Source organism: Corapipo altera, unplaced genomic scaffold (genome assembly GCF_003945725.1).
Source record: "Corapipo altera isolate COAL_440 unplaced genomic scaffold, ASM394572v1 1, whole genome shotgun sequence".
NCBI lineage: Eukaryota > Metazoa > Chordata > Aves > Passeriformes > Pipridae > Corapipo > Corapipo altera.
Genome location: NW_020884873.1, coordinates 16,788,965 through 16,933,143, shown reverse-complemented (window position 1 = coordinate 16,933,143; position 144,179 = coordinate 16,788,965). Strand labels below are relative to the sequence as shown.

At 44.1% G+C, this 144,179-nt stretch overlaps 1 protein-coding gene across 5 annotated transcripts; it reads right to left on the bottom strand.

Moving 5' to 3' along the window:
• Positions 1 to 33,410: 33,410 nt before the first annotated feature.
• Positions 33,411 to 125,961, bottom strand: CACNA1I (calcium voltage-gated channel subunit alpha1 I). 5 transcript variants are annotated; one of them, XM_027661602.1, is made up of 35 exons: positions 125,855 to 125,961; positions 124,735 to 124,868; positions 107,513 to 107,610; positions 91,681 to 91,840; positions 89,176 to 89,491; positions 88,394 to 88,486; positions 82,468 to 82,774; positions 80,687 to 81,087; positions 72,989 to 73,140; positions 72,209 to 72,394; positions 71,405 to 71,522; positions 70,781 to 70,936; positions 70,249 to 70,339; positions 68,142 to 68,344; positions 66,484 to 66,900; positions 65,464 to 65,564; positions 64,331 to 64,454; positions 63,418 to 63,486; positions 62,309 to 62,493; positions 61,859 to 61,985; positions 60,621 to 60,746; positions 60,066 to 60,155; positions 59,405 to 59,624; positions 58,168 to 58,319; positions 56,401 to 56,510; positions 55,659 to 55,792; positions 54,846 to 54,916; positions 51,199 to 51,277; positions 50,537 to 50,658; positions 49,448 to 49,786; positions 48,677 to 48,823; positions 44,403 to 44,519; positions 43,866 to 44,034; positions 42,838 to 43,034; positions 33,411 to 41,063 (listed from the first exon to the last, which is right to left on the bottom strand). In XM_027661602.1, exons 1-35 carry the CDS (start codon positions 125,945 to 125,947, stop codon positions 40,362 to 40,364), a joined length of 6,306 nt encoding a protein of 2,101 aa, XP_027517403.1. In that variant the 5' UTR covers positions 125,948 to 125,961; the 3' UTR covers positions 33,411 to 40,361. The 5 variants fall into 5 exon arrangements, with proteins under 5 accessions (XP_027517403.1, XP_027517421.1, XP_027517437.1 ...); XM_027661620.1 differs by having other exon boundaries at positions 59,432 to 59,624; XM_027661611.1 differs by having other exon boundaries at positions 33,412 to 41,063; positions 43,866 to 44,031.
• Positions 125,962 to 144,179: the final 18,218 nt, after the last annotated feature.

Below are 144,179 nucleotides of genomic sequence, written 5' to 3'. Positions count from 1 at the left end.
AGCTTCTTGATTTATATATGGCTCTTTAGTCTTTTTATGTAAGCAACTTCCAATGATTCTAGCTTTGGGAGAGTTTTCTGTGCAGGCTGGAAATCTCTCTCTACCTTTCCTTCTCCACACAGCTTTGAGTTTGGTAATGATCACATTTAAGACCATTTGCTGCCAGCAGCTAACTTTTAGGGCTGCTCAGTGAGTATGCTGTATCAATGTGGGATGAGTGGGTGGAATGTTTTCTACTGTTTTACTTTTTAGGGGAAAATAGAACTAATCTAGTGGTTTTAACAGTTGTGCTGTCACTGGTACGGACACAGTGCTGATGAATAAATTGTTCAGTCTTGACAAGATCTTCATCAGCAAGATTGCTCATTAGATTTCACAGCATACACACTTCAACTACTTCTGTGCATCTGTGGTACTGCCAACTGATTAGGATATTTCTTATATGTATGTATGTATATATACACACACATCTTCTTTGACTTCAAGCTTTGATGTTTGTGGCTTAGTTTATAAACAAGCAGGAACCTGTCTCAACATTTTACTTCATTGCTAAAGCATAATACTCTGTACTCTGACTGGGACTTAATGTGTTGATAAGAGTTGCTCCATTAAGGACCAAAATAGCATCATCAGAATAACTTCTTTGCAAGAGGCTGTATAAAATCAATTTTACTGGTTGATTTTAGTTCATTATTTTCAAACTAAGATGAGTATTTGTTTACATGCCAAATATTTCTGTAAATCACCCATATTATGATGTATTAAAGCATTTAAAATTTGATAGCCAGAATTAAAAGGAGCCAGATAACTAACCAACAGTTCCATGGCGCTCAACAGTGCATTACATTAATTAGTGAGAAAATATATTGTGCCTTTTCAGTAATAACAGGTCTGTTAAGACTATGAGAAACTTTCTGTATTATTTCTAGGTGTTCTCCCTCCAAAATTCTCTTGTCACATAAACAATGACAGCCAGTGTTCAGGGCTTACTGCGGATGGACAAAGAAACATGCCATTTTACAAATGCTTTCAGTGAGGGCCTTTGAAATATCTTCTCAAAGAACAGAACAAACATGTGAGGCATATCATCATCCTCTCATGTAATGAGTCAGAACTTAACATTAAATATTTTCTCAAAAAAAGTTTAGATGCTATTGTCTAGAGGAGTAGTAGAAAATATTTTCCCCAGGAAAAAATATAAAGCATATTCTGCAATCCCATGGGTGCATACAAATACTAGAATGAATGTTTTCAGGAGAAAAAAACCAGCTCTGAATAACTTTCACCTTCTCCTGGGATTCAATTGACCTACTCTCTTTAAGTCAGTTACCAATACATGGCATAAATGCCACTAAACTTTACAAGAGAGTTATTTTTCCCGAAGTTTCTGGACAGGTTCATTGCTCTCTTTCTGATATAAAAAAGAACTGAATCAGCTGTCATCCCTGTTGTCTGACCAAGACTAACACACTTGTTTGTTTCATAAGATCACAGGATGATGAATCATTAAGAGATGAGAGGCCTGTGTTTAGAAGCTGCAGATTAATTTGCAATAATTTGATCATTTCAGCTCACTTCCTAGAGCACTGACCATGAAATCCCAGAGTACTGACATCATGCAAGTACTTATTTTTCTTACACTCAAATACATGAGGAAAACCTTTTTTAGCAATTTGGGCACTATATTTGAACACCATAATGGCAATACTGGTTCAACCACTAATGAAAAATAAGGCAACATGATTCATAAGGGGGTTTTATTATACAGATACTAGGTTGCAGCCCTATGGAAAGTATCTAATCTGTTGCCAAATTGGTTAGGGTTTTACATTTTTTTGCCAGATGCTATTGCAAGAAAATGTTCATAGTTTCAGTGGTCAGGAACTTTAAGCATCAAACCATCCTCCAATCCTATAAAAAAAAGATTGTCTGAGAACATCTTAATCCATTGTGAATGGATAAAGAGTTTTCCTTATCTTGACAGTGGCATACTGATACTGGATAGTAAAAATCAACTTCAACTGTTATAAAGTGTTTTTAAAAAGTGTTCAAATTATAAAACAATGCAGTTTTCAAAAGCATTCTATGACTCTTGTTTTGTAGTTGTGTTTGATTTATTTCCTACCGTTCTCACTGAGCTACTGAGAGTTAAATAAAATTACTAAGAGATTCCTATCTTTTAAACTGTATTTACAATTTTCCCATGACAAAGAGACCTTCACTATCCTCCTGGACATAAACTTTGCACAGTTCTGTCCTAGCTCAAATGTAATGAAGCCATCAGGGTCTTCCTGACTGTAACTAAGTTACAAGAAGAGGAGTCTCCATTCTCTATAAACACAGTCAACTTAGCAGGAGAATATGACATTCTAATCCATGACAATTTAGTTATCTTAAATACAGCTGTTTTATCATATTTTTTAAATTCAGTAATAAAAGAAAATCTCAGAGAGTGCTAAGCTATTCTCGACTTCATCAAAATTCACTAAAAAGAGCCTTTTTTCCTTGTTTCAGAAGGAACCAAGAGTGCTGGCTTGATAAACTGCTCCTATTGCCTTCATGTCACCCTCACTTAATTTTTCCAAATTTATTTGTCTTGAGAAACTGTAACAATTACCTGAACACAATGTTTCCCATATTGTTATGGATTGCCAAGGCAGATTGGAAAGTGATGTGTCCCATTGCTGCACTACTTTAAATTTTTTTTCTTTTACTTACCTCTTCCATCAATATCACTGTTTGTAGCTAACTTTTTGGCAGCAGGGCTCTTTGGACCGTGCAGCAGTCTGAATACATTTCAAGCCTTTCTAACTTTGTTGAACCCTACTATAACTGACAAGACTTACGTAATTTCATTTATTAGGAAAGGCTTCAAGTAATTTATCTAGCCAAGCCAGAAGACTCAGTGTCCTAAATTTCTGAACATGTGGAGGGTTATTGCAATATCCCTTTCTGATGTCAGTCAATAGCACTCATTCACCTCCCTATTTTTAACAAAATTGCACAAAATTCTCTATTGATAGCACTGAAGTTAGAGCAAGTCAATAATATATAAGGAATAATTATTCATTTTAATCTCATTTAATATGTTTTACTTTTCCCCTGTGGGGTCAGTGCCTCTCTGGTTGGCAGTCTGTCTTGCAGTTTTATTCCAGTCACACATTTCACACCACGTAAATATCTAAGTGACCTTAATGTGCATCACTGGAGAAGACCAAGGAGGAGATGTGGGTCATTCACAATGCCACCTGGGTTCACTTAGTATTAAGAAATGAGTCCTTAACAGTCACTGTGTGTGTAGAGGGAAGGGAGTGACATCATTAAAATATAATACAATACCACATGGTTTATCAGCAGATCAAGCTTTATCCTCTTGTACCCCTGTTCATGATTCAACAACACTTTTTTTTGTTTCAGAATGATTGTATCAGCAAGGAAATGAGATTCTTCTGAGTTAAATTTCTTAGAATGCAGAGCCCATTCTGAATGCATAGAATAAGCATAAAATTAAGATTATAGCCATGTAAACTCTATATTCCTGATCAGTTAAGATAGTTCAGCAGTTAATATCTATAGATGAGCCACCTTCAATCCCCATATAAGTACATCAGAAGGACTGTCCTATGAATTGCAATATCAAATCTCATTTTTCTTGGCTAATCCAGCACCAGACTAACAAACTTTATTTTTGATTCTTGATGTTCTATTAATAGCAAATAAGTCCAGATTTAGCAACTTATGTGCAATTTGCTATAGTGATTGCAAATTGCTATTCATCACAGTTTCCCTTAAATTATTCTAAAGTTCTTCCCCAGTTGTGGCATGGCACAGCTGGAGCACTCTCTGTGGGAATCTTGAGTCTTCCTTCTCTATAAATACAAAGGAATTCAACAAGATCTTCAACTAAGATTCTTAAAGAAAGTAACCTGCCATGGCATAACAGTCCTCAAATGATCATGTAACAGGATAAAAGAGAAGAAAAAAAGGAGATTTGTGCTAGAAGGTGGTCACCAAAAATGTCCCTTTGGAATCTGCACTGGGACATGTCCCATTCAACATACACAGAAATGATCTAGAAAAAGAACATATCGTGTAATGACAGACTTCACTGAGAAGCATAAATTAATCAGGTTATCAAAGACTAACTACAAAGAGTTGCCAAAATACTGAACAGAAGTGTTATAAAAAAGCAGAAGGGGTACAGTGTAGGTAAAGAACCACCCATAGGGAAAACCAGCAACTTAACACAGACTGTGAGTAGTTTTGAGATGACAATCAACCCTTTGAAGCAAGGGCTTAGCATCATAATAGAACTATGAAAATGTCAGTTCATTGCTCATCAGTGGCCAGAAAGCAAATTTAATGGGACGATCAATTAGGAAAGGAATAGAGGCCAAAGGGAAGCATAATTATGCAACTGTATACATTTATGGTGTACCTACATTTATAATATTGCATTGTGGTCTGATGTGTCATTCACTCCACCCCAAACTATCCCCAGAATTATGTAACAGGACTGTGAAAGCTAGAGGTAGACATCAGACCCCTAAAAATCACAACTAAAATTATAAGAGAGTGGATAGGGGATGACTTGAATACAAAAGCAAACAAACAAAGTTCACAGATTGAAATAAGCCCAAAATAGTAGTCCTTTCACTAAGGCAAGATGAACTGTGGAACTCCTTGCCAAAGTATGCTATGAACACAAGAAGTTTACCTACATGCAAAAAGTGACTGAACACATTCACGAGAAATAGTCTATTCAGTATCACCGTATCTAAAACCACCACCTCTATATGAGGTCCCTGAGCAGTAATCAGGCTGGCTGGTCTTTGGTTTGTCAGTTCAGATGGTCTTCTGGCACAACCCCATTTGCAGACGACATTGGAATGCATGATCATTTTTATGCTGAGCCGTTTACACTCTGGCCCACATAATTAAAACACCCCCCACCCCCCATCTGTGATACTCCTTTTCTGTTACATTATTTTCATTTGTTGCCTTGCAGGTGTCGCTTCCTGCCTTTCAGAGACAAACCAAACTACTTTTCAAGCAGGGGGCTTAAACAGCAAAGGAGATAATACTGCCTCAAACCCAGCTTCCTATGTCACCCTGAAACCTCCTTCCAAGAAACAGTTAGTTAGCAAGCAAAAGAAAGACACAAAACCCATCTTGCTTGATCCCTGGTTGCCAATGCCAAAAGATGTCACAAATTTCCCTCAAAACCCAAAGTCATATCTTTTTCCACACAGTAGTAAAGCTTCTGTGAAGACCATCTACCTTACTTCATTCAATGCCTCTCAATCTCTGGGAAACACTATAATGTGCAATGCACCTGGGACAGTGTCCAGGCATCTGGCAAGTCTCCCTATCCATCTCCAGGGCAAGGAGAGTTTACACAGTAAACATTATATGGATTTCTTAATTCTCTCCACTCCCAGTCTGCTTCCTAGCGCTTGTGGGATGAGCATGCTCTGAGAGCTCAGCTAAGCACATTAGCCCTTCACAGTTTAGTGTCTGTTATCAGCATCACCTTTTGTACTGCAATTTCTTATTGTCACCCCAAGTGAGCACAATATTGAATATGACACGTTGCTTCAATGGAGTTCAGGCTGTCCAGGGTTCAAGTAATCATTATAATTTAAATCATCATTATTCAACAGTAGGTCTTCTTAGTAAAGGCTAAAATCTAATAATGAAAATGAGTAACAATCTTCTTTAACAGAGCGTTTCAAAATGCATTCACTTAGATGGTTTTAACTCTGGGCAGAGGCTCTGGCTTACCAATTACAAACTCAAACCTCTTCAGTTACTGATACTACATGAGCAGCCTCATCAGGGACACAACAAGTCTTTCCTTGTACCAGTCCCCTCTGTCCTTGAGGGAATTCAAGGACCTTACAGTTATTTCTAGACATCAAACAATTACCAAATTAAGAATTATAATTTAAGACATTTTCATAGTCAGAGAGGTGTCCTTAGATCCACATGAAAACAAAAATGCCTTTGTTAGCTGAGCTAAAGGAGTGACTCTTGCTTTTGCCTTGCCATACCATAACATTATCCACCACTGGAGAATGGCAGCAGCATTCAGAGCGCTTGTGCTGCTGAAGGAGATAGCACTCTGACAGATAAGTTTCTGCATCCTCCAAACAGCTGTTCTGCAGGATGTAAAAAATCATTTCAGAGCATCCTAGGATGAGTGGCCACTCCGAAGATGCTGAAAGATACACTTTATTCCAATAGAGAGATATTACTGTCAACAAGAAAATATTGAACATACCCAGAATAAAAGAGAAGCTACTACCAGAGAAGCAAGGAGCAGAGAAACTTTTCTCTCAAATAGACTGCTGTGAAAAAAAAAAAAAAAATCCTGCATCATTACTGGCACTTAGAAGTACACAGTCAAAAAGCCAATACTGCTTGTTGCAAAAAGCTCATATGCAACTATTTAAATTTCCATATCCCTAAAATATTTTTGAAATTAATAAACTGACTCCTATTTAGTTAAAGTATGGATGCTATTTTCAGAGGCATAGTATAATTTAAAAATACTAAATGTAACCTAAAAAAATTATTTCATCTTATCTGCTTTCTCATGCTAGTTGGACCGGTGCCTAGTTAAGCACTGGTATCTCGCATCAGCATGTTACAGTGTGACAAGTAAAGGGCAGATCATTGCCCACAAGGACTCTTTGTCATATCTCCTGCTGAAAAGGAGTCATAAAACTTTTCTGAAAGAGACATCATTGCATTCCTCCACAGACAGGGAATTATGATGGTTCCAGATGCACTCCTGCATCCCGAAGAAGAAATACACTGAACGGTAATAAATGACTGAAGGGTTATTTCAGAAGAGCATAATTAATTAGCTCAGAGGCTGAACACATCCCCAGCTGGCCCTAGGAAGCAGAGGAAGCATATAAAGGTGGTGTTCCCACTTGCACAGTTAGTCCTCAGTGTAATCCTGCCACTGGATTGCAAGGCAGTGCTCATGGGAATGGTGTAGAAGGTAAAACTCTCAGGTGGAGAGGGAGAGAAAAGCGTATGTGACTCAAAACCTGCAGCTGCTCTGCCTGTAAATCTGCACCTAGATATGCTACTGTTTAGTATGCTGTGGGCTGGGTAAGTGCTTTCTGGTACACTGATGAGGCCAACATGAAGCCTGGGACTGTGCCAAGGACACCATGGCACATTGTGACATGTGACATGTACTTGGACTTTTTGAGGATTTTTTTTCGTTATTGTTTCTGTAGGTGAATGGTTGTTCTGGGAAACAGAAACCAAATCCTCCTTAAATCTGTAGGCAGTTTTACTGAAATCATCTCCCATTTAACTCTCAACCCTCTTTCCCTATTCAGATACCCTCAGGCATCCCTTAAGAGATGGATGTTTCATTGCTCTCCAGTGACAGGCCCTCAATCCCACAGCTGTCACCAGCTGGTGGAGCAGCTCCACCTCTGTCAAATTGCATACTCCACCCTGGAGGTTACAAAAATCCATCTGAAGAAGCCTGTGAGTTGCAGAGCTCCCTCCTTCCACCTAGAGGAACACAGAGAAGGTTTCCGCTGTGGCTGCTGCTAGAGAGTTGTCTAAAATTTTTTGCATTTATAAGATATGACCCCAATGGAAGATTTGTCTGATGAGAATTTGGTCTCAGCCCCTCCCTAACCGCAGAGGTGCCTGAAATAAATCAAAGTAACCCCCATCAAAAGGGCAGGACACGGGGATTGGATGATGCATAAATGATGAAGATGAAGACCAAACACGCACAGAGAAAATTACCCCCATCTTCATTCTCTCTTAAAGTAACAAGCCAGATGCGGTTGTGCAAAAAACCCCCACATCTAGCCTGTTCTTCTGCAGCATATACGGTTTTCCACTTCTCATGTAAAACTACTGGCAAATATTTTTGTTCAACATTAATCTTTCTCCATGACCCAATTTCTACCTCCTCCACAATTTAGGATATTTTGGCAGACGCCTGTAATTTTTATGAATTAAAGTAAATGTCAGAAGGAAAGTTGCTCCTCCCATTCCTCTCAAAGAGCTGGAAATAAAACCCCATGTCTAAGGTTATAAAGCTCAATGTTCCATTTTTGAAAATTGCTAGAACAAGTTCACTTAGCAGCTCCACATTAAAAAATGTTTCCCAAAGAGTTTCTGAATTCCCTCAAACCAAATTAAAGAACAACACAAGTTATATCCCAACATCATTTTTACAAATGCATTTCCCTCAACAGCTTCAGTCTGCACACTCATTTTAACATTGGTGCCTTAATATTTTATACATTTTCAGATAGATTTGTAACTGTAGAAGTCATGAAACAGAATTTTAAAAGTCAAACTGGTTGCAAGCTGAACAAACTGTACTGCATCGATCCCAAACCTTAAGACTGGATAAGGAAAGAAAACTATTTCATGGTCGGAGGTGCAAAGCTATAAAATAGGTGCAATTTCATACCCATCCTTAGGAATCTCATGGGGTAGAGATGGACTCTCTCTCATAAACCCCACTTTTTTTCTGAGTTTCTCTTCCAAGCCAGTTACTACTCCACAAAATGGCTTTCCCCAGCTGGACAAGAACCTCGTACACCTTAACCATTTGCCCCTTAGAGGCAGCAGTTTTCTCACATGTACTTTCTGAGATCCATAGCAGTCCACTTCTGATGTCTGCAAATGGTTCAAATGGCCTGACTTTGGTTCCTTTTTATTATGAGAGATAAAAGACTTAGGAATGGCAAAAAGAGGAAAAAGTTAAAAGACAGAAACGTTTCCCCAGACAATGTGATGGGACGAGAGGGCACATACCCAACCAAGAATTACAGCTCTGCAACTTATCTGGGGGTGTTTCTTCCTTTCTGTCTCTTAACATAGTAAGCCTTATATGCAGCCCTTGATTTGAAGCTCCCAGATGAAATAGCCACTTTGGGATGCCTCAAGACATTATAGTGGGATAAATTATTGGAGCAGTGACATATTACCATTTTTTCTACATAACTGTAGCTTCTAAATGCTTTCAAAGAATATGGATAACATTTTAAAATAAAATGTGTATTTTGAAATTCTCATTTAGTAATCTTGGGCTACAACTTTTGAAAAAACCCATTGAGTTTGCAATACCAGATGAATATTTCTAGTCTCAAGATTAATTATGTTAATGGTCTAAGCAAAACTAATCTCTCCGAACCCAGACAAATTAGTGTTTCCGTGCGGCTCATTAATTCCAGCTTCTTATCTGAAGAGGCCATGTCGCATAGTACCACTCTGTGCAAAAGAATAGCACTCCAGGAAAATCTCAGATTGGAAGTGCTGAAAACAGTAGAAGCATTACCTGATTTGATCTAGACATCTCTAGATGTCCTCTTTCCTCTCTCTGCCTTTCATTTATCTGCCCACCTCTGCTTTAAGGATACCTGGGTATACCACCAAATGCTGTGATCTGCAATCCCATTGAGACTAGAAACAGAAATTTAAGAAACAGCCATGTACTGTACATTTCATCAGACAAAGCTTCTGCCACCATGACAAAGGAGGAAGGAACCAGCATCTGTAAATGTAATGAACTTGCCACCAACATTCATTCATTAATAGTAGTTAAGAATCATCTTGCTGACGGAACTCCACGTATTGTTTCAGTAAAAGGAGACAACTGAAGAAACTTCTTCCCAACCCTTCCCAGTCCTTCTTCATAGGCTAGACTGACCTGTCTCTGTCAGCTCATCCAGGTACCACACTCTGAGTGAGGAGCAGCTCAGCATCGAGCTCAGGTCCTCCAACCAACTGCTGCCTACATTGTGCCTCTGTACACTGAGAATGTGCCCAAGTTATAATCCTCAGCTGCCAGTACCAATGCAAGCAGTAAGCATGGGACCACTCCAGGTGCTGCCTGGGATGGTGCCAAATTTACAGTATAATTAAGTTACACTTGTGATAATTCCTGATTTGAAATGACTTTACTGCTCTCTCAAGGTATTTGATCCCTGAGGCCTGAAATCCTTAGTGTGGGTGCCACTGCTTGCAAAATCAATTATTCCTGTCACATGTGATATTGATTCCTGCGGTGCAGTGCCCACAAGCAGCAGATGCAAAAATGCCAATTTCAATTACTAAACAAACTAGAAGATTTCTGATTAGATGACAAGAGGAAGATTACAACTAGCTACTTTCTGGGGAAAGAAAAAAATCCGACGCCCTTGCTTTGCAAAAGGTGCAGAAATCGACACAGATACTAGATATGTCCAGCTACGTTGTTTCTTTTCCCAAATTGTTGAAGCAATGGATAAATATACGTATAAATATACAAAAATATATATGTAAAAATACATTAAAAATATAATATATATACACACAGAGTTATGCCATAACATAACCCTCTGAATGTAGTTCAGACTAAAGAGAAAAGTGTAACAAGGTAATTTTCCTGTACGTTCCCTGGAACTCTCCTGTGCTACACAAATTATGATGAATTTTAATCATATTCTTTTAATGCCCTTCATAATCTCTGTGCCATCACTGGCATCATTGAATTTAGCCTGACAACACACTTCCATATGGGAAGTGTACCTCATTGTAAACCTGGGGAGTTGAGTGGAGCTGAAAGAATAAGTTCAAGAACAAGAGGGTTGGGTGTCCCTTTGGCAAAGAGAAGAACCATGTCTAAATTGTCAGGCCCCTGATGTCACCCTCTCTCAAAGAGCAACCCACCCTAGAAGAACCACATCATCTCTTGGCAAAGAACTGAAGAATGATTTCTTTTCATGTTTTGGCCACTTCTCCCACTGATATTTTTTCAGCCTTAGCTGTGCCAACAATGATGACCTTCCCTTAGGAGCCCTGTTTCCCAATATCTGGGCTCAAAGGACTGTGTTGCACCATGTGACACTAAGTGCTGCAATGAGAGAGCAGCAATCAGCCAATTCCCTGGTGACAGTGTCATCCCCAGAGAAGAGGACAGCAGCAGCACAGACTGGAATGAAACCTCTCCATCTTCGGCCCAGACGACTCTCTTTTCATGGACATCTGCAGATGTGGCACAGGGTTGTTCTCCTCCCTATTTCTCTGTGTCTGCCTGCAGCCCATGTGGGCTGGTTCCCAGAGGTAACTGTTGTGGGCAGGAAGGCACCCCAGGCACCGTCAAGTGCAGCCAGCTGACGGTAGGACACCTGTGGAGATGGCGGTGCCTCCGTGTTCTCATCGCAGACACTTCCTGTCTGTGGTTTGATCTACCTAGTGCACCTCTGTACAGGGTACAGCTTGGCTTCCTCCCACTGCACAGAGAAATCTCAGTTAAGTTACAGTGAGCAAATTGACATGCTGTGAGGTGAGTCACCAGTGACTTACTGACCACAGCACACCAACCACTTCCACCAGCCCAACATGTTGGGCAAGGAGCATTAAGCACAGGTACTGCCAGTGGGGATGTCCTCTTGGTTCTTGAACTGGTGACATCTGCAGTCCCTGTCTTTGGCTCACATGTCGTACCACAAGCTTTTTCTATCATCCTCTGTTTCCTGGGGGGAGGGGAGACTGTTCCTGCATCTAAACTCTTGTACTGGGATGTGAGTGGGCAAAACAGCAAGATCCAAGAAAGGCTGCAGGGCATTATTCAGGGAAGCAGACCTACTCAATTTCATATTTTCTCTTCTACTGGAAGGGGGGGAGGTAGGGAAAGCAAGAGAAAAGCAGGCTACATTTGCTTCAGGACTTATTAAGAAAAACAGTACTCTAGGCTGCTTTCATACAGCTTCTGATTCAGCTCAGAGCACAGCTGTAGGGGATGCAATGCAGTGCTGTGAAGGGCAACATCTGAGGCATAAGAGATAGAGAATACAATCTGAACACTCTCATACTTTCCCTTCCTCTACACTCCCCTAACCATCTTTCTCCAATTTAGTCAATATATTCCTGGCTAGAAGCTGGTGTATGAGAGGAAAAGGAAATTTTTTTTTCCCCTGCAATATGGTTGTTTTTGAAAATAACATTGCTTTTGGTCTAGCAACATCAACAAGGTACACTGTCAATAACATAGCAAAAGACAATATTTTCATGCCATTGCAGACCCTTGTGCTGGTCCTTGCACTGCAATGTGAGTTGAAGCTATTTCTAAGACTGTTAAAGCACAAGGATTATTTTCCTGAATCCATTTTGCAGAAAAATTATGTACAGGACATTAGTTTAGAGATCTAGAGAGATCAGCATTCAGACATTTAGACATTTTTCCTTTGAAGACATCATTGATATTAATTAAGACAATCTTTTGTGCAGAAGGGATGTCATTTGCAACTACAATGGGCCAGGTGCTGTTCCCAGTGGCACCATCAAAAGCAGTCCAGCTCCAGCTTTGGCACAATGGACAGAGCAAACCTTTGACATGTTTTGTGTCACTCCCACAGGTCCAGCTCTACAAGAGATACCTAATCTTGCTTTTGGAAGGGTAATTCCCACTTTTCCATAGCTTGAAGTGACTTCAGTGGGCAGAAAAAAAAAAAGAAGAGCTAAATTGCATTTGCTTGTTTTGTTTTACTTTATAAGAGTGTCACATTCCCAGATTAGCTGACAACATTGCAAAGATGCACAGAGCAGGTTAAGAAGGGGTGCAATCTCTTCACAGAAGGTCCAGATCCATGGTTCACGGAGTGTGACAGACAAGTCTCCATGGACTTCAAGCAGCTTTTACTCAGGCCCAAGCCCTGGGTCAGATTTCAGCAAAACAACATCCTGGTGGGACCCCATGTCATCATTAATGCTCTTCCTCTGCATCCCTATGAAAACTGAAGCTTGTAACTCATTTTACTCAGAAGAAAGGGCACGTTGAGTTTGCCTTTCTGGAATTACTTGTACCTCAGATCACAAAGAATACTTATTACCATCAGATCAGAATATCAAAGCCAAGCAGTCTGACAGAGAAGAGAGTAGATTCCTTGATTTTGCAGAAATCAGCAAAAGAAGCCCCAGCTGTTGCCTGAGTGAGCAGTTCTAACCTCTGTAAGGCAATAAGTGAGTCCTATGAGGTGCCTAAAATGTGCACCAGAAGTTTAAGAAATTCCATAGCAAAAGCTTCTTAAATAAACACCTCAGTTTGCCAGGACTGCTTTGGCATGTTGTGATCAGCAAGAGCACAGGCTGAGTCTGAAATATAACTGTCATTATATATAGTGAATGTAGAACTTGACTAAGGTTGTTTACAAACTCCACTTGCTTCTTGGGCACAGAGCAACAGTCCCCTGTCAAGGCAGAAGGGCTCAGCCAGAGCTCACCAAAATTACAGGCAGTGCTATGAGAGCATATAACCAATTTGGACATGAGTGGTTCAGCTAGTGGAATTTAACATTAACTGTCTGCAAGAGCGCAGCTCAAACAACTACCAGCTCTGTTAACCGAGAGGCAGGGTTTATGCAGTTTGGGAAACTCAGTCCTTCTTCCACAGCCCAGCACCACCAGCCTAGTGTACACTTTTGGATAGGGTTCAGGGAGGCATTGCTGTTTTCCAGTCTTTGTTCTGTGGAGATCCAAGCAGGTGTGAATCAGAAAAGTTAGATAAGTGCTGGATGTTCTGGAAAATTCTGTCTTTACAGTCTGCAGCCAGTGAGTACTGCATTTCCTAAGTTGATCTGAAGTCATGCTTTATGTCAGTATATTGTCAAGGATTCTTGCAAAACAGAGCTTCTAGGCCAAGTCACTATTGAGATACAGCCTGAGAAAGAAGCATTTGCAAAAAGCAAACAGCACAGTTAATATTAGGATTTCCTTTCATCAAAACAGCTTTTGATTGCCAGAAATATGGTTTATTGGCCACATATCACACAAATAAACAATCAAGAGAATGGACTTTGTTACAGATTTAGAAGGCTTCAAAATTGGATGCAAAGCTAGTTAAAATCATTACCACGTAGGCATTGCCAATTCTCCATGCTGTATGCACATGCATACCAGTTGTGCAGTCATAAGGGCTAACTGGCTGAAAGAAGGTATAAGACAGTATTCCACTTTTGCAGAATTGTTTACTTCAGAGGCACAATATGTTCTCCTGACAAGGAGGGATTATACTACACATGATTAGGAGTCTCTCATTACACTAAAATTTGGATATTGCAGCTCTTATAAAAATTGGTCTCTGACAACATCTGAGTCGTTTAATAGCACTTGGCATATTAGTAGCACACACAGTATTAGCAGGAGTGTAACAGTCGTTGCTAAATAATCTGTGTAGCTTTATCAATGAGCAAACACTGCAGATGCATGGCAGCAAAATCTTTATACAATGTGCTTCACATATGTGAGTCTGAATAATATTTTCAAATCTTCTTTCTCTCAGCTGTGACAATCCTCAGAAGATGGACGTGCCTAATATTGGTGGAAAATGCTTTTGCTAAGGGAAAAGGCTTCTTTTCTAAGTCTGACTTTTAACAGAGTGAGCAGTCCTCATTCAAAGCATAGTCTGCATTTGTCCCCATCTATATGAGTTTAACAATTAGACATTAAACAGTATGTTTTAAGGGGCTCCCACTTTCATATCACTTCAAGTGAAGTCCATTAGGGAGCCGTTTGCAAGACTGAGTCAATCAGAATTCTTGCCTAAAGAACTGCTCAATATCTGTTTGACATACATGCTTTGGTAGGTTCAAGACATACATGATATAAAGGCCAAGTAGTCCACTTTTCACTTTCTGAATATCGCCGGGAAATGCTCCATTTAGCAAGACCAACAATAGGACAAGGGGACATGGGCTCAAGTTCTGCCAGGGGAGGTTTAGGTTAGATGTTAGGAAGAAATTCTTTACAGAGAGGGTTATCAGACATTGGAACAGCCTACCCAGAGAGGTGGTGGATTCACCATCCCTGGAGGTTTTTAAAAAGAGATTGGATGTGGCCCTTAGTGCCATGATATAGTAATTGGAGTTGGATCAGTGGTTGGACTTGGAGGTCTTTTCCAACCCAATCTATTCTATGATTCTATGACTTGAACCTATTTCCTTTATCCTAAAGACAACCTGAAGCCTGGGTCTACCCTAAAAGAGGAGGATTTATTTTGTGGGACCACATAGCAAGTATCTTCAGTTCACAGAGTCTTCCTTGTGATGACCAGACTTGCTGTAGACTGTAACACTTCATATTGATAAAACTGATGTCTGCGTTGGGAGACTTGAAGAAATGCTAACAAGCAAATCTACCCACATGACCTACAGCCAGCCAAAAATTAAAATACACTGAAAGGGTGTGAACACAATACCATTCAGTGAAAGATGCAGCTTTTCAACACAAAGGCTCACTCAGTAATACTACATTTGGGTGAATATCATGGATTGGAATTCAGACTGGATAAAGAAGATAAAATAAATTTAAAAAAATTCAATTGTATCTTTTTAAAACTTAAGACACTACAGAGATGACTCAGAGCATTCTGGAATGGGTTAAGAGGTGCCCTAATCTGAGCTTTGCAACTTTCCAGTTGACTGAACTGCATCAAAATGGAGTCACAGTATTTTCAAATTGAAGTTCTCAGTGACTGTTTCATAGCACCAGCCATGGATCATCACAGGAAATGTATTGGCCCATCATTGGCCTGGACAGTGGTACCTTAAGGTACACCAAAGGTTTATACCTAATCTCCCTGGGCAAGTCAGCCAATGCCCTTACATAGAATATCATTAGCCCTTGGAAATATGACTTCGCACATTGGAAGACACACCGATATTGTTGTGTGCGGTCAGATGAGCTCATTCAGGGCTGGAGTACGAAAGGAAAAACTTTCACCATGACGGTTGGGTGTGTGCCTGAGCCCACTCCTACCAAGCCAAGCTGGGAGCCCCAGCTCTGTGCTCCCTGGTGCTATCAGCGAGGGGAAGCCTTTCTAGTTCAGACCCCCAGATTATAAGGAAAGACATTGTCTGTTTGAGTCCAGACAGTGGAACACTTCTGTACTTGTGGGAATCATTATCCATATGAAGAACAACCTGCCTACCAGGTGACAGAGCACTGCCTGTGCAGTGTCACAGGACGAAGGGCAACAATATGTTCCTCTCCATGTCCACCAGCTGAGCAGCACCATGGCCCTTGCATTCAGCTACTCCAGTCCTAGGGGCATATTGAATGCTATCCTACCAATAAGAGTCCTCTAAGTGAAATGAAAAATCCAGTGTCTCCTTTGCCTTGCCCTGCTGGCCCTCTCTCTCCTTCCCTCAGTAATGTGGCAGGACACTGTTTGAAGGCCAGGTGCTCCTTGACAGCCAGTGACATGATTTACATTTCCATGGCACATTTCACACTAATGGATACCAAAGGACACTTCAAACAGCCTTTCATAGAGCAAGTGTTATACCTGAGTTATGATAAAGCACTGCAGCACATAAGTATCACAAAGTAGCCTTATGACAAGCAGCAGAGATGAGTATTAAAAGGAGCTCCAAAAAGTATCACAAAGTAGCCTTATGACAAGCAGCAGAGATGAGTATTAAAAGTAGCTCCAAAGGGAATTTTGTTAGGTGAATACAGTTTCTTACAATGGTTCTGGCCAGAACATCAGAACCAATATTATCCCCATTCTTACGAATAGTGGCACAGAAGTCTCCATAGCTACAAAATCTTCTGTCTCAGAAGATAAAGTGTCCTGAGACAAAAATCATACAGAGAAACTGGAATTAGTAATAAATCAAAAATAAATGAGTTCCATTTACTGGGTCAGTCTTCAGCACAACCTATCATAACCCTATGTCTTCCCTTCAGCACTGTCTCATCAGGCTCGTAATGACTTGTGATGAGATCCCAGCCCAGCTCAAGGCAACATGTCTGGATGCAGAGGTCTAATCCTTTGCTGATGTACACTGACTAGATGTCACTGAAGTTGATGAAGTGGTAGCAATTTACAGCAGTTGAGAATATATCACATAAGGTAATCAGACTTAAAAGAAATGTGATGGCAAGGGTCCTAAACATTGTCAAAACACTGCTGTCAGAACAAATCTCAGCGTACAAAACCCTTCTTTGAGAAGCTGTTAGAGACCCAGATGAGTTACTAGCTTATTTTATCCTTCCTGGAAGGAAGCCAGTGCCCTGTGCTCCTTTTCAGTCATTATTATTCCTGTACCCTACACCCCAACTCCGAGGAGTCTTTGGTGTCACATCAGCCCCAAAAATGAGCTTAAAATTAGCCAGATATTTTGCTGAGCTTTTTTTCCCTCCTTGCCTTGGTAGCTAAAACTTTATCTTAAAACATTTATTTTTCATTCAGTCTGTGAAACGAGGAGTTTCTAAACAGATCAAAAAGCAACGTGTAAAAGGCAATTAATAAAATATGCCAGTGGTCCCCAAAATATTCAGAACACTTCATTCAACAATGCACTGAGACAGAACAGCAGCAAAGCTACTAAATAGCATATGATAAAGTAAAATCCAGGAAAAAGCAAAATAATAACTTGGATTTCTTACCATCTTTTATCCAAAGTGCTTTGCAGACATATCTGCATATTATATAGAATCATTCATCTAACTGAAATATACCTGGCTTCACATCGGAACTAAGTTGTATAACAGCACATAATAAAACTATATAGCAGAGTCAGAGAGAGGAAAATGAAGAGTAACTGTTCTAGTTGAATTACAGAACAAACACCAAGTCAGCAGAATAGTACTTTCTCTGGGTGAAATTTAGAGGAATGTTGAGGATTGCACTCAAACTTGTGTGGAAGACATTGCAGCATCACTAACAATTAAGGATTTGGGTTTACCTCTAAATGAAAATTGGCAGCAATATGTGTCTACTAGTGTTAGAGAGGGTTCAAGTGATACCCAATGAGTGATCAACATTCATTTCTGAATCACCTGCATTTCCTCAAAGGTCTCCCAACTGAGCATCAGTCACTGAAGCCTGATGAAGACTAATATTTCTCAAGAGCCAGTAGAAGCATAAACCCAGCACAAAACTGTTTCTAACACTTCTGTTAGGCCAGGAGCACTCAGTGGGATTTCTGAGAGACACCAGTCAGGCTACAGGACATGGTTGCTTTTACTCTAAATACTGTAGTTAAGAGTATTTATGAGAATTAAGTCCCTCATATACCGGTGTGATTGCATGGGGAAGGTAGGACTATACTTTGAGCTGTGAACCACATTAGTTAGTTAAGGTGTGTTATCCCCTTTAGCTACTGGAGCTTGGAGATCTGCATAAAGGTTGCTGACAGGCCACTGCACTCATGCAAAATTACAATGCTAATTATTGTTATTCATATAGAAATTTGCTGTTGTATTCTTCATCACAAAATGCACGTTAGAGCCAGGAGCCTTGCTCTTAGGTGGCTCTTCATTTTCCTCATGGACTGCAAATGCCCAGCTCTCACATATCTGCATCATAACAAATTTCACATATTCAAGTGATCAGAATTTTATTCCAAAATCTCTAATGATGGATATCTGGGGGAGTCAGCTCTGCTCAAAAGTCTTAATTCTGGTAATTTGCCATATCAAGCCTCAAAGTGCATTGAGTTGTAATTGGTTCCCACACAGAGGTTTTCCTTTGCAAACAAAGGCAGAACCTAATACTGCAGAACCTAATCTATTTCACAGACTAAGGGTAGTAGCCCTGCATTGGGATTTCGTTTCTTTACTTTACAATACACTGCACTTCCCAGTGGCCTGTCACAGCACTGGAACCAGAACTCCTCCTATAGGTAGACCCATGCCTCTTTACACTTTCAGCAGGCTCAAGAGATTGCAGAAACATAGGACAGTAGAAACAAAGTATAATCCATCCTTCCTCCCAACCAGAGGTTTGCTGGGCAAACTAGTCTGCATGTCTTTTCCCCAGAGAAAGTTGCATATTTGGTGGTGAGAAGTGAATGGGATACCTGGGCTGGTGTTTCATCACCACACTCCTGCCTCTGGAGTGACTTCTGCTGACTCATAGTGAGGTGCATCCCCTCCTCAAGCAATATCACTTTTTGCCACCTTCATCCCTGTCCTTGCCTCCTCCAGCCTCATGGCACAATTACAAGATGGTGGCAGGTATACTTGCCCTCTTTTCTTTACAGTCTATTTATCTTCCTCATTCACAGATATATCAATAAAGTGACTGTTTTCTGTGGTTAAAGTTATATCCCCTGACATTTTAGACCTGTAGTCAAAGTAGATTTGACTAGTCTGAATTCACCTTTGAAGAATAAATAGGAACATGGAAAAGTGCTGGAATCAAAGCTATAGCAATCAAAGATTGGAGATCTCCAGCTATGTCTTGAGAGATTTGCTCTGGATAGAAAATAGCCCTTCCAATTTAAGGAAGAGCAACTACTGTGACTCTTTTACCTCCAAGTCCTCATATAATTTCTCATCTCCATGTAGCTTTTTTTGTTCCTAAAAGCAATCCCTTTCCAAGCTATGGCATACCATCCTGAACACAGAAAATACTTCCCCAAACCAGGGAGCTTACTGGGACAGACAAGTCAGTCAGCATCAACTGATAAGGAATAATTCAATACAGTTTATTCTGCAGCCTCTGGCCCTGGGACACTAATCCAGAGCCTAATAAAGCAGTAATCCCCTGCTGATCCACAGGCTGTGTTTCCCATGCTCAGCCTGACATCATTAGTCCAGGTTATATCTGCTCTCACCACCCGCAATCTCCTTCCCTCCCTTCTCCCCCACCTTGTACCGTCCTCACTGGTGTGAGATCGTTACAGATACCTTTCAGGACCCACCTGATGAGGCATTGATATTTACTTACTTCAGCCTTCCCTCCTGAATTTTTGCTATCCCAAAGCACAGGCTATTTTGTTTACTTTTTGAGCTGACGGGGTCAAGATTGCCTAAGAAATGTCCCTGGTGCCCTAGCATGGAAGGTGTTTTCTGGTTTCCAGGGAGCTGCTGAGAGTCAGTATGGGGCGCACCATCACCTCTGAAAAGGGTTCCCCACTTCCCCAGGCCCTGCGACCTGCCCCTGAGGAGGAGATGTACAAATTGGTCAACAGGAGGTCCCGGATACAACTTTATAATCTCTGTTTACTCTATCAGCTGCTCACTCATCTGTAACAGGAAGCTCTAAGTCATGTAATGAATCAGCCAACCCTCCAGTTCACTTAATCTTCCTGTAAACATCACTAGCAGGCACAAGTAAGGAGGGAGCAAGGGAAAGAGTCGTGCAACTCCCTGGCAAAGTGTGGGGCTACAGTCCCAGGTCAAGTTCTTTATACAGCTTGGTCTCCCTGTGGCCACTTGCAGATGGTACAGAAAAGGTAAGTGATGAAGAAGCATCGATCTTCTGTGTTAGTCTTATCATGCTCCTAATAAATAGAATTTCCCGAGGAACTGAAGCACAGGGTTTAGTATAAGATCAGTAAATATTATTTATTCTGAGACCTCTGGATTTTCTCAGTCAGCTCTCACATGTCCAGCACAAATGGATCTTGCAGAGATCTTGCTTTCAGTGGTGTGTTGGGATGGGGAGTTAGCTTTACAGCATGCTTTTACTTAGCAATGATCTAGAGCTTAGTTCCAAGCTTGCAATCTTTTAATTTAATCAGATGTCCCTTGAATAAGATGCTGTATTTTACACATGCCAAAGAGGCTGATATAGGGAGACCTGAAGTGCTGTTCCTCTCTCACCTTTGGAAAAAGTTCACCACTAGAGTTTATCCTGAGACAAAAGAGTCAAAGATAAAAGAAAAAAGGACCTTTAAAAGGATACAGGAAAACAGATACCAAATGCTCCCAACACCCATTAACGCACAAGCACAAATTATTTGCTTTCAGCAAACAATTTCAGTCTCAGGATGTCAAACGCTTTTACTAGCTGTGAGTATAAGGGTTGGAGGGTACATTACTGGGTAGGCTGTTGTGAGCTCTCTCCCTTGATTTTGGAGATAAGAAAGGCTCCCCATCTTTCATGTGGATTTAACTTTACTCCAATGTTTAAAAACAAAGCAGCATTTAAAGTGATCTGTGTGCTTCAAATCACAAATTCATGAAACACAACAGAGTCACAGCAGTTGCTGGTTGGTAAGGTACTATTTAAAGAGAACTGAAGCTGACTATATTTTCTATCTGTCTCTCCTGCATCCCTTTCTTCTTCTCCACTCTCCAAATGACAAGGAAAATGGATGCACTATAAAAATCAACAAATCGAGGTGTTACAGCTGCTTGTTTCCTGCCAGCTAAGAAGGAATAGAAATTCAAAAGCAAGTACACAAGTCATCAGCAATAGGACTGCCATAAAGATGTGCAAGATGTCTCTTATGCCACATTCACAATAGCTATGTATAAAAATTACCTATGTAACAATAAAATCTCTTGTCTGAAGGGCCTCCCTCCCTTGGTGAAGCTTCTCAGAGCTGCCCATTAGAGGTCACCATCACCCAGTCACAGCAGGAGCCCCTGCAGATGAAATCCCTAGCAGCAGACCTCCAACCAAAAAACTACCCCCAATCAAAAAGGATAACCACACAGAAAACACACACTCTTCTTCAGCCTATTGTATGTGAAAGGAAAACCTTAGTGGGAAAAGCTGAGGTTAGGAAAATAGGTGCATATGACTTTGCCAGAGGTTTGAGGAAGGGTGCCTCTGGAGCCCACCAGCTACAGAGATGAGCAAACTTTCCCTTGCAGTGTTCAGAGCAGCCTCATCCAGCACTCTTGGCAGCAAGTTCAGAGAAGTCATGACTTCTTGGACAAAGCCAAAGATTTAGGCAGGCAAGTTATGCCCTAGGTATTAAAACTACCAGGCCATTCTGGGTTTGATTTCAGCTGCCAAGAGTCAAACTGCAGAAGAGCAGCAGACTGACAGCCAGGACACGGGAACTGCCTGTTTCCTGTGGAGAGCCATGTCCCTGCTGTGTCCCCCTGCCCTCCATCCCTCCCGTGCACAAGGGAGCACAGACTGTTAGGAGAAAATAACCATGCTGTAACAGTGAGATACAATGCAGCAGCATCTGTCTGTCCCGAGAGCTTACTGCATCTCTCAACCAAAACCCATCCCCCACCCTCCCATGGGGATAAGGACACAACACATCCCCAATGGCCCAGAGCTGAGTCCAAGAGAAAGCTTGGTGGCCTGGGACAGTGTGGGAGCACAGGCAAAGGGACATCACAGCATCTCAGGGCTCTTGAGATAAACAGAATAAAAATGTCAAAATATCCCCAGACCTCAAGTTGTCACCTATTTGATAGGCTCTCTGTCTAACAACCTGCCTGTAAACACTGCAATTACAGTGGATCCCAAAGCAGGTGGCAATTCATCAGCCAGCTGCATCCCTTCCACATGCCACTGTTTTCTGTCCTGCAATGAGGAGAACTTTCCACTTCTCTCATTTCTCTGCCAAGCACACAGGACCCTCATGGCTCCATCCACAGAGCTCCTGGCTACCTGTTGGCCTTCAATGTGACACATCTGTGCTTGATGGCACTCATGGGACCGAACACAAGGACTGTGATGCTGCTGCGTCGATGCCTGAAGATGTAAAAGTCAGGCTGAAACCTCTTCTTGACCCCATTACCCACTCCTCCCTCTGACAGGCCAAACCTGTGACGGCAATGCAGTCCCTCCCCACGAACACCTTGCATCAGTCCAACTGCTCCTACCCTGGTAGTAGCTTGTCCTTAAGCACCTTAAGCTCATTTGAGATTACAAGCGTATGTTTGCCACATCCCTGTCTATAAGCCCTTTATGGACTTCCAGCAGCATGGAGGTGGAACAGGGCCTGAGAGAGGGGAAGGATATTTGAGTGCTGACTAGGCTGTCCTCCTGACAAAGGACAATGATAATTCACGATTCATCCTCTGCAGCTGCTCACTTCTAACTGCTTATGATGAATATTTACAGAAGGAAGGTTGGGAAAATATGAAAGATCTGTTGGGATTTCTTTTTTCAGCAGGTTTTCCTTCAGAGGAGAGGTCAGTCTGACAGCATCTAGGCTGCCTCCAGCTAACTGGCAGAGGCACTGCAAGTTTGTGTGCACACACAGATCTAACCCACCTCAGCACTGACCTGCAGAAGGCTAAGGGAGGAGATCAGAAAAGTCAGGGGCTGATGAAGACACTTCTTAATACTGTATTGATCTTTCTGCCCTGACACTGGTAGATATAACCTGAAGCCCAAAGCTGTTAGACCACTCCCAAATCTCAGCCCGGTGTTTGTGATTTGTTGTACTGCTGACCTGGACTGGACCCACAGCATAACCAAGCCTGAGAGTCTTAATGCCTCCCCTCTAAGGATTGCTATCATCTGACACATTGCTACTAGAAGGCAACCTGATTCACTAACCAGAATCCCCAGGGTCATAAAATAAATCTGCCTTTGCTGGGCATTCACCTTCACCTCAGTCATTGGCTGCCAGAGGACCATGGCTTGGCAAGCTTCATCTCGTAGGTGAGATCATAGAATCGATTAGATTGGAAAAGACTTCTAAGATCATCAAGTCCAACCATTAACCCAGCACTGCCAAGTCAATTACTAAGCCATATTCCCAAGTGCCACTACCTCCAGGGATGGTGACTCCATCACTTCTTTGGGCACACCTGTTCCAATGATTGACAACCCTTTTGGTGAAGAAATTTTTCCTAATATCCGATCTACACCTCCTCTGGCACAACTTGAGACCATTTCCTCTTGTCCTGTTGCTTGTTACATGGGAGAAGAGACTGACCCCCACTTCACTACAACCTCCTTTCACGTAGCTGTAGAGAACTATCACTCTTCTCAGGTCTCCTCTGAGCCTCCTTTTCTCCAGTCTGTCCAGATCCCTCTGTAGAGCCCTTCTTCCCTCAAGCAGATCAACAGTCCTGTCCAACTTGGAGTTGTCTGAAAACTTAAAGAGGGAACATTCAGTCTCCTCAACCAGACCATTGAAGAAGATTTTAAACAGGACTGGCCCCTGCTGAATTTAACTCTATTCACCATCACTCTTTGGGATTGGCCATCCAGCAAGTTTTTTACCCAGCGAAGTGTACACTCATCCAAGCCATGAGCAGCCAGCTGCTCGACTCCTAGGCCTTCTACCTGATTCTACCCATAAACACCCAATCCTATTGTTACCATCATTAAGCTAGTTTAAATCTCTTTCAGCGAGTCTAGTTAACTCCTGTGCAAAGATGTTTTTTCCCCCTTTAAGTCAGGTGTACCATGTCTGTCACCAGCAAACCTGATGTCATGTAAACTGATCCATGATCAAAACCCCAAAATTCTGCCAGCAACAGCAGGCTCCGAGACAGATATTAATCTGCTGGCTTTTCTTGTTTCTTCCCTCATCATTCCCTGCAACTGAAAGGATAGACGAGAACACTACTTGTGCTTCTGATCCCTTAACCAGTCATCCCAAGGCCCCAAAGTCTCTCTTGATTGCCCGTGGACTTGTAACTTCATCACTGTCTACCTGAAAAATCAATAATGGATGATCATCTGAGGACCATATGAGGGTAGGAAGCTTTCTCTTCACATCTTTAACCTGGGCCCCACAAAGGCAGCAGATTTCCTTAAGAAGTGGGTCCAATCTTCATATGGGGCCTTCTGTTCCCCCTATAAGATTTTTTTCCTATGGAAACAATTTTGACGCAGGGTATAGGTTGACTAAATCTCACCAACATCTCCTAAGTAGATGAACCATCATTCCTCATCATTGCTTGGTTCCACTAGCAGAGGCTTGTACCTGTTGTGCAAGGGCATCTCGAGATACAGCACAGCTGAAGCAGGACTTAACCAGGAGGGATTCCCAGGAGAAAGAACTGTTTCTTTTCCTACCTTGCTGCTTTCCCCACCTCAGGAAGGGAAATCAAAAATGTGAGAGAGCTTGTTTTGCTCCTTCTTTCTCTGTCTCAGCTGCACATTCCCTTGTAGAGATCTTTTATTCTTTCTTGCTGTTTCAGATTTTGCACACATAAGCATGTTCTTGATCTCCAGACTACATTTAACAACACTTTGAAACAGTCCTCAAGGGGAAAGCTGGGCAGCCTGCTCTACTTAGCCCTGTGGTTTGGAAAAGATGCAAGTTTATTTTGCTGAGCAGTCCCGTGGGAGCAGTGGGAAGCAGCCCACAGGTTTGTTCTGCCCTCAGAACCTGCCATGATATTTGGGGTTTGGAAGGAAGACATTCCTACTGGAGGATCAAATAAACAGCTTCTCTCCAGCTTCTGAGCTACAAAAGTCTTAGCCCCATGAGAGGGTGACAACAATTCTCCAACAGGCTGAAATACAGCTCCTTCAAGCTTCCACTCTTACCTTGAGACTGCCAAGCAACTCCCCCTGCTCTCTAGGCATCACTGAACATTGCCCATCAGGTTTTTCCACCTTCTCTCCCAACTGTGGAGTCCTCTGCGAGCACAGGCATTTTGTGCAGCCACTGATGGATGCTGATGGTTGTGGGCGGGTGACCGAGCACAAAGAGAACCCCTTCTCAAAGGTTCAGTGGCTTGGAAGAGTTCTCCTCAAGGGGAGAGAACACTACAAGCACAGGATTGTCTCTGTCAGACAGCTCATTTTCCTTACCCCTGTCCAAGTGAGCAGGAGAGTGTTGTCTGCTTGCATTATAGCGATTGCACTGTTGATAAGTTGCAAACAGGCAAAGAGTTCACTTGAGGGAAAATGCAAAGCACAGCAGAAGAAGAGAGACTTTTTTTAAACATTTTTGTCTTTTTTTAATCACAGTTATAAGACCTCTGGTGGAAAATCTATACCTAATTAAAAGTTTAGCAAGCCCAAGGAGATATTCAGGGCTACTGAAACCAATTGGTGGGAGCCTGAGACTTACTCACCAGCCCTTAATATGTTAATTCACAATGTACTTGAGAGAAGAACATGACCCAGAGCTTCACAGAGTAGCAAAAGCATTGCTGCTGGGAGGATCAGATGACAAGTTTTCAAGTTGTTGGCGATAGCAACCATTGTTCTTTCAGGAGGAAAGAGAGAAAAAAAGCCATTTTAGAATAGAAAATTACAAAAAAAAGTCTGCCTGAATCAGTCTTACAATCACCAAGGCTGGTCAGTCTGAGTTTCTGTCGTAAGCATTTCCACCATGAGCTTAAAGCAAATGGCGAGGGCAATTTTGATGGAGGGGTGCAGAGAAAGACAAGGCAGCAGGTTGGGAGAGGCAGGTAGGAAGCCACCACACACAGGGTTAGCTAAGGCAAAGCTTTGGCTGCGTAACGCAGGCTAGAAGAGATACTTGGGGTTTTGGGCAGCTGTGTTCATGGGAACATGACTTTGTGTATATTCCTTCTCGATAAAGAAAGCTGTACAAAAGACAGACTATCCACTATCAATTTCTTATTAAAACAACCCTTGCACTCTTGAGCCTGTTGCTCAGGTCTGGAGGTGGTACTGGCTACTGAAAGGGTTTCAAGGGATGCCGCCTCTTCTGCAGCAAGCACCATGAAACTAACCCCAGCAGAAGGGCTGGTAATGCAACTCAGGGTACAGGGGAGACAGAGGTGCCACTCAGAGTCATAGAATCACTTGGGTTGAAAAAGACCTTTAAGATCATTGAGTCCAACTATTAACCCAGCACTGCCAAGTCCACCACAGCTATGCATCTTTTAAATATGCTTAGCATCTCCAGTTCCAAGCCCAGGGCACACAGGATCACAAATGCAGGTCAACAAATACAGAAGAGTAGTCAGAGGATTTAACTCTGGGCCCCACTAGTCCAGACATCCCCACCTCTAAGTCTCTCTGAGGCCATTGCCAGAGGTGCACACAGGTGATTGGCTCCTCCCACCCCCCTAAAAAAACCAGTCCCAGCACAGCAATCCCATGCACATATATTGTTGGGGAAAAAACCCCCAAACTTGGTACCACTTGAGCACCCATCCCTGAGTTACTGAGGAAATACCATAGCCTGAGCAGTAGTGCTTTTCAGTCCTAGCAATAGCAGGAGGTAGACAGAGCATGGGGGAAGGAGACTGCCAACCCCCTCCCCCGCCACCCCCGCAGCACAGGCAGACACACAAACTTACCTTTCACTTCTTCCTTCACTGACTGTCTTATCACCATAGCAACTGTAATCCTAGGTCATACAGCTAGGAAAAAAAAAATAAATATAGCACAAATGAAGATATACACTATCGCCAAACACAGCCTCAGTGGTAGAATCTAATTTTCATTAGAGGCATAACAGTGGTTTTGCATAATTATACATATATTAATGCCAAACATGCCCATCTTCAGTTAAAATTCATTAATTCAGTTCTAAATAAAAAGGATTGCTCATTGCAGGTTAATTTCTTTTTTTAATTATTATTTTAAAGCAGAAAATATTTCTAAAAGCTCAAGTCATACTTCCACAGCTTTTTCTTAATCCTGAGATTAACAGGGAAAGGAAAATACAAAGATTAAGCCAGCTCTCAAGTAGAAACATGGCATAAAACGTAACCGGAAACTTTGCTGCTTTTGCAATGTGAGGAATGAGAACAAGCAATAAAAAATTTGGCCAGATGCTGCACTGTACCTGGAATTGAGTCCCAAAGGAAAAGCATCTCACAGCCTTTGGCGCTTGTGCTGAAAGCAATACAGCAGCATCATACTGAGAAGGAACATACCGCTGCAAGTGACTGAGTGCAGGTTTGGCTGGTACCAGAATTTACTACACAGCTTGAGGTCAGCCTTTACAAGAGGAGGCTTATTTACTCTGACAGCACAGATGCAAGATACCAGCACCAAAGGACAACCCCAGCCAAGAACATCCTGTAGAGTAAAGAAGCCTTTCCTCTGCATCCTTCCTTCTTTAAGTTGCTCCTACTACCCTCAGGTTCCTTCATTACCCACTAAATACAAACACCCTGAGGATGGTACTCTATACCCCTCTTTATTACTGTTTTCAGGTGGGCCTCATCTGACTGATGGGGAGCCCTTGGTGCTGGTCAGACCCCGCCTTCCTCGGTTCAGTATGTGGGTCAGTGCCTGGAGGGTATTGTGGTTATTTGCGTGGCAGGTACCTAACAGTGAGCTCTTGCATTGCAAGCATGCACTTGCTCTAAGGAAGCTTCCAAACCCTGACCTGCTGCATGCTGGACTTGATATAAAAGTAAATGCCTTAGGAGATGTCTCTTCTTTAACTGCATCGGTATCCTAGCCAGGAAATCAAGGGAGAAGCTACTACCTGGGTTTGTCTCCACAGAGGCTTATTTAATTCCTCACTTACTGAAAAGACAAGGAGAATGAGGACAAAAGGGAGAGGAGGACTTGGCTTGAGGGAAAGATTTGCAGGTGGAGGAAGGACAAAGAGAGAGATGGCAAAAAAAAAATGGTAAGACAAAAGAAGAGATGGAGAGAGGTCTGCCCTAAACAGCAACAGGAATCTCCCATGGCTGTCAGTCTCCCGTTCCTCTCCTCCTTGTGTTGTCTTTAGTGCACAGCGGGAGGAATAGAGGCTGAGCTCCAAGCTCAGACAGTGAGAAGGAGAAATCTCCCTTCTCACCCATGCCTCTGAAGGAGGGAGACAGATCTCACTGCTTATCTGTCCAAGCCTCTGTCTGCCCCAGCCAGGGTCTTGCTCCCCCTCTGCAGCAGGGAGCCCTCGCTGACACAGACTTATTGGGATGTGCAGTGGATCCAAATGTGGCCCCTTCACTCTGCAAGCATCTCCTGCCCCTGCCCACGTATCTGAGCCCTGGAAGCTCATCTGTCCATAATAAAAAGAGAAATAACAGCTTGCTTCAGATGCTGCTTGTCACAAACATAACCTCTGGTCCAGTTATGCTTGCTCTATCTGTCCTTCTTTCTTGATTGCTGGCCCAGACAGAAGAGGTGCTTTTTAGGGAAGTGAGATAGGGCCTGACAGAGAGTCCTGCTGGGCACGAGCTGTGAGTTCAATGGAGGGAAGAACCCACCTCCTTTCTAACTATTTTATCCTCCATGTTGTCCTTTAGGCTGGCCCATGTCTGGGAAGCAGAAGGTCATAAAGATGTGTATACGTATCTTGTAGCCCATTGCTGGGCAAAGCCTGCTCTCCTGTAACTGTGATGTACAGCTGTCCTGCACACACAAGGCAACTCTGAGCTGCCCAGCTGCCCAGCAGCTGCCCAGCTGCTCCAGCTTCCACGCTGGAGGTATGTGTGGGCTGTTTGCTCTGGATTGCCCATACTTACCAAGGCTACCCAGCCTCCTGCAAGACCAGAGAGAAGTGGCACTGCTGAAACCTCCAGAAAAAACAGGATGAGTGTTCAAATGCCTGAGACAAAATTCGCTGGTTGGAACAGGACAGGCATTGAGATATGGTGACTAATCTGGCTCCAGGATTCAAAATCTGCTCTGACCTGGTGAAGAGAACCAAACCAGCTGCTCCTCTGATTTTTGTGTTGTCTGTAATTACTACCTCTGACTGCCGCAAAAAGTGGGTGGGCCATGAAACAGGGAAACGAGACAGACAGGGACTTGCCCCATCCCCAGAAGTGTTCAAGGCCATGTTGGATGTAGCTTTCAGCAACCTGATCTAAGTGGAAGATGTCCCTGCCCATGGCAAGGAGGCTGGAACTAGACGATCTTAAAGGTCCCTTCCAACCCAAGCCATTCTATGATTCTATTAAATGATCCGATGGATAAGTGGGGAGTCAAGGAGTAAGACAGATATGAGACATGTCTCTGTGGTCTCCAGCGTAGATCTGCAGCAAGTAAAGTCATCCCAGGCTAGTTTTTTTTCATGCTAGCCTGGGTACACAGAGCAGGGAAACTACACTGGCACAGATCTATGCGGTCTCATGTCCCACATGCAGATGGTGAGCTCATGCTCAAGCCTTCTCCTTCCACCAGACCACCTATGTTAAAGCAAGCTTAGGTTTGTCTTTGCAATTCCCTGTGGCCCACAGCCCTGCAGGCTGAGTGCATCCCTGCCTGACACCTGGCACTGCCTCCTCACCCTCTGTTCCTGACCTTGGACACTGGCGTGTCCTAAGTTTGGTGTGCCCCGAGTCTGGTTCCTGAGTGTGTACCACACACTCAGCATAGGTTAGCTAACTTCTCCTTTTCCCTTCCCAGGTTTCAGAGACAGCATGAACAGGTTTCCTTTTCAGGACAGTTGCAAGAATGCTCAGAACTACTGGGAGTAGCTGTAGAAGGAGTATGTTTTTTCCCACACCCATTCCTGCCTTTTAGCACTTGCAATGTGAGATGGGCTGTGAGGAGACATGGGTTCCTTCCTATGGGTGGGATGGCATTGGGACCCTGAAAGTGACTGGGGCGGATCCTGAAGGGGACCTGCATCAGTCCCTTTGACAGAGGATGTAGCAGAAGTGATGCTGAAAGCTGAGGGTGGGACTGGGGGAATTGGCTCAGCATAGATGTTCATCTCAGGCGTGGAGCATTAACACAGTGGTGACTCCTAAACCTGAAAGGGGCCTAAAAAACATGATTGCCCACATTGAGGAACACAATGGTCTTAAGGTGTGTAAGGAGACTGACCTGCACAAGCAGCCCCCATATCAGATGACTGATCTCCATGGAACCAAATACCTGAACTTAGGAGAGAAAGGGATTAAAAGAGGAGAAGGGAGCTTGGGAAGGAGTTGGGGTACATTCAAGGAGGAGCTGAAATGATGACCTAGGAAGCTTGTCTCTGCTCCAGAAATATTGTTACCCCCTGCTTCCCTCCCACTGGCTCCTGCAGTTTTGACGTGAGTTTGATCTCTCCCTAGATGTAGCTTTCCCGAAGATGCTCCTGCACATAGAAATCACTTGACATAGGCCCCAAAGTGAGGGGAGCCCCAGCCCCCCTCTCTGCTCCACCTATCAGTGGGTTTTGGCCATGTCAGCTGCTGTGACTCCTCCAGTGCTGTGGCAGCAGCAGGGAGAGGTACCACCCTCTGCTGGGGACCCCAACAGGGTGATCCCCTCCCCACAAACACGGTCACTGAGCCACATGGAGGGAAAGCAAAGCAGCAAGGATTCAAGTGTCACAGCCTGTGTTCCCCTTTGGAGGGACATTTAAACCACCTGGAGAGGCAGAGGGGATCTGCGAGCACATCCAGCAGCACAAGTTTTATGATTTAGGCAAACAGTGTAAATGCTTAAGTACTTATATGGTGATATCTTTCCTGACACTTCTACGAATAGACTATTCTGCCCACCTGTGCAGAGCAACCTCAGATGCTGTCTCACAGCAGGGACCTATGTAGTTTCCTCCTTCTGCCTATAGGCACACCTGGGAATCTTACCTGTGCAGTGTGGCCCTCTCCCTCTGCCCTGCCTCCCCATTGGAGGGGACAGGCAAGTGATGTTCAGCCTGTCTCAAAATCGGCTGGGGACCTCAGTGCTGTGCATGGCACCTTTGAGGGTGGTATCATGGGGTATAAACATGAGGCAGGGGAGCAGGTGATTTGTTCCAATGTTTTGCTGAAGTTGTAAGCAATTCCTGACCAGATGGAGATGTGGAAGATGTGGCAAACCTGCACTCTCCAGTCCAGCGCTGGGCTGGAGTTGATGTACTCATGTACCAGGGAAGGGTCTCTCCAGCCCATCATGGGCTCTCACATGTTCCCACAGCAACAGCAAGGCAATCACACTCCTTCTCTCCTGTGCACACCGATTAAAATCATGCTCATTGCAAGTGCATCAGCTCGAGCACCCAGCCCTTTAATTGCTGCAATGAAGGATATGAATGTAGGCGATTCTGAGGCCAGCAAAGCAGAAAATTAGCATTTAGTGTGAAAATGATACCACTGCATCATCACCAGTGCAAAGCAAACAACACAACCAGCCAGGTTACCTCTTTTCCTCCCTACGTACATGCTTGGACTCATCCAGTCTTGCAACAGCCCCATAGCTTCCTGCATATGTGGGGCCTGTCCCTCTGAGGTTGCCACCAAGAGATCCTGGACAGGCAGGGTCTGCAAGGTGGCATCTGCTTTTCAACTCTGGTCCTTTGATGAAGCAGATTTATACACTCACTTCTAAGATAATCCTCCCTCAAATGTCAAAAGTGCCACATTATCTACTGCATTGATTCCTGAGGTATTTACAGAGCAGAAGAATGCATCAGCAAGCAAGGGTGAGGCTGGAGGGAAGAAATCTGCACCCTCAGGGTGTCACTCAAGGTGAATCATCTGTCTCAAGTTTCAAGCCAGCAGTCAGATCTTCTCTTCCAGGTACCCTTAACTATCTTTCTCCATCATAAGGGCAAGTTCCTCTCAGGCCTTCTCACCTCTTTGTTACCTAGGCTGCTTGGATGCAAATAAACATTAAAATGCTGTGTCCACACAAGCCCAAAAGGAAAGGCTGTTGGTTTACCAGTCAGGTTAGGAAGGAGTCAGTGCCCCCAGCCCCAAGGATTAGCCTGCCACTGGTCCCACCAGATTAAGGTGTTGGAGTTAGCTGGGTTGGAGGTGAATGGCTCAGCCTCTGTAGTGGTCACTGAGTAGGAGTATGGATGAGGCCCAGAGGCATCACTCTGGAGCAGGATTCAAAGCCCTGGGCTTGACTCCAGTCACAGAACCAGCAGTTGCACAGTCACCCTTCCTTTGTAATGAGATTTTGCGCTATTCAGACATGCCCACATCAGAGGTGGCCAGAACTGAAAGCAAAATTCCAAGTCAGACTTTAAACAGGCTCCAGGATGTTGGGACTCCTGGTTCCTTCTGGCTGCCAGCACTGTCTCCATCTCATGTGCAAAACCCCATGTATGAGCAATGTTCAGGTAGGTGATAACTAACCTTGCAAAAATGTGATCAGTGCAGAGGTGACTGCCATGCTTGCCCACCCCAGCCAGGGCCCTGCATGCTGGTGGTTTCTACTGCAGAGAGAGCTGCTGTTTCCATGGCATCCCTCATGTAGGTGCCAGAACATCCTTTCCAAAAAGGGGAGAGTATTTCAACATGTTTTGATATGGATCTGTGACCTCTTTGGGTTCCTGAGCAAATCATTGATGCTGAAGTGCCACAGTTCAAATTCTGGATTGCAGATGGAGTAGCAATGCACATGGTGCGAGGAGGGTACTGGTGGTCCCCAGCAATGCAAGTACAAGCACATATGCACACTTGTGGCAGTTCCAACAGCCCCAGGTCCCTGTGTGCCCCACTGTGTGATCTGCTCCAGCTCCCCATCAGTCCCAACACCCCTATTTCCACTGCCCACGGACACTGGCTCCCTGAGCCATGGCTAGCATGGGTTGCAGCTAAGTTGTGCCCCTCAGGCTGCAACACTTTGAGGTTGCTCCTTGCTCCAGGCCCACGGTGCTCAGCTGGAGGGGGCTTACTGCCCTGGAGCAAGCAGAGACCTCTGCAACTTGTTACAGACAGTGTTGCCCAGACATTGACTGCATCAATGCTTGGGGGCTGCTGGTGAGCAGTGTCCCATGTCAGCAGTTTGGGCTGTTTACTGCTTTAATATACTCTTGAAAAAAAAGACCAGTGGGAGGTCTGGTTATAAGCCACAGGCACCCTGAAACAGGTATATGCCTACGCCCACACACACAGAGGAAGCATCAGTGACTATGGGAGCACAAGAATAAATATTGAGCATACACTGAGGGATTTTCAGAATAGTCTCTCTTTTTTTTTAATTTAATGCCATGTTGTTTGTTGTAAGTTTCCTTTTTATTCTCCTTTTTTTTTTTCTTCCTGATTTATTTCCTATGCCTGGGTTTACAATAACAGCAGAAACTAATCAGTGGCCAATGATTAACAGTCTCTCATGTGCTATTAACTCTACATTCAATGGAAGGTAATCTCAAAAATTTGTGCCAAGAAATATAAACATACAGGGGGACGGGTCAGTTATATGTATATAGAGGGACTATACACACAAAAGCAGATATTTTATCCACATCACCCCATTTACATTGCACACAGCTTTTTTCTTAGAAAGATCTATTGTTATCTAGAACGTGTGTAGTATTTCTGTGCGTAGAACAAATCTTGAAACAAACCCTTAATACGGTTCAGATAAGGAGGTGGGAGAAGTGTGTGAGAACATAAATTAACTGTGTTGGTGAAGTTGTAATTGAAAGGAGAAATGGGGTTATCTGCTTTCATTGTTATCAGCCCAACAATTATTAGATGCAGCTAAGGGTGATGGTGGTAGTTTTAGAGGAAAGCTTACCTGATATAGCCTGCCCCATTTGTCCCTTTTTTTTGAGATGAGTAGCATCTGGGGGATTCCTCTGATACTTCATCTCCAAAGCTGTGATAGTTTGATAGCAAGGCTTATGCCAAGAACTTGCAGGGTAATAGAAATACCTGCCTGTGCATGGACCACATAGCTTGGGTTCTTGAATGACACTTCTGCTTGTGTGTGGGTGGCTCTCTCCCTAAGAAGGCACTTTTCAATGTAAGAACAAAAGCTCGGATTAAAAATGTTTCACTGAAAAATATTTTCTCTTCAGATTGTCATCCTCACATCCCATGGTATTGCTGACAATTTGTTTTGAAGCAGCATCTTAGCTCATATGTGTTTCTGATTGAAGGAGGGATGGTTGCCCTGCTTGCTTGTGCTGGGTGGTTGCTAGCCCTCTTTTTGGAGATACTCTGACAGTCTCTGACAGACTCCAGTGAAGGAACATTCAGTGCTATTCCCTTAGCAGCAGTCATAAGAAAGCAAAGAAGAGAAAGAAAGTGGTGGTAGCAGGGCAATGACAAATCCCACTACACTGTGGTCAGCACAAGCAGGTAGCCTGCAGTGCAAAAAAATCATCCAGGATGAGTAAGCTGGAGGAAAGAGAGGGGAAATGCTGCAGAAGGAGCTGAAGGAGCTTCTTTTTTTTTTTACATGGTGCACTGTGTGCACCAACACTGCTGCAGCAACCAGAAGCAAAAAAAAACCCTCAAAAAACCAAAATAAAGCTACAGCACCTTTCAAAGTTTTCCAAACAAATACAGACAATTAAAGCAGCATAAGACAGAGGGTTAAAGTGCTCTGGTCTCCAGAAAAATGTCTTGGAAAAACAGTGCCTCTCTTACTCCTATCATTCTGCTCTGTGGACCATGAGACGAAGGGAGAGCTGTATCTTCTGACTTTGGCGACTACAGACAACGCTGCTAAGGAAAAAGATTTGTATTCCTCTGTGCCCACAGCGCTGCACAGCAAAGAGGGAGTGTGAGCTGGAGCCTGCTGTGCTTTACATGGCAATAGCCCAGCTGCTCACTGGAGCAACTTCATGAGATGCTGAGTCCCCCCTGCTCTTACTAATGTCACGAGCATGAAAGATGCTCAGCAGCTGTGCTGACATGCAAAGTGAGGATGAACTCAGTCACAAGGTTCATCTGTGCAATCCCATCACTGGCATAAGGGGAAGGGCAGAGCCCTTATTGCCACAGCTGATGCTGGAGCAAAAGTAGAGGCATGCTGCAACACAGAGTCTGGTTGGCTGGTTTTGTTGGGGGTGAGTGCTCCTTACTTGCAAACTGAGCACATCTGCTCTAGAAGTGGCTGGGAGGCATAAATATTGAATAGCAGATTGCCAGCTCCTGCTCAAAGCGTGGCAGGATCTTATTGGATGCAAACAGGGCTTGGAAATATGCAGAAGAAGGAAAAATTGCTAGAGAAGAAATATATATGTCTAAATGAGATGAAAAAAAAATGAGTGGTAACTCAAAGATATGGAGGTAGTGAGTTCCTACTGGAAACCAGTCCCTAGCAAGGAACAAAAATAACATGGGGGGAAAAAAAGACAGAAGTAAGGCCGATCTCATAAGATAAAGTATTCATGATGACTAGGGAAGGAGATATTTGGAAAGTCAGGTCAAACTGGGTGGCACACATCCAGATCCCTGACTTTGCGAAGTACCAAGCTCTTCCTACAAGTGTTTTGTATCTTGGCTAGTTAAAAAATCAGTGGGGTTTAGTTTTTTTCTTCTCTGTGAAATTCTTGTGATAAAAACAAGTGAACCAAAGCTGCTTACCTCCTTATCTTCCATAAGAAATGTTAAGTTTTTAATTATATTGGCTAAAATTAGGTCTCTGCTCCTGAGCTGGTGTTACAAAGACTTTTGCCCTCATTGCAAGGGGTGTGTGCAGGGCACATCTCCTGCAAACACCTCACTGCCTGGGGACCAATCTTCAGTGCCCTGTGGGTGGATGACTGGCCTGGTGTCTCGAGGATTCAGTCACCACAGCCCAAACAGAACACAATACCTCTGTGATGCCCTGTGGAAGCATTCTGAACATGAGAACCATTTTGGTGGGAATCCTTTCATTTTCAGCTAAAAGGAAAAATAAAAAATTCCATTCCTTGAACACTTCAAGGATTTCTGCTTTATGTTTCTTCTGTCTGAAAAATTATTTTCCTGGTCAGTAATGTTTTCAACTTCTGCCCTCCCCCTCTGTCAGTCCTGCTCAACTCATTAATTTCACAGAGGATTGGTGGTATTCAGTCCTTTACAGGACCTGGCCTCACAAAAATCCCCAAAATGAAAGAAAAAAACCCAACCCCACAAAAAAACCCCAGAAACCCAAATGCACCACACTGCCAACTTTCCATGAAAGAAAACAGTGGTCACACTGGCAATTGATTCCTATATACCTAATTTCATAAGGAACTTTTGGTAGTAGTAAGGAAGACAGATGAAGATTGAGAAGCCGTGAGAAGCACATCTAGTGGTATACTTCACTCATTTGACTGTGCTGAGTCAGAGTCTCTGGGTGCAGAAGAAATACTGAATGTGTTTTCCATGGGCAGGTTGGAGCAGTTGTGGATTCCATATGCAAGAGAAGGTGGGAAGCACTAGGGATGGGCTCTGCTCTGCAGCTGCAATAAAAACACTAACAGGCCCAGAGGTCATGGTAGAGGACGAAAATTTACAAGGAGGGTTTAGAAAAAAAGACTCAGAAAACCACCTGTTGAGCCAAGATGAAAAGAGCAGCAGCAGCGAGAGCAGGACATGGCAGCAATGTGTGAGCTCAAGGAGGAGCTCAGTATCAAGCAGGGAGACGGACTGCTTTCAGTGGCAGACGTGGGGGAGAGCTGGGCACAAGGGTAATGTGGCACCTGGACAAAACAGAGTGATATCGGGCTGATGACAGCAAAGAACGTCCTGGCAGGAACTGCCTGCGATAGTCCCCAGTAGGAAGTGGGGAGTACAGGAGGCTGAAAAGATGCCTGGGCAAATCCTGGGCTACCCTCAGGTGCTGTCTGGGAGGTGGGTGGGTGATGACAGAGGTTTTTGTGTGCCAAGAGCCAAGCATAGCTGGGAAAGGCAGCTCTTGCCAAGAGAAACTGTACAACCTGCCCCGCCACAGAAATCCCCAGCAAAAAACCAAAGTGTTTGCTGGGGTTCAGTATTCTGCTTCCTTTTCAGAAAGGATAGATGTTTCTTCAAACTGTTAGTAAATAATTAAAAGAGAGAGACAAAATATTCTCTAAAGATAACCTAGTCTTCTGTTTCCATGGCAACCTCCTTCCTAAGCCAGAAGCCTTTTGCTGAAGTTATATGGCAGAGAGTGAATGCCCTTTTGCAGGGAGATGGGAGAGCTGGCATGACCCTGATGGGAGGCAAAGGGGAGACAACTCTCAGAGCAAAATGACTGCCATGAACCCCAAACCACAGGAGAAACAAAGATGATTTTCCTTGCAAGTCACTTCCACGGACAACCAACAATAAGCTGAGAGAGCATCCATCCTAGGGGCTGTAGTCCCCCCGTGAGGTCATCACCACAATCTTTCCCAACATCTTTTGATAGTTCTTCCCTCCCAGCCATCCCAAGTGCAGGCCATGTTTCTCTCATGACCAAATATTGGGGTATTGTCTAGCACCACACTGATCTCTCACCTTTCTCCCATTCCTCCACTGAAACATTTCACGGCCCACACAACTACCAGGACAGCTTGGAGTACCACCTCCATTCTCCTTATGGCCATCTTCCAGGAAACACTCTGCCTTGAATTGTCCTGGGTTTGGATAGGTTTCAACTGTATGGGGTTTTTTTGTAAGCCCTACCTCTGGCTTCAAAGCAGCTCTGGGTTTGGGTCTAAGCCTTGTGCACCCCAAGTTCATCGTCCAGCCATTTGGGGAGCAACTTCCCTCCTTCCCTGAGGATGTGAAACCATGTGTCTCGTCCCTCCTCAGGACAGCAAGCACGGGCAACTCACCCAAAGAACCATCAGTGCAAAAAAAGCATTTAAAGACCCTTATTATTGCTTTAATAAAACTAGATTTGCATCCTTTCTGCAAGGACAAGGATCCAGGCTCTCCTCTCCTTACAGGTCTGACCTCCCTGCAGTCAGCATGCACACTTGCAACACAGCAAACACTCCTTCCAGCAAATAAATTAAGTTCACACAGTAATTATCCTTTTCCTGGCTGTTGGTCCCATTTGTTATGCTCACTGTTTACAGTCCCAGTTTGTAAGATGCAGCAGCTGCTTTAAAGTCAGATGGGTCACAATAATACCAGAACATCTGTTTTGTGCTGCCCACTTCACAATGCTTCGTATGCCAGCTAGGAGACCTCTGTGAGGGCTGCAGGGGCCCTCTTGTTCTGATGGAAAAAATGGGATAGGAAGCCCTGAGGGAGCCCTGCTCCTTCCCAGTGCACCAGCCTCCAAACCTTCACATCTCCATTGGGTGGCTGGCTTCTGCCTGCTGCCCTTCCCACTCCACCTTCTCTGACGCATCTTAGTGGAACTTTGCTGGGGTGGTAGATGATGTCTGAAATTCCTTGTCCCCCTCAAGTGGCTGGTTTTCCTACCCACCTGCAAATCTGGAAAGGGTACAAAACCTTGACGTTGCTGCAGGAGGAGATCCAGGTTGGCTCTGCCAGGAAGGAGATTTGTACAGTTATACCTCTGGAAAAGCAAGGAGGGATGCAGCCTCTAGAGGCCTTGCTCCAACCACATTGGGAGAGGATTGTGTTCACTGGATTGCATCCTGGATCCTGAGGCAGGTCATGGTTAGAGGAGTTGATCTGCCCTCGCCCTCCACAGTGCAGCTCTCTCCACTCACACTGCCATGCAAGGCAGAGACAAGGAGAGATGCAGTTCTCCTTGTCCCTCTCACCTGTCTCTCCAGCTGGTGAGCCAGTCAGCCTGGACAGAACGTACATAAACACCCTTACAATTGTATACACACTCATCCCCACACCCATCAGTATTCCCTGCTCTCCATGTCCACAGTTGGCAGTGAATAGGACTCTGGTCCCAGCTACACTGATGCAAATCAGGAAAACACCAAAGGATGATGCTGGAGAGGAGGCAGAGTCACCACTGAGTTGAGACTGTCCTTGTTGGGTCTTCCCACTAGAACTTGGAACAGGGTTAGCCCTCGGCCAGGGAACTGACTGAGTTTTGTGTTGTTGAAGCCCCCTTTGCTTTTATGTATTTTTTAATATTCTAGTTTTCGTTTGCTTTTAATATATATAGCTATAGATACAAAAATAACAGATAAGTTTTTCTAGGGTTGATTTTTGCACCTTTGGGCTTCTAAAAAAGAAATCACAATTACTGTAAATGAAAGGAGGAAAAGTTCAATTTGCTCTCCCCTTTTTACCTCCCACCTTCCTTCCATCCTGCCTCTCCCGCTTCAAATTTCTCCATGAGTCTTGTAATTTTTTCCCTTAGCAGTTTTCTTTCTTTGGAAAATGAAAAAGACAAACCCAACAAAACAACAACAAAAATATGCCATGTAGCCTCCATCCCCTCCTCCCATGATCATGCCTGCTGTGTTCACACATTCCTTTCAAAGTGAGGCTTTTCACCTCAAAATGTTTCCCGTGCTCCATGGCTGTTTGCTTTTCCCTGCTGCTGGGGCCAGATTTTCACCTGCTGTAAATCAGCGTGAATCCACCTCGAGCCAGAGCTCTGCTGCTTTACACCAATAGCATACAATCATGTTTTGCCAGTTTACACTTGCCATGAAGATCTGGCCCACAATTTTTAACATTTGAAATGGAAGCATGGACAATAAGGAAGTTCCCAGAAAACAGGCAAGGTAAGCTCTTCCCTTGCTGCTCACCCTGCTTCCCTTCCCTTCACCCCCACCCTGCCTGTTTGGTGTAGCAGCTCCTTCAGCCCCTCTTCGCTTGTTCCTCCTTAGTACTTTCTGAAATTCTTAATCTCTTGGTAAAAAAAATAAATAAATCGATCTCTCTATATATGTATATGTATATGTATATAACTAAACAGCTGCCACGTGGCAGTCACCTGGCTGGAGGGGCCTGTCCCTACAAGCCCCATGGCCTTTTCTTGTCACTATAGTCTCTGTGGTGGTGGTCCAGGTCTTGCCCTTAGGCAGGACCATTCCCGTATTGCTTGCACTCTCCCACGCCTCTGAGGTACGGTATCAGAGTATTTATTATATATATATATATATATAAAATATATATATATTTACGTATCTATATATTTATAAATTTTTGTTTGCCTGTTTCTTTTTCTTGCAAATCCTTTGGAATTTCTGCTGGGGAGAAGCTAGTGAAACATGCTCCCCATGCCAGCGGCCGAATGCTCCCTCCCTGCACCTCAGGGACCCTCATCTGTTTCTCTTGCTGACACCATCGCCCAGCTCCAGCTCAGAAGGGAGCGGGGAGCTGCAGTCCCCTGCCCCCAGTCTGCCGGGGCCGCCTGACTCCTCTCCTTCCCTGGGCGAGGGGGTGTCCTTGCAGAAGTCCGTCACCCAGGAGGGCATCGAGAGGAAGCCCCGGGGGTCAACGGTGTAGAAGGGCTTGGCGTGGTGGGTGGCGGGGCGGCGGGGCGAGGGGCTGGCGTGGAGGCTGCTGGTGCTGCTGCACTTCTTCACCACGGTCAACCCTGGTGGTGGGGGCGAGAAGAGGGAGGTCAGCGAGAGGCTGCTGAGGGTCTCCGAGGGCTCGCTGTTGTTGCCACCCCCCCGCAGGCTGCTGCCCGCCCCCTCCTCATCAGAGGGGTCCATGGAGTCATGGTGAGTGCAGCCGGGACTGGTGCTCCCACCGCTGCTGTGGCTGCGCTGATGACGACACATACTTCGCAGGTTGAAGAGCCCCCGGCCCCGCAGGCTCCGGCGGCGGGAGGCAGGGGAGAGGGGAGCTGCCAGGGGTCTTTGGCTGTCCGCAGCTGGCATGGGACACAGAGCCACGGGGAGATCCAGGGTGCACTGAGGAGAGTCGCTGAGGTTGAGGCTGTCCTCCAGCGTGGTCTGCAGGCTGCCTGCTGAGCTGCTGCTCCGGCTGTCCAGCGAGGTATCACTGTCAGGCGGCTGGGGAGCAGGAATATGAAAACACAGTTCTCAGGAAGTAGATGGGCAGTGGGCAAGCGACTTTGCCTTATTTGTTTTAGGAGTACTTTGGGGTGTGAAAATAAACCACAAGAAAGGGGAAAATCTCCGATTCCTCTCTCACTCTCCTCTGCTGGGAGGGGCAGCTATAAGCCACGTAAGCAATGCTACAAAGCACCAGCCATGCAGCTTGCCCAGGGGATTTCCTTCTGGGTAAGGAGAAGGAAAGGTTTCAAGAGTTTGAACTGATTTCATTCTACTCCAGGATGGACCTAGCCCTCCCATGTGAAGTGCTCCACCAAAGGGAAGGGAAGCTGGAGAGTTGTGAGCTCTGCAGCCCCTGCCACTTGGCTCTCCCTGAGCACAGATGGTCCAGAGGGCAGTGGAGCAGAGGTTCCTCGTGGGTCCTCTCTCATGGCTTCCCTATTAACCTGCCATACAGGCTATGAACACATCAAAACTATCAGCCAGACAGGAATTAGGGGACTTCTGTACATTGAGCTCTGCTCATTAAAAAAATCAGTGATATTTGGGGAGAGAAGAGAGTCCTCATGGTTCTTCTGACCAGCACTAATGGCAATGATGGTATTTAGGGTGGAAAGGTGGGCTCCCCTTCCAGCAGGAAGAGGAAACAGCCTTATTTCCTTGTATCAGGTCTCAGCTAGTTAAGCTGCATTTCAGTTGTTTCTAGGAAATTGGTCTGTGCTAAGAGATTATCACTGGGACACTGCACTGGGAATGATACATGTAGGATTGGAAGCAGTTTCCTGGGCCACAGTTATTCAACACAGTCTACATCACATAATCAGAGGTTTACCAATTTCTCCTTTACAACAATTCAGTACTTTTGTCCCAGTGGTATGCCAGCTCCAGAGCTCCTCTTCTTTGTGTCTTAACTTATACCAAAAGTTTCAACACTGCAACAACTCAGTGGTCTCAGTTGAAGGCTTAATTTATCCCTGGTGAATTTATACACATTTGGATTGAACCAACAGTGTCTGTCACATGTAGCTGGATAACAGCTGATTTTATTTTTTAGTTTGTCTGGAATAGTGTCCCTGTCCATGGAGTACCTTCCAAGAGCAGTAACAGGGATTTCTACTGGGCTTTCATCTCTGCCTCCTCTGCTCTTTAGAGACACTTGATCTTCCTCCAATGCTTTTATTTTTCTCTTTCATTAGTGAGAAATGGCTGCTTTTTCAGAAAGAGATAGCACCTTCCTGGGATGTGAGAGCTACGTGGGCAGGGGAAAACAGTGAGCTTAGGGACACAGTGTGCGGATGTGGTGCTAAGGGCTGTGGAGGATGTAGGTGGGGTGAAGCCTGTTCCAACCAAGAAGGTGTGTGATCTGGAGTCATGGTGCTAAGAGGACCCAAGGAGGCTGTGCAGCTGTCATCTCCCTGGCTCACACCGTGGCTGCTGTGCATGCAGGTCTCTGCAGCACACTCAGTGCCAGGGACTCAGGAGTGAGCTATAAAGTGATGTGATTTCATCTTCTTGTGGGGCTTACTACAGCTGTCAAACTATTTGTCTGTCCAAAGAAGCAGAACGTATGACTTGATGGGGTAAGAGCTATACAACACCCCTTTGCTATATGACCCTCTCTTTTCTCCAATCCTCCTGCATTCTGCAGTCCACTGTGCCCCTCCAACAACTGCCTCTGTCTTTCCTTTGCCCTCCTCCTTGTTCAGCCCTTTCTGTTTGGGTGTGATGTGAAAACTGAGTTCTCCTAGCAGAGGGAAGAAGGGTTCCTCACCTGATGAAGAAGCGAACAGTTCACGCTCGGAGATCTCAGTGATGCCCATGAGCCTTGCAGAGAGATCTTAGGAAGGCTGTGTGGACTCGAGACGTTCTCAGGCCCTGTCTGGGTGGCAGACGTGGCTGGGTGGAAAAATTCTGCTGGTACAGGTAACAGAGGGCAAGATGCACCTGGAGGGAAGGGGCTAGGAGAGACTGACAAAGCACCAAAGAAAGGGGAAGAGAACAGAAATAGAAGGAAAAAAAGTGTAAGAGCCCTCTGATTTTATTTGGTGCCTTTACTGCTGTTACACTGAGGGTCCTCAAGTCCAGTGTACAAAGGATATTCAGTGACACACACTACTGGCCAAGAAGTCTTAGTCTGGTGTTCAGACTAGTCTGGTGTAACATGCCTGTGACCATCTGCATGAAAACCTGCACCAGATCCACAAGACCTAACACAGCTCAGAGTCATAAAGTAACAGCCCAGCTTGCCCCTGCTGTTGCTCTCGCAATGTATCACTGCCAGAGGACTTTCATCCCAGGTCCTGCAAGGGTTGAAGGGAGATAAAGTGGTAGTTTGGGAACCTGGGGACCACAGGAGACCAGAGCATGCTCTAGAGTAGAACTGGATCACTTCCGCCAAGGACAGACATGTGTTACATGTTCTCTGAAACTGTGCCTGGTGGCAGGGGGCAGCAGTGTTTTTTTACTGTGCTGAGTAAGCACAATTCATCCAGCTGGCATGTCAAGGGAATCTGTCCCTACTCTGACCGTGCATGGGCACACTACTGTGAATGGGGATCAGCTCTTTTACAATATTTCACACAGTTATGTCTGAGGGAAGATACAAGATCTGGCATCTAAAGAAGGAACTTCTCCTCACACCATTCCTGAAGACCAGCAAACTGAAAGGTAATTCTTGGTTAGTGTAATCCCATGTCACATTAACTCCATTCCTGGTATAGCGGAGGCAGGGGAAAGATAGAAGAGCTGAACCAACCCACACTTTCAGTAGACCTGGAGAATGATGAGAACTGTGCTCACCTTTGGTACTTTCATGCTTTAGCCAAGACTGGACTGAGTTTAAGGGAGTATTCTCCATTTCACACAGGTAACTGTCGGGGTTTGTAGAGCCATCCCCACTGGATATTGGGAGCAGGCATTCCCCAAGATTGTCTGCCCCACTGGAGTCAGGGCTGTCCTGGCCATCCTGCTGGAAAAAATTAGTGAGGGCAAAGCCTTGTGAAATTTAATGGCAGATGGTAGAGCAGACTTGTCAAAACCTCAGAAAGAGCTGATTCAAGCTAGCTAAGAAATGCTCAGTTTTCCCGCCCAAATCCCCTAAATTTAGACTCATTCAGAGGAAGTTATTAACAGTAGTGAAGAGAACTTCCAAAAACATATATCCTTTTGTTCTCCTCAAATCCTTCTCCATGGTATGTCTCTTTGGAGAAGCTCTTGAAAAATGACCAGAATTATATTCCTCAGCAGGGACACCTGGATGAATATAGAGCACTTGAAATGAGCAGGGGCATAAATACAGTGCACGGTGTAACATGCCTATGACCACCTGGGGCTGACCTTGGTCTGCTTAGGACTCAGCTGAGAAGTGTTTCGATTGTCTGACTCATCTCCTAGAAGGATAGAAGAGGACTTGTCTGAGTTGAGGGATAATCCTTCCATTTCAGCCAGCTGGACCTGCAGGAAGGGAAAGGAGCTATCACAGGTCATGCCTGACATTCACATTTCAAGCAGTCACACTGTTTATGGTGGATAAGTGAGAGCCTGTAGACCCGAGATCAATTTTAGGTTATATTCCCTTGGATACATCAGGAACCGCCTAACCCAGACCTGGGCTGGGCAGGAGAATTCACTTCTTAAGGAAGGTCGAAAATATGATGATCTGCAAGCAGCCCACCACCAGTGCATGCTCCTCTAGTGCCAGAATTGGAAGAATGAGTCCTGAATCTGTCACAGCAATACAGTTGGCCCAAGGCCCTGCAAGTAAAGCCAGGCAGGCAGAGGGTTCCCTCAGGCCAATGACAAGGCAGCCTGATCTGCTGAGGGATGAGGAGTGAACCCCTCTCTCTGAAGGCACCACAGACAGCCCTGCTTAAACATGAAGGTGCTTTCATTCCAGGGATAGTCATGCCTCTTGCAGTTCATGCCAGTATCATGCGTTTCATATTCTCTTACCTTCATTACTGAAACCCTGTTTCCCTCCAGCTGTCCTAGGTCTTCCCTATCCCCTCCACTCTAACCTACCCAAGACTTCACCTAACACCATCTCCCATTCTGCTCTTCATCCCTAAACTCACTCCTCCCACCCACTCTTGCTTTCTGAAAGCAAGTCTGACCACTGCATCTTATTGTTGTGCCTCTGCTCCAGACCCACGTCTGACCTTGCTTAATCTTTTGGCCTGCTTCATACCACATATGCCCCCTCCCATCCTCTTTCCTCCAAGCTTTCAAATCCCCTCTGCCTGACAACTGTCTCACAAGGCCTGAAAAACAACTGCAGTTGCTTTGTCCCTCCTGTGCTTGGATTTCTGTCACTGGTCTTTAGAGTCCCACCTGTTCACACCAACAGCAGCTAACTCTTGAAAGCTGTATTCTGGGTTGTCTCAATGAGGACAGCTTGCTTCCTGGCTGTGTATCTTTCTGGCCATGTGTTTGTGTTTGCAAGAGACAGGTACAGCTTTTATGCCATGACAGCAGGTGAAACATTTGGAGAGAAGACTTTTGAGCTGGAAGTTTAGTGGCTTGTGCCAGTGCCAGAGAGTGGAAGAGGTCTCCATCTTAGGGATAATGCACTTTAAATAAACAAGATGGAAAACCAGAGCTGGATTTAGACAAAGGGCACAAATGACACCCTTATTTGAGATATCCTGACACAGGAACATGGTGCTGTTCCACCATGAAGAGAGCGCAAAACCAACAACTGCTGCTCAGAGCACCAACACATAGAGAGCCCACAGTGAACTCACATCAAGCACGCTACACAACCACCAGTCAGCAACTACTTGTGTAGAGAAACAGTCCTCATTCAGTCCCACTTAATGTGTGCACTTATCTATCACTCGCCTAAGAGGTTGTTACACCAGAACAGCCTTACAGCTGTGCTTGTAGAGACATGAGCGTGAAACGTGGTAACATCTGTGACTACCTTCTCCATCCATAAAAAAATGATTTCAACAAAAGCCAGAAGAGTCTGTTTGTCACTGCTTGAAAATTCTGGCCACCTGGGATCTACACAAAAAACATAATCAACAAAGTCTTGAATATATAAACTGCAGGTGTGGAAACACTAGTGCTCACTGACAAACTCCTAAAAGTAGTTAAATGCACTTGAGCCACCAATACATAAATGTCTGTCAACCATCCCAAGAATGGAAGGATAGCAATGACAAGAGAAGAGGTTAGCACCATGAAAAAAGGAGGTTTTGTTCTTATTGATTCCCTTACTGTAGAATATTTTAAAATCTGCTGACTAAAGATGAGGAACAAAAAAGTTTTAAAAATTGCAGTGGGGGGAGAAGGGGCTGTTCACTAGATCACAATCCAAAAAAACTGCCAAGAACACCAACCTGAGACACTGAACCATGCACATATATCCCTCAGAAAATAACTAGTTGCAGATATAACTTTAAAAACAGACCTGTGATTACAAAAATTCTTAATTGTATAAATAATTGGTTTGAAAATAAAATGTCAAGAGCATAACTGGGAAAGGTGGTGAGCTCAATGCCACAAAAAGCTTAGCACATATTAATAAGTCTGAGCATATGTTTAAATGTTGTGTCCATCCACTGTGCTCAGCGTTTTGGTTAATTAAATCACCAATGAAATCAGAGTGAACATTTTTGGCTAATAAGTGATTTTTGTCACAAAGGCAGAGTTAAGGGTGATATGGTGGACAGCAAGCATACTGGTTTTTTTTAATACATATGTATTGAAGAGGACTAGATAAAAACTATTTTTCCTATGTAACTTGCTGTCAATTGCTTTGAGATGGTACAGTTCTGTCTGTGTGTACAATACCCATTTGAATATGTTGATGTAGCAGGGTAGACTCTAATTTAATGACTGTGTGCATTCCTGATGTTAGCTATATATCCATATAGTGATTTCCTGTTCAAATTTCCTCAATGTTTTTTACTATGGAATATGAAGAGAAAGTCACGATCAATTATGATTTAAAATCCTGAGCTGTAGTTTTGATTTCATATCATCAGACATAAAATATCTACATTTTATTACTGAAGTTATTCTTGCATATATAGATAATTTCTCCTTGAATCCATATTTTAGATGTATTTAAATGTCAATTTTGAAAAATAATTTATGGCTCTATAACAACCATTAGAAAATATGATATAAGAATCATTCTTCAGTTGTGATTATTATATCAAACGCTGCTGTGGCTGTGGGTTGCACTTGAAGATTTTGCTATCTGGTTTTCTGGATGGAAAGGTAAGAAAACGTGTGGTTGCCTTCATTCCTAAGTGGGATAGGGAAGACTGGAAGGTTTTAAAATGTAGCAAAGTAGCTGCAAATGACTTAATTTTGGGGTAATCATTCTGGAATGCCTTAGGAGATCTCATTTGCTGAGAAAGCTGAGCACCAATTGCTGAACATAAGGACTTAAGTAAAGCAGTGCAAATTGCAGTTAATTGAAAACTAGTTGTTTGGTTGCACTAATGAACCATCCATTTGTGAAGTGTTGCAATAATAATAAACTACAGCAATGTTTGCATTTTGATGCTTTCAAAGGGAAGCTATGGGGATGAGCAGATAGCTGAAAAACTGAGAAAAAATTAGAACATCAGAACTAGGCATCTGAAGCCAAACAAAATAATGCTTTCTTCAAACATGGACAGAGTAATTTGCCAATAAGAGCTCATTTCCCAAGTTTCATCATTTCTTTATAAGCGATAGCAACATATCAAGTTAGTTATGGAGAAGGAGAAAATGAAGATTGCCACTGATGCACCAATTTACTGTTAGATAAGCCACACTACTGCTACAAGTCTGACCACGCAAAATGGGAGCACTTAAATCCAATAAAATTACTTCAGATATAAAATTAATTCTACTCCTCACCTAACTCCTCCCAGACTACTTTGTTCCTGAAGTTTCACAACATGAAAAGACTAATAGCTTAGGAAGTAGTTTTCCAAAGCATCTGCCAACTTTCGAAGCTCAAGTCTAAGCCATTTGGTGTCCTGCTCTTAACAACAACCCATTTGTCAGCTAACAAACTTTCTCAGTGGGCCCATTTTTATTTAGTTTTTGCTCAAACTAATTAACTGGTTTTCACCACAAACCAATCCTTGCTCACAGAGGGTGACTCTACTCAACAAGGCGTTTAAACATGTGCTTAATTCATTGACCTCAACAGGGAATAAGCAAGCACGTGCTTAAAACAAGGGAAAAACACATGCTTAAATCTCCCACTGAATTGCTTCCGAGTGCTGTCATTGGGGTGAGATCCTTTGAGTCCTCCATACAACATGAGCGTGAACCTAGCCTTTTCTTGCAGAATTGAACACAACAAGAGCTGCCAGGATGCCTTCATAATCATTTCTCCATAGGTCATTCAGTCCCTTCTGACCTGTAGCCGGTCACGTCTCACTTTTCCACCACCTCAAACATCCACCTGTGGCTGAAGAGGGCAGGCCTGTACTAGAGGCAGTATCAGCACTTCATGACAAATAACAAACATAGGTCAACAAGGTCTACTGGCTACACAGTCTACAGTCAGGAGCACACATCAGACGACCTGTGGGCATGTGGGTGTGGGTGTGCAGGCCCTGGGGGGAGGGTCCCCTCACACATCCTCGTACGCAGGTTACCTCTTGCTTGTCATGGTTACACTTCTCGCACATGGCCGGCGAGGAGTAATGGTGGAAGACGGAGCCCGATAGGTTATCGATGATCATTAACTCCCCGTCGAAGGAGTCCTTAATAATTAAAGAGACACTGTCCAGCCATAAGTTCTCCTAGGGGACAAGAAAGGGGGGAGGACGGGAGAGATCATTTTAAGAATGTCGAGTTTTTTGCTTTAAAGTTTCATGTGAATTTGGGGCTGGGTTCTCCAGCCTGACTCATCTGGAGCAGCATCTTGTTCTGCAGGTACTTGCACAGGGTCAGTGGGGGAACACTTGCTCCATAGGTTGTGTAAAGATGCCAGAGTTCAATGCAAAAAAAGAAAATAAAAATGAGGGACAGTCTTCACTCACTTTCAGTGCATCTCAGCACTGCTCACACCTCCCTTTCAGCTTTTCTGGAGTGCCTCAGTCTCGATCTGCCATTTCCCCTGCACTCATCTCCTGAGCTCCCATCTCAAATTTGCTCCTGTCACGCCTTTAGCTAATCTGCTCCATCCCTCCTCTGCTGGCCCTTAGGTTCCTACACCATGATGACAATAAACAGGACACACTGCTGTCACAGCCTTGTCCCTATGTGATGCTACCAACTCAAAAGTCTACTGCTGAAAGCAAGCCTCTCATCCTGAGGTGGAAGACTCTGTCTGCTACTGCTAAGCCCTCAGTCATCTAGGCTGCCCAGCTTCTACCCACAGCTACTTGCTGCAGTTTGGTTAGTAAGCTCAAAGGTGTACTCACCTGGGCTGGAGAGTAACATCTCGTGCACAGATGTCCTTCAGGATCTGTTCTACCACCATCTCCTCCTGTTCCTGCTCCTTTTCCCTGTCCTGAATTTGGAGAGCCTGACTTGCGGGAGCACAGCCCATGAGCAATTTCCAGCTCAAGCTCAGCATCCATCTCTGCATCCTCCTGGGCCTCTTTGTTGCTGTCGTCGAGATGTTTCATGAGCACGGCTACCACCACATTGATGAGGACAAACTGGGCTGTGAGCACAAAGCTGACAAAGTACAGTGGGGAGATGAACTGCAGGTTGCTGAGGCAGCTCCGGTCATCGTGGCTGCAGTCACGCAAAGTATCCTTGAGGGGAAGTTGGGTTTGAGAGGAAACGATGGAAGGAAGGAAAAGCCAAAGTAAGAATAAAGTATTGGTTGCTCTTCCTGCTAAAAATCACTGATGCCAATGGAAGGAACAAGGAAAACACGTCTAGCATGCCATATCCATTGGATAATGAGGTCCCCAAAGAATCTGGGACACTATCTGTGCATATGCTATCTGCTTCAGAGGGAAAACATCCAAAAGCATATGGAGCAAACACTTTCAGACCATCGCATGTTGCTGCCACTGTAGCCCCACACACATGAGCAAGACCAAAAATGAGCAGTCTGGTACTGTCTTCTCCCCTCCAGACTCAAAACCACGAAATGTGATCAAAAAACTTGCCTTTCTCTCTGTCCTCTGAAGGAAGTAAGTATTTATTTTGGATTTTCCTGGTACCTCTGCAAATGGGTGCCATGTCCAACACACATGTCCTGTGCTCAGCTTTGATAACAGACCTTACTACAGTGAATATTTCCTCTTAGCCTGGACAGTCTTCTTGTTCCTCCCAAGGAAAATTGGCACTTTCTCAATCAGATGTCTCTAGGACTAGATGAGCCCAAGGTTTGAGTTACCACACTGCGGAGAGAGACTCTAGACCAAGCAGGGACCTTATCTATCAACCCAGCTTCTGTGTTCCTTCCCTTTGCTAGCCCAAGCAGTGCTGAACAGAGCACACATCAGAACTTCTCCTCCTCATAACTAGGAGATTATTGTCCCAAAGGCAGTTACCTTCATGATCCCATTCCAGTTGTCGCCTGTGGACACCTGGAAAAGTGTGAGGAAGGCCATCCCGAAGTTCTCAAAGGTGGCATGGCGGCTCATGCCCTCACAGGGGTTCTCATCATTGCATACTGAAAAAAAGGTGATTGCAGCACTCAGTGGAGGACAGCCCTGAGATCAACAATACAAACTCATAGCCTGAAGACCTCAGGTAATGGCATCAGCACCTTGCCCAACAGTTGGCTGTTGGCCATCAATACAGAAAAATGCCTGAGGGCCCAGCCCTGGGATATCATGCAGTGTACTCTGTTTCTCAGGAGTATCCTCCGAATATGTCATTGAGCTGCCTTTCTCCTTGATCAACGTTCCATGGCAAGAGATGTAAATAAACTTTCCCTAACTTTTTCTTGTAATCTTATAGGCAACATCAAGGCATACAGTGCAGGAAAAGCAAATGTTTAAGAATATAAGAGAAACTAGAGGCTACTTTTATTTTGTTAGACTGTTAGGACAACAAAAATTTAGAGGAAATTCATCTTATATCAATTATTCATAAGAGAGAATAAAGCCCATCAAATAATCCAGTCTCCTTATTGAAGAGTACTGATTTTGAGAAACCTCAGCCAGCAGGTTTGTAGCTCACACTGGAGCATGGTCTGCTTGAGACTTACCCAGTTTTCCAAAGAGCTCCACTCCTAGAGCAGCGTAGATGAAAAAGAGGAGCATGAAAAGAAGTCCAAGGTTTCCCACCTGAAAGCAAAGGGCATGGTCAGCCTATCCCAAAGCTCATTTCAGCTGTACAGGCAAGTGTTTCTGCCTTTCAGAGCCTGAAGAGAACAGCAGTGAATTCCCAGTGTACAGATGCAACCAAACAATTGTTCAACGCTAGGGAAATCATTGGTCGTGGCTCCAGCTGCAGCTGGACCCTTTATCCAGTTGCCTTTATTCCAGCACAAGTTCTGGCCAGAGCTGACTGAAGTGTGCAGTTTCTGGGACAGGTGGAGACAAGCACATTGGAGCAGGGGCACAGAAGGTGAAGCCAGTTTGGCTGGGTGAAGGACAAGCTGTAAGTCAAAGCGTGGAGACATGTCCTGCAGTGCTACGTGCCCCACCAAACTGCCTAAACCCCTTGAAGTTATGATCATGTGAAGTTATGATCATGATCATGCAAGAACAGTGTTCCAAGGAGACAGGGACACAGGTACACCAGCACCAGCTACAAGTGGAGATTACATCAAGGCTTGTGGGAGGAGTAGGCAGGTGGGAAGGAAGAAGGGTAAAGACGTATTTTTAAGATGTGCGTAGAGAAGGAGGAGAAGAGAGGGGACTATGAAGGAGTCAAGAGAGGAAGCAGAGCTACCTTTGCATCTCATGAATACTAGGTCAAAGCATGACTTCTAGACCTTCAGTGGCTGCTGTTGGGAAACATCCCCATGAGAGGAGTGCTTCCTCATGGTGGAAAAAGGCAGCAGCAATATGGGCACTGCTACCCAGTCCTCACTCTCCCAAATCACAGCTTGCCTCTGAATCTCCTCCCGCCCCTGGCACATGGGGCAGTCAGGACCCGGAGTGGGTTTTGGATGAAGCAGGTTGAACAGTAGCAGAAAATACTAGTAATGGTTAGCATAGTGTTGGTGGAACAAGAGAAGTCATGGAAAAATTAGGTACCTAACTGGCATATGGGTGTTTCTGAAGTACGGAACAGTTTCTGGTCTGATGAATGTGGTCACTGGGCCTTTGTTAGAATCATCCACTTCAAGAGTCTAATTTAGTCATTGCAACTGCTGTGCCATCCAAATTCAGGAGAGAAATAAATGATTCAGCCCACCCACTCCCCCGAGCTGCCAGATTCTGGCTCCCTACATAGTCAGTGAAAGAAATTATTTCTGATTACTAAATTGGACACCATAGTTAATGCTGTGAACACATACCACTGGGTCTGTGTCTACAGGGCATTAAGAAAAAGAAGTTAATAAAACTTAGCTAAGGACTACATTTCCAAAGGGCTCTTTAAAATTAAAGCTCTATTCACTATTAAGAATTGCTGCAGTATAACAAAGACAGGAAGGGAGTTGAAACGGGACAACTGGAGATGCCTTGTATGACGTTAGCAAGCCAAAATCCCTGATATGAGTCTATGCTCTACGAACAAAACCAGAAAGGTCAAGAAGAGGAAAAAGCACAAGGGAAAGGACAGCTCATTTTAAACTGCTTCTTTTGGCAAAACCAATAAATCTTGGAGAATAATATTACAGATAATGCAATTGTCCCCCAAAGACCCAGTGTATAAAATATGGAGACTAAATTTATTCTTTTAACAGTGAAACTGGTGGATTTTAGTGCTTTAAGTGTGGATTTTTACACAACCATGGAGTGATTTTTTATCCCTTTTACACAACTTTATTAAACAAAGCCAAACTGTTACAGGAGGAAGTAAAAGCCAGTCAATAGGAAGTGCATTGATCATAGGCTTTGATGCTGGAGGGATTAAGTACTGCTTGTTATTACCTCTGAGGAAATACCTAGAGGTTAAACCTTCTGACATCTGCTTGTTTTGGGGCAGATATTAATGACCTCCAAAAGACCTGACCTACCAACTTGGTTAGCAAAGGAGATGTATGTAAACTGGAGACAGAAAAGTCAGAATTTACAAAATATGGAAGAATATGTTTGTGGCTAGGACCAGAAGCAGGGACTCATAGGTCCCAGCCGTGCTCTTTACAAAAGACTTTACTCTCTGATGACTCAGTTTCTCCATCTACATGACAGGGATATGAATATTTCCTAGTCTCTTATTTATGCTCTATATTTTGGAGATAGAAGTTGAGTCTCATCATTTAGGTGCAAATGTATTGCAGAGTCCTCTTACCAAGGGTTTACGGATACTATTTCATCCAGGTCTGTGTGCATTTATCTGGGTTGCAGAATAAACATGCCACAGACATGCAGATGCTGGATCTGAAGACCTGCTCCATTCCAGACCCTCGCCTGAGAAAAATCATCTCTTGTGGCTCCTGGAATGGAAAAGAGCAAGGTGCAAAGAAGCTTCACTGAGTCAGCCTGGGGCAGCAGAGCCAGAACTAACAAATGTTGCTGGTCCGAATCTGCCTGCTATAAGAACACCCTTACTCTCCTGTTCCTTCCATTGTCCAGTGTATCTCAGCCCACAACTATCCTGAATTATGATATTATATATCCTACATATGAATTATTATTGTTATTATTACTATTATTATTACCAAAAAATAATTATTGTTTAATAAAAAGCATGAGAGATCAGACAGAGCTCAAGATCCACAAAAGATCACAGAGTTGCCCTCTCACTTTTGTGCGATCAGATTCCTCTTTTTCAGATTGACGTTTGTTGTCACCAACATCAGAAGTAAATTCCTTGGGTAACTACTCATGCTGTTTTCAGACTGAATCTCAGCTCATCATCACTCACCAGCACTGGCACATTAGCTGATAAATCAACTGACAAATGCCTGTGCATTTTGATATCATGCAATATAGTTGCCTTCTCAGGGCCTGCCAGGGGAATGGCCTGATGTATGATCAGTAGAGCCACTTGGTGCCACTACTTCTTGCATAACAATTCTCTCTCAACAATCCAAAGGGAAGGGGACCAGACTCCCTGGCTGCTCATCCATCATGGAGGATACTCACAGTGGGTTTGAAGCCTGTGTAAAGCACTGTGTCAGCATCTCATTCGGGAACAGCTGCCGCTCACAGCTCATGAAATCCTTCTGTCTAGCTGTCTTACAGTAGACACTTAACTGCCGGCTGCGTGAGCCACAACAGAGCATGTCACTGCTTCTCATATATGAGAGGCTCAGAAACACAAAGGGATCCAGGAGGAGAAAAGAAGAAAAAGAAGGAAGGGGGAGGCACTTGCTAAGAAAAGAAGTGATGAGAGTGCAAATGAAAGAGAAGGGGGGAAAAAGGGGGCATATGCAGGGAAGGGTGAGAGGGCCAGTGATACAAAGACTTCCTTTCCTCCTGAAATGGCTGCCAGTCACTCTTCCCTGCTTGTGGAGAGGAGAGAAAGGAGCCGAGGACTAACTGCAGTTAGACACTAGCTAGACACGATGCGAAGAAATCTGCCCTTATCCAGGAGTCGAACCTTATTTCATTCACCCACTGGAGAAGAGAGATGTGAGGTGAGCTGTACCCCCCTGAATGACATGAAAACTTGGACATAACCTTCAGGCAGTTGCCTGTGCAACACAGTAGGCACTATCTTTGAGACTACACAAGAATCAGCCCTTCAGAAGAAAGGGACAGCAGAGGAGTCTTTTGGGAAGCTGGTCTGTTTTACCTGTGGCAGGGCTTGAACAACGGTATCCAGCAGCGCTCGCATTCCTGTGGCCATCTTCAGTAGCTTCAGGACTGCCACAACAAGCACAAGAGAAGTGTGGTTCAGACTGAGCTCAGAAAGTCTGTCCTTTGTGTGACTTACTAATGACAATAGCACAAGATAGATGTCCTGTCTCCCCTTGCCCTAGAAAAACTGGATTTTCCCCCTCATCCCCCTTTTCCCTTTTGACTGTACAACCCTAGTTGTTCCTTCTACTCCAGTCCATATCCTTTTTACTAAATACTCTGCTTCTACCACCCATGCCTATTGGACTTCTGGTTCACCCAGGCACTATAACCAAGTGCTCCTTTTCTCAGCAATGTGTACCCCAATTGTCCCTCTGCTTGGATTTCTCCTTCCATCAGTTTCTCTTCCTCCAGATACCACTGTTAATCCAGCTTAGCACACTTTGGCCACCACCAGGAAAATTCAGGCCCCTGCCTGTGCAAACTTCAACCTGCTTTGTGGCCTCTTCTTCACATACCATTGCCATGCTTGCCCCATAAATAAGAAACAGAGAAAGTTCAGTTCTCACATGATCTGCCCACCCTCTTAGTCCTTCACCTCCAAGGGAGCCAGAAAGTCTTATCCTCTAGGCCGTCCTTCATCACGTCCCAGAAGAATCCCTGCTGGATTGTGACAAAGGACACCCTAGAGGCTCCTCCAGGGCTGGGGGCAGGGTGAGCCCATGACTCTACAGCCACTGCTCAATGAGTCATGGCACCAAGTCCCACTCCATGGCCACATGTACCCTGTCTTCGGCCAGTGTCTCACCCCGGGCGATACGCAGCACCCTCATGATCCGGATGATAGTGGGGTTAATTGGGAGAGCAGCATTGATTTCAATCTCTTCCAGTGTGATGCCCATGACAGACAGCAGCACAATGGCCAGATCCAGCTGGTTCCACCTTAAGAAGAAAAATTGAAGACAATAAAGGAAGATAAGAGTTTTTCCATTTCCCTGAAAAACAAAGTGAATTGTTTCCACTTCAACCTAAACATTTCTTTATGTATGAGTTCAAGACCTCACTCGGAGTCGGCCTATATGGGTTTTTGCAGACAAACAGAGATTCACTTTGCACACAGCCTGAGCAGCCAGAGGCAAGCCAGCCTGATTTGGAAGCATGAAGCTGTGTTACTGTGGCGCTATGCATTGACTAATGGGCTCAGCTTTTTACAGCCTTACTACCTCAAATCGACTTTGTTATGTATGTTCTGCTTCAGAATGCTCTCAGTTTGCCTCAAGGGCAGGAAAAAAAATGTCTCTCTCTAACCTCATCTCCTTTGCTTTCTAGCCTAACCAGCAGATGCCAACCAAGAGGCAATTTTTGGACAACTCTCACTATTGCCTAGGCATTGTAGCTCAGGCAGACTGAGGTGAGGTCCATGCTGTGCAGAACTGGGAGGCAGTCAGGGCACTCTGCCACCACCTCACACTCTAGATAGGGAATCGTCCTCAAAACCTCTACCCCAAACCCAGCTGTTCTACAGCCATGGTTGACAACCCCCTGCTCACCTGTCTTTGAAGAATCGTCGCAGACCAAATGCCACCAGCTTGAGGACTGCCTCAAACACAAAGACGGTGGTGAACAGGTAGTTGCAGTACTTGAGGGCGGTCTCCAGGGACTTCCAGCAGAAAAAGAGGGCAAAGAATTTAGGTAAAAGCAACATCAAGCACAAATCTCCTCTGCACGGGGACTCTCCTAAGTGCTGGGTATTCATTGTGAGGTAGGGAAGCTACCCCATGCTTCCTACCTACTTGAATGTGGAGGCTGCCTACTAAGGGCAAGCACCAGCTGGCCTCTCTGCCCCATGTTCTTATCAGGATCCTTTCTCCTGTACTGTTCAGCATAATGGGGAGGAGGAGGCTGTTGCAAGAACAATCCACAAAATACCATCAGCCTTCTCTTCTGCCAGTAGCCTGTGCCACCTGGATGACACCCTGTTAGTGGTACTGACATAGCTATTAACCAGGAGTGAAGAATAAAGGTTATTCTAGTTGTGGATACAGGTCATCTCTGATGGGAAGAGATCCTGCTATGCCTTGGTCTGGGGCCAGCATATGTCACACCTCTGAGTTGACTGGCTTTTGGTTCTTTTACATGCTGCCCCTTCTCCACCACCAAGGACTAGTGTGAGCAGTGGGCGTTTTGTACTGGAAGGGTTTGAAAAGCTTTGAGAACATTGTTTAACAGAGCCTGCCAACAGGCTGCCATGGCTGGATCTGTGTTCCAGGGAAAGGAGCTGAGGAGTAAGGAAGAGGAGTGACTTGTTCAGGAACAAAGGCCTGATGTGAGGATGCCAACAGATAAAAGTTGAGAGTTCCTGCAGAGTAAAACTGGGCACTATCAAGGGCAAGATAAAAGCTGGGCAGTTGGGCAAGACAGGCAAGCAACAGAGGAGCCTGGTGGTAGATTTGAATGAGGACAGACAGATTCAGGTGCTGCTCAAAGCCTGAGCTACCTCGGACAACCTGTTCAGACATCAGAGCTGCCAGCCTAAACCAAACTGAAATGCCACTGGGTAGATGTCATGACGAATGCTTTTTCTACATATGGAGGCAGAAGGCTCCTTTGATATGTGCAGCATACATTGTTTCCATCAAACGTATCTAGAGCTTTGCCAGGAACACTGAGGTACATGGTCTTCCCCAGTCAAAGTGTAAAATTTATTTGGCCTCCAAGGTGCTGTATTGGGAATCATCCCCTGCAGCTGAGAAAGGCTCTACTCAGCACTTTGGCCCTGCAGCTTCTCTCACTAAAAAAAGGTGGCTTGGTAAAGATATCCCATCCCATGACGCACAACCAGCCACTCTAATTTTCTGAGCTCAGGCCATATGGCAGGGGAATTGGACTGATATTTGGAAATCTGATACAAAGCCTGAAGCTCCCAGGACACTGCTGCTTCCACCACTCCTATTAGGATCCAGGGGAACATAAAAAGCAGAGCAGGGAGATAAATTTGGGTGACCCACAAATCCACTTACTAATATAAAGCACAGAGACTTAATTGCACCATGCTTTCTAGGGGCCTGACTCTTGCTTAGATGCCTTCTCTCTATTGATTTTAATGGCCAACAAGTGTCTGAGTAGGAACTATCTTTCTGGACACCTGTGAGACTCTTCACCCAACTTTGCCTACTACATTAAATCTTACAAAATTTTAACAGTAGTTTTTAGAGAGTCAAGTGTCCTACTTCTGCTGGTGGGCAGTGGTCATCAGAGAGCTGTAGCAAACTAACATAATGTCTAGAGGCAGGGCTTATCTCCATGATCTCACTCACCACAGGTTGGTTGTAGTGCTCCAAGGACATAGTGACCACGTTGAGGCAGATGATGAAAGTGATGAAGATGTCCAGATAGTGGCTGGTGCAGACCGAATGAATAAGGAGGCGTATGGGGCAGTAGGTAGCATAGTACGGCAAACGCTGCGCCTCTTCAGTGGAAAGAGGGATATGGGCAGAGTTAGGAAGAAATTGGAAGAAAGAAAGAAATGGGTAAGAAACACTGAGAAGGAAGAAGGCATAAGACTGGTGACAGGTGTTGAAAGAAAAAGGAATGAAGGCGGGAGAGAGAAAAAATAGACAAGGATAGGTAAAAGATAAGGGACATAGGAAGGAGAGGGGGGAAAATACGAAAGAAAAAAAAGAGGAAAGAAGAAGTGGGGGAAAAAATAAGTAGAAAAAAGATAAGGAAAGGAATGCTAGAAAGGAAATCTGTTAGTCTACGTTTGTAGGAATGGTGCTAAGTTAGCATTTTGTATCCTGACAAATTAAGATCACTTTTGATAAAAGGGAGCAGATGGTTCAAGGAGAGGCCCTGGGGTGTCACGGGAGAGAGGGGAAAAACTGGAGCACAGGAAGGGAAAGCATGCCCACAGGCTGTGAATGCAAGAAAACCATCAGTCTGGGTAGTAGGGATGATTTCCAGGGGCAAGTACGCTTTTGCAATTTTTGTCTAAAGGTAACATAGAAGAGGACAGAAACACCAGGAAAAGAGAGTTTCTTTCACCACAGAGGATTTGGGATCCCAAGGAGTGACAGTGCAACACTGATGGAAAGAACCAGGAACAAAACACAGTGGTCTTCCTCTTTTTTTTTTTCCCCCTCCTTCTTCTTTAAATTTAGAGTTAAATACAAAGGATGGTCTGTCCAGGTCTTCCTTCAATCACCAGCTGAGTTGCAGGAAGCCCAGGTGGGACTGTCCCAAGCCCAGGAGGTGTATTGATGTGTGGATGCTCTGTGTCAACAGTGCTCATGAGCATGTGCACAGGGGTATTTTTGGTACATTATCTCCTGAGGAGCAGGGTGCTAAAGCCCCAGTGGCTTCCCTAGAGTCTCAGCAGACTTCATCAGTCACCCCTCTTCCCCAGACTGCCCTAGTGAGGTGTGCAGTGGCACGACAGTGGTGCAGGAAGGAAGGCTGAGAGCACAACCATGAGCAATGTATTTTGGAGACCAGTCCATCAGGAAAGAAAAAGAAGAGGAAAAGGTTTTTTTCAGAAAACCTTGGCCTACAAACCAACCAAACACTTAGGCTGTGCCTTACTCCTTCGCTTCTTCTCCAAGCGTCGCAAGCGCTTCTCCTCCCGCCGGCGCGCCTCCTCAGCCTCCTGGTGCTGCCGGCACTTGTGGAAGTTCTCCACCACCACCCCCACGAACATGTTGAGCACAAAGAAGCTGACAATGAGGAGGAAGGAGATGAAGTAGAGTAGCATCCAGGGGTTGTTGTTGGTCACTGGCTGGAGGAAGGGGGAAAACAGAGCTGGTCATGGTCTTAGCAGTAAAGGAATAGGGATGCAGTGGGCAGCAGCCTAACAGTTCCTGCTTTATAAGGCACTAAAACAACCATCTGTGGGTCAGGAGGGAGCCAGCACACCCAGAAAAGCACAGGACATGGCTGCTCCATCATTATAAATAAAGGCCCGCTGTAAGATCTAAACTGAGTAGAAGGTATGAATTACTACAGACACCTACTAAACAGGCACAGCTGCACCTCCCTGCATGAACTAGGCAAGCCCATGGACCTGACCCCTTGCAAATAGGTGAGCAAAGGATTCAGAAGGACCCTGGAAGGGAATCTTTTTCTGAGGGAGGTATCTGAAGCAGGATGTTAAAGAATACTTCTGCCTTACTAGCCCAAGGAAAGTGAAAAAGGTCCTTTCACAAGGAAATCTTTGTACCTGCTGGTCAACAGCTACAGCATCTAGTCCATTATACATAATATTGACCCAGCCATCCTTGGAAGCCAGAACAAAGAGGGACATCAGAGCCTGCAACATACAAAGCAAAGCAGATGTGGAGCAGGTGCATCTGGCAGGCAGGGAAAAAAAAATCATGGGTTTATGGTCTAACACACACAGCACTGAAATACTCTTCCTGCCAGTGTCTCTGCACACATCAAAACCTGTTCCCTCCCACGTGGAGGACAGAGAGAGGGTAACAGGAAGCCATGTGCAGTCAAACTCAGCAGAGGAGAGAGGTTGTGAAGACCATCTGCTTCTTGGCAGGAGAAAAGAGAAAGTCAAGCTCTCTGCTGCTACAACTTTTCTTTCCCCTACAACTTGTAAACATCATCCTGATACCAACCCACTAGTGACACAGCTTCTGCATGGATACCCATGTCAAATAATAACTCATTCTGGCCCAGGGATCAGGCTTTCCAGGCAGTGTATCTGTGCCCTGGAGAGGAGTATACGTACAGGAGGAGACAGAGGCAGGGGCTGTGACACACTCACCTGTCCCAGGTTGTCGAAGTTATACTTGTGGTGTACCCACTTGTAGTTGGCGGCCATGCAGTCGGACCGGTTGGTGATGTTCCTGATGTCGACTCCCAGGCAGTGGTAGAACTTGCCCTTGAAGAGCTGCAGGAGGGGAATGATCCCATCAGCCCCTTTCCCCACAGGGTTCCTCATGCTCCCTGGGATGTGCAAAAGCTCCCGAAATGCTGGGTGGGCTGCAAGACCGCAAGCCATGGGGAGCATAACAGGGACACCACCATCACAATGTAGAGCACAGGCTCAAACATTGCTAAGGAGCCAGGACCACCCTCGTAAACTCACACCTGGCTTTTCAGCCTCCTCCACCCCCCCCAGGCCAGCAGTGACTGTAAGTCCTTACCATCTGACAGCCCTTAGGGAATCCTTTTTGGGTACAAAGGGAAAAAGTATCTTCTAATCAGTCCCCTAGAGTAATCTTCTCTCCCTGCTTCCCAGTTACTGAGAGTGCTGATGGGAAAAGATCTCATCTGAGGGTAAAGAACCAGAAAAAGCCATCCTCTTCTTCTCATTTACCTCTTTTTTTTTTTTTTTTTTTTTTTTTTTTTTGACAAGACTGCACTGCACTGCTGTGGCTCTCCTGCCCAGGGCTCCTTACCCCATATAGAAGGTACTGGATTGTGCATTTGTACAGATGTATCAGAGCAGACTAAGTATAGCACATTCCCTGAGATGGAAGTAACACCCACACCCTTGCTCCTCTGCAATGCAACAGCCAAAAATAAAGAGGATTAAATAAAAAAATTAAAAAGAAGGTTGTGGGTGGATTTAGGGCTCAGAGTGAGGGGGAGAAACAGAGCTAACTGGAGGCAGGGCTCATGCAAGCAGGCACTGAACTGCTTGCCTTTGTGAGCTGACACAGATGTGCCCAGTGAGCCCTGTGCTGTGCCAGCCCCAGGCTCTCCCTATAATGCTGACCCAAACTCTGATCCAGCTCCTGCCAGGTGTGTCTACTTCTTTCTCTCACATCCAACAATGTCTGCCCTTGCTAAGCACCTGTCTGTCCTTGCCAAAGGTTATGGGTTCATTATGTGGGAGACAGCTTGTGGGGGAAAGCTGGTGCAGAAAATTTCCTGGCTTGCCCATCCCTCCTGTTCTGCTTTGTTCCCCACGTTTGTTGTAGGACCTGGGGGTACAGAGGTGTCCATGGTAGTAGGGGTGGGGGTACAAGGGCTGTTCGATGGACAGTAATAACCTACCTGCACACCCAGGATGCCAAAGATGATGAAGAAAGCACAGCAGATGAGGACAATGTTTCCTATGGGCTTGAGGGAAGAAATGAGTGTCTCCACCACCAGCTTCAGGCCAGGGGCTCGACTGATGACTCTGGAAGGGAAGGAAGGGGAAGAGTGATAGAGGGGCAGGGCAGGGATGTTTGGCCTAAGCTAAGCATTTTCAGCAGCAGCAGGCCCCTGCTCTCCTTATGCAGTGACCCATCAGTAGAGATGACCCTCCTGTAACCAAAAAGCCTCTTCTCTCCCATGGGTTTGTTGTCTGATGAGGTACCTCTAGCATCAGACCCATATGGCTAAGGGGGACCTCCCCGTGTCAAAGACAACAGTTTGCCTGGCACAGCTGGATCTGACTCTGGCACTCTTCCTGGGGAGAAACAGAAGAGGGGGCTGAGCAGGGCTCAGTGGGATTCTGACCGGAGGGGACGTAAGGTGCGCAGCAGCCGGAGAACTCGTAGCACCCCCAGGATTTTGGCACCACCAGCAGAGGCCACTGAGACCACAATGTCAATGAGAGAAACGAAGACCAAGAAGCCATCCAAGATGTTCCAACTGCTGCGGAGATAAGCCTGGTCCCCAAAATACAGGCCTAGAGAGACCACCTGCAAGAGAGGGGAGAGGGGAGGGGGTGAAATGGCTCCTCCACGTTACCCAGTAGAGGGCAACTATGGAGAAAGTTGGAAGGTGGGGAATAGTTGTCAACTCCTCATGACACTGAAGTGTATCTCATATATTTTCCTTTCACTTGGATGTCTGTGAAGGATAATGTCTTTGGGGAAAGTGGTGGCACATAACTCCAGAAATAACAGGGCCATGGCATCTTCTCATCTTTTTTCTACTTCCCTGAGTAAAAGGGAACATGCAGGAAATCTTTCCCTGCTATATCACAGACCTGGGGCAAGTGTCCCTGTTCAAAGATCACCTGGGAGGTAAAGTCAGGCACCTAAATCCATACTTTGGCTCTAAGGGAGTAGCTTTTTTTGTCAGCAGTTCTCAAAAACAGCAGGTGCTACAGAAATTGCTGGCCATGGAGAGAGCTTAACACCCTGTAAATAATGGCCAAAATTCAGGTATAAATTTTAGGGGTTTAACTTCAGGCACACACTTTTAGGTCTCTTTCCCATTCACAAGAAGAGAATAACAAGGTTTCCTGATTGTTGCAAAGTACTTAGACATCTACTGAATAATTATCTCATTTAAGAACATGTTATTAATATTGTTGTTATTTCCCCATTCTTACTCCAGAAGAAAGGGAATCGACATTTAACATCATTACAAAATCCATACCTAAAGGCCAGCTACCCATCATGGATACTAAGATCCAGCTGGATCTAAAGCCTAGGATAAACATCCCCTCTGTGCCTGACAAGATGGGGCTCAACCCCAGGCAGTATCTGCCTTTGCCAAGATAGAGGAAAGGCCTGGCACACTGAAAAGAGGTACAAATTTTAAAAGGGTGCTGAGCAAATATAAACCATGTTTGACATGGGAAAAAGGCCCTGAGCTGCTCATCTCCAGTAACTTACCTTCAGTGTCATCTCAGCTACAAAAATTGCTGTGAAAATGTAGTTGGACACAGTGAGAAAGATCCTCTCCTAGAAAAAAAACCAAAACAACAAAACAAAGAAACAGATAAAGACCTTAAATGTATCTTGACTTCTTGTTACTCTGTCAAGCTTCTCTGATAATATCTTTTGCAATCCTGTGAAGGACCTGAAAGCTGGTGAAATAAGGGAGGTGCCCTTGGCAGAGGTCAGTGCTAGGCAGCTTTCAGCTCATACACCTTGGCTCAGCCCTGTGCTACAGCTGGGACAGGATCCTGTGCATCTCCGGAAGAGCATAGTGGATGGGATTTGCAATGCATCCTGCAAATCTGGTTTCAAGGCACTCTCTGCCCTGTTCTACCAGTGCTGCTCAGTTCCAACCTGCTGCGCTGACCTGGAACTCCTTCCCAAAGAGCTGCTGACCACTGACCACAGATTGTATCCAAGTGCAGTGGAGTCTGGGAGTCAGCTAAAGCAGACAAGCAGAAAAAGTAATTTCACTTGCCAGCTTGAGCCATCTCCAAAATAGCTCAAGAGTAGCATACATGAATGATGGCATGCCATTTGTACAGGATGGAAGATGGTTCTATCTTTCAGTTCCTAGTCCTTGTCCTTTTTGCCATTCAACTCTTCTGTGCAGATTCCTGAAGGACTCTCTTACTTTCCAACACAGAAGGAACCAGGATTTCTGTATTATAAAGCAGGTTGCCCCATTATAAGACCCTGTAGGGGAAGCACATGCCATGTTAATTACTAATACTTGGGTATTGAATAAATGAGTGGAAGCTGGTGTTTAATGATGAAGTTCTTCCAGAGGTCATACCAGTGTTGGGAACACTTAAGAACTACTCTTAGAGGTTATGCTAAAAAGAAGGTGGCAGGTAATTGTGCTCACCGTGCTTCTGTGCTCAATCTGTGGTCTCTCCAGGGCAATCGTGATGCAGTTCAGGAAGATGAAGGCCAGCACAACATGGTCGAAGAGCTTGTGTGCAATGACGGTTTGGCAGAGGAGGCGAAACCTGTAAGAGAGTTCCAGTAGGCACCTGTGCCTCAGGTAGAGCAAGTCTAGGAGCTATGAGGACAGAGAATTAAGAGTTCTGGCCAAAACTGGACTCTGACATAGCAGCTTTCCTATCACTGATACTGATGTCTGTTGACATGGCAATATCACAGGACAGTCCACAGTCATATAGGGAGTCTGGAACAGCGCAAGGGCATCCTAACCGTTATGACTGTGCTCCTATCTTGCCTTGTAAAGAAGAGGCTGTGTTTCAGTTTATCTCCCAAACTTACACTTTGTACCTACCCATGGCAAAGAGGCCACATGCTGAAAGCTGAGGAGTGGCAGGTAGGTTGTCAGTCATGGGGACCACACTTCTGTCTACTCCGAAAGACACTGTGCACATTAACATAGGTGTCAGAGCAAAAAGCTCTCCCTTATGACCTACAATGAAAGCCCTTTCTTTTCAAGGGGCGATGCACATCGTTGAGAATACTGTTGGCTGGGGTACGTGGACATTTTCTCCTGGTGGGAAGACCTCTTTAGTAGGAAGAATTTAACTCAAATTTCTTTTTTTTTAGGCAAGAAGAATAATAACTTTACCCTAAAAGGTGCGATATGACTGCTGATAAATTGGTACTGGGCCTGTAAATGAAATGGAGAGACTGTTCTGGTACCAGGGGAGGAAATATCAGTATAATGGAGTCATTAATAATACATTCTTTATCCTTTTTGGGTTAACATTACTATTCCCTGCCTTGCTTTGATATAAATATTTATGATTACACAAAATAAAATTGGGATGCTCCAAAGGGAGGGAAGATCATAATAGCTATTTAGAATGCTCAACCTTTGTTCCATCTCCAGAATCTAGGAAAAGTTGTTTGGCTGTAGAAGGGTCAGTGGAGGAGAAAATACTTCCCAGCTGGTAAGTTTAAAGTCACAATCTGACATCAGGGGATGTGGCCAGCACAGCAAGAGAATCTGCCCCATCTTTTCAACCTTCTCATAGCAAAAACTGCACAAACCTGTTTTGTGGAGAGAAGAGATATATGGACCAGTCTTCCCGTAACTCACACCAGTCTGGCTTATAGACTTCCATCATCTTCTGGATGCGAAAGCACAGGCTCTGTAGGGGTGCAGAAGAAGCAAGTGCCTCTGGTTATGTTCCCATTTACCTGAGAGACACTCCTCCTTTCACATCTGACCCAGAAACATCATTACCTGCAGTCTGCCAGATGCACTACCTGCCTTTATGCCCCTGAATGAGGAAATCAACTCAAAGGCAACAAGTCATGGAAAAGAAGGTAGAAGCTGCTTTGCCAGGGCCTGTTTACTTCTTGGCATCTGGTTTCTCCTCCAGATCACAACAAATAAAACTGCTGATGTCCCTTTTGGATCAGGATGTTGTCCAGGACACCTTCTCAGAGCTGTTGGAAGGGCTTTGTTAAATTAGGACAACATTACCTCCCTACCTCAGCTAAATGAGAAGCCAGGACAAAAAGACCTTCTGTTGGCACTTGGGCTTGGAATTTCATACAGCATATACATCTGTCCAAATTTCTACTGACCCTGGCTCCACTTTTTCCACCCTTTCATTTGCTCACAGATTGGGCGTTGCTGTCTCCCACACTGGCACCACAGAACTCACTTGCTTTGTCTCTGGTGCCTGTGTTTCCTGCTCTGGTCTGCTGACGTTCCCCATGCAAAGCTCCCACTGCTCCCATAGCCTGACTTCTCCTATCCTGTAGAAATTACTGGTTGCACTACTGTGAAATAACAGCTCCCAAATGACCATGTGCACGTCTCACATCTGCCTTCCTCCTACCATCCACCTGTACAGCTGCCTTGCAGGCAGCCTCACAATGTGCTTTGAGCTTGTCTGTGACAAAAAGGTCCCATCTGCACTCAGTGCTGTCCTCCAGCTTTCCTAAAGCATCTTGGCAAGCTCTCCCATCCACATACAAGGAGAGTGAAACTTGAGGATGGATTTGGAGTTTCCCACAACATTGCAGCATAACCCCAGGTTCCCTCCACCAAACACGCACATAATCTATCTCTTCATCATCCTCTCTCCGCTCCTTGCGATTGTTCATCTTTGGGAAGATCTCCTTGACAATACTGGGCATTTTGCCATTGCAGTCCTGATGCTCGCTGGCTCCAGGTAGTGCTCCCAGCTTATGGGTCACTCTGTGGCCGGATGGGACCGAGGCCAACTCCAGCAGGTCACAGGAGCCTTTATTATCCAGAGAGAGTGTCCGGCGGTGATGAAATACCCTTCCTGTCCCGTCCGTCTCCCCATGTGCTGCCCTTTGAGTTTCCCCAGGCAGGAGGGACTCATGCTCGGCTGAGGGATGTTTGTGTTTCAGGCTGTGTCCCCGGGCCAGGCTGTTCCAGCTGGAGCGACGGCTCCCCCAGGCTCCACTGCGGCCCCAGGCACCATAGTGGGAGCTGCGGGAACTGGACTGTAAGAGAGTGAGATGGAGACACAGTGACTCCAGGCACAAGGAGAGAGCATGTGATGCTATTTCAGATCGCAGACTTCTCCCTGGGCCCCTAAGCCAGAAGGTTACCATTTATCAGATGTTGAGCAAGTTGCACGGTGGGAATTTAGCAGCAATCTCTGTAAATCTGACAATAAATTGATAATGAATTAGCAATGGTTTTGGCTGTGATTAGTTTATAGCACCATCTGTGTGCAAAGCACTTTTGGGGAAGGTAAGTAATAAAGCCAAAGGCCAGGTGCCTGATGTTGTTACTTACACCATCACAGAGCAAGAATAAAGCTCTCAAAAAATCTGACTGGCAGCTTTTTACGCTGCCCTGGGGTAAAGGATAATGCAAAGTACAGGGTGATGGATAATCTGACACACTGTCTTTTGAGTACAGTCTTAGTAAAAGGAAGAAATGAGAGAAACAGGCTTGTTGGCTACAGTTTAGTTCAACCACATAAGTAACTTATCATGTAGTATGTGGCTGCTAGCTCTTCCTGTTTAGAAATAACAGGGGCATGAGCCCTTTAAGCACTTATGCACCCCCCAGAGCTGTGTACATCAGTGGGTAGAAAACCCAGAAGCTAATGTGACAAGGTGGACAGGTCTGAGATGCACTGGTTAGACAGCCTGCAGTGTTTGAGGAAGTGCCATGGGGCAGCAGGATCTCCTGTGGGGAGCTCCAAATCAAGATTTTTCTCTTCATTGTTACAAAGTTCACAGAAAACCCACCTGTAATGGGACTAGGTATTACCTAGATGTTTCTGTGCTCTTAACTCACTCAAGGCATCACTTCGCGTCCTGTACTCGAACAAAACAAAGAAAGGGGAAAGGGACAAAATGTGTTTCTCTCTAAGAGGGAGACTGTCTTCTTGGTGTTCTCCCTTTCTCACACTTAATGGAATATAGATATATATATCTATACATACCTAGAGAGAGAGAGGGAGAGAGAGAGAGAGATGCAGAGAGAGAGAATGGAATCCCACACTCAATGGAATATAAGTAAGCAACTTGAAAATAGACTTCAAAAATCTGGAAATTTAGATAAGTAATGTGAACTGATCTGGATTCTAAAGACAGGAAATGCACTTGTGTTAGAAGCCTGCAGCAGCAGTGAAATCCTTCACAGCAATCTCCAGATGATGAAAGAAAGACAATATAATGCTTGGCCTCCAAAAGAAGGGTACGACACACATTTATACTCAGTCACTCACCAAGGACCGCTGGTCATGGGTCATTCTTCCCAGGGACATCACACTACTCTTCCGGGATCCAACAGCAACAAGAATCTGGTCAAGTTGCAGGGAGTTGCGTGAAGAATTGGTGACCCCCCCAGCAGCCACTGGTGGGTTGGAAGAGGGCAAGGATGGGTCCAAGTGTCCATTAGGTGTTACAGGAATTGCACAGAGCTTGGGATCTGAGCGGAAGGATGCAGAAAGAATGAGAAAAGAAGAAAGTGTGTTCCTCACTATGCAGCGACTGCTTTGATGTTTTACCATGTTAACAGCAGCTAACAGAATATTAGCTCTTTAGCATCAATCAACATCAATTCCCCTGATTTAGGGTGTTGTGACAAAAGCAGTGCAAGTTGGGAAGACTTTAAAGTAATATCTTCGGTTTCCAAAACTGACCGCAGCTCTCCCTGGGAGCAGAGTGGAGGTCAGGCAGCCTCAGGCTAACAGACAGAGCGAGAAGCTGAACCCTGGCAACAAGATGACAAGGGTGTGTTGCATGCCAAGATGAGGTAACAGCATCTTCAAGTCTGAACAAATACCACCAACTGTCAGGCTGGCTACTTTAAGCAGTTAGGCTGAAACACTGAGCCCGAGACTAAGATGTAGGAATAACCACAGCCATCCATGTATTGGAGTCACATTAAAATTCCTGCAATCATGCTGCACACAAAAACTGCATCCCAGTCTATCCTACTACATTGTGCTTCTTCAAGTGACTGATCATTGACCTTCAAGATGCAAGACATTTTTGAGGGATATGTTAGGTGCTGTGGATGACCATCAGCATTTGTTGAGTAGCATGGAGAGGACAGGGTTTGAATTTTAATGCCTGAAAGGACTGGAACAATAGTTTTTGCTTGACTACTGTATAATGAAGGTCACCTATGCACATCTGCATCACAGCCATGACTGCACCAACACCTCTGTAACCTCTTCCATCTCAGGGGTTTTTACCGCCTACATTCAACACAAGCTCTAATGTGGTGTAGCCATGTAACTCAGGACTGGACTGCCTTGAAAAGGGCTAAGTTGCAGGAAAAAGCTGGGACAAGTCAATACTGCAGCCACTGCTCCCTGTTGTGGGAGCTGCATTTAAAGCTCAGACATGTGCCTGTGGCGCATGTCTGGGTTATGCTGAGTATGCTTGTGCTAGCTCTTGCACCTTTCTGATCCTGATCTTTCTTTACTGACTGGACTTCTTGGCTTGATCTCAGACTTGCCTCACCACTGTGGACTTGCCTGGTAATCGCTGAACCATTGGCTGACCCTTGCTAGTATCAGAGGACCTGCTCTGCTCACCTCGTGCAAGTATTGTCAGTGTGGTCCCTGCCCTCCTGCCTGGTTCTCTGTCCCCTTCAGCTCCTGGCTCACCAACCATTGCCAAGTAAGCTGCTCCCTGCCACTAAGTCCTGTCTGAAGTATAATACCTCTTGTAGAAAGACTTGCAGTCTGAATAAAGACTTTGAGGGATGAAGACATTACTAGGCAGTTTGTAGGCAGACTGTTCCAACTGTTAATTATCTTTCATTGAAAATATGCAGCTTTTTTCCAGCCTGAATTTGTCTAGCTTAAGCTTCAAACCTTTACAATTTCATTATGCTTTTTTCTGCTCAATTAAAGAGCTATCTACCATCAGGAATCTCACCTTATGGTCTACAATTACAGAGCGAGTGATCAAGTCACTTCTCTGGTTTCTCTAAACTTCATTACTCTCTCGCTGAGGCAAGACTTCCAGACTCACCTGAGTTCTTTTTAAGGCCTAGGTATCCCTTCTACAAATGTGGGTCCCATATTTAGACACACTGTTCCTGAAATAATGCCCCTGAAGCTAAGCAGAGACAGTCTCACTTCTGACTTCCAGTTGCCGTTCTGGAGGTCATTCAAGAACTGCTCCACTTAGCTACCACATTCCTCAGGATGCCAACACGTCTCTAGTTTTCCCACAGACAGCAACACAAACTACCATAAAATTCAAAATGACAACTGGCAAGTTCTTGGAGATGAGAGTGAATTTTCTGCAGAATCTGTTTTTAGATTTCTCACCAAACAGCAACAGGACATAAGCAAATTGTTTGAGCTGTTGTACCTGGGCCTTCCTGGACCTCTTGAAACTGATCAAACTCCTCCACGTTTGATGAACTCTGGTCTTCATCTGAGTACGACCGGTTGGCATCACCCTGTAACACACAAATTTAGAATTTGGGAACTCAAACAGAAAAGACCATTTGTTCTTGTCTTTCATTGCTGGAACAACTGCAAAATTGTCCTTGGCAGTCAGGCATCCAGTGTGATCACTGGAAAGAATCTTGTGTGATTTGGGATGGTTGATGTACTGTGTTCATCATTGGAGGGGTAAAGAACTCGCCCTAGGGCAGGGGCTGTTGTGGTACACAGGATGAAAATTGTGAATTCCCTTTCAGGGAGCCTATCTCTTTCCTTACAAGGGTTAACACTGCCTTTTTTTTTTTTCCAGTTAAAGAGCACCCTAACTTCAGGAGTGAAATGACAGAGGTGTGATACTTTGGAAGTGATCCAGTCCAGTACCCTCAAAGTATCCCAAAGTTTACCTTTTTAGCACCTCTATTCCTCCTCCTGAGGAGGCCTTGGTGGCAACTTACCTCAGCCTGGAACCCCTCCACGAGAATGGCCACCAGCAGATTGAAAAGTACATAATTGCCAAATGTCATGAGAGCCACAAAGTAGAGGGAAGCCCATGGTGAGGTGGAGGCCATGCCATTATAGAGTACGACATTCCAGTCCTCCTGGGTTAGGATCTGCAATCAGAAGCAAAAGTTACCTAATGTGAAGGAAGAATGGGGGTTCCCAGAAAAGGACAGTGAATCACATCAGGAGCACATAAGGCCTCTTAACTTTCCCATAACCACACACCCACTGTCCTCATCCAGCTGTGGTTCTGCGCCAAAAACATTAGCTGAGCAAGAGGAAATGAGCAACAATTAGGGCAGTAGTGAGATGATAGTGTTAAACTTGGGAGTTGCCACAACAGGAGTGACCTTTGCAGACTGTCCCCGGGGAAGGAAGGAGCTCCCCTGTTAGAGACATATACCAGTTGTTTGGTTCCAATATGCAATTGTTCTTCCTCCAAATATCACATGACAGACTGTTTTATGCAGCCTTTTGTGCTGTCAGGAGTGATTGCAGAGCTCTGCAATGAGGAAAAAGCACCTCTTCATCCTCTTCACTTTGCCCTGGCCCACCCATAGAGAGCAAAGTGGGCTCACCTGGAAGACAGTGACGATGGCCCAAAGTAGGGAGTCAAAATTTTTTCGGTCAGGAACTGTATCTCCTGTGTCTGTCCTGAGGCTGAACTTGCAACCAAAGATGTGCATTCCTAAGATGCTTTGGGACAAGAAGTGGAGATGGTGTATAATATAAATATCTCTGGTACCACAATGAGGTCATCAGAGTAATTCTCTTTTTCCTCATGAAAATCTAATGTTACAACACAGCAGCAAGGAGTATGACAACACAGTCAGACTACTAGGACCTACTTGTGAAGAAGGAACTGCATATTGCACCCCTGTATTTCACAAAAAAATTTGGTTTCCATCTGTGCTCACTCAGAGCTCACATATTACCCCCAACCTGTCATTCACATCTGTTCTCTCTATTGTTCTTGTTTGCTGTCATATTTCTTCATCTTATTATCAGTGCACTGGATGCACATACAAACTTTCTTGGTTGCTTCCTGCTGCCCTTCTGGTAGTCAGCCTCCAGACTAAACAGTTCCCTGGAGCCAGTGTTGATTAGCAAGAGACTTGACCTATCCCGCGATGGAACATTATGCTCAACATCCACATTTGGTGACACTATTTTGACACCCCATCCAGGCCAAAATCTTCAGTAACTGAACCCAATTTAGTGCGGGAGTAAGTTCAGCCCTTACAAACAAATGGTTGTCAGTGCTGCCTTAGCCTACAGAACAACGGGCAAGATGAGTTACACAATCATGCTCTGAAGCTCTGTCCCCATGAGCCATGCAGTGCCACTCCAAAACACTGTGAACCAACTAACTGTCTCCTCACCTGAATATAAAGATGAAGAGCATGAGGAGCATGCAGAATGTGGCTACATTGTCCATAGTCTTCATCAGCACCACAAGCTGGCGGCGCAGCGCAGGCATGAAACGCACCAGCTTCAGGACCCGAAGGAGTCGGAAAGTCCTCAGCACAGAGAGGCCTCCGTCTGACTGGCCGATGATCTCCCAAATGCTGTCCAGAGAGGCACAGGGAGCATGAGGGACAAAATGAAAGACAAGTGAACAAACAGAAAAGAGGGAGGAGTAACAGTGCTGTTTTCATATCTGCACTGGCAGCATAAGGAGGTGAGAGAGAAAATCTGTCTGAGTAAGATAGAAGTATATAGTACAGGTTTATACTTATGTGTAGAAAGCTGCACTTATGCCTTAAGAACATGAACATGGCACTGCATTTTGCAGGAATGAGGGAAGGATTTCAGCATTAAATTCCAGCAAGACAAGTTCTTCTATCATATATTAAACCTTTGTAGCTTCCTCAATTTGTGCATTTTAAAAATATTTCACAAAAATATTTGTTGTGGACTTAACAAGGCAGCTGCAATTGCCTCCATTCTACAGAGGAGAGAACTGACGGACAGAAACGCTCTGTAGCTTGTGTTGCACCAACACAGAGTGTTGGGAAAAGACAGCTTGGTCTCCCAATCCTTGGTCTTGTGTTCAGCTCAGATCCTCCTAGAATAGCTGCTAAATCCTTTTTCAAAAATGTCCAAGCTCTGTGGTATGCTTTTCTGTATCTATTTCAGTTGATCCCCAAGGCCCTGGTCACCTGATGATGACGATGATACTGTCGAAGATGTTGTAGGGGTTGCGAAGGTAATCAAAGAGACCAAAAGCAGCAAGTTTCAGGATCATCTCCAGAGCAAACATGCTTGTAAAGACCACATTGCTGATCTCCAAGATGTTGGTCAATTCCTCTGGCTGGAGAGAATGCAAATTCAGAGAGTCAGAACTGAAACAGCCCTGAAATTATAGGAAATAAAATGCCATCCTTCTCAGAGTATAGGGTTTGTTGGGAGCTGCAAAGCTTCCATTGGTGAGATTAAAGTGGAGCTGAATAGAGCCACTTGCACTCCAATTCCTTTGAACTTCTGCTACCTTCATCATGGATTATGTCCCTAACAAATTTTTTACTAGAGGTGGTCAGGAGCCCCACAGCCATTCACATAGACAAGGCTGACAAAGTGTCTCCCACATTCCCTTTCATATTCCATTACCCCAGCTAAAGCTGATTTATTTTGTGCAAAGGACTTGAGCATTTTTTGAAACAGGGCAAAAGTGGCTGATTTGCCATCAACTTTTTCCTTCAAGAATTTTGTACTCTCAGGTTTCCATACAGAGCTGACACTTTTTTTTTGCAGAAATTCTGAAAATATTTGAATGACAGAAAAACAGTTCCCCATCTTCCTCCAAATCTCACTGCACTTGTCTGGTCCTTTCCTCTCTATTTTTTCACTTCTCCATTTTTCTCTCCCAACCAAATCCTTGGTATGCATTAGTTTCCTGGTCTTGCTTCATCAGTCTTTTCTTATGCCTCTGTCCTCAGAGTACTCTCAATAATTATCTAAGTGAATATTGAACTAAATGAGTAAGAAAACAGCGAGGAGGGGCACACTGATAAAAACATATCTGCAAGGGACAGGAAGAGGGGCACAAGATGAAGAAAAGGGAAAAAATGGACAGCAAGAGGAGAAAGACAAGTGCACAAGGTGAAAAATTCCATGGATGACACAAGATGACTGTTGAAAGAAAAAAAAAGGCAATCTGACCCTGTGTTGGGAATTTTTTTTCTGTTACACCTCTGATACAAGTTTCACTCCCTGTCTTCCCCAGCAGAGACAGGTGTGTTTGTGTGCATGAGAGAGTGTTTTAATGATTCCATCAGTGGAACAAGTCTGAACAAATTAAATTACTCTTCCTTTTGTTTTCCGAATTAATGACCTTTTCTTCAGTGTGTGTGCAGCCTTGGAAACTTCTCTGACAAGGTCAGGAAAGGGTCTAGACCATTTCCTCAGGAATGATGAAATGAGGGGCACAGAGGCTGTGCTGATATCATTGACGAGGGATGCCAGCAACCTGCCATCCCCTGTGAAATGGAGGCATCTCCTGCACTGATTCTGGGATGGATTTATGGGCTCAAAGCACCTCTCACCCAGGGACTAGGACTGCACCAGACAAAACAGCAAGGGCTGAGGTCTCACACAAGATCAGATGCATGAGGGGTAAGACATGCAAGCCTGCCCATATTTGCACATACTCAGGCACACACATACATAGCCCAGGAAGACCGCCACAGCAATGGCAAGGTACAAAATATTGCCAGAGTGAGAAAAAAATTCCTCCCAGGGTAACGGGTTGCATCTTGGGGCCAGTCTAGACAACCCATAGCCTTCAGACTGCATGAGACTCCTAGGGCAGTCAGTTCTGGTTCTGACCCTCTGCCTGAAGCTGGGGGCTGCTTTAACCCCTGCTCTGAGGCCCCCATGGGCCCAGATCCTCTCAGGTGTGCAAATGAACTGGAATCCTTATGGCTGCCCTTTGCTACTTTCTTGCACTCCTCGTTGCAGCTTCTTAGTCCATCCCTTTAAAATGAAAAAAGGGGAGATGGCTCAATTTCCATCCATAATTACATCTAAATAACAAAACCATCCTAAAAATTACAGGGAAAGGAGGGGAGATAAAAGTGAAGAAAGAAAGAACGAGCAAGGGTACACGGGAAGGGAGAGATGAAGATTACTTCAAGGAGACTCAGGCAGTAAATGACACTTGCCGAGAACATGAGAGATGCCAATGACACTTGCTGAGAACAGAGATGCCAATTGCAGTCTGAAACAAATGATTATGTTAGTGAAAATGAGCAATGTAAAAAAGCAACAGGTTATGATGGTTGATTTACCCATCACACTTGGAGTGTCACTTGAACTAAACTTTGGGAGCTGAATATTGGGGTGAGGAGGGTGGTTTGAAGGGGAGAGAGATCCCAGAGGCAAAGCATGCCCAGAGCCACATTATGATGGTGGATTATCCTCATCTTTGCTTTCCATACATTCTCTCTTGTGCTTTGTAGTGAGTAACTGATGTTTGAAAAGCCATGCTTGCCTTTTCCTGTGGAAAAGGTCACCTGTTCCTCAGTCTCTCCTTCCCTCCTTAACGTCTGTTTCTATAGTCCAGCCTCACCTGCAATCTGTTTCTAATGGGCCATCAATCAGCCTCAGAAAAGCATCTTTCCTAGAGAAAGGGGCAGGAAAAACCGGGCAGAGAAAGAAAGAAGAGATGGACAGAGAGAAAATCAGCAAAAGAGAAATGAGAAAAAAAAGCTAAAAAAAAATAGACTCACTGGCATCCACAATAAGTAGAGAAGAAAACATACGTTTTAAACAGAGTAGGAAAGAAGTAAAGGCTGGGAAGAGAACAGCAACACAAAACAAATGAACTCAGGACAAGAAGAGGAGATAAAGAGAGAGGAGCCAGCTGGAGAAGCACTCTCACTGTCTAAGGGCAGACCCAGCATTGCAGTAGTTTCTGGAGATACCAGTAATTTGACAGAGTGTAAAGAGCCATCAGCTGGGGGCCAGGGCTGCAAGGTGGGAGCCACCAGGGGTTGTGTCCTGTGTGGAGATGCCCTTGTTCCTGGGTCAGTGTGGCCGTGAGAGACAATGGATGAGGTGGGTGGCTGGAATACTGCTGGTCCAGGGGACTCTTCTCTGGCCAGGGAAGTGCCAACTTGATGAAGAGACAAATGAACAGAGAAAAAGTGGTTCTCTCCTTTTCTTCCTACTGACATACAGTATCTCCAACACAGTGGATGTGTCACCTCACAGTTGTGAGGGCTCCCCAAGCTCCCACACACAACACTCAGGCATTCGTCATCAAAACCCTTGGCAAACCTTCCTCCTCCCAGGTTTACCTAGAAACTCTAAATTGAAGCATCCACAAGGAGAGGCCTGAACTCAAGGCTATTTTAGTCCAAGAAAAAACAAAGAACACTGAAATCTCCCCACAAGCAGTCTGCTTGTATTGCCAAGACAGTATAGATTGATCCACCCATCATGCTTAGAGTGTGTATTGAGCTGAGTATTGAGGTAAGGAGGGTGGTTTGAAGGGGAGAGAGACCCCAGAGGCAAAGCATGCCTAGAGCCAGTGTTTGAACCAGAATGATTCACTAACTCTGTGTACAGATCTCTTTCTCAATCCATGAAACTATCTAATTCACATCTTCAGAGAATGAAGTCTTTCACCTCTAACAATGTAGATCAAATACTGAGAGTGAAACATATAATTCAGATTTACTTCAGAATACTTGTCCAGTGATCAGAAACTAGAACTGGGGCAATAGAGGGCAGCAGCTCAGCTTTTTCCTCCTTTTCAGTTTCTTACTAACTTTGGAGTTCTTTTGTCAGACTAGACTGAAAATATAGTTAGTACATTATCTGACAATAGCCAGAAAGTCCTGCATCAGAGGAAAGGTTAAGAAGATGCAGATCACCAGGAAGCCCCTGCAGGAAAAGTTTCTCCTACCCAGGAGTAAATTTGCATCTGTCTAGAAACTGAATAGTAATTGATGTGATCTATGCAGACCAACCCTACCAAACTGCACCTGCACAGCACTGCCTCTGAGGACACAAGAAAGAAATATTCCATAAAGGGGTCTCTCCAGCCTATTTTTACTCACAATTTCAAAATCACTTGACAATAATTAGAAGAGCCATAGAAATCAGCCATGAAACACACCAACTTGCTTTTATGTAGTTTAAACACCACCCCATAACCAATGCAGGATTTCATGATGGCTTGTTATACCCTAGTTTTACAAGGCTGAAGTAATGTGGTTTCATCTACTACCCCAGGGAGACTGTTTTATCATTTACTAAATGTCAGTACGATGAGCTGGCTTGGACATTTGCTGAATGTTTCTGACAAGCAGCAAATAGTAAAAAGAGAAGCAATACCTGTAAAATATGAACTTGTGAATGCAATAAATGCTGGTATAAAGGGAAATCACACAAGCTAAAGGATATGAAGATACTGATCCACAGTGCGGGTCTAGTTAGGGAACAAGGGATCATCTTCTGATCCACACAGACAGACCTCATAAAGTATTGAACTGATGTATGAAGGAAAACTGTAAGTAGATACTGGAGAAGATAAACCAAGTTACTCAGCAATTGTCTAAAATGGCTGCTAATGGCAAAGAGGTTTGAGTCCAACAGACCATTCAAAAAATATATGATGTGAAAGGCAACCTGGGACATTCAGCTGGGACCAGCCTTTCATCTTCATGCTGAATAAGGGAGAAAAGTGGGCAGCACCAGATCTACTGTGAATATTTAAAAAAAGTAAGCCTCTTAAAAGGATCCTTCTGGACAGCCACAAGAATCTAATATTTTCTATACTGGATTTTAAAAATAGACACTTCCAAATAGAAGCAGATCTGAAGAACTGCAAAAACTATTTCAAGCAGGACAAAGCTTGAAATGATGGGTTTTGGCTTAGGCAATGTCTCAGCAATATCTGAAGGCCTAATACTGAGAATATTACATGGTATATTGCACACTGAGGATTTGTATAAACTTATCTATTTACAAGTGATAACTTGTGATAAGCTCATGGATTAAAAATGACTCATAGCAATGCAGTTTCTCCCAAAATTGGTTGATTTCCCTCACAAGAAATATATAAGGAGGTGGGAAGCTGCCTTGGCCGCACAATCAGGACAGGACAAAGGAATGGATGAATAAGATAAACTAAGCCAAATTCCAAGGTTATCTGAATCCAAGTAAAGTTGTTTGAGTTGTTAAGTCTCCTCGAAGAAAAACATTGTGAATACTAAATCCCTGGATTGTAACAAACAAATAGTTTTAATTAATGTTTTTCTGTCTGTTGGCGAAGACTTGGGAATTGAAGGTGAGACCCACACATGGGCTCTGTCCCTTGGATTCCTGTGTTTCTGAGCCTGAACCTTGTGCCTCACTCCTGCAGTCCTTCTCACCCCTTGACCTAACAGTTGTGTGTGCTTTGGTGAGCTCGCCTGTGAATAGTCCGTGAAAAAGTGGAGCATCAAGGAGCTGATGCACACACCATGAGCTGCTCGCAGGTCTGCTCAAACCTGTGACACCTTCACACATCCTGCCCAGCCAGAAATGACCTCAGAGAGTGGCTGGGGTTGTGATCTCCCACGCACCAGAAAATAAAAGCTCAAGAGGTCTCTATACGCCTTAGCTCTGGGCCAGAAGACATTCATATGATGAAGTAGCTGAAGCAACAGAAGCTTTTTCAGTAATAGGGTGGTGTCACCTGGCAAATCACAGATCTTGGTGGGCAGAGGGGCTTTTCCAGATTTCCTACCGTGAAAATTTGTGTTTCTGGGAGGAAAAACAACAGGAAAAAGAGAAAGGAAGGAGAGAAAAGGAGGCAATGAAGTACCAGCTTGAGATGTACTGATAGAATGGTTTGAGAAGAATTGAAAGAGAGCAAAGAAAAGGACAAATTTCTGTGTGCTTCTGAGTTAACTGCTGACTGAAAAGGACCTGAGTATGGCCTGAATATTCTTGTGCCAGGGAAACAGAATTCAGTACACGTGTTTTAAATAAACAGGCTGCACCACATTTTTCAGTTATGATCAATTTGACTGACATCTCTTCTAGTAGAAACAGCATGCAGGGTCACAAGCTTTTCCTAGCTACTTATGGATAAAAAGTGATAGCATAATTTTAAGGATGTGTCATTAAGAACCTGCTACTAGAAACCCCAAGGCTGTAGAGGCAGATCCCACTGCTGCAGGCTGTACAAACACAGCAGAGGCATCCTAGAAAGGCTTAAATCTGCACATACAATAGCCAAAACATGAGAGTGAATTCTCTACCTCCAGCTCAAATATTCTTCTGTTAAACTGTTAATTCACGCTGTCTCCAATAAATCAGAATGAACAATGGCTCTCCCTGCTTGGTGCTCTCATCTTTAAACACCAATGGGCAGTTTTCAAGTTGTCCCAGGCTCCAGTCCATACTCATCTCTCTGCTGTGTGATAAACACATCATTCTTTTTTACCTATTTCCATGAGTTAACCCCTCCAGCCTCTTCTTCATTCTCCTCTCTTCTGAGCTCCTGCCAGTATTTTTCTGGTACTGAAGCATCCAGTGCAATTTTGCATTCTGGGATCAAATTAAGGTTTCCCATCCTTGTATCAGAAACTAGCTGGGCTTTGAAAAATGGTCTAAAGCTTGGCATGTGGGTGGGATCCAGACATCTGAGGCTTCAAATACCAGCTCACACACCGTGTTGCCTCAAACAGGGAATTTAAGAGACAGTGAGTTGCAAGATATCTCCATCCTGATACAGCACAGGACAAATCTGGGTGCCTTGCCTGAACCAGGCACACTGCCTGTCTCTGCTGCCTAAGACTGTGTTTGGGACTAGACTTCACCTTGGCTCCAAAGCTTCAATACAGTCAGTATCTCAGTAGCGCAGCAATCTCCTATTTTTGTGTTTTGGGCAGACACATGGAGCAAACCATGCTCACATTCAGACTAGAAGCATAGATCTAAGACATGGATGTACACCATGGACTCTTTTAATGGAAAGTGCAGCAGAGCTACCCAACAGCAATGCAGATTCAAGGTCATGGACACACTTAACGCCCTCTGAAGTTGGCTCTGCACATCACAAAGTAGACACAGTTTCTGTTTCCCAGCTATAAAATAAGGGCACACAATTCTTCTCCATTTCATAAGTCTGTCATTAGGATAAAGTGCATGACTGATTCAGAGCTGCCTACAAACTATTGGCGTGAAAGTCAAATCTGTGCCCACACCTGCTGTTTGTGTCTGACCTACCTATTACTTCTTACTCACAGGGCAAAAGAAAGGCTCAAGCTGACTGCGCCCCCAGCATAACTGGAGATGGGAGGTGGTGCCTTTCCTAGCTTTCTTGTATAGACAGAATGTGCTCAGGCACCTCTTAATTAAGTTGGGAAGGCTACCAAGCTAACGGATTTGAATTGAGATGCTGGTGAAGTGTCTGTGACATCCCCAGAGGGCACATTAAATTAACCAAATAGACTAAGGGTTCAGTAAGCTCACGAAGAGAGAAAAGAGTGAGAGAAATGGGGAAGATGGAAGAGATGAGGGTGAAGGAGAGACAAGCAGATGGAAAGAGAAGATAGGGCAAAAAAAAGAAAAACAGAGGGATGAGCGAGCAGGGAGGAGGAAAAGAGAGGGGTCGAAAAGAGGTGAGAGGAAAATACATGGAGACAGTGAAAGTGATTAAGTGCAGGAATAAGGAAATAAGAGACCCTACAAGATTCTGAGGCTTTCTCCAAAGCCATGCTGGGACCATCTGTGCTGCAGTCTGGGGTCCAAATTGCTCAATCTCTGCCTCCACCGAGTTGCATCAGCTGCTTAGCGAGGCCATAACCCCCAGCAGGACTCACCAGTCCATGTTTCCCAGTTTGTGCCCTAAGGTACCTTACCTGTTCATGGTGCTCGATGCCCATGCTGATAGTGTTCACTAGGATTGCAATCATGATCCCACGGTTGAAATACTTGCTGTCCACAATCACTCGGAGCTTGACCCTCACTTCTCGCCACATGTCACTGCAGAGCTTCAGCCGCCCTCCTTCTTCCACCTCCTCCTCTTTCTCCAGTGTCGAGGCACCCTGGTCCTCTCTGCTGCCCTCTCCTTCCCCTTCACTGGCTCCTCCATCCTCCTGGTCTGAATAAGTACTATCCAGGACAGAGAGCCTTCTGGATGCTTCGCGCTCCTCGCTATGGCATCGTGGGCAGTTGGTGAGATCTGAGGTTGCTGTCACAGCAACAGGCTGGACCAAGCCTGGAGGAGGGCAGCCAAGAGAGTTGTGGTGCTGGCAAAGCCCTGAAAAAGAAATGGTTATGCTTAAAGGAGAAGGCATTGAAAAAAGACATTGAAATTGGACATGAGTTTGGATTTGGGGTATTTAAACAGGATAACTGGGCTTTTTAGCTGTAAGAATGATTAAACACTGACACATCATCTCAAGGTCAGTAATAAAAGTCATTGCTGTTGGAGGCTCTACACTGATGGGCTGTGTCTCCAAAAGGCATAGTACTGTTCAGCTTGCCAGTGATTAGGCTCAACAGGGGTTCATGTCCATCAGAGAAAGAATTGTCTAATGCAGAAATTGCAGCTTGAGGCTCAGTAGCTTGTGTTAAGTGAAAACTGAGGGAAAAATGATCACAAGAGCTGATTTTGTCCTGAACTGCTACAAGTGGGGTCCAAGAACACCCAGGCTAAGTTGAACTCTCTAAATTAGAGAAACTACATTAGCAAATCATCTCGAAAAGCCAGAAGAGGTAGCACAAGAACACTTCCTCTTGAGAGTCTGCGTTCTGAATCAGAACAGAACTCCTGACTTCAGTAAGAAAACTAAATTTGCGTTCCTTGATCCTCCATTTGGACCTAGAAGGTCAAATGGACACTGGGGGAATGAAGCAATTAATTCATTAACACCATGCATGAAGCCTGCCGAAACTTTTCTCCCAGCAACTAAAGAAAATGAAAGTCTGAGTATGCAAGACCAGCTGAAGGAAAATCTGCTTTTTGCTTGTTAATGATAGTCAACAGCCAGTTAATACTAAGTCTATAAAACCACTTTCACAGTGACTTTTCTGGCAAGGAATCTGATTTAAATGATATCTCATGTGATATTTTGCACAACAGCATGTGCTCCTGTCAAAAGAAATTATCTGTGCTGCCCTTGCATATCAAATGGACTTCTTCAGCATTGCCCCCTTAGGTTCAGAGGACACCCTACTGCAATTCTACTCTCTTGAGGTCCCACAACAACTCCTTTTGGGAGGATAGCTCTGGGGGACCTGCTGTGTCACCAAGTCCAATCCTTTGTCTGACTTTGTCATATTCCCCTAAGTCTTCTGTCTCCCAGACTGCTATCATCACCCGGTTATACCAGGCGTGGAGCCCTTTACAAGCCTCAGATGGTGCCTTTAATTTTATCTCTTTGTTGTCTCTGGATTTCAGATCTGGATAATCCACATTCCCTGCTGGTTGCCCCTGTTTCATTCCCATTTTTGGCTGGTCATCTCCACCTTGCTGGTCTGGTGTGCTGGCCATGGTACCACGCTCAATGGCTGATGTTAATTCTAATTCTGTGCTTTGTAGGCACAGGTCCTTTGGCAAGTTGGCACATGAAGATGCTCCCAGTTACTCTCACATTTACACTATTGGCATTTCCAGCTTTACCAGTGCAATCCTTACTGTAATGCCTCTGTTTTTTCCTGTTCGTGCCTAGTTTGGCGTCACTCGGCTCCGCGTTGCCCTGGCGCCAGCTCTGGATGCTGTTGTACAGTCCAAGGGTGCGGCGCTTGGCTTTGCGCACGATGTGGCAGACGTATTGGAAGATCTCCTCGTAGCAGTCTCCCGGCTCCATGTAGCTGGCGACAGTGCTGGAGGAGAGGTACCGGGCCCTCTGCTCCTGCATCAGCTGGTGCTCCCGCTGCTTAGTCTCCGAGAACTGTGTGGCGATGACCACCAGGCACAGGTTAATCATGAAGAAAGAGCCCACCTAATAGCAAAGGAGAAGAAGGGATGGTCAGTGTCAGCATGAGGAAGAACATGTGGGAGGGGGAATATAAGAGGAGAAATTCACTGGAGGCAGAGGAATGGGAACGAGTCTGCATGTGGAGAAGGGGTTTCAGAGAAAGCCAGGAGTGTGTGACCTTGGTTTTGAGATCTCACTAGACACCATTTCCATGCAGAACTTAGAGCTATGAACTGAAATTCAAGAAATACAGGTCCAAACTCTGGCTCTTTTCGTAGGCTTTGGGACCTTTAGCAAGTCATTTTGAAGTTATATACAAAGGGTTTAATGAAAACTGGACTTTTTCTTTCCCTCTCCTTTGCATTAAACAGATGGTGGGAAATAGAGAACCAGCTTAGTAGTTTTTTGCTTTCTCCTCTGCTTATTCATTTACTACTGGAAAAATCATGCACTGCCATTTATGATCTTCAGCTCTTGGAGGACATGTCAGTATTCTCAGATCATTTTAAGGATGCATCAGTATACCTGCAGCATATTATTAATTTCTACATTTACACCTTAATTCACCATACACGGAGATGGCATTTTTCTGAAATGAATGAGCTCACGAAGTCCAAGAGGAATTTACAGAAACTAATGACTCTGAGAACACTGAATGCTCTGGAAAAACCATGTTTCCTAGCTCATTTCCTATTCTTCTGATACAAGACCTATTATACTAGCTCTTATTTCACTTGTCCATCAGCCTAGGTAGGCTTTCCATTTCAAACACAAAAAACCTACACAACTAACTCTCCCAATTTCTTAGGAACAAACCAAATAAAATGCCCAAGTTCTCCTTGTTCCATACAGAAGTCAAAATATCTACCAAGCTTATTTTACAACTTTGCATGCTCCCTTTAAGCCTCAGTTTTTCTACCTGTAAAATGGAGCAAAGATTTCTTGATGCTGAGAAATCTGGGGGTAAAATTATCTCACTTTGTGTTACATATTATAAAATTAGAAATGAAACTCCACTATCAGATCTGTCCATAGGTAGAGAGATTTAGGATAAAACCTGGACTTCAATATGATGAGAATTTCATACATAAAAGGGCTAGTAACACATTCAAAATCATCTTCAAGAGCTATAATGCCTTGATTGGTGCCTACTCCCCATAGAGCTGTAAGTGTCGATAGGGCATTGATAAAATGCAGAGCCTGAACTCTGAACAAAGACCACACATCGGCCCTGCTCTGAAACAGACTCTGTGGGACAGTCTCTGGAGGAGACAAGGCACAAGATAAAGATTTCTGCTTCCCCTGGACCAGTGAGTATCCCTGCTAGGGAATATCCTTGCATCATGTTTCTCCTGTATGGACCCACATAGGACCCAGTCTCACCTCACTCTCTCCTTTACAAGCAAACAGCCCAGACTGAGAGCTGGATTCAGTCCTGCCCTTATCTTCACACGTGTCCTCCCCCCTATAACCTTTCCAGCAAATGGGAGAGTGCAAGCAAAGGTGGTAACCTGATCCCAGCCCTCGTGCATGGAAAAGGTGTTTTTCTCAGCAAGTACTCCAGCTTGTTTTACCTATCCAAGCAGCCTTCCCCTCATTTCATAGCCCTTGCCACCCCCTCACCAGCTTGCTCCCCTGGAAGTCCCTTTCTCTTGCACACAGGTGCCCAGCAGCTCTGTCCAGAGGCTCAGTACAGTGGCTGTGGGTATTTCAAAGGAAAGGAGTTCCTGGTAGCATCTCAGTAACCCTTTGAAACATGAAGCTCTTTCTGACCAGATTCAACATAAGGACAATAAACTATCTCCAAATAAAGGGCTTTTTTCCCCCCTCCTCCTCTGAGCACCTTTCAAAGCTGTTCTAATTTGGTTTCCCTTCATCACTGAACTCTTCTCTCTCCTTTCCCCCATATTTCAGCCTATTTTCCCTTCAGCTTCTAAATATGGCCTTGAAAATTAAAAAAAATGCCTCGTTCAGATTCTTTCACTTTCACCCAAGACTGTCCCTAGTCCCTGATGTCTTGTGTGTTCTAACTGATGAGAGCATGACTGCCAATCCAAATTCTCTGATGGACTCTCCTCAGCAACACACGACACACAGGCTTTCCCTTTCAGTTATCTCCCTCTGCTTACACTGAGTGAGGCAGTATTGGGAGCTGGACACCACCTGCATGAGCATTGCTGAAACACTACTTGTGACACTTTCCTGTACTTTGTAACTTCCTACAACTCCACAAACAACAAGCAATTAAGACTTCGAGCATCTTCATTCTAGGCTAGAAGCAGAAGAGCTGAGGCAACATGAGGCAAGAAGATGTCCTCGTGAGGATCTCACTGTCAGCCTGGGGTTGAATCTTGAGTGGGGTTCAGGTTCACATCAACGAGCCCTGTCCTCACAGGCACCATTTGCTCTGATATCCCACCAGATGACCAAAAAGGGGAGGAGTGAGAAGACTCGATATGGCAACTAATCCTCAATCCTTATCCTTTTATCTAGGAACATAAAACGCAAAACAAATAAGCTTGGTTAATCCTTAAAACCACAGGCAAGACTATAAGCTCTCAGTCTCTGCTGAGCTTGACAATGCCTCCCAGCTAAGAGACGGACAGGAAGAGCCCCCAGAGGCTCCTAATTGAGTGATCCATCTCAGCTAGCTGAGCAGGGAGACAAAAAGTGTCTGACATGGAGTCAGACAAAGCATCTGACAGAAGCAGATGGAGACCCCTAATTCAGAGCCCCAACACAGGAGTCCCATTCAGTCCTGAGACTGAGCTCTGCTTTGGTTAAGCAGATCTTGGCCACATTCAGCCCAAGGTTCAATCCCTATCTCTGTAATATCTAATAAAATCTGACTAGTGCTGCAGACGCTGACTTACTAGTCAATTATTTTTATTGTTTATGCCTGGATATCCAGTTTGTCTTCTGAAGCTCACTGAGTGCTACACTGCAGATACTAGTCTGAGAATTCAGAAGAGCTTGCTCTAGTCCAAGAGCCATAGCAGTAGCCAAGCACTATTCCCCTCAGAGAAGCACCTCTGTGCAGGATTTCTAACTGTGCTGTGAATGTATCCAGGTGGTGGAGCCTTCTTCCTGCCATATGAGTAGTAGCAGGTAATGCCCTTATGTAGGTGTTTGAAAATATCATTGTGAGGGAAGAACTCGTGGATGAAAGCACAGCTCTAAAGAGAAGCTGCAGAGATCCAGGCCCAGAAAAACAAGTCTGAGCCAAGGCTAGAATGTATGTGGAAAAGCAAAGAGTCAGGGCTTAAAGTATGACTGTCAGAGCACTCCTGCTTAGAAACCCGAGCCTTTCAACCATGGAGAAGGAGCAAAGGATAAAGGCTGGAAGGACTGTCCTTCATGAGACTTAAAGAGGGAGTGTCATTTCTATAAGAAGACTCAGACAGAAAATGCAACCAACTGATAGCAAGTTTGCAGTTGTGTAGCTATGTGCTACAAAAGATGCATCACACATGTCAAGAAGGTAACAGAAAGGCTAAATACTTTCTTGGTGTAACTCCATCAAAGGTAAAGGAAATATCCCACCTAGCATATGGCTCCTCTGTTCTGAGCAGTCCCCAAAGTAACTTGAGATTCATATTCTCCTGTGTTTGATGGAAATAAACCTATATGGCTTCTGCAAATGAGGAGGGAGTGTCTAGAAATGTCAATGACACTCTGCAGTAAAATCTCAGGTGGAGTGTTTAATTGAGGGTTTTCGGTGCCTAGAAATTCAGAGAAAAAGTTTGTATCACTGTGAAACCACATGAGGTGAGCCAGTGCTAGAAGGATGCTTAGAAACCAAAAATATACTGACAGAATTTATGTGGTTTGACATGGGGAGTGAGGGGCAGTTTTTGGAACTGGCCTACAACAGACTGGGCATGCCCACTCCAGCAGTTAAATGCTCACCCTGCACAGTCCTTCCTGGCTCTGAGAGAAACTGTGGCTCTGGGATAAGGAATAAATATGTGTTGAACTACATATTCTACAAATCTGGGTATCCTCACCATGCTGCTCAAGGTGAAAATGCAAGTGGGTACTAAGTATCTATTGCATTATGGGATATATGAACAAACTTCAAGGGAAATAATTATTTTCTGAACTCAAAAAAAGCAGTGGATGTTCAGTTTGCCTTTGAGAACAGAGCACATGGGAACTGCACCCCTCGCCACCCCATCCTGTGCAATCACATCTCAGCACTGTCTCTTTGGGACTCTCCAGGCTCAAAGTAAAAGCAACATTCCTTAAGGTGTATTTCACCTCTGCTGTCAGGGCTCAGAGACACAGGGACAGAGCCCACATAGAGTAGGTCATCCTTCTGTTTTTCTCTCCTTGTCTTTCCCTTGTGATGGTAGAAGGTGATAAGGCAGGGTGAAATCAAGAATATAATATGTTTTTCTTAAGTTCTCTGAACTGAATGGGATTGTGTTTTGTGCCACTTTCCATATGCGCACGCTGCAGAATTTCTCACAGAAACTGGATTAAAGTTTGCTTTCTCTTAAGTCACTACATGTCAACTTGAATTTAAACTAGATGCTGTACTAGGTGAGTCTGTTAATGTTACTGGGTGACTGCTTCTAGAGATCCTATTTCTAGGAGAGCACAGCCCCCCAGGACAAGTATTAGATGAAGATCAGAGTCTTAGCCAGATCCATTTGTCATCCCATCCAAATGCATATAGGCCTTGGAGATACACACTGAGGTCCTTACTGACCTAGGTCAGTGACCCAGAACTACACTGCATCTATCCTGTACAGATTTTATACTTCCCATAATTCATCCTACGTCTTTCCCTTCTATTCTTCACTTTGGTCCCCCTACGAGAAAAGTGCAAGAGTCTTCATAAAAACAAAATCTTTCCTTGTCAGAAACAGCATCTTCCCTCTAAGAAAATGCAATTATGTGAGGAGGCTTGACGAATGGAGAGGCAACAGCACCATGTTTCTCACCTTTCTTCCCAGGTACAGACAGCAAACATCCTTACAGAAAACCAACCTTCAAACTTTATTTGTGTAAATCCACAGGGCTTATAAACTGCTTATTAAGTTCTCATCATGGACACACTTCTCTCTTTCCATCCCCACCATCCACAAGGGATCTCACACAGCCAGTTTATTTTGGACTGCTGACACTTTTGGAGCAGCAGCTCCTTTTCGTTCATGGTAAGGAAGTAATTCAGCGTGACAGACCCTGAATCTAACAAAATGTGAATCTGAGACTCTGAACCTGAGAAATCCAGGTGCTGCCAAAAACTGCTGGCTCAACAAGGCTCAAAAATTACTCGAGAGCTTAAAATGTATAAAGAGACCAAGTAGAAGGGCAGATAAAGCAATTGTTTTCTGTTCTTTTGAGCCAATTGGTTTGGGGAACTTACTTTGCAAGAAGATCTGCTAATGAGAACATTATCCTACACTGGGTACGTAGAACTTCAGAAATCAACCCTAAGGATATTTTTGAAGTAAAAGATAATAACTTGGCTGACAACTACGTTTGTGATTCTGCCACAGACTCTTGGTGAAAATCAACTAGCTGGATTTCCGAGATTCCCAGAAGTTTGCTTCCCCAGTATGTATGTTGATCTCAGACCTGTTATTTGTAGGCTCTTAGCCTGCATTGCTGACATTCATCAAATCTTATACTTACGATTATCAACAAGATAAAGTAGATAAAATTGTAGAAGGAATGTGCATCCATCACATAGTACATGATCTCCACCCACCCTTCCAGTGTGATCACCTGCAAAGATAAACAACAAAAAGAGAAACAGGAGGGAAGTGGGCTTCCAGAGTTCATTCCTCATTGTACAGACAGATACTGGCAGAGCTGTTGCAACCCAAGAAAGGTGAGAAACAACAATTCATTTCAATGAAGCCAAATTTCCATTTCAGGAAATCAGCATGGTACTGCTTGGTGACACTGGCGTACTGTCAAAGCCTGTGAGATCATTCCAGTCCACAGCAGGAATATTTCATTAAAATAGTTCATTTCCCTGGATCGCAGCGGGGGAGAACCTGCAGCAGGTTTCTGTGCCCCTTGGACTGGACACTGCGTACAGCCGGAGGAAAAGCAAAAAGGCATGGATTTTTAGCTCCCATCTGCAATGCATGCTGGGAATTAAAAAAAAAAAAGGAAAAAAAAGGACTCCTTTACTATAGCAGTTTGCATTGAAGGGGAAACTTGTACAAGTCAGCCTGAAGAGCGCAGATTATTTCAGCAAGTGTCTGTAATTGCTCTATGTCCCTCCCCATCTTCAGGAACACCGTTCATGGTGTGCAGGCTGTCTCCCTTGCTAGGGTAGTTACAAGGCCCTTTAGTCTCTGCATCTGTGTCACAGGCTGCAGAAACCACTGCTGGAGCCCAGAACTATTGAGTTTGAAAAAAAGAAAAATAGCTTGAGCCTTGTTAGAAGGCTAATTTGGACTTACTTGAAATATCACAATCCAGGCATACCCAATGTTGTCAAAGTTGATAGCACCCTTGTGCGGGTTGGCGTTGCCGGTACGGCACACATTGTAGTACTGGTTCCAGTTGACACACATGCCACTGATATTGAATTCTTGCCGCACTGAATTGTAGTAATAATAATCATCCTTGTCCAAACAACACTCATGGCCTCGCTCCTTCAGTGGGGGTATTTCATGACAGCCCATAATTCCATTGTCTCCTGACAGTGAGCAGATAAAGGGCATCTCATCATCCTCCTCAGGTTGGTAATAGGGGGGCAAGACAACATCACCTTGTCTGCAAGAGTAAAAAAACCCATGGTCATAAATTTTCTGTGACAGACAGTTTCCCATCAGTGACACTGGTGAAGCTGGGAGCTCCCATTCTGACACAGAGACTGCACTGGGTAAGGGATTTCCAGGTTTACGGGAAAGGAAGACAAGGCTCCTGAAAAACAGGAAATTTCCAGGGTGAGTCCCCAGTTTTCAGAGTTTTGTCTTCCATCAGATCATCTCAAGCCAAATTATACAACCTGCTTGCATGGAGATGAAGAAAAGCTGGAACGCAGAAATTTGCAGTCTGATCACTCTCTCCATTAGCATCAAGCTAAATCAGAGGCAATGATATTAAGGTAGTTCATCAGGCTTTACGGTGATGTGCTCATATATGTAACTGTTGATAGACACGTTTTGTAACATTTGGCAGTGAACCTTCTGTACTTCTAAAAAAAGAAAAAATCCAGTGCGTGCATAATTAAGGTTGCACAGATAAGCCCTAAAATCTGGAAATGCAAAGTTAAAATTGACTTAACCTTAACTTTGACTCTTCCTTGGCAGCTGGCATTATGGGTGCAATGCTTCATGACAAGTTCACGTACTTTTTTCCAAATAATGCAAGCACCTTCCAAATGCATGAACAATTAAAATAATCTATGCTTGCCTAGCTGCAGATGAGCTAATGATCAGGAAAGTGAAAGGTGGAGATTAAACTTTTTTTGATTAAACTTTATCTGGTGTATTCCTTGCACTGTTACAATATATAACTTTCACACTTTGTGAATGCAGACTTTTGCACTAAATGTCACTGGAAGAGGACAGCTGTTGATGAAAAAGACAGAAAGTCTTTGATTCTAAACTAATCAGGACTAAACCACAAAGATCTGTCATAACTCATCCTCATAATTGGTGAACTAGGTACCTTCAGAATTGATTTCTCTAGTAATGGTCAGCCAAAGATTTTCTAATATCTGTCACTTTGAAGGCTGTGGCACCAATTCACTTCTCGGTTACATTAACTCTGCACATATTTAATTACACTCATTAAAGTAGTAGTACTCCTGATTTACATAAAGGACAATCATCCTAAACATTAGTTTCCCCCAAGGAATAAATAATCACAGGAAATGCCTGATTTAAGCAGCTCCTACTCTCCAACTCCACTCTGTTCTACAGATTGTATTTTCACACTTCTTTTTTTTTTCCCAAGCTTCAGAACTGTTTAATCAGTCTAAACTGATCTACAGTTCTAGCTTTTTTTAAGCAGTCTAAACTGATAGCACATCTGGGATTAGCATAGGATTTTAAGAAAACATTTTAAAGCCTGAGATCTGCTAAAGTCAGAAAGTCAACAGGAGGAGCCGTACCCTGAAACTGGGTAATTGGAGAATTCATGGCAGGCAGGAGCTTTACTACCCCACTGCCTGTGGAGAGGAGTAAAGCTGTGTTCTGCAGACTTACCCCTAAAACCCCAAATACCTGTAGTTGATCCCCGTGTGACTTCAGGCTCTGCCCAAACTGTGCCCACATTTCCCCATGAGTTTTTTGTCCCATTCAAACAGCCATTCTTTGCATTCAGATGTTCTCACTTCTGCTAACCCAGCTGTGGGATACCTCTTCCCCCAGCCCTCCGTACCCTCCACATGGCACCACTCACATGCACTTCTACTCCTGAAGTTTTCCAATAATTTCCCAGTGTCCCTCCAAAGTCTCCAAAGGTAATGTACTACTGTTCAAACAGTGACCTCAGCTCCATCTTGGAGGTGCCAAAGATGACCCTGGAAGCATCAGGCAGCGCTATGGCTTTCTGTAAGATTCCTCTGCATGTTGTTTTCTGAAGAGGGAGCAAGTTCAGAAGAAAGACAGCATGGCTGGTGTTTCAGAGTTTCAATTCTTTCTGGGTGTAGGAGCAGCATCTTGTATCACTGGACATGGCTGGAGGAGGCAGCCATGCTAACCCGTGCCTTGATCCAACCCAAATGAGCCCAGCCTCGTTCTTCTGTGAACCGTGAAGACAGATGAAAACCAGCTGCCTTTGCCTGCCCTCCCTTACCACTGCAAGACATGACCAACACTCTGCACGCTATCACCCTACAGCTGTTTGGAGTAAGTGATACACAGAGAGCCAGGCAGTAGAAGACAAGAGCAAGGAAGGGGAAAGAGAAACATTCCTGGAAGAAAGGAAGGAGACACTGTCTCCCAGTCACTCACACTGTGAAGTTCTCCTCCATGAAGCAGCGGTTGCGGAGCAGCCCAGCCCACAGCTGCACCCCGATGATGCCAAAGATGAAGAAGACAAAGAAGCAGAGAAGAAGGACGTTCCCCAGCATGGGCAAGGTGTCCAGGAGCAAGTTCACAAGGATGCGCATGCCTGCAAAGGAAAAAGAGAGCCAGAAGGAGCAAGTGTGGGACAGAGAAAGAGAAAGGGAGAGAGGAAGGGAAGGAGAAGAAAAGGAAAGAAGTTTACAAGACATGCAGAAAAAAAAAAAAAAAGCCACATGAAGATAAAAGCAGAGTGTCAGAAATTAGCTACTGTCCAAACCAGGCTAGACCTATGGTTGTTGCCCTTTCTTGTCCTAACCTTTACTGACAGGCAGCCAGCAGAGCTGCTGTGATGCCATGATCTCTTAATCCTCGGCCTCCATCTGCAGCAGAGAGAAGAAAGGGGAATGAGACTTTTGGTGCCATCAGCTATCTGACTGATACCCCCTGCTTCTCCTTTCCCTGCAGAAAAACAACAGAATGATGACTGTCCCAAAGACACAGCTCAACGGCCCCATCCTCAGTCTCGGACTGAAAGCCATCCCAGTTCAACAACTGCATGCTGCAACCTGTGAGAATTGTACTGACAGACTAAGGCCAGTCTGTCAGTGGGAGGAACCTCTCTGTCACATATAAACCAGCATATATTGGTTTTCTCAGTGACAGTATTATCAAGAGACAGTTCCCTGGCTAGTCCTCCTGCCCCAACGGGACTGGAACACAAAAGTAGCAGGCACAGCCCGAAATGCTGCCAGCACAGAACCTCTGCCCAATGCAAATGTTTCCAAAAAGCCATTTTTTTAAAATTTCTAATTACCTAATGAATTATTTCTGTGGTTTTATTTTGCCCCTGGCTTTTCAGCTCACACAGCTGCAAGTGTGGGTAAAGACAGGTTCATTTCTCCGTGGAGCTAATGACTTTTCCTCTGCTCTCTGGGGATGGTGAAAGTCTGGAAATTCTTCTGAGCATCACCATACTGCCTTTACCCCTGCACAGACCTCATGAGGTTGTCTCGCCTCCATGGAGGTCCCTCCCCCAAGTGCCTAGGGACTTCCTTCACTGAAAATGTTCCATATAGGCCAGAAAATAATTAGCTAATTAGGTATTTATAACCAGTTCATTACTTCAGATGGCAGAAGAAGGGGAAAGAGGAGGGAAAGATAAGATTAGGATTCTCTGACAGCCCTTTGAGGCACAGGATAATCCCCCTTGTGTGCCCAGCATCAAGTAATTAGCCACATGATGCTACACATTATGTTCCATGCCTATTCCCTGGACTGCTCATGCATGCCACAGAGAAGGGAGGGAAGCGGTGCCTACAGTGGGGTGTGCAGGCATGGGATGCACACACACTGAAAGGAGAGGGAGATGTGGGATATCAGACTGGTTTATATTAGCAGGGAAAGTTTTGGGGACAAATAGGGATGGAATAGACAGGAGTTGTAGGCGATGTGTAGGAAGAAGATGCTTAATGATGGCTACACGGGATCATGAAGGACAAGGAACAATGGCATTAGTTCTAAGGTCAGGGAGTGGAGCAGTAGTTAAGTCCTGCTGCATGACTGCCCAGGTGCATCACTGGTCACCACATAAGGTAGCTTCCAGACAAGTACATCAGTAACTCAGCAGTGCAGGGTCACAGCTCCAGTCACTCGCTGGGGATCACGGACATGCCATGAGTCACTGACAGCTGTCTGATCTCTCACCACACAAAGTCCAACAGCAGAGCCACAGCACTCTGCTGCCAGTCGCTGTGACCTGTCAGGCCCTGGAAAAACACCTTGGATAGCACTTTGACTTCAGGACCATGTACCCTCACTGCAGTGCAGCATGTTCTCAGCATTAACGTTGCTTCACAGTATGAACTCTGTAGTTCGCATAAACTGTCCTGGTCAATGCATTAGGGAGAGCCAAGTGACATGGGAAGCTGTACCAGTAGCACTGCAAGAGGGGGTGATGTTTTTCAGAACAATTGATGCTAGCTCCATTTCAGAGCTGGATAATGACAAGAAGGAGACTGTCCTTATGCTGAAACACAGAACAGATAAAATAGACATTGTCACCAGAATTTTACAGACAACACACTTGTTGGGTCATAATTTGCAAATATTGATTTTGTCCATGTTCCAAGAGAAGACAAGTGACTCATGAAACTTGTCTGCCTTTCTCTTGGAAACATCCCTGCCTACCCATACGTTCTCCATCCTGACTCTCAGAGGGATTACTGATGGTACAAGATTATGTTAACCACAGCACCAAGATCATAGCTAATGCCCTCACGATAGGCCCTCTGGGTACCTGGGGCCATGACCCAAGAACTGGTAGGTGGACCCATCACTTGGCATCTTTTCTACATCACAAAGACTTTCAGCATTGATAGGTCTAAATGAAACTAAATGTCTATTTTTTTTAAAATCTCACTGTTAAACAGATTCATCTTTCTCTTCCCATTTATGTTGTGGATATGAGACTGGCTCTTCCAAAAGCAGGAACGCAGAAGCTACACCCATCCAAACATCAACTGCAATTCTCCTATGGGCCAAGTATCTCTAAAACAAATCCATCACTTCACTTTATGCAAAGCCTCTTTTGCTTCCTGACCTAAACTACAAAGCAACTGCTCTGAGAACCTGTTTCTCACCAGATGCATCACTTTGGTCCATCAAATGGACCTTCTTGGCTGAGTTCACCCAGTTAGTGGCAGTACTTCAGCTATTACTTCCATATAGATGAAAGGCACAGTGTAAATACAAGCTCAGTACCTTTCTTTCCTTCCTTGTTAGCCTCTCCTGCCACCTGTAATACTCAGGCCAGAGTCCCTGAGCCCCGTCCTCTGCTATGGCATTTTGGTGCTCTGTCTGTATGTCACCATGGGAACTCTGAGTGGAAGGTTTCTCAGCCTCCCTATTCACTCCTGAGCCAGCAGCCCAGTCTGTCTGTGGCTAGTTCTTTGCAGTCCTCCATCCCAGGAAGGAATGGGCTGGTCTAGCAGCCAACCTAGGGCATCTGCTGCAGGTTTCCAAGGAAAGGCCCTTACTGCCAGGTGTCTGAACACCTTCATGGGCAGGAGGGAACGCACCCCACTCAGGCAGGACTCACAGTGTTTCAGGGTCTATGCAGCCTGACTGGAAGCAAACAGTTGCAAACAGTCCCTGGTTCCTCAAACACTACAAGGGAAAAGAGAGAGAAAGGCTGAAAAGCCTAAGGATAATAGGGGAGGATATACTGTAGAGCCTGGAGGCCAAAATAATGAGGTCTCTAAAGCAAGTGCTGGGCAACAGAAATGGGCAGAAGGCATATTTGTCAGTGCAGCTGTGGGAGCATTCTGTTTTGGGGAACTGGGATACCTCACTTTTCCAAATGGCCTTCGCTGGACAAGCTGCCACCCACGGCAACACCAGTGCATCTTGCATGACAAATTCTGTAAGGTGCTGGAAAACCAGTTCTTCAGCAAAATCCTTCTGCTGCCTCTGCCACTTTACTTTTCTCTTGCTGTGCCTACAACTCCTCTCTGCCTCTGTGCTGCTCCTCAGCTTACGTGCACACATTTCCTGGCCTCCCTCCCCAGTGCTGCCTTTACCCACATCCCCATTTATCCTTTACCATTGGCAGAGCAGAAGCCATGCTGGCTCACAGCAAGGAGGGGATATGAAAGGGACAGTGACCTTTTCCGAAGCATCCTTTTAAAAAAAGAAGACACTGCTCAAGAAGAGAAAGGAAGAAGGGCTGGGCAGTCTGGAGGAAAAGCAAGGAGGGAGAGCATTGATGAAGTAACATTCAGCAACCAAACAGCCTTCCAGGGCATCAAATATGAAAAGGTTTTGCTCTTCAAGGGAAAGAAAAGCAAGAAACATGAAATATTCATGAGAGCCAGGTGTGGGCTCTAAAAGATCTTTTCTCCACTCATCCTCACAAGGAGACCAAGGGAAAGGAAGAAACAAAATGGCCTCAGCTGTGGGCATCCAAGGAAGGATCTCCACGAAACAATGCCCACATAATGATTCCCTGCTGCTTACCCATGCCCTTGGGCATGGGGTAGAGAAGGGCGCTCAAGTGTACCTTGCTGGCAGGGCTAATCTTGATAGGATATGCTGCAGGAGCAAAGCCACCACTCAAACACAGCAGTAGATGGGGCAAAGTATGTTACAGGGATAAAAAAAATGGTGGGAGGGCGAAAGGAGTGCCAGGAAGTGAGCTAGCAGCAGGAAGCACAGGGCTGAGCTGTCTTTGAGCTCCCTCCTGGGTTTGTAAAAAAAGGAAATCGTCTGTCTCACCCCGGTAGCATCCAGAGGCCCTTCCTGACAAACTCTTCAGTGACCCTCGCTCCCTCCAGACACTTGCCATCAACCCTGGTTAGCCCGGCCGTCACAGCCAAGCAGACTCGTCTGGCACGTGGCAGCCCCGGGCACAGCGGCCCGGCGGGGTCGAGCAGCCGGGGCAGGGCTGGCGAGGAGGCTCCGGGCAGCCAGAGCCGGCTGTGCAGTGCAGGTGTGCCCGGAGGCACGCCCCGCCTGCCCCTGCTCCTGCTCAGCATCGCTCTGTCACTTCGCCTTCTTTCCGCCTGCCTCTTTCCCAGAGTGAGGGCCGACAGCTGAGCTGATTCACTCCCTAGTGCTAATCACACTGTGATCTGAACGGGGGCCTGGCTCAGGAGGGGGTGAGAAATCCTGTTGTTTCTGGTTTCTATCTCACTCACCTCTGAGGCTTTCAAATCCTACCCAGCTATAGAGTGAGGGAGAAAGCTAATGCATGTGAAGTCAAAAGGAGATAGCTGTTTGAAGCATCATTCCCCTGCTCAGAGTAAACCAGATGGAAGAGTACATAATTCTCAGCACCCATCTCATCTGCATCATGAACCAAGCCACCCATTGTCATTTTAACTGGAGCAAAAGCAAATCTCCTTCCCATCAGCACTTGTGACTGTAACTGGCAAGATATTTTGCAGAATGCAGAGAGTGAAGTGTCATTATGTTCCTTGGCCAGGCTGCTTGTCCAAGCGTGCCTTCTTTCCTTCCTCCCCTGCCCCAGGACACATGGCAGTCCATCCCGCTAGCATGTGGTTGGCAGGATTTTCCTGTGCATGCTCCGTTATGGAAATTTTCAGAACTGAGGAACCATTCCAGCAGATAGGTTATGCAGAAAGTACACTGAAAGAAATGCACCTTTTTTTTTTTTTTTGCAGCCAACACCTGTAGTTAAAATAATTTCATTTTTTGTACACAGTGCAAGCTGGTGCTCCAGCTTGTGGCCCTTCTCACTGATCTCTTGCTGATCTGAGGTTTAGCTGTCATTTCACACATTACATTCCTGAACATCAGCTAAACTGTGGAGCCAAACTGCTGCAAAGAGACACCAATCAGCTGTTTGTCCAACAGTAGACACACTGCCAAGCTCACTGATACTATAACTCACAGATTTCCCCGCCACACAGACCTTTTCCCTTTGCTGCATTCCTCCTAACTGAGGCCTCTCCTGCAAACAAGTGTAAGTGAAATGAGCTCAGCTGGAACAGCTGATGCACAGCTCCGGGTGCCTTGTTCTCAAGCTGCAAATCCAACCTCATTCACATTACAGACCATCACCAATGCAAGAGAGAGCATGTTCAGATGGATGGCCAGACCCAAATTAAATGAACTCTATGGAAAGGCAGGTCCAGTTGATGGTATGAGGCAGTGAGAGACCTTAAGCCAATTCTGCTGCTATGGAAAAACTGCCCCAGACACACTGGCCTCATTCAGAGATGAGCAAAGTCTTCCCATTGATCTCTTTGTCAAGTTCCTGGTGTTTGCTGTCTCCCTTGCCATGTACCCTTGTAGGATACATTTAGAGCTGGGGGTTTTGCACTTGCAGATTTTCAGCATGCTCCATAGTTCAGGAGCACTGGTTAAGTTCCTCAGCAATTCCTCACTTTTGCCTTACGGACAAGCAAAGCCTTCTAGCAGCTCTGACTGGCTCAGACACATCCTGTACAGCCTGTTCATGACATAACCTCAAATTATTTTAGTCTTTGTCACTCCTCGGTGTAAACACAGAAAATATCAAAACATGACATTTCCAGCACTTATAAAGCTTCAGCCAGTACAAAGAGCTGTTGTTCATTTTCTCAGTAACATGGGCACATCAAGCCTCATCTTAGTACAGTGACTTCCCTTAGAATACTGGATCACATTCAAGAATTAAATCTCTTCAGTCCTTACCTTTAAAGTATTCCTCAACTTAAGCCTGAGGCAAAAAACTCCAGAAAAAAACTGTTGACCAGAGCTTCCCCCTGCTGGGACAACAGAGCTTTCCAGAGTATGTTTAGAGTATACTCATAAAAGAGAAAGAACTCTCTTGAGCTTTCTCCAAGGCTGTAGAAACAAATCCCTTGTGATCCAGGGACCAACACAGACCTCACTTCTTTTCAGTTGGAGAGCAAGACATGGATCAGGTCAGGTCAACATAAGGATCAAAAAGAAAAGTAAGAGGGGAGAAAAAATACACCACTTAGAACACCTCCCAACAGACATTCAGCTAAAACAATTCCCAAAAAGAGAGTGCAAATGAAACCAGAGATAAGTAGTTTTCCTTGGGGCAGGGGGAAGGTGAGCAAATAAACACATGGGTGCTGCATAGCCACAGTGCTCAGCAGACTGTCAAAGGGGGCTCAGATGGAGCTGCTAGGTGCTTTGAAGAAGCAAGCTCAGAAGTGAAGCCTCCTAATTGCAGACCTGACCCCAGGGTTACAGTGGCCTCAAGAAAGAGGATGAAATCCAGCGAATTTGTCTTGACACCTAAATGCTGAAATCTCTGGAAAAAGAATGGCCCCAGTCCAGGCTTTTCTGTCATCCACAAAGGAGACATCCAAGCTCTGCAGCAAGCTGCACCTTGTTATGGGTGCTGTGAGCCCAGCTGAGGTTTCATGGATAACGACAGAAAGCTCCTCCACCAAAAGCATTCACATTCAGTATGTGCCACCATAGCATGATTGGTAGCCACATAATCGGTGACATGAGGAGAAACAAATGCAGGCAAAGGTCTCAGTCAGCAGCCCTTTCTTTACTCTCTCTCCATTATCACCTTGCAAGCTTTGGACTGTTAAGCAACCTTGTCTTGGAGAGTGATGGCAGGTGTCAGATTAATTCTTAGAGAGGTGTCTCTCTGGGGGATTGCTGTCGTTCTGTTCTTTTTTGTAATACTGAACATCTAATAAGCAACACCTACTACCACCTGCTACAGTAGTTCATTCACTGATAATCTCATTTTTTCCCCATTTATCACTGCAATGATGACTGCATTCACTTTCAGTGAAGAGTCTATTAAAAACATACAGCACCAGCTTTTCTTTCAGAATTGCTGGGGTCACCCAACGCCAGGCAAGGTAACTCCAGTGCTGTGGCTGTGAGCCACTTGCCTCCATTCTATAAATATCCTCAAGTTCTTTACACATCTCTAGTGCTGTGTAAGTGGGATAGAATAATGCAAAATATTATGTAAAACAGTGTTAAATGCAACTTCTGGTTCAGATTTAAGGGAGCTAATTTCCTCTTGCTGTCACTGGCATGAATCATGTTTCTTTCTACTGCAGGCAGTGACATGATGTTAGGTGAAATGAGTGTGAACAGGAGAATTGGGCCCAAAATACACAAAGATAGAGAAATTTAAGGTTATGGTTGTAAATTGCCCTGCCCACACACACAAAGTGTAATTTGCATTAGTGTAATATGACATTATCTTTCACCCCATAATACACTGTCATTATTGCTCACATTTCCATGGTATCCATTTCTTGATAGGTCCCATGGGACAGATTTTGCAAAACAGCTCAGCTCCCATTTAGGCAGCAAAATACATGGCTGGGCTTTCATGAGTGCTGTGTACACTGGAGGCTGAGCTTGTTTGAACAGGCAGCAGAATTGTCACAATGGGAGCTGTGTGAGGCACTGAGCATTTTTTAAAATTCTGGCTGTGCAGGTTCTCCTACAGGAGAAGGAAGAAAGAAAGATTCCAACAAAGGTCTTTTTATGACGGTTTTTTGTTTTGTTTTTTCCAGGTTTGCTTTACACAAACTCCAAGATGCTGTTCCTGACTGTTGTGATTTTTATTGTGAGTCTTGGGATGCGTGGCAGAAACCTTTAGGTGTGAAATATTGTTATGACTTGACAATGCCAGATTACAGCAAAAAAAAGAAGCTTCTATTCCCCACTACTATGGGGGGAAAAAAAGAGGACTAAAAGATCCGAGTCACAGGTTTAAGGGTCTGAAAGCTATGGGAAAAAGAAATATAATCTGTGATTGGTTTTCCTTTCACTTTTTCAAATCTCACAGCTTTAAATTCATCTGGTAACCTACAAGCACACAATTTGTGACTTTTGAATACTTGCTAATAATAGTGAAATTGAGTGGACTGCTTCAGAGAGGAAAAGATTACTTTTTCCCATAATTACCTGGCAATATATCACTTGGAATCCACATGGAAAACAGCACTGAGATCAGACAACAAGTAAATAAAATTGCAACCTGTCTTCGGTGACCAAAGACTTAAATTAGATACAGGAAAAAAGTCTTTATTGTGAGAGTTGTAAAACACTGGAACATCCAGAGAAGTTGTGGATGCTCCATCCCTGGAAGTGTTCAAGGCCAGGCTGGATGGAGCTTTTAGCAACCTGGTCTACTTGAAGATGTTCATGCCCATGGCAGGGAGGTTGGAACTAGGTGATCTTTAAGGTCCCTTCTGGTCCAAACCATTCTATAATTCTATGAAGATTTCCTCCATCACTACAATAAGTGGGCCTCTGATAGACCAGTTTTAAACAGCTCCAGAGAGCATCGATTCGCAAACTCATCCAGCTTATTTGTCGAAGAGTCAATAGATTTTCTTTATACTAGTCCCTGACTTTGTTTTGGTTTTGATTTCCTTCCCTCCGTCCCCCCTCCACTGTCTATACATTATCCTACATACAGAGGTGCATCACACCTTCACATGCTGTGCCCGGCAAACCCCCCTGTTTGCTTCCTGTGCATTTCTCTTTCCAGCCAAGTTCCTTCTCTGCTCTCATCTCTATTGATCCTCATTCTACTCTACTCCCCTTTGCACTGCTCCCTGTATCCTGAGCAAGCCTGAGCATTTAGGGCTTGACTGACTTGATAGAGAGCTGCACATACAGGATACTGCAGCTCTGAATATGTTTCCGTCTCTGATCTGTACCCTTCTTAGAGGAAAGACATCCTTTAATGGCCTACTCCAGGCATAAATCACATTGCTCTATTCAGTGCTTTGCTCCATTTGGCTAGGAGATTGGATTGGGAGCAGAGGACACAGACTGAACTTGACCCCATTGGTCAAGTCCATTCCCTGTCAGCTTTTCTCCATCCTTTCACTGCTCACCTGTCTGGGACAGAGCCTACAGAAAGCTGGCAGCTTTGCCTTTCAATATGTTTGTGTCACACAGCCTGACTAGGGAATGAAAAGTGCTTTGTGACCTTTATTGCGTATGGGTGTGGTGAGAGAACATCACTCCTGTACCTGTACTAACCTGCACAGGACTTTGGCTGCATGTGGATAAATCTGTGTGTATACACACTTGCACATTTTGATTTGTTTGTCACTGAGATGTGATAATAAAGATTTACAGAGCAGCTTCTACAAAGAACTGTGAATGGGGTAAGTCTAAATATTTGGAAAATATAACAGTATCTGATTTTCAGTTATTACTTCACAAATAAAGCTGAGAGGGGAAAAATGTACTTCCAGAAGAGTCAAATAGAAGAGGACAGTTTTGAAAGGGAATCAATGCTGGAAGAGAACAAGTGAGTGACAGTCCACTTGCAAAAAGATGGAAGCATCTGAAGCAAAGACCCTGACGGGGAGGGATTTAGAAGAGGAACTTCATAATCCCTTTGCATTTCCAACTGCTAGGGCAGGACTGTGCCTGTCAAATGTGCTTGTTTTTTGTCTGATCTAGCTTTAAAAGAGATTATTTTACAGCCTAATATATCTCAGTCAGAAGCTAATTTCACACACACTCATCAGTGAAATTAGTTCTTCAAAAACACATTTAGAGAAGTAAATGTCATCACTTTTTCCCCATGCCAAGTGCAGGGTTCATAGCCAGATTGCTCTGTCTTAGGCACTGTTACAGCACCAAGCACAGGTAGCTTGGTGTGGAATACAAATTTAAGGCAGGCATAGAAATGCAAAACATCTGCTTTTCCAGTTCCAGGATTCATCTGCTTTAGACTATTTTTATATTAGTGCTTCGGTCTAGTGAGATGAATGCAGAGCTAAGAGTTAGGAGATGTCAGTTGTATTCCCGAGTCTGCTGATGACAATCACTGGGTCTCATTCACCTGGTCTGAAACATGAGAAAGACTGAAATAAAAAAATCTTGGTTTATATCTTTGAGATCTTTATATCTTTCAGAAGAAAAGTAGAAAACTCCAGTCTATTTGGACCCATGGAGCTACTATAATTACAATCATTGATAAAGAAAAATGGAACTAGATCAAGATTTTCCTACACAGCACATTTACCAGCAAAAAATATTATTTCATTGAAATAAAAATGGTGCAACAGTTATTAAAACATTTAGCAAAAAAGAGGATAAGATGAGAGAAAAATCATTTTTATACTAGAATGGCATGATTGAGGATTTTTGATTTTTAAACTTCTTTGTCATGACTAAGTGTAGGAAAAAAAAATCAAAAAACCAAACACACCACCTAAAATTAGGCAGCATAAGGCCATGTTAAAACGGATGGGAAAAGATTATTTTTGTTGTGACTAAAAATAAACCACATTTAGAAAAAGCGGAACTCCCCACAAATCTGAAATTCTATTTCCTGCACAGCTAGTAATAAACATATAACATATTTCTAATGCTTATAACTCCACATACACATTACTGCACTTACACACCAAGTATTAGCACATGTATACCCTTTCTACTCTATAAAGTTGCTACGCAACACTGCAACAGACTCCTTCAGTTCCATACAGTGTGGTCAGCTGAAATAATCTGCTTCCAAATGATGAATCAGTTGCTAAATTATAAGTGGAAACTGGAAGACATCAAACATAATGCAAGGGCTTTTCTTTGCATAAGGCCAATGCAACAAGAAAGAATAAACTGAAGAAACATTTTCTGCTCCAATGTCAAAAAACTTAATAACAGAAGTGCAAGAAATTCAAGTTATCAAAAATTACTCAAAAGCAGGCAGAAATAAAACCAAACCAGCCTCCCCCTCCAGATCTTGTGCCTTGTCACGAGAAGAAGCAATGAAAGAGCTGCAAACAGCAATGTTTCACCTAGCAACCTGACACACAATCACAAAATGATAATAACAACAAATGGATGTGGAATTTCACCCCAAGACTAGGACACAGACATGCCTGGAGCAGAAAGCAACTACCCCTGACAAGATCTGGAGGATATTTTTTTCCTTTTTACACTTCTTCAGTGACTTGCAGGGCTTGTCACACCAACTCACTGCCATGGAATCAAATCACATGCTAATAGGACCAGAACTATCTCTAATTTTTTCCCTCACATTTTCAAAAAAAAAAGCCCCAAAAGGCTGAGTTCCTGGGGTTGTAATCAAGAATGCAAGAGATAAGAAGGAAAGTTGAAGAAGGCGTGATACATATTACAAAACTAGGGTTCCTCATGCTTTCTCTAGTACACTTCAAAGATGACATGAGAATGGAAATGACATGATCAAGTGTGGCAGAACCCCAGGCTTCTTCATTCAGAAGGGAAATCTGTCAATGGTCAGTAGCACATCCTACTGAGAACTGCAAAAAGTGCAATCAGTTGCTTATAACCAGTAGCTAAAGATCAGCTCTAACCCTGACATAAGAAAGTTGGAAATCTAGAAGTGTCTCCATGTGAGCTCTCATAGAATCATAGAATGGTTTGGATCGGAAGTGACCTTAAAGATCATCTAGTTCCAGCTCCCCTGCCATGGACAAGAACAACTTCCACTAGTTCCTCAAAGCCCCATCTAACCTGGCCTTGAACACTTCCAGGGATGGGGCTTCCCCTGGAAAATCCCATTTTGCTTCCTTTACTTACACAGTGCATCTTAGTTGATTTGAGACTGGAAGGACTCCAAAAGGCAGAGAGTTTTACAGCCTAATTATGAACTGGGTGGAGAATGTCATTCTTAATGGACATTTACCACCTTTTGATTACACTAGATGTCCTTTTCTTCTACTGTCATGATTCAGAGAGTCTGTGTATCCTTTACACCATAGATAATGAGCATGGCACACAAAAATAGCCTTTGTCAGCTCCTTGTGAGATATTGTTTCAAAGCCTCAGAAGTCTCACTGTAAGGAAGGGCTTTCAGTAACATGTTAAGAAATGAGCATGGGTAAGCAGTATTTAGACATACCCAATTTGGGCATTTAAACTTCAGCCTTGCCCACCTGCCAAGAGTATAAAATAAGTTTACTTAACTTATTTAATAGGTGACACTTTTTCCTCTACTATGTTTGCTACTGTTTCCTTAGAAATTCCTTGTGAATTTCCTCTCTTCTAATTTTCTGGCATTGTTATTTTTTTTTCTGTCATGTAGTATGAAATTTCTCTCAAAATTCTCCAGAAATTTTTCACTTCAGTATGTGGACTTTTCAAACACTGGCTAATTGGTAGAGTGTTACTGTTCTTTGGGCGCTAAATAGCCTACCCCGACAGACACTTGAGCATTCTTCCACTCATACTGTAGTCAGTCAGGTTCCTAATCACTTTGCCCATTCTCCTAATAATAATCTGCCTTTATTCAGTCCACACAGCCAGACTTCTCTGTGAAAATCTGTCCCTACCCGGGTGCCCATGTGGCAGCCTTTGAAATAGCCACTGGTGAACACTGGGCCACAATGTCCCATCACAGCCTTTTGGACACGGCTGAATATCTGCCTTTGGGATTAACCCTACCGCCTCTCTCCAGATATCTCACAATCATGACCTCAATCTCCCTCTACCTCCTGTTATCTGATTTTCCACTTTCTTTGTTAGCACCTGCAACATCTCCAGCTTGGTATCATCAGTATATCTCACTAATAGACTTTCCTCTTACTTCAGATCTGTAATGAAGAACTTTAAAAAGGCATTAAAAAAAGATTTGTGGCCAAAGGTCTCATTAATTATGTTTGCTGTAGCCCACTAGGCACCTTCTTCTAATGCAGCTCCATTTATCACCAGCCTTTGTTTACAGCCTCTTCGCCAGTTTTCAGCCCTCAAGTCAATGCTTCCTCTCCCAGGGAATCCAGTTTGGGCTTGGTTTTTTTTCTGGTTTTGTTTTTTTTTAATTAATGACATGATGTCTTTCTTCCAAAACATTCTCTGCATATAACCACAGATTTATGTAGCAAGAAAAATACATAAATGTTTAACCACAGAGTGGAAATTAAAACAGCATCAATTTCATACAGGTAAAGTTTTATACTGATAAAAGGAGCAGACAGGTAGTGTCATGGCAGGGACAGCCAGAGGAAATTCAATGGCCTGTGCTCTGCAAAGGTCAGGAGAGATGATGAAAAGCATCTCTGGTGCCTCTGCATGCATGGAACAGGTCCCTGATGGGTCAGTTCTGACATGGCTCACACTACTCTTCCCTGGGGCATCTCTGGCTGTTCCAGAAGATAAATAGAAATAAAAGAAGGCCTCGATTTTCTGTCAGTCAGTCTTTGCTCCTGACTGCCAGTGTCCATCAATTAAAATGGCAGACGCCTGTAGGAGGTAATTGGATGTCACTCAGGATGTTTCCGCTCTCCATCAGGGTTAAGTCTACCTTGTAACAGGGACCAGTCTCAAAGTAGTCTTTGAGCACAAACTCATGGGACTCCTGATGAAGCAGGGAGGAAAGGAGGCTGCATAACATGAGGATGGTGTTGCTCTCACATAGCTGGCAGTATGCTTTCTGCAAGGAGCTAGCTTGCCATGCACAATCTCCAGCCTACCCCTCACAGAAAGGGTGCCTCCTGACACTACAGTGCATACCCACTGCCAGGACCAGGACTGGCTCCCAGTCCTCTCCCCCCTCTGAAGAAGGGCCAGAGAGATGGAAACAGATGGGGGGAATTGTTCTGCTGACAGTCAATAGCCAAAAGCTTGTATTGACTCCCATCCTTATCACCCCATGATGGACTTGTTGCGTTCCTGGGTGTTTTCTCAGTGCCCCAACCAGCTGCTCTTCTGCCTGGCATCCTCCTGCCACGTTGGGCACAGAGGACTGTGCCTCAGTTTCTCCATCACACCTTTCAGCACTCTCTGCTCATGGCTGTTGCTCAAAGTCAAAAGTATATCTAGGAAGAGGGACAAGACCCTCTTCTAGAAGGGCTTTGCATGGAACTAGAGACCCTCAAATCCACCTCCACGACGTGTTCAGGAAATAGGCATCATCGTGGAAGTGACTTTAGCACAAGGAAAAACACATGATGCAGACTGGGTCAACTGTGCAAACTCCCTCAGAACTGGAAAAGAAAAAGGAGCATTTGAGCTTGAGAGAAGGATTAGGAGAGCTCTGGTGAGGTCTTAGCCACTGCATACAACCTGATTAGGGAGATTATGGGGAAGAGCAAAGAGACTTCCTGCCATTCTGTAAGACTGAAAAAATTGCAGAAGAAATGCCTGAAGTCTCATGGGGCTGCATGTGGGAGCTGCTGCCTTTGCACAGGGAACAGCCAGAAACATCAGAGTGACATGGAAGGCTGAGTGCAGTGCTCTTGCAATCCCCTGATCCCAATGGCATGCATCCTGTCTGCCAGTTCACTTCCATACGCCTGGATACAACCACTGCAAAACCTGAGCCACCTGCCTCTTTCCTGCAGTACAATAACAACAGCAATGCTTGCTTACTTGCTTCAGGATTGCAAGAAGAGCACCATTGATGAGAAAAAGAAAAACAAAACAAGGAGAGACAAAGGAAGGGAAGGTGAAGGAAGAAGTTCAGCACCACTGAAAACTTCAAAGCATGGTGAAGAGGGTGGTCTCATCCCCATCCTCTGGGAAGGGAAGATGCAAGGGTTATGAAGGGACCACCTCCACTGTGGGTGCAGTGCACGTGCATGGATATGCCCCAGGACTACAACATGTCTTTAGTTTAGATGCAGACCTGAGCTGAGGGCTGTATGTCAGACTAGAATGGTGCTGGTGAGCAGCAATTTGGCTGCTGACACATCTAGGCTCAGGCACAGCCCTGGCATCCCCATTCCCAGTAGTGCTCAGCCTGGCTCATACACACGCCAGCTCACAGCGGGGATAGTTGGCACAAAAGAGGGAGTGCAAAGCACAAGGTGAGGAGGAAAGAAAAAACAGTCAGTATTACATGGCCCTAAGCTGTAATGGCATGAAAATCTTTCAGAGGAGAGGATCTGGAAAACCATGTGAAAGCCTGAGCAAACCAATTCTTCCTGCTTCCCCAAGCTCAACCCTCTTCAGAACTTTCACACAGCCCTTTTTGAGGCTGAAGACATTGTCAAACCTGCAACGCTCTTTAGTAAAGGGAAGAAAAAACCACTTTCCTTTACTGCACATTGTTCAGCTTCAGTTCCTGTGCCATCAAAATGGTTGTACACAGAATGCCCATGACCAGATATGCTGGGAAACTCTTGTTTTCCTGCCCATCCTATGACACCTCTTGGTCCTTTGATGGATAAAAACCTGCACATACCCTGCAGAAGCCTCCACTCAGTTTGTACGCGAACCCTGCCTGGAGAACACCACCACATGCAGCCTTATTGGTCATGTACTCCCCAAAAAGTGAGCTGAGCAGGTGTGACAGGGAAGCATGACTTACTAGGCACACGGTTGATAGCTTTCAGGGGTCTCAGGACACGGACAGTACGGATTGCAGACAAATTAATGTTTTGGAGATCCAGGGAGTACTCCACCATCCTGCAGAAGGGGAGAGAGAGAGAAAGAGAGAGAGAGAAAGAGAGAAAAAGAAAATTTAAAAGAATCCAGAATTTTGACTTGAGCCACAGATTTATCATTTCTTTATTGAAGAGTTTCTGGAAGCCATGGGGAGATGAAGTCTGAGTTTTTGGAAGCAAAACTGGAGTCTCCGTTAGCTCTCCGGGAACAAGACCAGAGCCCACAGCTCCTCTGGCAGAAAACACAGTGAGCAGTGAGAGCGCACATGATGCAGGCCAGGAGACGTGATAACACGTACCTGCTGTGACCATCAGGAGGGGAAGGAGCTGCATGAAGATGCACTGACAAGAAGCATGTGCTGCTGGTGAGGGCACACACGTGGAGTGGCCATTTCACACAAGGCCAGGAAAAGAGGGCTGTGTAGCCAGTTTTGTTGAGTGTTACCTGCAGCACAGCTCCCCGTGTTCTCCTCACCTCACACTGCAGGGTACAGTCCCTGGAGGCAGCTTCAGCTAACCTGTTTTATCTCGCCTAGAAAATAACTCTCTTACTTGAAATGGTAACTGCTTTGACTAGGTGGAGAGGCTTCCTCCATACCTGTGAATCACTCCTTTCTGACACCAACCAAAAGGGGAAAAGCCTAATTTTAGGGCATATGCTAGACTTTAGCTTCCCTAACACAACAACCTGCTATCTAAATAACCTCAAAGTGCAAATAGGTGTGACTAATGCATTGGCTTTGCTGCGAGAGCTGCAGGTGCAGGTGACAAAAAGTGACCTGGCTCAGCATCCCTTAGCCCAGTGCTTCCCTCCTTGCCAGTATGGCAAATGTCCTGCCTCTTTGAAAGCATGGTGAGAAACCATTACACTAACCATTTACCCTGGCCAGCAGTTTCTACTTGAGGATCTCAAAACATTTTACGTATTTTTGTGAACATAGGTGCATGAGGCCTCCAGGTGGACATGGGCTGTTGTCACCAGCTTCCCCTGGGCGACCCTGATGTGCAGATGGGATCAAGGGGGTAAGAGAGTTGGTGAGTGAAATAGCAGCAGAGTCAGGACAAGGACTGCTTCTACTGAATCTCTTCTCAGACATGAATAATGAAGCTACAAAACCTCCCATTTCCTTGGCCTTTTAACAAGGCTCAAGAGACAGAGAGGGACCGGGGACACAGCCTTTTGTTACTGCACCCCTTCTCAGAACAAATACATTATAATTTATACAGAAAGACCCACAAGTCAACCACATTGACCCAGATTTGTCTGCCGAGGAACCACTGAAAAGTGAACGAGAGAGCCAAAGTGAGACATTAAGAGGGAAATGGGGTACATCCAGTCTGTAAAAAATATCATTTAGTGAAATGGACCAGTGCACTGGTCATTCTATTGATTACCCTCCACTGAAGAGGACCTCAAAGAGCTAATGCCTGGTTATCTGTCTACACCTTTCACAAAGGGGACTTGTCAGAGTGAAAGATTTTCAAACACGATGGGGTAAACCTGTCGAAGTGTTGTGATTACTCTCTCTTATGCTCTCTCTCTTTCTCTCCCTCAATTGCTTTCACTCTGTTCTCTCATGCACTTTTAGGGTAATTGCATGCAATAATTTTTCCTCTGAAACACAGTGGCATTCATTTACCTCCCTGGAGCTGTCAGTTCCACATATGCCAAGTGCAGAAGGAGAGACAAGCGATTTCATGCAGATAATCAAAATATATACACACCCCAAAAAAATGTAACCCCAAAAAAACCCACCTCAAATCAAGCAGAAGTATTCAACTAGCCTACAGAAAGCATTAGTGATAGACAGAGGCTTAGGATCTATCTAGTCAGATCAAAGTGGGAGGCGGGTATAAGAGAGGAATGCACACAAATATAAATGCATAGAAATGACTACAGAACATCATACAAAGGACATACCTGTGTGGTTCAAAGAACCAAGGGCTTTTTGTAAGTACTGACCAACCTTGCTCCAAAAGCATAAAGCAAGGCTGCCTCATCAGCATGTTGTTACTCCTGAATTAGACAGACCTGCTAAAACTTTAGAACTACAGTTATGGACAAAACACCCAATAGACATAGGTGTATTGCTCCTAGGACATGAGCTAACAGCTCTTCACAGCACAGAGACTTGACATGAAGAGGTAGCTACATGGCTGAAGGAGTCCCTACACTGCAGTCTGTTACAGGGGGTAGGTATATGCACAGAAACATAAAGGTGTCCAAGCTTGGTGAAGTCCCACAGAACTTTCCTCTCCTAAAAAAATGCATCCACTGGAGCACCGGGTTGAGATCCAATCTCTGAAGGCAAAAAAAATTCTTTTTGGGCAATAGCAGAACAACTTGAAACAGAGTCAAATGCCAAGTAAGCAAATAATTCAAAATACATTTAATTCCAAAAAGTGGTCTTTTCTGAACTGCAAGGAACCGAATGAGAAATCCTGAAGAACATGATGACCCTCACAGAAACTGAACACAGGGGAAAAGCAACAGGCTGACAAGAAATCAGTGGACAGAGGTGACATCACTTCTTAGCCTTAACCATGCAAAATTATTTTTAAAATAGAACCACTGTTTACAAACCATTTAAGTTTTGTTCTCTTGTGGCTACAGCCATGTTGCAAGCATTACAATGGAAGTAACCTTAACCAGGTGCACATCATTGCCCTCTCCTATCTGGAATGAGTTTGCCACTTATGTAGTACAGTCCATGTGTCACTAGAAAATTATTAATCATCAGAGTAGTGACTGTGGGTCCTTTCAAGGCAAGACAAATGCTGTCTTAGCTGCAACTGTGCAGTTCAGACAGCAGCAAGCCAGCCTCCTGCAGCCCTCAGTGACTGCAGATTTGCTATGATTACATTCCAGTGTAGCCAGACAAAAAAAACTGAACAGACAATCGCACTGCCAGTGAAAACACCAGGCTGTTCCCAAGGATGAGTTAGAAAAGGGCAACTGCTAAATTTTTCAGAGAGCATCTACTAACAAAAATGAACTCAGCCCTAGGAGGCCCCAGGGCTTCAGCTCGATGAACAGACCCCTTCTGCCTACAGTTCTTCCTGAGACCTCCTGATCTTGGCTGTAATAACAGAGAACATCCAGGATGCTTGAATCCCCACGGATGAGTTATGTCTGTTGTAGTCACGCAAATTGTAACCAAAACAACTCCAATGCAATTCCAGTGTATTTTGTATTAGAGCCTCTTGTTCTTGCATTTTCATTCTTAGTGACGGCTTTAGTATCAGCTACCTTCACACTCTTCTTTGTGCAAGGTTGGCAGATGACCAAGGTGAAATGAAACTCCATTGATTAAGAAAAAAACAAAACATCTTCTGTATAAGTAAAACTGATAAATTCAAATATTGCCTCCTTCCTCTAATGAAATGTGATCTCTAAGTGGCTCTGCTGGAGTCTCCAGGCATCTGCAGCATTTCAGGGATTGTTAGCCCAGCTCTTTTTGTTATTATCATTCTCCAGCCAGCCCTGCTCCCCGCTGCCTGGACACATAACCCCCTCTAGGTCTGGGCTGTACCCGATCTCCTATGGCCATATGTGGAGGTGGCGGTGGGTTGACAGAGAGTCACAGAGAGTCAAAAGGGATTATCACAAAAAGTGATAAGTCAGCAACCGGCAGCACATTTATGCCAGGAAGTTCACGTTTGCTGTGTCTGTGTCTAAAGATCTTGCAATGGTGAATCAGGTGTACTGTGCTTATTTGGACTCTCAGGCAGGCACTCAACCCTCAGTGCTTGGATCCTTATCACACCAGCAACCTGCAGAACCCCGTGTTTGCTCAGTGTGTGTAAACCAAGAGCAAGGAGCATTACAGCTAGTACAAAACGGTTGCCTCCTTTTTGAACTCCAGGAGATTTCCAGGCTCCTTGTTCTTTATAGCAGCTGAGTACCACGGGCAAAGGTAATCCCCATGTCCTGACTACCCTTCATCTAGTTCTCCCACCTTTATTGGCTGCTTAAAGCATGTCTTGTTTGTAAACACCTTAGCTTCTTTAACATCCAGGGGCAGACAGGCAAAGTCTAGGATGCGGGAGAAATTAAAAAAAAAAAAAGCCCATGCTGGTTGTGAGTCCTTTCCCTTTATCATGAGGGGGCAGGGTGGAATGCATCTCTTCTGAGGGAAACAGCACCTCATTTCTGGCACCACTAAAGTATTTTGTGGCCTCTGGTGTGGGTGGACGAGTGGAGGGACAGGTTCAGAAGCTTAAACTGTGCTAAATCAGACAGAAACTCCTGATCTGTGATGGAATTTGAGTGCTGAGCTGTCAAGATAAATGAATATATACAATAATTTACTTCTTCCCTCGCTGGAGATTTTCTTCTTTGAAACTTTTCACATGAAACTCTTCAGGAAGGAGGGGGGACTGACACGTGCGCTGTCCCGACATCACACAGCTCAAGACTGTGCATGTTGGGAAGGCTGTCAGGGTAGGAAATGGGATAGGGACACCAGCTGCATGTATGGGGTTCATCCTGCAGAAGTGGGGAGAGGCCTGGCAGGGAACATCTCCCACTCCAGCTCTGCCTCCCTCCCTACTCTCAAGGTATCCCACCTGTTCCCTACTCTCTCTCTCTACATCACTCTGATTCATACCTGCCTGCAACATTTCCACTTCGCAATTTAATCTTTCATCTTAATTTACAGTTTTGCCACTTGTCCCTTGACTTTCCTTCATATTTTTCCACTTTTCCTCATATCCTTCAATTCCCTTCCCAATCCATTATTTTCTTTTCCATCTTCATCTTTATTCTTTTTGTCCCTTTCCGTACTGATCATCTTTCTGCTCTCTCCTCCAACTTAGTCTCTGCCTTGTTGATAAACATTAGCCTACGTCCAGGTACGTCTGCTCAGCTGAGCACACAATAGACCTCGGGTTAAAGAGAGATGAGACCAAGCTAGCGTGGGGAGCAAGTGAGCAATTTATTAGCACACTGACCCTGTCCAGAAAGTATCTGGTCTCCTGTAGCTCCGCCCCATGCCAAGCCAGTGGAGCAGACGGCGAGTACACAGGGATGAGGGGGCATGCAAACCACTGGCATACAAACCTTCAGTGCTCATGAGGCCTCAACAACAGCAGAATAGCTTCATCAGCTACAGCCTAGAATTTTGCTCCTCTGTACCTGTGAGCTCAAGAGTGGGCTTGGATCTGTCTTGGCACTCAAGAAGAGCAGCGCTCACTGTCCAACAGCAGAAATGCATGGCCAGAGTGGCTCTGTGCCAGACACAGGAGAGCAGACTGACCAGCAAGATGGAGGAATAAAAACTAACGCTATTTAAAACAGAGATTATGAAAAACATGTAAGGAGTCCAGAAAATTCAGACTTTATCTTGCTGCACATGAAACCCAAGATAATGTAGTTATGCAATGCCTGGCTACCTGCTACCTCACAATTACGTTCAATGAAATCCATTATTAAAACACTTCAAACATTACCATTTACCTTTTCATATTTACATCTCCTTATACCTTTATTAAACACTCATTAACTTCCCTAATCTTAGCTTCTGAACTTCTGTTTGCTAAAAATTAGAAGCCAAGAAACAGTATTTAAATTGTATTATGGAAGCATTCATGAAAAATACCAAGGCAGTATTTTTCTTATGACACAAAGCCAATACGTTTTGTCAAATTCAAAAGCTGCCTAATTCCCCTTCTCTGATAGAAGTTTTCAATTGAAATCTAATTAACTGCAGTCTAATCAATTCATATTTCTTTGTCAAATAAATTTGAGGTTGGCACTGAAGCCAAAAACTTTAAGGCTGTGACTTCCTAGCTGTAATTTTGGACTCACTGTGAATGTCTGTGGGAAGTGAAGCTTTTCCTGCCTGTGGACTTTTATTTGGTTCTTGCATCTATGAGTATCTAATATGAACAAGGCAGAAGACTTTAATTGCTCTCTGCTCTGAATTCCTTCAGCTTTTCAGCTATGTCAGGGGTCTAAGACTGACATGCACCTATGCCATGACTAGATGGGATTTAATCAATGTCTTCTGTATACAAGAATATGCCTTTCCATCCTCATCTCCTTGATCCAGCCATCAAATTTTACAAACTAATTTCTACCACTTCAAAAAACATAGGATGCATAGGAAAAACGTAAGACTAAGTCTGTCAGTTTTCCCTATCTGAATTTTTTATTCGGATATCTATGCCAAAAGTTGGAGCTGATGTTTTTCCGTTTACCAAAATGTCCACCCCCTTGATATATGAGCCATCCTACAGCTCAAATCTCCCACCTGCAGTTTGTGGGGTGGTGGGAGACTGATTTCCTCCTAAATACTCCCACTTCTGTCATACACATCAGGATGAGATGCAGGTCTTGCTACCTTTGTTCTGGCTTCAAAGACTACGGCTACAACACAAAGAAGGAGCAAAGCCCATACTCCCAATGGTCCTGTATCTCCACTGTTACGTTATTGAGTCATTCCGATGAAAGGAAATTAAAAAGCATATGCATCACTAGATCCACACAGTCCTGGGTCCTTTGTGGCTGGAAGTGTAGCAATGTGCGGGGAACGTGGAGAGCAGGGCTGGGTGGGCTCCCACAGAAGCCCTATGAGTTGAATCTCTGGTGTTCCAAGGGAGGGCAGGCAGTAAAATCCGCTTTCTGGTGTCCACAACTGCCTGGATAGTGGAGACTATCTGCATTGGAGCAACAGCAAGGAGGCGGGAGGAAGAGCACAGAGCTGAAGAGGTAGAGCATGGGGCATGTGTGACATTCAAGACACTTCCAGTCATCGCTTGCTAAGGTTGGATATGCCCGAGCTTGTACACAAGGAGAGCAGGGCACGAATCCAATCTCTTGTAAACCCATCTGGACATTTTAAAAGCAGAGCCAGGAGATTTTGATGAGGCCTGCCCAGATGTTGGGCAAGAGAGGAGGGCTACTGCTTCCACTCAGAGTCTGCAGCTACAGGATGCACACATACTAGTGGATGCAAACTTGCCTGCCCAGTAGGACCTATTTTTTTAAGATTGCTGCACCATGTCTGCCCTTCTCCTTTCCAACCACAGCCACATCCTCACTTTTCTTAAAGGTCCTGGGGGCTATGGTAAAAGTTAGACTCTTTCTAGGTGTCCCTTTTCCCCTGGTCAGTTTTGAGTCGTGGTCCGTACTCTCATTGCCTTTACTTGCTTGCAGCTGCAAGACAGCACAACATGTCCTGGTACACTGGGAATGGGCAGTGGCAAGACTGCATGGACTGTGCTAAGCACATGAAGCCCTCAAGTCACATCAGGGCTGCAGTCATTCATGGATGACTCCTTAAAAGCGTTGTCTTCATGGATGCTCTGACTCCCAACTAGTGGGTTATTTGGACCTGATTTTTTGCTATATGGACATTGGTTGCTCCATGGTGCAGGAGGCATAGGGCTACCAGGCAGTCCCAAGTACTGACCCTGCTATCAGATCACTTGACATATACTTGAAGAGCAAACTGTGCATTTGCACCCATTTTGCACAGTTTGGTGCCTCTGGGGCCAGGCTTCAAAATCCATCCTCAACAGCTGATTCGAACTCCTTTCAACACCTACCATAGAAAGAACAAAATAACATCATATGGGGTGTGGCCAGACATTACACAGTAGGTCTCCAAATTGCTCTGCAAACCACAGTATACTAAGTTAAGTAGTCCTGCTTATCTCTTTTAAATTTAGAGCTCATTACGCTGCAAAATGACAACTCTCTGCTGACATAAAAGCTGAAAGATAAGTGAAGAAAAAAAAAATCCCTTGCTAGTAAAACAAGGACTGCAAAAATTATACCCTTTTTTCCCCTTTATAAAAAATAATAATAATAAAGAGAGTATAATTCTGTTAGTAAAAAGACATTTCCTCAGGGAATGTTAGATCAATTGCTAATTACACAGTCAGCTCCAGAGCTGTGATGCTCTGTATTCTTAAAAAAAATAACCTGCAACTGTCCCCCCCTCCAGTACAAAATATATTTTTTTTTACTTTTTTTTTTTTTTTTATTTATTGCTGTGCAAGCAAAAGCTGCTGAAAGCTTCCAGAGCCTGTGAGCCTGGTCCCTTGCTGCCTGGAATGTGATTATTTCACACCCTGGAACACTCAGATTTCTCTCCAAACTGTGTACTAGGAGAAAATGTCAGAGTTTCTTAATAGTTTCAGAGACATGATACAAAAAGACATAAGCAGGTTTTCACACTGTGATAAGAAAGCCAGAAGGAGTCGCTGAGCTCAGATGACTGAATACGAATGATGGGGCCTCACTTTTAAAAATCAAGAGTCAGAACACAGGCTCTGAGCTCTGTATTTCACTGCTTAGAGAAGGGAAAAAAAAGAAAAAAAAAGGAAAAAAAAGAGTGTCTGCATTTGGTCCTGCGAGCCTGCTGGTTTTGCTTTGTTCTTCTGGGATTCAGGCTTTTGGGGGTTTTTTATGTGTGTTTTGTTTTTTTTTAAATAAACCTAACATTCACAGAGTAGGGAATTAGCTTTTAGGAAGGCAAAAAAAATCAGAGGCAATAATTGAGAACTACACATTACACAGAGAGGGTACCACTGCCTCCTTCTTTTCTGGTATGATTCATTTCATTTTGATGACTGCTTTCATTTCAATATGTTGCACATTTAGCAATAGTTTTACTAGGAGAAAGCAAATGAAATAATTAGTATCATTAAGGATGGAAAAAAGAGTGCATGTTGGAGGGAAGGGCTGTTCTACTGATATTTCTACCCTTGGTTAAGATGCTCTTTAGCCTGCTGCTTGCTGATTTCCATCTTTATCTGATCACTACTTGAAACACCTAATTGCTATATTTATTATAGTTTTCTTTAACTTGCCATAATTTTATAGAAACTTTTATTTGGCGAAGAGTGTTAGCTAACTAAGATTTTCTGTGCATTCTGCTGTTTACACTGCTGCTAATAAGTATTTAATGATCTGAGATTTTGAAGTCATAACTATGCAAATTCTGGTCAGGTCCCTGAAGAACCATAGTTAATTAAAAGCAGAGAAAAAGCAGAAGATTAGCAACACACTTCCCTATCTTGTGAGATTAAGGCCAATCAGTGTGTTTCAGGCTAAGCGGCATCTTCCCAGCATGGAAGGGCACCACACAGAGACAATTTTGTTTCCTGAGAACAGGTGGACATTGAAGGCTTGGAGGCTGGTACCTCACATCATTCAGAGATCTCCCTTTCCTGGACTGAAATGTGGAGGATGAACTTGGAGCCATAAGCGCTTTCCATGTAAGGACACAGTTGGTGTTCAGAGGTACACACAGTGATGCTGCACAGATTTGAAAAGAGCTTGGATGGGTGAATTTGGGGAGCATCATCACTGCAAGTTTATGGAAAGGATGCATTACCTAAGGAATTATGGGAAGCAGAAATCAAGGACAGTAGATAACTATCAGAAAAAGAAAATAAAAATAATACCTCAGTTAATATCAATACTTTCCAGGCTCCCAGTGTGGAAGCTGCATAAAGCACTCCTGAAGAAGCAACAAACCAAAAGGTAGAGGGAGTGAGAAGAAATGTTCTGCTCAGTCTAAGGGACTATCAGGTTTGCCTGAGATCTTCAGCTGTATAAAGATGCCAGAAAATCCTCTCTGAACGCTGCGTAACTACTCAGAAAGGATGCTTTGGAAAAGAAATGAAGGTATCAGGAGAGCTGTGCTGCCATATTGTAAGTGATGCGAAATTTAAAAAGCAAATTTAGGAAGGTTTTCCAGACCGGAAGGACGGCATTTAATCATGATGATGTGTTTTGAAACTAATTGTTTTTCTTATCATGGCAGATATGCTACACATTATAGACTTAGATATATGTCCATTTCTGAAGAAGATGGACGAGAAATATTCAACTGAGCTCCTTAGTGGCACATTCTGGACAACAGGCAAAAAAGGTGATGGAGAAATCTGGTGATAAACTGATGGCTTGACCAGTCACATAGGGCATGAGACTTGCAAAGCACTGGGCTAATCCTGTGCAGAAATATTAACCAGCATTTCATTAGAAGAATGATTAGGTTTTGGAGAACTGAGAGAGAGACACCAGTCAGGAGATTGTTAAATGAAAGAACAAAAGGGAAAGTGATGAAATTAGGAAAAAAAGTTGGTTCTACAGAACCTTCATATCAAGAACAAAACTAATCAAGGCACTAAAAGATGTAAAGAGGAGAAAAATAGTATGATCTATACACCAGTGCCAGGGGCCCGAGTAATAAAGAGAATAAGAACTGCCCATTTTATGAACATAAACAGCCTAAATGACATTAGGATAGCCTGCTGGGAAAATCTACATGAAAGGAATATTAAAATCAAGGATTTTAACCTAGCTAGGGAGGCTCAAGTGGACAGAAAGGGTGGGGGAGTAACATACTCTGTCAAAAATGGCATTTTCTAGTACAGAATCAGTGACAATTTGGAAATGAGTACTTATGGATTAATTTTCTGCCATATAAAGTACAGAATTACTCCTGGCTGAGAAACAGAGCCTCATAAAATTCAACAGATGAATGAAAGGTCCTGCATCTGTGCTGGACTGACCCGCTGGCCAAGGACTGTTGGATAGTGGTGCTGCTGAAAAGGACCTGTTAGATCTGGGGGACAGCAGGTGACACACAGTCCGTGCAAGGGGGGCTGATGATATACCAAGCTGCACCAACTGGAGTGCAGCTGATAGATGAGGGAGGGATTATCCCCTTTACTTTGCACTTGGTAGACCACATCTAGAATAGCGCGCTCACTTTTGGCCCTCCAACAAAGAAAGGTGTTGATAAACTGGAGCAAGTTCAGTGGAGAGTCACCGAGGTGCTCAAGCGTTGGACCATTTGGTTGGTAAGGAGACGTTGAAGGATGGGGGTTTGTTCAACTTGGAGAGGAGATGATTTTGATGGGACTTAACAGCAGTTCCTTGATACCTGTTAGACAGTCACTAAGGAGATTAAGCCAGAATCTTCACAGTGTTACATGGCAGGAGAACAAGACACAACAGACATAAATCCAAAGAGGGAAAGGAGGTTCAGACTACTTACAAGATACATCAACAGTGGGGTTGGGGTGAGAAAGATGGGGCAATCTCCATCTGTGGTGGTTTTCAAGACTTGACTGGACAACTCTGAGCAACAACTTGAGTTTGCTGTTGACCCTCCTTTAAACAAGAAGATTGGACTCATGACTCCACAAGGTCCTTTCCAACCCTGATTACCTATGATCCTCTGAATGCAATTAGGTATGTCCAGATCACACTGAAAAACAGACTGACTAGCTTCTCTTGATATTGGTCTATAAATCATAGAAGAAAAGCATTCTCTTCATCTATCTCTAAGAGCTGAATTTGGGCAATGCACTGGGGGTGTCTAAATCTCATTGCGAGTTCCCAGCCTTACAACTCACAGACAACTGCATTCAAGGATGGAAGATATAGAGATTGTCTTTTAAGTGCTTTCGTTTTAACAAACAAATTATTAAAGAACTTAAACACTTGATTACATATGTTATGTACAAATCAAGTAAGATCATCAAAATACTAGATATATTCTGTGGATTAGACATCATATTCATGAAATTGAAACAACACAGAAACAGCCCTAGAAACATGGAATCATTTAGGTTGGTTAAAAACTTTAAGATCGTTGAGTCCAACCGTTAATCCAACGCTGCCAAGTCCACCATTACATCACAAGCCAGTCACATCTACACATCTTTTAAATACGTCCAGGCATCAAACTGGACAGACTTCAATTCATGACATGTGCATGACAGTCAAGCAGTGTTTAGGAATATTTATCAGGTATCCAAGAAGCTTCAACAGAGACAAGAAAGGTGAACAGGCTAAAAAGACAGTACAACATAAGGGAAAACAAAAGCAGCAACGTAATAGCAGGAGAAGGGAAGTTAATACCAATGAATATAAATTAGGAGATAGAAATTGTAGAAAAATTGTAATAGAACTGAATGAGCACATAAAACTGTACAAGTTAATCCCTGGAACAAGAAAACAGAATTGTCATGAACAGTGCAAAAAAGCAGAAAATGTCAATTAAAAAAAAGTTCTGTGGGGAAGGTCAGATGAAATATGTACACCATAGATCATAATGAGCTAATTTCAGCTCCAGCTGTGAACAAATATTTTAGGCTGTACCTAAATAGAGACATTGTAAGATAAGCAAGCCTGGAGAATTTGTTTGCGAAAGTTTTTTTAAAAAAGGCCAGAAAAGATCTGGACCAGTACTGATGATTTTTGATTAGACTCAGAAAACTGGGAAAGCATCCAAGGGTTGAAGGAATTCTAATGTTGCACCAGTACACAGTGATCTCAATAGGCTGACTGGACTGATGCTCATCACAATACAGTAATAAAATCACCAAAATGTTGCTTTGATAGATTATGGATTAAAAGTAGATAATAAAATTAACCATAATCAACACAAGTTTTAGGAAAAATAGGCATCAAACTAATATGTTATCTTTTTTTTTACGAGATTACAAGTCTAGTTCACACGAGTAATTATGTTGATATGGCCAGAATGATGTGAAATCATCATGACATACATTAGCTGGAGACAAAAACCTGGCTAAGTAATGAACCCCACATGCAACACTAAATGGGAACTCATTTGTGCGCAGATGTACTTCTGTAATGCACAATTCTTGCCACTCTGTTCTTTATTTATTTATCACAACCTGACAGAAAACTAAAAAAAGTCACTGATGGATTTTGCAGTTGAAGTATATTTTTGGGAGAAAAGAAATGAAGAGGACAAGTCGGTGATAGAAAAGCATGAACTGCTTTGGAAATGCAAATAATACGCATTCCAGTATTCCAGTGCAAAAAAATGAAACCAACATATATCTGGGGACAAAGTTTCCTGTTCCTACTAATTGGAAGGTTTTTTTCTCTCTTCAGAAGAGGAGACAGGAAAAAAAACCCAACGAATAAAGCTTGAGCCAATGAAGAAAGCAGTTGAATTAATTGATAGGGAGATGCCATAAATGACTGGATGGGATACCGCAATACTTGGCTGTAGGAACCAGGAAATTTCAGGCTGGAATAGAGAGACGATATTACCGCCAAAGGCAGTGGAGCAGTTACACAGAGTACTGTGTCTTGTTCTGTGTCTTGTTTTAAAAGCTGCTTAAGAACACTGAAAAAAATATCTCAAAATGCCAGGATATCCAACATACCATTCCTCTCATCAGAGGCAAGGTCAGGTTGGGATTTGACCGCAGCATGAAATCTACATGGCAAACTCCACAGCGATAATGGAGAGAGGTAAAGACAGGGCATTCTCTGAAAGGTAGACCAGCCTCTCCTTAGCCATTGGACTCTAAGCAACAAGTAGTTAAGGAAAGATTTTGGGCCTATTTTGGGGACACACTCGTAATCATAGTCATACCCTCTAGCAGTGTAGTGAAGTCCTCTCCCCCTTAAACTACCTATGTACCTACCTACCTATTTACACAAGTAAATTGTATACCAGGACATGTTCCAGGAATGCCACAGAAGAGGGTAAAGACAGGCAAAATTCCCACCATAGATGGTTAATTACAGCACTTGGCTCATGAGAGGCAGAACAACCACTCCCTCTGTGGAACTCATGCCCTCAAGGTCAGGGGGACACTCAGGCCAGTGACATAAAGGGATGATGTCTCCCTTCCTAGAGGAACAGTAGCATCATTTCCAATCACACCTGAACACAACTGTCTCACAGAAGGGTGAGTAGGAGAAATTGCTCACTCTTTTATTGCTGGAGAACTGCCTGGTTTAAAAAGTTGATGAGTATGGGTCCAAAAATAAGTGACTCTTCCCTTAAATTCACACACATATAGACTCTGGCTGACATTTCCAATGTGATTAGTGTTCACATTATCTCAACTTTCAACACGTAGCAGACTCTCAACTTTAGGAAGCTGCCCTCTGAAGTTGCCTGAGATCAAGCTCTTCAAATGCACCCATCACTGTGGGAAACAAATGATGACAGACAAGACCTAATCACAAACGCAGGGGAAGAGGGACTCCCACCAGGACAGCTGGTGATGAGCACAGTCTTCTTGAAATGCCTGGGAACTTGCAACCTCCTGTCACCAACAAGCAGTTGGAACTGGAGTATTGACAAGCTGAATCTGCAGCCCTGGTTGTTTGTGCACACAAGGGCATTGGCATTCTTCAAACCAAATTGCCTTGCATGGTTTTAGGAGTTCTGAGAGGAACAATGAGGTAGAGTGTTGACTTACAACTGTTGTTTTGGGTTTTTTCTAACCCTTAGTTAAAAAACGTGTTGAAGGCGGTTGGGGGAAGGAGTGTTTGAGAGTGGAGAAAGTTCTGGTGATGTCATCTCCTATTGCCATGGAAACTGAACAGTTTTAGCGACAATGGAGTCTTCCTCCTTGAGCTTCTGGGTTGCGTGGGGAGCAGGGGCAAGCAGGGCAGGGGCACATGAGGGAATTCAGCTAACTACAACTATAGCTTTTGGCTTTACAAGGAAGTGAGGAAAAAACTACAAATTATTGCCTGAATACATTGCTTATGTAACCAAAACACCGTCTTGGGCAATAGCAGCAAATTGTTGTTATGCTCTTTGATAAAACCTGCTGTCGTGCAGCGAGCCAGAGGGAGATATCTCAGCTGCCCAGGAATGGCCAGCAGAATGGTCCCTTGCCTGCACTTCACTTTTCCATGCTACAGCTTATTCTTCCAGCCTTTGCTGCCTTGGTGTTCATTTGGAAAGGGAGAATCGAGAAGAATGGCTTGGCAAGTACAGTCCTTGTTCTTGAAACTGAGAGAAGCTGTGTGTACTCTAGGCCGGGCATTACTTCCCAACACCACGGACATTTTCTTAAGAGTGAAGTTTATCACCTCCCTTGCAGAAAATGAGAATCTAGGACCACGAAAAGGATAAAGCTCTTAGAGAAAACTGATTAGCCTCTGATCAAGATCTAGCTCATGGGCATGGAGAAAACGTATAAGACCTAATGCAGGCTGTCCTCTCTGAGTCAGAACGCTAAGGCAGCATCTGGACCAGAGTAAGTTGAAGCCATGATCCAGGTGCGGAATCAATAAGGATAAAGCTTGGGGCTTACATTTCAAGTTAAATAAAAGCCTAGAGTACATAAGGGCAAGTTTAAGCCTTGGATTTGATTTAAACAGTGCAGACAATTTTAATGAATTTCAAAGAATAATGAATTAATAACCACAAGCTTTTTTAACTCAAAATACATTATATAGTCATTAGTTCTATATAACTAAATGGAAAAATCTTTCTTTAGCAGAAGTCTTTTGAGATCAGATATTCTAATGAGATTACTATCATTTCAGCCTGACACCTCATGAGGACAATTGTATAGATATCAGGAAACAAATTTCTTTCCGTTTTGGACCTGAAATGAAAAGTCCTCCACACTGATTATTTTATATCTAAGGAGTTGATACTAAGTCTCTTTAGCATTGAAAGGAGTTCAGATATGAGCTTTTTTTTCTAGTACTGCTATCAGATGCACAAAAGAACCTCTCTCTCCTCAAAATTCTGCCAGCAGTGACAACTGAAGGAAATATGTAAATCAAGTATTCTCCCTTCTTGTCTATATAGTGTGGATTTCACTTATTTTCTGCATGAAGTACTTGAGCTCACCCTCTTTCATTTAACATTGCCCCACTGATTTCATCATCTCTTCAGATAGCATCACTCACATACCATGCTTGCAGAGACACCAGGCAGAGCAAGACCTTGAGTTCCCAAGCCTTTTACTTCATATGCTGGTGCTCCTGTGCCCACCTAGAGCAGAGTCTTTCTCCCAACACACCGCAGCATATCACCCACACAGAGGAGCACCATGGGCTCCAATGTCCCCTTTTCAAGCATACCAGTTCTTCCCTTTCTTCCTCAAAGGCTGCTCTGCTAGGATCTTGCTTTCACTGCATCCAGTTTCCAGCAATTTTGCCACCAGGAGTTCAGACTAGAACATACAATGATCTGGCTTTTCTCATTGCCATGAGCTTTAACTTTAGCTCACAGTCCTCGTGTCAGGCCATTTAAAATCAGACGCTAATCACAGCAGGCTCAGCCACAAGAAAGGTCTTCCTATCTCACACATATTGTGTTAATTCAGAAAAGACTACAGCTTTCATCTACCTGTCCTCCTTTCATGCACTACCTGGCCAAGAATCAGCCTTCAAACTTTTACAACTGCACTGAGTTTGAAACTCTCTACTCCTCCCAGAAGCAAACAATTATAAGCCCCTCTAGAGAGAATGACTTTCAAGCTTTGCTGTAGAAGAACTGTGTCAAAAGCAAATATAAAGACAGTGCTGCTCCACACCACAGGGGAAAACTCTGCAAAGTGAGCTCGAAATCACTGCTAGCTCAGTCAGCAATACTTGCACTTCCAGACAAAGGTGGATGCTAGTAATTCCTCACTGGGAGGAAGAGAAAAGTGAGGGTTTCTCTCTAAAAGATATTTGCTTTTTTACAGTGAGAACAGCAATATTACATATTTATTTCTGACCTTTTTTTTTATTGTTATTATATAACAAGACATTCTAATTGAAAATTATAATTCCAAAAAAGCACATCCCACTGGTATCAGAAATGGACATTTTACTGTGATTCAGAAGGCAAATCCTGATAGACTTTCCACTTCATATGTGCAGAGGGGCAAATCAGAGCTTCACCATAGCAACTTTCTTGTGAAAAGCACTCTAATGTCAGCTTGTCCTGATAGTAGTGTGGATAACCCTGGTGCAGTACAAAGGCAAAAAGCCCATAGTAACAAAAATTACATTCCTACCTTTGAAACACTGCTGCTGGAAACAGAAACATTAGCTTCAGTTTGGTTCTGGTAAAGGTTACACCTCTTCTACTCAGACAATTTAAAAACAAAAAAAAAAAAACCAGAAAAGTTTCTGGGTTAGCTCTTCAGCTGGTACAAATTAACACCCTCTGCTGAAGTTGTGCTAGACAGATGGCTTCACATCAGCTGGGGAGCTAAGCTACCTTGTCTACTCTTTCTTCCATAGACTGCTAACCCCAGCATGCCTGATTTCAGTTCGGCAGATGTACTGGAGTAGCACCAGAGTAGAAACTTCCCTTCAGTTACATCATTTCTGTTCTATGCAAGAATCTAGTAAACACAGAACAAATAACCCCAGAAACTATCAACCTACCCAGCCATGACAATGAAGAAATCCAGGCGGTTCCAGGTATCTCCAAGGTAACACTTCTTGCCGAAGATCCCCAGGGCAACCATCTTTAAGACCATTTCCATGGCAAAGAAGATGAAGATGAAATCATCAAATACCTGCCAAACAGAAACCCAAGAGCACATCTGAGAAGCGTTCCCAACCTTGAACTTTAAAACCCAGAATGCACATAAATACAAATTTAAGTACTTCTGAAAATGAGTTAGAAGGGCTGGAAAAGCTTCTACCATGCAGCCCTGGCATCACAGCTTCCTGCTGCTCAAGTTTGCAGAAGGTTTCTGTGGCTTCTTTTTCCCCTATAGGTGAAATAATTGATGCAGACTCAGAGATTCCTTAAACAGACTTGAAAGGAGGTGTTGGTTCAGCACCAACAGGTCCAAATCGAGCCAGGAAAACACTGTTCTTCTGAGGTCCCCCAGGATGGGCTCCTCATCACCCTGCTGCAAATAGCTGAGCTGAGGACATAGTGCAGCTTCATGCAAAGTTTGAACAGCACATACTAATCACAGATAAAAGCTTCAGATATCTGAAGGTCTTAGCCACAACAATACTACGAATGACACCCTTTGCTGTCACCTTCTCTTTAGGGAAGCAGCAAGCACAGCTAGCTGGATGTACTCATGGACCTTCTAAGCATTCCTCTTATTTCCTCTTCCTTTGAGCATCCTAAATGCCACAGTACTTGTTGAATCAGTAATACTCTTGGCTCCTCAACAGAGCAGTGAATGCAATGGGGGCTGCTGTTCTCTCCTGCCTGCCTCTTGCTGGCTGAACTCTGAGCTATATATCTTGTAACTGCCTACATCAGGAAACTCCTGCTTACGTGCAGGATCCGGAGGATTAGCAGCTGTTCTGTATTGCATGGTCACAGGTAGACTTCATTCATTCTCTTTCTCGCCCCATTCCTCTCCTCAAAGCAAGCTTTTGTCACTTTACAACAGGATAGCTTACTACCAGGGACAATCTTGGCAATCTTACTGCCAGCCTCTCTGGGAAGGTATTGCCCACACGCTGAAGGAAAGCATGCGTGAAAATTTGTGACTTGGACAGAAGCACCATCACAACAAGAAGGAAGACCGCTTACCTGCAAGATTTTACACCTGTCAGAAAGGCAGTCCATATCCTCACATGGCTGGTACATTCCCAGGGTAACGCAGTTTAGCAAAATCACCATCATGCTGACACACTCGAACCAGGTGGAAAAGAGTCAAGGAAAACTGCAAAAGCATCATGACTGAGACAAGCTTGCTCTAGGCTTGGGGTAGCAAAATGGGAAGATTAAGGGAAAGAAGTACTGGAAGGCTGATTCATTACATTCTTACATTTTCCCCCCCTCAGTTCATCCCTACTCCACTCCTTGATTAAGCCAAAATTCTTTTAAAAAAGGGAAAGTAGAGGTAGCACAGAAGACCTAAGGCATTTATACAAGTCGAATTATTGCTATGCTTAAACAGATGCTTGCTTCTCTCCAGTTGGTTTGCTGAGCCTCTCCCCTCATTGGTTTACTGAATTTTCCAAATACGTGGAAGAGACTTTCCATGGTGACCTGTACCAAAATGCATCAAAGACCTTTAAGATCTAGGGATCTAAATCAAAATGGATAGACTGATGTCTGTTTAATCCTGGTGATTATTACCCTTCTGGGAAGCAGGTACAACACAAAGCTAGAAGTCTCCCTCTAAGAAGAACCTGGGGGTAAAGAGTTTCCAATGCTCCATCTGGTTATTCTGCTTCCAGCAGTAACCTACTATGGATAAAACTCCACGATGTGCCTAAGTTATTTAGTAACTATGGGGAGAAATTGTGTTTCTGACCCCAGCTGGTGATCTATTTATGGCCTACAGCATGAGGATTGATAGTCCTTATAATTGTTTTCTCAGCTACAGTTGTGTCCCTGCAGATGCTTTGCTTATTCATTTGAATCCTTTGTTGATAATCTTGCTAAAATATCTGCTTCGATAATAGTTGGCAGCCCTGAGCTACATTGGCTAATTATACTTTACATTAAAAATTGTTACCTCCTATTTATTTTTAATTTGTTGCCTTTTAATTTCATCAAGTGCTACTTCATTTATATATTAGAGAAGAGGATAAAAATGGTGTATTTGTCTGACCTTTTGTGTGCTTTCCACACCCTCTATCTGCCCTCTCTTTACCATTCCTCCTCCTTAAGACTGAAGGAGTCTTAAGGTCTGATAGACACTTGTCCAAGAACTCATTTACAGATTTTCAGCTCTGAAAGTGGGTGCGTTTCTGTGATACTTTTCCAGTGTTCCCCCTGTAAAGTGGTGATGCAGAGCTAATGAGAGTAGACCTCCAACCTCTGGCAGAACCATCATTCTTGGATATTTTATATACCTCACAGCAATATATCTGCCCAGTTTCCACTGTCAGAAAACTTTCTATCTTTTTTCAATAATGAAATCCATGAAATTATCCACTTAAAATACAATCTGCTGAGCACATCCTTTTTCAGTCCTTGCAGTACTGCATCTAAAAACAGTAGCCTGTATCTTTGATCCCTTCTGAAAGACATTCAACAACTATGGTTTGTTCTGAGCAAGTCTTCTATGCTCGTTCTCTGACAGTGATTTATGACTAACCTGTACAATCTGATCAAGAAGATTATTAATTCTTTCTCTTCTCCCCCAGCTGTTTTTCGGTGAGCTACATTCAGTTGCAAAATCAGACAAGAGCAGGGCACTAGTTCTACCGTGCCAATTATGCCATAAGGTGATTTCAAGAATGTGTTATCACTATACCTCCCAAAGTTTATCCCAAGTGCTGCACAAAGCAATGCACACGGAGGCCACCCTTGATGTAGGCTGGCTTCAAACCCAGAAACCTTTTCTGAGAGGACTGTGCCAAAAGGGGGGCAAAAATAAAGTATTTGTCCTCAGGGGTCTATACAACACAACTTCAGCTTTTCACCTTCTCTCTCTTCCAAGTTTCTTTAATGATCTGATCCAAAGTCCAGGAAAACAATTTGAGAGGTTTCCATTAGCTCACACAGGCTTTTCAGATAAGACTGCAATTCTCCTCTGGACTCTTCAAAATCTATTTGGCATCATCATTCACAGAATTACAGAACCACAGAATGGCTGAGGTTGGAAAGGCCTCTGGAGGTTATTTTGTCCAACTCCCCTGCTCAAAGTAACATCAACTACAGCAGATTGGTCAAGGTCACATATAGTTGGGGCTTGAATATCTTCAAGTATGGAAGCACCAGAACCTCTCTGGGCAACCTGCTCCAGCATTTGAGTATTTACTCATAGAAAAAGTGTTTTCTTATGTTTAAATAGGATAGCCCACTATTCAGGCTGTGCCCATTGCTTCTTGCCCTGTTACTGGGCAAAACTGATCAGTCTCTGTCCTTTACTCCTCCCATCAGGTATTGATACACATGGATAAGATCTCCCTGAGCCCTCTCTCCACCAGGCTGAGCAGTTCCAGCTCTATCAGTCTCTCCCTTTTTCAGGAGATGCTTTGGCAGTTACTGGAAAGGCAGCACCAGTGAAGTGCTGGTGAAGGGAGCAGTGCTGAAGGACATTCTGCAAGGGGCCAAGAGTGTCAGAGTGGGCTGAGCCAGTGGTTGCAAAAGTCTTTCTCCCTAGTCATAAGGAAGTCAAAAAATGTATGGACAAAACCAGGGCTTTAGAACAGCCCTGGATGAAACTAATACATAAAAAAGCAGAAAGGAGGAATTGTTTTAACAGCCTGAGTGTTTTTTTTATTCTTCAAAAAACATGACACAAGAGAACTGAAGGCAAAGAGTACTACTGACTGCAGCCAAACTCAGAAAATTCAGGCAAAGGGGCTGAAGTCAGGAGTTTTTATTTAATGCAGATCTACATGTCTATGCACATGCTTTGGCAGCAGCACTGTATGGATGGTGAGGATGGTCCCGTGCCCCTCTCCCACCTCACCCCAAGAACATGCAGACCAGGGCAGAGTGCCTTTGGGCAGCTAGCAAAACCCCAAAGCACAAGATCTGACCAGTCATAACAAGTGCTCCCAAAAAGGCTGAAACTTGGGCCAGATGTGCAAGGCCCTCATCTTCTTGTTAAAAAAGCTGTGGCCATCTATACAATTTCTTCTTCCCTGCCTTTTGGATATCAGCTCTCAAAGTTTGCCAGTATTGTCTATGCCTCCCAAGGACGGTGCTGGATTGCTGGCCATTCCCAGGCTATCAAAGTGATATTACAAAAAGCCACTGCCTCACTGCTTTCCTTTTGGAGCAGTTGGGAACCTTGAAAAAACACATCCAACCTGCAGCAGAAAGGAAGAAAGTACAAGGAGAAAACCTGAGCATCTCCTGCCCCAAGTCAAGAGGGGTTGCTGCCTGCTTGGGTTGGTTGATGGGGTAATTAGAAGTACCTGCTTCCTTCAATCCTTCACTGCTCTCAACCATAGCTACTGCCTCCTGTCACCACAGCAACAGCCTGCAGCCAGGTTTATCATCTTTCTCTTGGTGATGCCTCCCCTTTCCCACATCCCTCACCCCCCTCCTTTTCCCGTGCCTGAGCCTATAATTAATTGCAGCTGCTGACAAAACCAGTCTTCATAATCTGCATCATTCAATCAGAAGTTTCATTATTAATTAACTTCTTTCAAAGTTTAAATCTACTAATTACAAGCAAACCCATGCACATGTTCTCGCCACCCCAGCCCTTCCTCACTGCTGTTCTCCCTTCCCACAGCGTCACTCCCAGTATCTTTCCCCGTGAAATTTGAGGCCTCCAGCAGGTTTTAAAAACTAAAAGAAGACACACTCAATTTCTGCCCATTCTGATCAGCTCCTCTCCTTGGCCACCAGAAGGTGCCTCAGAGGAAGGTACCAGAAAACCTGCAGCATTCTGCTATGTTATAACTTACCCTTAAAGGAAGTATTTTCCCCTAACAGTGACAGTTCACAGTTGATTCAAGCCCTTTCAGATAAAAGGGTCATGGCCCTCATTTGAAAAAGAGAAAAACAATAAAAAGGATTTCCTGACTCCTTTAACCATGGACTATTCTCACTGTGCACATAAATATCTCTGCCTTGTAAAAGTCCTGTTAAGCTCTTGGTTTCAGTACTGTCTTGTGACATCAAGATCCATATCTAGGTTAACTGTATTTTGACTAAAACACTTGTACTGGTTCTGTAGTTGGTGCCTGCCAGTGGCAACAACACTTTTCTTTGCTGCTGGGTGCCATCCCTGTCCTGCACCCTGAGCAGGACCTCACCTGAGCAGCTGCTGGCCAGACCACCATGTCTTCCAATGGATAGGGCAAGCCTGGGATAGAGAGACTCAAGAGGGATATGCATCACCAGCACACACCAGGAGAGACCCTTAATCTACTCCAAACCATCCGGCACATGCCAAAAACCACAAGTTACAAGACAGTTAAGGTGTTTCTGAGAGCTGGACGTATTGTGGTAGTGCTTGATAACATGACTATATATAATGGAAGACGATGTTAGAAACAGATGATAGGAGACAGGCAAAGCTTTTGGGCTCGATTCCTGAATGACAAATAGCAGAAGCAATGTCTGCTATGTTGGAGCTGTAAATAGCTTGCACTTAAAAAACTGAGTACAACAACATTCTTGGGATTGGCCTTAATCTCTATTTTCTATCACTGACAAAAATACAACAGAGCAAAATAAAATAGTACTTTTGGGTCCCCTCTGCTCTTTCTCTATCATCAGCTGAACAGTAAGAGTACAAGCAGGCACAAAGAGCTCCCTACTGGCTGGCCATCCTGAAACCACAGAAAATATATAAGCTTTACAAACATGACAATCCCTCAGTCTTTCCTGTTGCTACCCACAAACCACTCCTAGGGTCCTTGTACCAGTTAAGATCCTGAATATCTCAGACCTGGTTCAGCTGCAGTAGAAATGCCTGAGAAGAAAGCACTTACAGCGAAGCAGAAAAGCCAGCCCTGTGGTATGGCTAATCACGGTAGAACCCGTTCCTACCCCAAAATGGAGAGAAGAACAGTTCAGTCACTGCAGTGGAAATGTGAAGCCCCGTGCAATGCATTCCAAACACCAGCCAGCCATCATACAACTCCTTGTGGCCTCCTGCCTCTGAGCTGGTGCCAGGCAGGCTCAGCTGAGGGCAATGTGCAGGTGAAACATCACATCTCCATCACTCCTCTCTGCCTCCCCTTTGAGCCCTACCACTCATCCTACCATCCTTCCCACCAGCTAAATGGCTTCGCCCTGTCATTCCAGTCTGCAGTCATTACATTTTCTTTCCCTCCTTTTTGAAATGAGCTAAGGACAGAGCTGTGTTCCTTCCCTACTTTCCTCACCTGCTTTGTGACTGTCCTGCAAGGAGCCAGGAGGATGCTGTACCTGCAGCAGGACAGTTGATGTTTAGAGTGGAAGGAGTGATTTTTTTATAAAGATCAGAGAAACAAGTAGCTCCAAGGAAAGGGGTGCTCATTTTCTCTACCTCATTGCTGTTGTCTTTTGCAAATGCTCTCGCAGGCAAGTTTCATTTTTTGCCCCTTCCTACTTTTTCTTATTACCACTTAGCTTTTGTGGTTTTTTTCTTTCTATGCTGATACATAGGAGTTTCATTGTCTTTTTCTACAAAACAAGCTGACAGAATCAACAGGGTTCTTTCTCTTCAGCCTCAATCTGCTAAGCTAACTCACTAGAAAAAGTTGAATGTAACACTTAATGTTCACTCAAAGAAAAATACCTCTCAAAATGTGTTTGTGTTCAAATAGATCAAAACAATCAAAACATTTCTCAGAACAAAAAGCTTTAAAAATCCTATTTTGGAAAGACTGGAGCATTTCGTCTTTGTCTTTTTTAGAACAAAGCATTACAGAAAAAGGTTGGAGTTTTTTGACCTACATAGAAGACTGGTTTTGAGTTCTGAGTCCACTGGAAATTAAATGCCAACATCCAGCATTACAATGCTGTGGGGTTTCATGGTGGCCAAACCACAAGGGGCAATTTATAAAGCCTTTTTGCAAGCACTCGAGGTAGACATGCTCTAGGTGTTCCCATGTCACATAATCTTGTACATGTTTGCTTTCATCACATCATCATTTACACACTCCTCTCATAAAAGAGGAGCACCTGAACTTTAGACACCTGCCATATGCATCACTAAGGTCTTCAAGTCTTCAATAATATTGATACCAAAGAAAGGACTTTAATGCTGCCAACCACAGCAAGACTTATATGTTGATTTGAGAGGCACTTTTCATGGCCAGGCTTCATGAACGAAAATTTGGGAAGGGCTCTACCCATGTTTGTTACAAGCGCGCTGGTGGCTAAAGAGGCCAATACGAGACAGGCACATCCGGCTGCATGAGAGGCACTAGGGAAGGTTTAAATAACTTGTGATTATGTTACTGTGAGGCAGTATGGAGATTTTAAATGTTTGGCAATGCTTTTATGTTTCTGCCATTTGGAAGGGACTTTCTGTCAAGAACAGATTCATTAGAAAATAGAAAGACTGTTGTATCCATGTTAAATCAGATAAACACCAACAAAACAGAGCACCATAGGTCAGCCTCTCTGATCTAACTTCCAAGGACTGCTCAGAAAGTGGGTCCTTCATGAGGCTATAATGGTTTTTGGCTGCATAGCTTAGTTTTCATTAGGCTCTAAGTTTTATTTGAATTAAAGTCAGTTGTTTCTTATGCACCACATCATATTCCCCTGCAGAGTTAGGCAAGGTTGAAGATGGCCTTTGAAAAGTTTTGTTAGGGTTTTTTTTATTATTAGGGAAACAAAATGAAGCAAATCTCTCCTCTCTTAAAACTCTTTACATAATGATTTACTCAGATATTCTAACTGCATCCATTAAAATCTCAAGTCCAGTAAAATAAAAAATAGAAAAAAATTTCTGTCAGGAAAAACATACAATAAACATTAAGAATCTCAGAAGAAATCTGAAGAACAAATAAACAGATGTATTAACACAATGAGACAAGTCTTCAGATATTCCAGAAACAGGAAGACAATGGGAGATCTCTGACCTAGTGTAGGGCCACAACAGGCCACAGCAGGCCCCTAATCAAATGGGAGGTTGCAGGGAGAAAGCAAGGCTTCTTTAAGATGCTCTTCACCACAATGACTCCAGGACTCACTGGTACTAAAACCAGCACAAGTTACACCAAGAATTCTGGCTGGCTATCACGGTACCTGAATGGATATACCTTGGTCTTCTAAAGCAACCTGGTGTTTTTCTCAGAAGAGTTATGCAGATCCACTGCTAATTATTCAAATATCTCAAAAATGCCATGCATCTTCATCAATGCTGCTACACAGTCCTGCTATTAATGATTACCTCCTGCCTGTAGCAGCTGAGCCCCAGAGCTTCTTGACTGATAATGACCCACCTCCAAATTGCATTTAGCTTTCAGGGTACAACAGAGCATCTGTTTAACAGTGTGTATCATTCCTACAGAGCTGTTTACTGTAGAAAGCATGGAAAAAATATAGTACCTAGAAAAAAAACCACCCAAGAATCTTTTTTTAGGTCAGAAGAAAGTAATTACCCAAATTTAAACTTAAGCAGGGTATTAGAGGTAATGACTGTTCCTGGAGAAAAGGTTTTTAATATCCTCAGATGGCTGGGATTGTGGCTGCCTGTCTTTCTTGCCAGGAAAGCAATACTCCACCATGCTGTGGAACCGGTTCAAGACTGACTTGAGGAATCACACCTCCCGCTGACTCCCAAATGGTGCCTCCTGCAGCATTCTGGCTCTGCCTTGGAGACTGCCATCCAAAACCTGACCCAGCTTCACATTAGGAGCTTCAACAAGGTCACAGTATGAGGCAGTAGGACTGCAGCTTGGAACATTATTGTGCTATATGACAAGTGAAAGAATTTTGCTCCAAAATCTCCTAGTCAAAGTGGCAGTTTTAGCAGTTGCTTCCTGCTGCAGATGGAGCTGTAGGGGTAACAGATATCAGAGAAGGACCACCTGAGGAAACCCCCTGAACTACAAAACCAGGGTCCAAACTTTAAAATCCTTACTGTTTACTGATATTTCACCTAACAGAGGCAATTCTCTGCTGGCATCAGTGGCAAAATACAGATCTTAGAAGAGTTAGTCTTTGATTTTGGACTCAGTTGGACCTCTGCTCTAGAGAAGAGCTGAAGTTGGCAGCCAAAACAGAAGGGAGTTTGCAGTCCAGGAGTGATTTGAATTAGTAATGAGCTCCAGAGTGACAAAATCTGAATTTGAACTGTGCAGCTGAATGCTCTGATATATATATATATATATATGCCCCATCATATATCATCCCAGAAAGTGACATGATCAGAGAGACTGGTGGAGTTACCATTCTTAAACCAGAGCCTGAGCCATGGAGGTTGGGATGAGCGTTGACTTTTTGTCAGATTTAATCTGGATGTGGTCAAGCTTACTTGGTGGAAATTTCCTTCCGAAATGTAAAAACAGTGTATTGAAAGGAAAAAAAAAAAAAAAAAGTCAAAATATCTCCCAATCCTCCCTCCACTTCATTGCCCTGCCTCCCAGTCACCCCATCCAAAGTTGTGTAAGTCTTCCTTAGCATTTGTCAAACTAAAGCAACAGTCCTGACATTTGGCAGTACTGAAGTTCCTTCTTTTGCCTTCATGTCATGATAGGTTTGAATGGGGTCCTTATCTTGACTGGGCCCACTAGACATAACCACTAAATAAATACAGCCCCATAATAGCAGTGTTTGTGTGACCCAACTTCAAGAAAGGGAGAGGAAAGGACTAGTGATGATGGATTTAGGAGGGCAGGGAAGAGAGAGAAAAAAAGGAAAGCCTTGCTTTTATACCTCCTTATTGCTCCTAATGTTTTCTGGTTTGTCTGGGTTTTTTTCTTCTGCCTTGGTATCTCTCTTCTGCTTTCTGGGTCTCTCTTTCCCCACTCTACCAAAAAGAAATGTTTAAATATTTGGAATGAAACAGCTTAAAGAGGGGAATAAGTGTTTCTTCAGGAACAAAGAACAAAGGCCCATGTTTTAGAAGACATGCAGGTCCTTAAGAATGCAGAGGAACATTCTGAGACCTTTTACAGCATACAGATCCCTGCCTCCCCACTGACATTGGTGAGACCACACTGTCCCCCTCAAACCTACAAGATGATCTCTGGTAGCTCAAAAACTCAAACAAGTGCAAAGAGGACACACGTGGAATAAGGACAGTTGGTTGTAAAGTGCCCTACACCATGTAAAACAAGGTCAATTCTTTCCATTTCCAGCACAACTTTCACCTTCCCAGTAAAAGGTTATCTTCTCATCTTACTTTTTGATGCTTTATAGATATGGAGTTTGTTCTCTTGTTGTGGGTTTAAGGCTTAGTGGGCCTTGGGAAACGATCTGTGGGGCATGAAGATATTCCAAAGAACCTCCTGAAACAGGTGCTGCTGTGCAGCTGCCTGTCAACTGCCCAGGTTTGGAGGACTGGGAGTCACCTCCCCAAGACTAGATGGACAGACAGGTAGAGGGCAGACAGATATGGTCCTGGATACTGAACTTTACTGCAAATACAAGGAATAATGGAAACATTTGTCTTTGAATAAGAAGCTGTTTCTATGGAAAGGGAAAAGAGCAGCAGAAGCCTCTCCAGCACTGAAGGTCTAAAGCCCACTTAACACTCATTGTGTTCCTGTTCCTTTTTCTTGCACTCATCTCTCTGTTCATAATTGCTGTCTTTCTAGTCCATACTAGTCTTCAGATGTTAAACATTACTTTTTCCACTCTCTACAACTTCCCACCTATCCTTGTCAAATGTCACACGAGTTCAAGCTGAGCTTACAGTGACGTACAACTCAAATATCTCTGAAGGGAGTACAGAGCACCTTTAATAAAAGGCCATCTTGCCTTACAGGAACGTGAAGATGACAATGAAAGTACAAAGGACAGGTTATGGATCTTCTCACAGTTTTAAGAGGTGTGTGTGCCCTTCTGCACAGGGGCTCTGCTCTCTGCAAGTGTCATGGCAGTACCCTGTACCCCAGCACATCAGTTGGTGAAGGAGGTGGAAGTGAGCACCTTGCTCCCCCAGACGACCCATTTCCAAGGCTAAATTATCCTAGAGGGTACACTGACTCCCTTAGCAGTACTGCATTGGAGGGACATAAAGCCACTTTGCCTTTCTCCCTTCTCCCAGCTAGGTGATGTTTTCAGTGGATACAGCCTCACTAAATCCTATGCTTGCTGCTTGGCTTAGCAGGCTTTTCTGATGAGTGCTTCAGTACAGAAAAGAAAGTCATGTGGTGACAAAGCTTTGCAGCAAAGTAAATAAAGATTAATTCAGAAGTGTAGGGAGTGCTCAGTAAGGTCACTCAGAAGAAATTGCATACAGTCTAAGCAAAACATAGGGCAATAACAGAAAGCTGGGTATGAGCTCCTGTTGTTTTTTTCATTATTAGCTGTAATTTAAACAATTTTCAGAATTTAACTTGCCACCACCCCATATTTTGAATGCACATTTTTCCCCTAACAGTTTTTATTTTTTGAAGGCTTGTAGCTGGCCCCTCTACCCTGGTTCCCAGAATATGCTGCAAAAATTGGCACTGATGGCCCACAGCACACGTGCCTGGAGAAAAGACTGATTGCAAATGACTGAGCCAATCTGTCTCAGCAGATAACTAGAAGCTAGGAGCTTCAGCCAGCATGCAGGATCACAGCAGCTGCTGGAACCTCCTCGAGGACACAAATGGACTATGGATGGACTCCTGAAAAGGAAGGTCCTGTTTTATCTGTGTGACAGAGATACCTGCGAAGGATAGGAATGATTTTCATTATTTAAGCTTCTCATCTGAGTAGGAAAAGGGACCCTGTGGTGGATGAGCAGATGTGTCAGCACTCTTTGTACATCTGGTCTCTTTCTCTTCCATCCCTCCTCTTATATCCTGCAACAAAGAGCAGTCAGTGAAAATGAGATTACCTAAATTGTATAGTGCTTTCCTTCCAAAAGGAAGGAAAGTGTAAACTTTCATTAAATTCACTAAATTAGCACATATATCCCTTAAAGTGCATAAATACTTCACCTTTGTTACTGATAAGAAGGCAAACAGGAGACAAATAGGTTTTTTTAAGTGTCCCCTGGTTTGGGTTTTCCAATGCACGAGCTTCACAGAGACTGATTTTCAGGAGTGTGTAATACGTGTAATTTCTAATACAGCCAACAGGATTCGTGAAGCTCCAACACCTGGTTCCTAACATCTCAAGTCAGATGGCAAAAATCAGAGTTCACTTTAAAAAAAAACAAACCAAAAACATTACCCAGCAACGACACAGTAAGTCACTGCCTGGGACTGCATTAAGATTCAGGTGTTCCTGACACCCAGTACATTTTCACTGAAGACCTCAGCTTTCTGGCTAGTTGACAGATTGCACCATGCCAGGGAAAGGAGCCAACGTGACTCATGCTCAATCACTGTGATGTCGACAGTATTGAGTGCTGTTTTAGGGGGAAGTTAAATGCTGTGAGTGTGCTAAGCATTATCAATATTAAAATGTTATTAGTATTATTTATGAGGTATCTCCACGTGTCCTAGATGATGGTAGCCAAGATCAAATTATGCAAAATGTTACATAAACATGCAGTATAACATGCTGCCCGCTCCAAAGAGTTTTTAATCTAACTGAACAGGACAGACTAACGATGCATTATGATCCCTGCTTTGCACACAAGAAGCAAGAGCACAGAGAAATGAGTGCATTTACCCAAGGGCAGACAGGAGACGTGGGACACAGCTGGAAACTGAGCAAGAGTCTCCCAAATTCTTTTCCAGCATCTTTGACCTAAGATCATTTTCTATCTCAATTACAACTCCATTTGATAAGGACAGTGCTCACAGGGACAATGGCTCTCCCATAGATCTTTCCTGAGAACAATGGGAAAAGTGTCCAAATTCCACTTTGTAGAGGCAAGTAATGTACTGCATATAGATTACCGTAAGTGTAGGACCCCCTAGAGCCCAGAGAGGTCTCTGGCTGTTCAGGTGTGCAGTGGATGGACAAGCAAGAGTCAGAATACCTAAGTTCTCTACCTCCGTCTTCCATTGATACCTTCACTGGGACCTCAAGATAAAATTCAGCCCATAGATAGTTATGATAATGTAACACTAAAGCCAGTCTAAAACCCAACACACCTTTCTCTTTTTCCATCTGCCAAAGAATTTGATACCTCCCAAGGGCACTCCAGGTTTCTTTAATAAAAGCATGCTGTATCATCCTGTGTAAGCACAAGTTATCAACATGTTGACTGCAGAATGGTCATCTCTGGAAAAGGCAGCTCCTACACAGTGTGTTTCTAATAGCACAGGCTAGCTAAAGTCTCCATCATCAGTATAGCAGAGTTCTGCTGCCTCTTTGATGTCTTTCTGCCTGTTGTATTCATCATCTCTCTTCAGATTTAGGACTGGTACCACATTTATATTCTTCTGACCTATTTGTTTTCATATAGATTCAACTTCACACCCTATTTATTCTAGAGTTTTTGACAGCCTCTGGAAATACATGCTTTTTCCTCTTATTTACAGTCTAAATTATTTTTCCCTGCTGTTTCCAGTCACAAACTATGGATGTGTGCTAAACCCATTTCATTTTGGACATACCAGTTGCAGCTTAGCCCATTACCCCATCCTATCCAGCCATGCCAAGTATTTCCCTTTCTCTCTTCAGAGACTCTTATGAGCCTATTGGCTTTGTTTTAACTTTTAACAACCATCCCCAATTCTGTGTGATTCTGCAGGAGCTGCTCCCTTATTGGATTGCTCTTCGCTGTCTCACAGACATCCATCTTCTGTCACATTAATTACTGAGCACCAAAGGATCCATGCATTTCCATTGTGTCCCACAGGTTCCATTACCTTCCCTAGTCAGTTATCCTCAGATTCCTGCCTCCTCTCCATAGTACATAATGATTCAATACTGCCCACTGCAAAGGTATCCCTTCCCACAGCAGGCAGGTTGAAACTAGATGATCTTTAAGATCCCTTCCAACCTGAACCATTCTATGATTTTATTGAGGATGGTGAGGCACTGGAACTGGTTGCTCAGAGAAGGACTCCCAAACCTGGAAGTCTTCAAGGACAAGTTAGAGGAGGCTCTGAGCAACCTCATCTAGTGAAAGGTGTCCCTGCCTATGGCAGAGGTGTTGGAACAAGATGAGATATGAGGTCCCTTTCAACTCAAACTATTCTATGATACTTAACTATGTAAGTTCCAGCAGAATGCTTCCCTTTCACTTATAGCAATAAAGAGACTTTGCCATGAAGATGGAATAAAGATGATTGTTTTGCTAGGACACAGCTAGGACATAATGGTGGTGAGCAGAGTACAAAACCCAGTCATCATCCCCTACCCCAGAGGAGGGTTCAAGTAGGGTCTCAGCAGCCTGAAAAGGTCTACTGCAGGGAAGGCTGCATCATGATGCAGACATTTCAGCCCCTGAATCAGTAGATCACCAAGGCAAAGAGACACCAAATTATTGATAACCTGTCCAGCTGAGCAAGATGAGACATTGTCACCAGGGACCAGATATACATGATAAATTCATTCCTTGTAGATTAGAATGGCTGATTCATGCCCAGTGCAGCTCTGTCAAAGGGTCCATCAGGAGCAGTAGCTTTGTGTGCTGTTCTCCAAGACAACACACCAGCTACTACTAGACTCAGGGTACCTGCAGCTGGCAGACCCATCAACTTCTGCAAATTTATTCTCCAAACCCTTACATGCAGTATCCTTTTTCAAACAGATTTAGCAGTGACTTAACAAAGCTCATCCTCTCTACATAATCTTTTTTTTCAGCTGACAATGATTCTTCCTGTCCAGATACAATCAGACTTAGACCCAGAGGTGTACTAGAAAAGACTTATCATAGAAGCTTTAGCTTTAGGCTTTCTTGCTAATAATCTACCCTTACATTTTAAGACTTACTTCCTGTAGATTCTTATATGCCTGACACTAAGCTATACCATAACCACAGCATCCTTCATAGTTGTCTCTAATGTACTCATATACCTTGTGTGATTTGAGACCCTTGTATCAAGAAGGCAAATTACTTTACACATCTTATGGCCATCACACATCCAGCTGTCTGCATGGCAGACAACAGAATTATCTCCTCCCCTCATAACCTGTTTGCACATCACACCTGCTCAGCTTACACAGTCAATATAGTGACTGTCAAAGGCAAACCAGAAGCTGTCTGCACTACTGCAAAGCCAACATCTCTTAAACTCAGAATGACACCTGACTGGGAAAACAGCACAGATGCAAACTGACAGTAGCAAATTCATCCTCCTCATCACAATCAGCAAGGATGGGAGTTCTGGAGAGGAAAGTTGGGAGTTGGAGGGAAGAAGTCCCTTTGTCTAGTTGCATGTCTAATAACTCTGCTGACCACATGTGCTTCTCCAAGCAGAAGTAGAGCACAGCCCTTGGCCTGTCCCATTTCAGCTTATCTGGAAATGACAACTCAGCAATGACAGGACTTGAAAAGGAACGTGAAAAAAAAAGCAGAAGAGTTTTCTTGGAGAGTCAGGATGCAGATAGAGGCCTGAGGGCTGAGAAGTCATTGCTGGGACCTGTGTCCCAAGCACCTACCGATTTTGCTGCCAGAACACACACTGCTTCACATGCCCATTCCCATGGGATGCCGTGCTGTGTAGGAAGGATGTCTGTTTTGGTCTGAGTCAGATAAGGGTCAGAAACATTTTCCCTCAAATAGCTGCAATGACCATTTATCAGTAAGGAGTCAAAAGGATGGTCCCATCATAGCACCTCTTTGAAAAAGGAGAAAACTCCTCTGCATCACCAAATTTTTCTGTAAGCAGTTGCCATACCTGTTCCTATGGCAGGAAGCTGAAGCAGGAGGCATCTGCGCCTCCACAACATGTAAAGCACAGCCTCCTCTTAGGCACGCTTTGAGCGCCCACTTAGCTTCATCACATTTAAAAAGCTTTCATATTTATGACAGTGAGTGGAAGGAAAAGAAAAACCAGAGCGTAGGTCAGGATAGTAAAAACAGTCTTGGCACGCCTGGAGGAGACAGTCACTGTGAACCCACAGTAAATCTCAAAAAGCAACCACAAAAGAGCTCCCATCACTTTCCCAGAAAGAACAGCCTGTCCCTAAAGCCAGTTCTATTCCCAACCCCTCTGCCATCAAGGAGGATGACAAATCATCAGCCAACAGCAAGATAGCTGAGTTCCTGTGGTCCTGTGGGGTAAGGGACTCTTGCCAGGGAGTGATAGGGGCCAGGGCAGCCACAGTGTGCCAGGTCAGGAGCGAGCCATGCACTCAAACCCCTGCATGCTGCACCAGGCTGATAAAGCAATTTCCCCCACACTGCTCTCCCTCACTCTGCACCCTTCCCACCCACCTGCCACTAAAACTGGGGAGGAGGGTACAAAGGAAAATCAAATTTGTGCTAGTATTTTGTGCATGGTGACCCCTATTATTATTATTTTTTTTTTAAATCTAGCTTCATTTCTCCAGGATAATTAGTGCTAGCAACTCTTCAAAAAAAAAAAAAAAAACAACAACAACTTTTCAGCCTCACAGAGCTGTAAGTTTCCAAGTGGCAATTGTCATGACAGGCTGCACTGTCATGTACAAAGCTTTTACTGGTCCTATCTGTCTCGCTGGGCTTTAAGACCATTTCCATGAAGACTCCACACACACAGCTGATCCTTTCCTCTCCTGTTAGCAGTCACACTTCTCTCTCACACTCTTTCTTTCAGGTTCCCATATGCTGCCTGACAGGGTTTTGTTTGAAAGTGCATTAAAAAAACCTCACAGACTAATGGCCCGTTACAGGCTGCTGCATTACAGTTTTTCAAAGGAAGTATGCCCAGGCATGTGTAACACATGCAAGGATAGAGACCACATACAAAGGACAATCACCAGCTGATAGAGCTCTTTCACTGGGGAGTCATGTACATTCAGGTGATTCAATGATCTATCAAGTGTTTTGTTTCTTCACATAGAAAGCCCAGGTGTTTTGATGATACATTCACTTTGTCAAAATCCTCAATTTTAAACCACTCATACCTATTTGGAAAAAAATCTCTTAAGAAGGCCTTTTCTTCCCATGTTTGAGAATTCCCCCACGTTTCCCAATTAACCCTAGTTTAAAAGAAACAGAGAAATAAGAAATCATTATTCTCTCTCCTCATTGCACTGAAACCCTGTGCTCTGCATAAGGAGCTGCTGTGATCCTTTAGCACCTTTTCCTGTAACTATCACCATCCAGGTCCAAAACAAAGGCACTGAAGCCAGCAAAATCCTCCACACTACACAGACAGGGTCCATCTGTCAGCCCACAGCCTAGAGAATTTCTCCAAACACAGATTAAGCCTTGACAGCTTGAGTTAAGGTCAGGCAACCATTTCCAGCTCCCCTTCCCAGACTCCATCAAATCTTAGCTACTGCACCTCTAATCTCAATAGCACATAAATTTGGCGATTCATATTTATTTTGGTACATAATGCATAAAGCGGGACCAGCACGGACATGCATGTTCAGGTTTGTTTGCTTGTTTGGGGCAAGAGTAGAACTAACACATTCCCTTTCCCTCCAGACACTGTGGCCACTCTGGGTCAGGTTTTTGCTTCTTGTTTCTCCTCCCAGAACACTGTCCTCACTGACAGTTCTACCAGTAGGCTAGTGAGACACAGCACAAAACTGGGATAAAGTGATCAGGGCAGAGAAGAACAGGAACCCATGAAACATATCATTCCTATGGAAATGCAACCAGTTTTGCTCCTGATCCAGGGGGAATCACCCTTGCATAGGAAGGAGCCTCCCACATTCTAGCAGTCCTTCTGCTTCCCTTCTAGTTTTGAAATGGCTCAAAAAAAGTAAAAAAAGCAGTTTAGCGTTGGAGAAAGTTATCATGGGCTATCTTTTAGGAACAGAGATGCTTCTTTCCGGCCCCAGCAGATGGAAGCTGACGGCACATTACACACCTGACCCTGGCAGGGACAGAAAAACAGCTGCAGGAGAACAGATCTGAATTCCCCAAGCCCTTCATAATGCAGCCACTTTTTAATGCACTTTAGAGGATGTGATGCTGTGATGGAAAGGTTTTATTAACACAGAACCTGCATAATTCAATTGTAAGTTTTAATCCATTCCAAATCACATCAATAAAGCCTGTCTGCCTAATCCCCATTCTACAGCTGGAATAGCAGAGAATGGTGGCTCAGCTGAAGGAAATAGAAACTAGGACAACTCCAGTGCTTACCACTCAGTGGCTTTCCAGCTAGGTCCTATTATTTGTACAGGGGCAGGAATTGTCTGTGACTCCATCAGTCAGTGGAACTCTACACCCATTTACCTGTCAACATAGTGTCATATCTTGGTTGACTGTTTGGGTTGGAAGGGACCTTAAAGATCATGTAAGTTCCAACCCCCCTGCCATGGGCAGGGATACCACCGACTTGATTGGGTTGCTCAGGGCCTCATCCAATCCAGCCTTAAACCAGGGGAACAGAAGATGGCAACTGCTTCAGTCTTTCAAGTGTAATCCAATGCTACATGTGGGACAGGACCACACAATTATAGTCAAAAGCAGAGCTCAAATTTGTTACAGTTGATTTATTAGACCACTTGCACATAAATAATCACATTTTCTGCAATGCAGAGATAATGTTGGACAATCAACCTGGTTTTGAGACACACTAAAAACTGCAGAAAAAGCGACCTCATAGCAAGGCTGGGATAAAGATATCTCACCCGTGGGAGCTGGGCTCCGCAAGAATGTTTAAATGGAAGTAGACAAACACCCAGCACATATTGTCTGGTTAGGAAAGCTGGTTGGTAAGCCTGAAAAGACCTGTCTCAAGTCTAACATGAAACATAGTGAGACACAGGGGTTTTATCAGTTACTACAGTAAAAGATGGATGGATTTGGTGCTTGTGACAGAGTAATGAAGAGAGAAGCCAAAATCCAGGGCAGGGCTTGCACGATCAAATTCCATCACTCAGCAATGTCACTTCTGATTTCAGATTAAAACTTCCACCTCTTGCTATAGCAGCACCTCCAGCTCGCCTAGACCTATGCACAGGCTGGTGAAACATTTAGCTGTGGTTGTATGAGCAAGCCTTGGAAAGAGCTCTCTATGCTGCCAGGCTTGTTTTGCTGGTATCCTGTGGACAGTGTCTCTGTTCAAGCATTTTTGCTCTTTTTCTTTGCCGTGAGGTTACTCTGTTTCTAGACTACACAATTATATCATCATTCTCAGCAGCAGTACTATTTATTATTAGATGATCAAATCTAGAGGAAAAAAAAAGAAATGCAGATCCCTGTAATGTTGCTGGATGTGTAGGAAGGGAAGAACTGTTTATTTTTCACTGACCCTTTAAAACAAATGTTTTCCTGTCTGGATTAGAAAACATGCCATGTCTGAGTAAAATTTAGCTCAAATCTCCTTTC

Bases quoted from the DNA above. Each gene is read 5' to 3' on its own strand.
- CACNA1I (XM_027661602.1), bottom strand. From the start codon at position 125,947: ATGATGGTGATTTTGCTAAACTGCGTTACCCTGGGAATGTACCAGCCA. The intron at 64,455-65,463 runs GTTTGTGCAGTT...ACTCTCTTACAG, and splicing joins CTCTTCTCTCCACAAAACAG to GTTTCGCCTCCTCTGCCAAA. The intron at 54,917-55,658 runs GTGAGACACTGG...TTGTTGTGGCAG, and splicing joins GGTGCTGCGTATCGCCCGGG to TCCTGAAGCTACTGAAGATG.